This window comes from Triturus cristatus, chromosome 6 (assembly GCF_964204655.1).
Source record: "Triturus cristatus chromosome 6, aTriCri1.1, whole genome shotgun sequence".
In the NCBI taxonomy this organism is placed as follows: Eukaryota; Metazoa; Chordata; class Amphibia; order Caudata; family Salamandridae; genus Triturus; species Triturus cristatus.
Window position 1 is genome coordinate 766992950 of NC_140589.1, and position 144179 is coordinate 767137128.

Consider the following 144179-nt stretch of genomic DNA (forward strand, 5'->3'; position numbering starts at 1 on the left):
TGACCTTAAACCGATAACTAGACGTTGGTCCAATGTAGCCTTTGCATGGCTGAAGAACAATCCCTTTGACAAGACACTCCTGCCTGACAGTGCCAATGCGGGAGGAGGTAAGAGTTCAAAAGCCCGCCTCACTTCCTCTTTCACTCAGTTGGAGTATGTCCCTCGCATTCCATCAGTCACCACCATTCTAAACTCCCCATGGCTTTATGACTGAATTAACCTGCCTAAGAATAGGCGATGGTGCAATGATACCTTTGCCTGGCTGAAGAACAAAACCTATTCCAAGCCACTCCAACCAGGAGGTGCCAATGTGAGTGAGTTAAGAGATGACAAGGTTTATACCTCCTCTTTCCTCCGTTATCTGAGTCTGGCACTAGTCGGAGTATGCCATCACCTTCTGACATTCACCACCCTATGTGAAGCCTTGCCCTCCCAACTTTCGGCTAGCATACCAGGGAGCAGACAGGGCAGCGTGACCCGGGGGGAACCAAAGCCTAAATACCCCTCTATGTTGAATACTGGGAAAGCCAATAGATCTCCTGCTACTTTGTAGCCCAACTATGTTTCCCAGGAGTTTCCCCCAATCCTATGGACCAAGAGGCCCCTGTTGGAAGGCCACTTCCACCCTGCATAGCTGCCAGCCAGTGCTGGAGGGCGGGAGAAGTTGCCCGTTACCGTTACTCACATCAGTGGTACCTGTTTCGCCGAACTCAAGGACAGACTACTAAGTGAGCTTGCCAGACTCCGCCCTTGAACCAGAGGTCAGACCCAAGCCCCTCTAAGTTCTGCTGCTTCACCTGCCCGTTAACACAAATAACTGGAGCCACTGAACCACTTATCGCCGTGCTGCATGTCCTCTTGGACAGGTGCACGGGCACCTGTCCAAGCATCGAAACGCAACCAGAACGTCGAGCCGTACCCCGAACGGTAACCCCCAACTGGCCTGGAAGCGAGACAGACAATACTACTGCCTCAACAAGGTATGTCCTTTGCCTATTCCATGTCTGGCTGTAAGAGTTACATTGCCAGTCCCAGTCCCGAGTGAAAAAGGGAGCTCTACAGCTGCTGGTGCTAATGATGGAACATGTGGCCTGATGAAGCAGACTGTAATTCCCTTGCTACTGTTGTGCACGAACCCACAACCATTGGCTCTCCATGGTCCAATACCTCCATGCTAATCATGGTTTCCTAGGAGGATGTTGACAAGTCTATGTTCCAAAAGTCTAACCGTGTCCTGAACAGTAGCCCCAACTGGCCCTGATGCGAGACAAACCATGACAAGGCACATAGGTGATTTTAATAGCTGAGAGCCGGTCTAACAGCGTCAACAGGCATCCTAAGCTTACAATAGGAGCGTTGGAGTAAGGGTATCCAGTGCGAATAAAGACGACAGCCTCCCATCTGACCGACCGTGGCGGGAACCACTCATGTAAATTCTAGTACAAATGGTCCCTGTTGACCTGTCACTGCCTGATGTACGTGACCTCGGTGCATGGTCCCCTTGCATGGCGGCATGCCATTGAGACGAACATCCAATCCCCGATAAGTACCACTCCCTGCCTACGCTACAATCGGTCTGGCATTCCTCCATGCCCAGATATACCATGCGATGATTGCTCTACTCCGTTACTTGACCCGACCATACTTCGAAGAACAAACACAGCGTGAAGAAGCGGCCTGTGACCTGCCCCAAACTCAACTGAATCATCCTATGAGCCGAATGATGTGCGAGCTCGCCGCCAACCTCTGTCAAAGCCTGCCAACCCCACCAGCATTTGGACCCCTATTCCTCCAAAATTAGGGGGGGGGGGGAGGGAGGGGCAGACTTGTCTGGAGATGTGTGTAATGGAGGACATGTGTCCTAGATTACCAGCAAATATCAGTACCACAAATACCTGGTGTGTTCAATACTAAGAACAGACTAACAACTCAATCATCATCTTAAAAACCGTGTGTGACAAACCGGGAGATAAAAGGCAGGCAGTGTGACACGGAGAGACCCACCACGCGGCTGTGCCCCAAAAATCCACCATTCCGCATCAAACAGACCCGCTGGAAATACAACAAGAGCCTAACGCTCTACACCCGCGGATAACCCATGAAATAACCAATAACGAGTAAATAACAACGGACGTCCTTTTAACGTGTAAATGTGTCCCGAATGTACAATATACACGAAGGTGTGCAGGCGTGTAGGAATCAAAACCTAACATTGACTGTGCATGGAACTAGTATTCAAACTGCGACCTATAGAATATGCGTGGTGCTGTGCAGCACAGCTTGGCCCATCTGATCCACTTCACAATATGAGGGAGCTGAGTCCTCCTAAACTGTAAACTGCCCAATCCAGCTGAATAGATGCCCACCTGAGATCGTTTTGCCTGCATCTCATTGAGCTAGAGAGTATCCGCTGAGTTCGCATATCCATTCTGGAAGAATGTTTCATAATTCACAACAAGGGGTGTGGAGTGGCTCTCTCCATGCCATTACAAGGACGTAATCTTTCTACCCATGACAACTACTTCAAGGTAGCCAACCAAAACACTACCAACTGTGCATTTCCAAGATTTTGTGGCAGCACCCACCTGTAATGCACTTCAGCACCCCTCACTGAGAATGAAGCACCAAACAAAGGCAGCCGTGCAATACAGGCGGGAGAATATACTAAACGAAGGGGCCTGTGGCACAGCTCCCACTTTCTGCCCTTGTGCCAGCTGCCAGTAACTAGTAAGGCCCCTCACTGGACTCTCCCAACAAGGAGGGGGGTAGGAGACAAACCAGGCAACTCCCTGTTGCCTACAGCACCCAGGTTACCAGGCACCGGAAGGCTGGCGGGGGCGGGGGGGCACACCCCCCTCAGTGCCCGGCATCCTGGGGAGGCTGGTTGCGATGCCTTACCCTCAGCCGACCCTGAGCTCCGGGCAGGTGCTGGGCAAGTGCCGCTCAAAACATTTGTGTACGACGGCAGCGCTTACCTCACCGTGCCGGTCTGCCCTAACGCTCAGTCACGATGTATCCATAAATGCAGCACAAAGCGTGTGCCGGGCTGATCGTAATTCAATTGCAGCATCCGAAGACAGCAAAACCCCCACTCCCTGCGGCGTTTAGTGTGCTCCGCTCAAAAGGGCACGGCCAGGTGTCTCCCTACTCAATGACAATGCCCGTCACACGTCGAACCGAAGGTGTCGTAGCGTTGCCAGTATGACATTCGGCCTGTGAGAGTACGTGGTCTGCCCCAGAACCGAAGATGTGTAAGCGACCCCGAGGCTCGAACCCTGATTTCCAGCACCGCGTCGGGATAACATGGCACGAGATCGACCCGATGGAGGTGAAGCACATCGCAAAGCTCCGTCCTACATTACATACTGCGGGACGGTGAGAAAGTTAATTGCCCAGAATCCAGTAATGTCGACGTGCCCCCCCCAAGCTCAAAACCTGCGCCTACCCGAATACCATATGAGGACGCAACCGCGATGCTTGAACCCTGCTTTGCAGCACCAAAGTGTGGCAATCACCATGACGCGCAGGCGACCCTACGGTGTTGGAGCGCCAGGCAGAGCACCCTTAAATATCGCACATTCCGGCGCGGAAATAAGATAATAGGCCTGAAGGTATAGGAGCGCAGGCAAAGCACCTTAATTACATTACAAAATCAGGTGCGAGGCGGTTCAGCTACTTGCCCACCACTCAGGGTGCGGACTCGCCCGCGAGGCTCGAACCCTGGTTTCCCGCACGATATTGGGCAAACAAACTGTCGCGCAGGCGACCCGAAGGTAATGGAGCGCATGGCAGGGCACCATTGAGCATAGCGCAACCAGGCACAGCAGAATAACATAATGAACCAAATGAGTATGCCGTTGGATTATGTTGCATGATATATATGACGCGAACACAACACGAAGGATTGGAGCGCTTTACATGGAACCTGGTATACATAATACGTTCCAAGTGCGAGAAGGAATTGCCCGCTGGAGTCGTAGGATGTGGGCGCGACCTCGAGGCTTGAAATAAGCAGCTCTGGCCGCCGGACCATATCCTCTCCCACATGGATCTAATAAGGGCGCGACCCCAAGGCGCCTGCCGCGGAGCACTGCGCCACATCCCTCCCACAGAAAATACCCGTGTCGCCCATGCTGTCTCGTGGGGCCCGACCCCAGCAAGGATAGAAAGGAGGGACCCGTGAAGACACCGTCAACTTGCCTGGCCCGGGGGGGGGGGGAGAGGCTGTTCCCTCTAGAAAGTGTTTGTGCAATGAAATTTGCACCTACATTAGGGCTTCTGGTAAGCTCCGGCGGTGGCTCCCTTCTCTGTCTGAATAACCTGCCTACATGTGAGTTGAAGGGACTGCTCCCTACCGTGATTCCCTCAGCGGAGGCTCGGACGCTCTACTACCTGCCTAAGTGATCGGTGGTAGCGTAGCACTGTGGCGAGACCCCCTGCCATTCTGCTGCCGTGAGCGGCCCTGAGGTATCAGGCAGGCAGAACCACGCGTGGTCGGGGGTTGGCCCCGCCCCCCCAAGGCCCAGGTACGCGCTGAGGCTCTAACCCACCTCCTGCGCCTGCCGTCTCCGGGACGTTCTCGGTGATCCCTGAGTGCCGCCGAGGGGGACGCATCAACGATCCTTGCCAACGCCGATTTAAACCACACCGCCTGCTGAGCTGACGCGCGCGAAGTGCTGCAATTTTGCGCCGACATGCAACGCGGGGCCCAGGTCTGGCACTGCCCCCTGGGCCTGCTTCGGCATTATGTATCCGGACCGACGCAGAGCTGGGGTTGAGGCGAGAAATCAGCGCTCGCAGGTGAGGCGCTGCCAGGGGGGCTTCACGATGGGGGAGCTAAGTACACATGAAACGTGCTGGGAATGCCATCTGTAAACCTGGTGTCCCTACACAGCAGCACACAGGGTTCGCGCCGGGCCCCCACCGCTGAAAATTCTAAAATTACTGAACGAGGCAGGAGTGGCTCTCCGCTAGGCCGCATCTCGCCCTGGGAAAGACACAGCCATGGGGGCCCCAATATATCAGAATCACTGGCGATGGAGACTATAATCTTGAGTGTGTTAGTCTCAGACCTTAACCTTTAGGCCCCGTGTCTCTCTTGCATGGGAGGCAACATACGCTCCCGTCCAAAGGCCCGGGACTTAAAAGGTCAGGATCTTAAACTGGAAAAAATATATAAATTATTTCATCTTTTATATAGCGCGCACTCGACCCGGCGGTAATTGAGCCATTCCACCGTAATTGGACATAGACAGGGACCGGGAGATGAAGTGGTAGCCCCGAATCACAAGCAGTGGGCGGGGCTACGAGGCTCGAACCCCGGATTCCAGCACCAAAGTCGGTGGTCTAGCCGACCGACCACAACTATTCCGTGGTGGCAGGACAGCGCGCGAAGGTAAGAGCCGAGCGCGCCCAGGGGGTGCGCCGCCCTGCATGTAGCCCCCAGCGCTGCCCCTCCGGGAATCTCCCCTCGCACACATAGTGTGTCCCGCACTTAATATAGCGCAACTCGACCCGAAGGCCCTGGAGCGCTGCACGCGCACTGTATTTGCATACCAATAAGGTACGAGATGAAGTGATTTGCCCGGAATCACAGACTGGGACGCGACCTCGAGGCTCGAGCCCTGGTTTCCTCACCAAAGCTGCACACCAGTCGAGATTTTCCTGAACAGAATCAATAAAAACACCCGCCCAGGAAAAACTTTGGCAGTGGAGGGATCGACCCCACACTAAAGTTATAAAATGCAAGAAACAAAAGGATGCCTCTTTGAAAACAGCAACCTGCAGACATCTTAACATCAAACGCACTCTGAAATCTACTTGGCACACGTTCCTTGCAGCAGGCGCATTGACTCTCTGCCCTAACTTAACCGAAGTCAAACCTCAACTATACAAACTGCTGATCAGGAAGAAAAGTAATCACACGAGTTATCTTGGATTTATGTGAGGCCCGGAATTGCCGCGGAGCGAAACGCAGCATCAGGTGCTTCAAAAGCATAATAAGCTACACACATTACACCATCAGGTACAGGGAGACATGGCAAAGGATCCCGGAATGTGGACGCGACCTCGAGGCTCGAACCCTGATTGCCTGCACCAAGGTCGGCACCGCAGCCGAACGGACCCCCTCTCCTCCCCAGGTGGCGAGGTCGACGCCTGCTACTTGGCCACCGAGCCACGACCCAGGGGTCCCGGAGCAGGAAATAGCAGAAGGGATCGGCGGGTAAACTCCCCCGTGGGGAGGGGGGGGGGATACAAACAGATGAATTGAACACGTAACCTATGTCCGTGAGCGCCCCCGGTTTCAGGCCACAGTGACTCGTTAAAAGCGCGAACTCGACCCGAAGGTAATGGGCGCTTTCTATAGCACCGCGTTTACATTACACATTCCGGCACAGGGAGATATTTGGATGGCCTGCCGATGCCCGACCGATATAACACACGCGCACCCCCTCCCCTGCAGCACCCAAAACCTCTCTAGCCGGCGACTTGGGCCTGGCTTTGTGCCCGCAACCCCCCCGCCCGTGGTATTCCGACCACAGGGCCCCGTCACCTGGTACTGCCCAGGGACAGGGCCGGGGCGGGGAGAGGAGGCAGGCAAACTCACCGCAAGCGAGGGGCTCCGAGGCTGCTGAGCACGCGACGACCGAGCTGCAAGGCGAACGAGCGGACAAGAGGACGAGGAGGGGGCGGAGACAGTATAAGTACCCCTGTCTCCTGCCCGCCCTCGCCGGAACAGCTATCTGTTGGGGTCTCCCCCGGACTAGCCCAGGGGCTCGACCTCCCACCCCTGTGCCTTCCTGTGGCACTAAGGCGGCCGCCCTCCAAGGGGCGGGCCGCTGCGCGACCCCCCCCCGGGCAGCCTTACACAAGGCGTCAGACGGGCTGCTCTTCCCCAGCAGCTCGCAGTAGTAGGAACTTTTACTGAGCCTGTCCCGAGGGAGGGTTTTGTTCGCTGCAGGGCAGGGCTTTAAGTGGGCCGGATCTTGCCGGTGCTCAGCACCAGCAGTTCTTAAAAGCAGGTGCCGAAACGGGTGCATACCGGGTTCGACATTTTACCCTCGGGTTGCTTAACTCTGCAATAGTGGCACACGTCACTGTTTTTGATGTAACTTTAAAGTGAATCGTTTTTCAGTTTTATATAAACATGAGAGCCAATTACATTACACAAGGACGTGTTCATTATTTAAATCACTGCATGTTGAGCAGACGTTAGACTCAAACCTGCTTTTTCAGCTCAAAAGGTCGGTAGCTCTAGCCTGATGCCACAACCTGGCCCACAAGAACTGAAGCATTTTCAATATTATATATAACAAAGTCATAGGTGTTGCTAATTTGTACGTAAAATGTTACTTGTAATATATATCTGGATGAATGGACAGAAGCAGCAAAGTACCAGTCTCGTGGCACAAAATGCTAAATACAGATTTTTAGCTAAAGTGTTTTAAGCCACGCCCTTAATTACATTGGCCACGCCCCTATGGGAGACACCCCCCAGTTTTTTCATCCCAGTAAACGCACTGTTGCAGGGTATGAGGTGACGTGCATCACCAGGCAGGTATATGTTTGAACTAATCATTCCCTGAAGAAGGCGGATCGGCAGAGCTGTGAGAAAGTGCCCTGCCGCACATAAACCATCACAAATGAAATGCACAATACTGAGGGAGCATGACCTGCCTTGCGGTGGTTAACGCACAGGTGTGAGACAGCGCATCTGCGTCACGGAGGGAAGCAGCACAAACATGCCCGCAGAGGATAAACTCGCACACCTAGCCTGCACCGATGCCAAAATGAGAGAGTGGATTAAAGTAATATATGCACAAGTGTGAGAGTGTCCTCTCACAGAAGTCAAAGCAACACAAACGGGCTCGTGTGTGAGAGAGAGAACTTCTGCCTCACAGACCATGCCATCTGCTCCGAGACAGTCTCCTGCCCTACTGTGCTTATAGTAACACATTTAATACTATGGGGCATATTAACAAGGAACAGGGAAAATTAACGCTGAGGGCACTTAGCGTTCATTTTTTTAACGCCTGCTATCGCTGGATAATATCGCCTGTTATCACGTTATTAACAACGCTAACCGCCTAGGCGATAAAAAAATACAGCGATAGCGGCATTTTGGGAGGTTATCGCTGGTAATGCAGTGATAAAACTACAAGGATAGGGATATCCTTGTTGATAGCCAATGGTGGATTTAGCCGCGTAATCCACCTCCCATTGGATTACATGGCTAAGTCTGAAAATTAGCAGACGTAAAAAAGAAGCGTTAACCATGGTTAGCGCTGCTTTTTTTTTCTCTAACAGGGTTAGCGTGAAGCTTGATAATAGGAGAAATGTCGCTTAGTGACATTTCTCCTATTATTTTGCTCTGGAACACCCACTTTGCATCTCATAGAGATGCAAGGGGAAGCGTAGAGTAAAAGGGTGCTAACATGCGATTTTGCATGTTAGCACCCTGTTGTTGATAGGGCAACATTTTTATCTCTGCTTCTTTGGCTTTTAAAGCCAAAAAAGCGGAGATAAAGCCCTTGTTAATATGCCCCTAAGTGAGAACTAATAAGCATCATTTCCTGCAAACGTACACTAGCACAAAGCCTAACAAGCATTTTCAATGCAATCGGTCTTTTTTTTTTTGCGAGAGTTTAAGTTATTGACATTGCAAATGACAATGCCTTTTATTTTTCTGTTTTAAAAACAACACATACATAAAAGGCATTGTCATTTACAATGCCAATAGGTCAAACTCTTGTATTTGCGAGACCTATCGCATTACAAATGCTTGTTTAGCTGGACATGTGGCACTTGCTAATCATTTGTTTACAAACGTTGCTGAAAAACACCAAAAGGCTTTTTTTTCACTTTTCTGGCTTGGAGTGGATGAGATTGGCTTAATCTGAGAATTAAAATTGTGCTACAAAACAGGCATTTTGGTGGGGTGGTTTATAGTACATGAAGTGTTGTAGCTCACTCCACATAAAGGAGCAGCTTTCCACCTAAATACTGGAAACTTCCCAGAGTTCACTGTTGTTGTTTTTTTTTCATAATGTATGCAGCACCCTACTCCTGTGAGGGCTTGAATTTCTTTAGTCATGAGATATTAAAGTAGTTTAAAAATAAAACTGTAGTTCTCAATAAAATATGCATCCAAAGTGAGATTATGGTTACACATCAAAACCAAAAAAACCCTGAGATATGCAAGTTATGGTTAGCTTTGAAATCTAAAATGCATGGCCACACCATGCAAAACTCATTGCATCAAACATGCTGTCACAGATACTATCCATGACAAAAGACATCATCAATGGCATGACTTGTGATGTCAGCATTCACTTCATTAACACCATCAATGACCTTATTATGTCTAGCGAAGGTATGGCTAATCTGTAACAACTAAAGAAACCTGTGATACAAAACATAGCATCTCTAAACTCTGCAATTTAAATGTGACTATGCACTACAGTGATGGTATGACAGTTGTGAATCATTGCTGTTGTACTGAATGGTCAATGAATTTAAAATATGCTTTTCAAATTTCTGGTATGCTACTGAGATAATGATGCTAATTTAAGAGACTATTTTGTCCATTGAGAATGGGGCCTTAATCCACATTGGGGTTGTGTGCTGAACAAGGCTTTCTGTATAACTTACAGTGTCCATACTGGGGCTCAGCACAGGGCCTATGCAAAGGCATGGTGCTGCACTCAACCCCTGCTGCACATTGCCAAAAGCTGTGTTTGGAGGAGTATGCCCATACGAGGGTAGTAGTGACAGAAGAGCAAGCCATGAGCTCCTCATCCCTATTCATGTTCAAAGGCGGAGCCTGGTAGGTTATGCCCACATAGGGACTTGGCCCTGAGACTAGCCAAAGCCTTGAATTAGCACTCCATCCCCCTGAGCATGGCCAAAGGCGCAGTAGATTTTGTCTACCATGGGGTGCTGGTTGCCAAATTCACACTGCAGACGGCTGAAATCTTCATGCAGAAATAGCACATAATTAAATATCAGTAAATAAGAACACATACTCATACAAACAATAGAGGATCCAAAATGATGTCATACAGGATGTCAATAGTGAGGGAATATGTGATGTCACACATGATGCCATCAATAATGTAATTTGTGATGTCATCTGTAAGATCATATGTGAGGTCATGAGAAGTGTGTAGGGCTGAGTCACGGTTTGCACATGGATTATAAATTGTATTTTGTAATCACATCACTTTAGCTGCTTATTTTTTGAGAATTTCATCTTTTTTTTTAAAAAAAAGTGTTAAACTTATCAGAGCAAATTCCTCATAATTTAACCGTAAAAAGGTAATTAAGTAGGTATATGAAAATCATTGGCGTGATTATGGGTGTGAATATAAATCTCAAGTGGATTTTGCTGGTGATTCGAATGAGGAGGGAAAGTAACAGGAATGAGGTGACAGAAATGAGGTGAGTCATTGCTTGTCTGTGTGGGAGATGTTCAAACATGATGAGAAAGACGCTATGAGGGTCTGGCGTTCTATTTTATCTTAAAGTCTGAGCAGAAGGCCATTTCTTAAGATAGTGTTACATGCCATTTTTCAGAAGGGGAATGACCATGCGTTAAACAGTCTTGGCCCTGTTTCAAAGGATTACCTTAGTGCCCATTACAAGAGACCTCAAAAGGATGTGATACTAGGGTGCCCACCTAATTCAGACTAGCACCATGCCAGCACCCCCTTTGAATGCATTAGCTCACAGAAATAGCTAGACAGCTAAAATGCAATGCATATTTTTTTAACCCACTTCCTTTTAAAAGCAATGGGAACTAACATATGGTTTAAAATCCTGCACAGTGATTTACGGAAAACTTGCTCAATTATTTATTTTAATTATGTTTACTTCTGGCCTATTAAGCAATAATTATACACTGTACATGAACACATATCTTTAAAAGTGATTTCTTGAAGGGAATATTAATATTAAATGCCGCTTAGGGATCTTGTATTGAATCTTTGGACATGTCAAAAGTATTCGGTTTTGCCTTTGACTGGATTGCAGCTGGTTTATACAAGCATTCATAAAAACCCACTATTTCCCCGCTGTGCACTCAATATTATCTTTATATGCACAGGTTATGTTCACCGTGCATCCTTCCATTTAGCTAGAGGCTGTCTCCTGTCAGCCCTTGAAAAGGGACAGTCTCCAGGACAGTCGCTATAAATGAAAACCGCTGGATTGACAATTGGAATCTCAAGGAAACGAGCGTTCTGGTATTCTTTGAGGAAAGAAAACATTATTACAGCTTGGGGAAAGGTGTAATACAAGACCCGTCACCTCGCCGACTATTCCTCCATATTGCTAGGTGTTCATAGCATGAATGCTTTTTGTTCCTCGCGCTCAGCCAGCCACAATATTTGAAGTAATTAACTCACTGGAGAAGTTGTCAATTAAAAACGGATATCAATCCAAGCATAAAAGGTTCTTTTCGAAGTGCTTGTATGGCACATCGTGTATAACATGGCTAGATGAAGTTCTTTCATTTCACTTCTCACAGAGTCGAGTGCTCCAAATGTTTATATGTAATCAAGGCAACGTGTGTGACAGGGACGACCCTTGCAGCTGGAAGAGACCAAAGGGAGAATGCTAGGAGAGGACGCCATCTGCTATGAAACCACGGTTTCTTCTGTTAGGGCACGACTCTACACTAATTAATTAATGAAAACATCCTTAATGATAGGACTGTCAAGGACAATTGGCAACATGTCTGCGAGGGACCTTGGAAACGAAGCATGCGGGGCGGCTTTCTAGGTTACACCCCCCAAGTGTGCCACGTAGTCCTTGCCTCGTTGAAATGGACTGCCAAAGGCACCCTACAGAAATGATGCCTTGTAAAATATGAGCACGTTTTATGCATTGCGCACCATCTGTTCAGAGCCAGATTGATGTAATTAAAAACTTCAGGTGGATAATATTCTTGGTATTATTCGAAATACTGCTATTTCTTTTTGTTTATGACTTAAAAGTGTATTTCAAATCAGGGTATTAACTGTAATTATGACACAGCAGTGAAAAGTAAAAAAGTCATCGTTTGTGGAAACATTCGCTTCCCCTGCCTCTTCACCTTTGAAAAGCACTTGGGACGAAAGGGGTGCAGCATAGACCACAATCACACTCTATTATGTGTGAAAAAGGCCGCTTTGTTGAGGAACTTACAACGTTAACCTTAGCCTTTGCCTTACAAAACTACACCTCACTATACATTCATTCATCTACCTTGCCACCTCCCCTACCCATAAGGTTTGCCCACCCTTATCCTCTCCTTGCAACTATTTAAAAACCCTACTCAGTCATTAACTGTTGAACTTTAAACCTGTAACCTCTTATCTATTTCTCTAAACATCTACCTAACTATCTCCTGTCTTAATTTCTCCTTATTGACTACTCCCGGAATAACTTGTTCACAACCGCAAACTTAACCTGTGAACATGTAAAAACTAGCTACCAACCGCCACTCAGAAAACTCCCTCCCTTTTTATGACTTTTCTGACCCCCAACCTAAGAAGATTTAGGGTACCTTCGTATGTCTAATACCCTGTGTAAAACCTCTTTTAGCTGAATCAGATATAGCTCTCATCGTAGTGTGACCAAGCTCATCCCCCGTAAGTCACCTGTGCCCTCCTGATGATATCCATGGTTTTAAACAAGGACACACACCTTTCTGGGTACTTTTCACAAAAAACTCTCGCGAATATCAGGATGGCCGCTGTCCAGTTTTCTATTGTCATGGACACCGTAGGCCTCTTAGACAACTCTAGTTCCTCCTCCTTCAATCATTCCTTTGACCTCAGTTTCCAGTCTAGTAACTTCTGAATCTCCACATATTCCCCTTTTCATATCTTTTCTTTGGTGGTCAGCATGTGTGCCCCAGTGGCTTAGTCATGCCCATGTATGGGAGCTTCTTGAGTTTAATCTTGTGGCTTTCTTTTGCTCTCTCCACCTGCGACCTATTGCTGTCCTTTTCCCCCGCTTGTGTTTCATCCTTCTGTTGTGCCGTCTCCTGTCCCTTGTCTTGTTGTCCTCTGCCGACACCACCTGTGCTGCCTCCCCCTCTAACTGCTGTGCCTCTGTGCCTACTCCAGTATCCTTCCCATACAAACCTTTACAGAGGCGGACCTCCCCATCCGCCTCCTCTCTGCTTGTGTTAGTCCCAACCGACACCCTGTCATTGGGAAGAACATGATAAGCACATCCTTCAGTGCCCTTACTTGGCGTCAATGTCGACATCTGCACTGGATCCAGCTGCCTAACCAGTCGTGCAGGGGGTCAAATGGCATTGACCTGGGCCGGGTAACCGTCTCTTTTCTTTTGCTTCTGCAACAGACTAAGCACATCATTACTGTGACCCACCATCCCTCCTGTGCCCCTATGTTTCCTCCTCAATGATCTCCCCTTCTTCTATGCTATCCTCATTGTAATCGAACTGTGTTGCATCAATCTTTCCCCCCAAAACCTGCCTGATCTTCCACACGTGCCTCCGCACTTTGTCCCCTGAAGCGAATAAGCTCCTCTAGATCTACAACAGGGCATCGATGAGCCACATGACGCCCTTCAGCCCGAAACATGTGCTCTTACGCTGTGCGTCTCACCGCTGCCCCAGAGATTGCATTGAGCCAACTGGGTTGGTGCACCGCCGAGGCCACCTCCGACTGGGGTTAGTAGCTCTGCCTGCTCCTGCAATCCCTTGGACCGGAAACCACTGCCAATATCCCCTGCTGCCCTGGTTCTCCCCCAGGGTACCCCAAGCTCCCCAGACATCACCCTTTCCCCCAGTCATTGTGTGCTGCACCACCCCTTTTTGCGCTACCCCTTCTGAGTGCCCCCCCTCTGCACTGGGCCCCCACCCCACCCTGTCCCCTGGCACGTATATACATTGGCTGGTGGCATACGTTTAGTTGTTTGGCCCTCCCCCATACCCCTTTCATGCTCCTCTCCTTCACAATATTCCAGCATTGCCGTCACTATGGGAGACACTGGGCTCCACTCCTCCCCCTCCCTATATTCTCCACACCCTCTGCTTCTCCTATTTCTGGCACCTCCCTGGCCCCTGGTTGTGTCGCCTGTTTCCATCCCTCTTCCTTGGACCACCTCGACCTGAGCCCCCAGGAAGCCCTGTCTAACCACCCTCCCAGCTCCAAGGATGCTGAGGAGCCCTACCGGGGCCCTAGCCACATCTCCCTTTGTGCATGTTTCCCTCCCCACCCTGGGCCCCCTTCACACAATGTCTGCTGCTGCCCCACTGCCCCTTGCTGAAACTAGCAACCATGCTATGGACACACCCTCCTTCACCGTTTTGCTGGCCTTCCACCCCAACTGGCTCTCAAACACTGACCCACTACCCCAGGCCTGTCCCTCCTGCTGGTGTACTGCAGGAGGGTTTCTCAAAAGGAGGAACCGGGAGCTTTTTACCCATGAAGGAATGTGCAGTTCCTAAAGTGAAGAAGAGTCGAGGAGAGTTCAGATCTCTTACGGATTGCCCTCACACACCCCGGAGGATGTCATGCTGCATCATAGAGCGTTTTGCTCCTCGTCGGGCTGGCACTGCAAAGCCTGATGGTGCTCAGAGCAGAGGTAGGACGATAGCTAGCTGCTAAGCCACCCTTTTGACAGAGCAACAAAGTGCTCTGTCATTTTGACACCATCAGCATTGTTCCCACGATACTTGGGTCTTTCAAGTTCAGGCTAAATGCCCTGACTCCAGTCAGCACCGCTGGTTACACAATGATGCACTGCACCAGCGCTGCGGTAGTGTAAGAGTCACTTTTAATACACCAGTCCTGACGAATTGCCGCTACACCCGTTAGGGGCTGTAAGGCAAGAACCATGTTGACCACCTTCACTAGATAGACCCTGTAAGATCATTACTTCCAGGCAGGGCTCACTCATTTTTAGTTAGGCTAGTCCACCCTCAGAATAAAAACCATTACTTAGGACAGTACCAGACCTATTTTAATCCACAACACTCACTCACTACCTTGTCCACATACCCTCACGCACACTACGGCTTCATCAAGAAAAGGTCTCTGGCAAAGAGCCCCTTCGCGGGTGCCCATCGGGCACTGCAGCGCCGGCCCAATGAAGAGCAAAATGCCCTATGATGAAGCATGACATCCTCCAGGGTGTGTGAGGGCAGTCCATAAGAGACCTGAACTCTCCTCGACTCTCCTTCACTTTAGGAACTGCACATTCCTTCATATTTTGCATGTACTTTAGGAAAGCCCACTATCTTGACCATGGCCTCCTCACCTGCAGCATACAGGCCTTGCCAACCCCCTCAGGAGGCCTTTTCGCCCTCCCCTCCCTGAACTTTTTAGACCTGTGCCCCCTCTGTCTCTCCCTCTTTAGTGTCACGCGCCGCTCCTCTACCCACCGTGAATTCATCTCGCTGCATACTTACTGCGGCCCCGCCGCCTCCCTACCCAAACTGAAGAGCAGGACGCTGTGCATTGCCCCACCCCCTGTGCCCCGCTGTTTTTTTACCTTGGGCCGCTCTTCCCCTGTGGCCCAAGGCACGTACCGTCAGACTCTTTTTAACTCCTCTGGGCTGTGCCGGTGAGCACGCCTACACTGTCGCATCCATTCCGCCGGCTGCACTCCATGGATGCCGCACTTCATCCCAAGTCGTCTGTACCTCGAGGTCCATGCGCCCGCCTCTGTGAGTAAGTTCATTGCCTCCACAACTCGTACGTCTCCACTCTTCAACCTCAATTAATCTACCAGCAATCTAAGCTGCGCAACTAAAGAAAACATTTCCCCTCTCTCTACAGACCGGTTGCTGCGTCACCGTACACAAAATGGTGACACAGTGCCTGTAATGGGCAGTTAAATATCCCCCCTTCCACTAGCCCAAAAGTTGCCCAACGAGCCCAATTGTGCTTGGGCCGCACCACCGACCCAAACACCCTAGGGGTGCAAGCCTCCCTGGCAGTCGGCTGCCCCCCCAAACCATCATTTGCGTGAAGCAATAGAAAACCGGGGAATCAATCTAAATCTCTTCAGAGCCAAATGAATGTAATGAAAAATCTCAGGGGTAAATATTGCAAATACTGCTCTTACATTTTGTAAATGGCTTCCACTTGAAGCTAGCCTGCCCCCTGAACTCGAAATCACATTATGCACTGCTTTTATGTCACGGCAATAAAAAATAAAAATAGAATATGCCTGCCCTGGCCCTGAGGGGGGTGTCCATAGACTGCGGACCCAGACTGAGGAGAGATCCGGCCTGCTGCACCAGGAAGTTGGTGGTGGAAGTGAGGAGTGTTCCGGTGAGGTGGCAAAGGCACGCCCTTCTTCATATCTGAGGATCCAGAACACCGGACCGTGGAAAGGGGCTGCCAAGAGGAGCGTGGGCCCCCGAACTCGGCGAAGAGCAGACTGGTTGGAGGTGAACCTTAAAGGGGGGTCCTTGTGTGGCAACCACTGTTGGAGAGACCCTTGTCCTAGGCCCACATACTTGTGAATAATGCACACAGACACCGTAGTATGGTACTGATCAACTGGCCCAGGGCACGTGCTCCTGGCCTCTTTTATTAGCAGGTCTCACCTGACCGGTGATGCCTATGCAGGATGGGTGTATAGTGTAATACAATGTACTCTTGAATATTAGAATGTGTCTTGCAGGACACAAAATCCCTCTCAAACTTTATTGGAAAAGAACCAAACAAAATTCCAACCTATGGTAAAAACAAACAATCCCGTTTTTAATTTCTACTACGATTATGTGGCGATTTATCTATCTATACATTAGATTTAGTTACGAGAATTAGATAGATTTTTGTGTCATTTACATAAGGGTAACATTGTTTGAGGTCAAAATGGGACTTTACAATTGATCTTATTGATTACCATATGTTTGAAATGGACACACACCTATTCCCCAGTTTGGCTATGATTTAGTTGTGGTGTCTGCATTTTGTCTTTATGTAGGGTTGATAATATATTGATTTTTAACCCTCTACCAGATTAACCGACATGTCAAGACACTCGGTAGGAGGTTGAGTTGAATTACACATCCTACACTTAGGTAACCTCTTTTTAGAGATTTATAGCAAAGGGGTTACTAAATTGGGCATTTTGTTGTTGTTTTACAGAGCCCCCTGACCGATCATATCGATCAATACTAAAGCATGATGGTCAAGGACTAGAGGCCTAAGTATCACTTCACTTTATTATTATTAATTTTTACACTATATTTAGCAGAGTGACTCCTATTGATCCTGATGAATGCCTTGAACCTTTTCATCACCATGGCAGAAACATGTTGATAATTTATGAGGGTATATATCCAAAACCCTGGATTCACTTGCATTTTAATCACTACCACCTAGGTAGGAGGAATAAAGTTGTGACCCCTAAGTAGGTCGTTTTTAAGACACTATTATCATTTATTTTCAGCACTCTGCCCTTCCTTACCTTTTGAGTTGGTAGTTCCAACACGTGCTTTGCACTCCTGCTCCTACCCTTTTGGGTTAAGTCGTAGCCCATATGAGGTACCTTGCGGTCCTCGTATGTTGGAGAAACCCAATGATGAAGCATGTCACCCTCGGGTGAGTGAGGGTTTTCGTCCACAACTGTGTTGTGCCCGCCGATTGCAGCCTTTCTTCTCACCAGACCCTGTATAGTTTTCACTTGCTACCCTATATTTAGTGTGAGACTTATAAAAAACAAACAACAAACACACAGCACTACTGAGTCTCTTCAGGCCATCTGCCAGGAAGTGCTGGACCTCTGGACTGCACAGCCAGGAGATTTTTGTCCAAGTACGCAATGTTGTTCGGACTGGGCTCGCCTCACAGTGTTGGAGACTATTTACACAATTCAATGTGGGTGCATCTGGAGCGGAGATGTTCTTGAAGGCACTCAGGCTCCAATGGACAGCAAACCTGCAAAGACTGAGGATACCGTGGTGGATGAGGGCATTCCTTGAAGGCGATGATGCTTCCCAGTGCCCGCTGGTAGAGCAGCTTCAAATTTGCCTCTCCTACCTGGACTCCCCTCTCAAAGGAGTCTCTTTAAGGCCCTTTCTGCTGAGGTTCTACAGGACGGTGTGGACTGTGTGGGGCATCTCGTAGGCCATGAGAGGTGTAGCTGAAGAGACAGAGAGCAGGTGGAAGGCAGACCTCCATGAAGGCGGTTTATGCGATTACGTACCCGCAAAAACGTTACTGCCTTTGTTCTGGGACTCTCCGCGAGACAGAGAGCAAGTGGAAGGCAGAGCTCTGCCAAGGTGGCGCGTAACAAGGGAGAATCATAACGGACCCCCGCCGCCCTGTTGAAAGCACAAATCAAGTAACTCATCCCATAAATCAGCCAACAATAAATATTCCTTAATCCTGCACATGACGGATGAGAATATACAGCATCAAAGAACGTGATTTAATAAGAAAATTCGGAGCAATGTTCGAGTAAACAGAGTGTAGTTACACAGGTTCGAATGTAACAGACAAGGATCAAAGCCTATAATTTGTCTTGAAAAAGATGGCCTTATAAGAAATACCATCGAAACGTATTGACGCAATTGAAAACACAATCCGAGGGACAACCGTGGCTTTTTTGTAGATATAATTGTGTTCGATATATCACAAACTGCGGATATACATTTATGACCCAATATGACAAAGTTCATTGTCTTTTGTGGTTTTCTGTTATGCGGGCTCATAACAGGTTGTTATTTGTACATGAATTGATAATTCTCTAATGGTGTGATCAATGTGTTTTAATATGTTTTGGGAAATGTACAATTGATTTTAAATGTAATACATGTATGTTTTTTATACAATAAATGTGATAAACATTTGGTCTTTTTACAGTTTAATATAATTGTTTGATATTGCGCATTAGCATTGTACTATTGTGTCCTAGCAGAGGGATTGCCATTGTATAAAGTGTGATAAGTACCCCATTCCCTTTAACCGGACAAGGGGTCGCTCTCAGTTTGATATACGTAGCAGAGGAATTGCCAACAGGACCCCAACCAAGTCGCTCATGGAGCGCAAAGGGTGATGTCTCATGGTCTGTGTGGTCTGGCTGTCAGGACTCAGCTTCACATGCCTTCATCAGATGGTCTTCGGGCGACCAGTCTCCAGTGGTGACCTCTATGTTTCGTGGTGCCAGCCATGGAGCCTCTGCAGATGCATTTCTCTTGTCAGGATTCCCCTCTCATTAGAATTCACATGATTCCCCTCCATGTGGATTGCCACGTGTCTGTGTGGGCTGTGCGGGCCTCTCATAGGCCACCCCAAGAGGTCACTGCGGAGCTCCAAACAGGGCTACGGCCAAGCCTCATGCAACCCCAAGGGTAGATAGTCCAATGGTTGAGTATGCTGTCTTCGGCAGTCCTCAGGTTCACGGGGGCACACTGAAGGTTTCTGGATGACCAGCCTCCCACGGTGCCGGGAATGTCTTGTTGGTCTCGACCATTTTAGGCTTTTGGATCCACTCTGGTGGTGCAATGCTCCTTAGGTGTTTCTGGTGATGCCCCTGGGTAACGATGACGATTACCTTTTTACACTTGGGCTACAGGAGGCGATATCTTGCTTGAGGCAATATCTTGGAGTGAGGAGGACTGGAGGAACTTCATGACCACTTGCGGTTATCTTTTGGTACATGTAGTTGCTAGCCGGGATGCCATCAATGCCAAGCAGCCAGTGACAGGTAGGGGTGGGTGTAGAAATTCTCTCCGCCAGCTGAGTTTGCAGAGTTTTGCCCACTTCGCGCTCCATGCACTGTTCCACAAAACTCCACGAAGTGACACCGAGCGGAGTTTTTTCTCTTGTGGGTCTTCCCAGCAGTAAGGTGGCAAGCACTCGCGGGGCAAAAACCATGCTAGACATCCTCTGGGCAAGATTTCTCAATTCGGGCAGTCGCGACCGCTCGTGATGAGAAATCTGCTGCTCGCATTGAGGTAGATTCCACATGAGAATAATGTCCACTTGTCCAGCTGAAGCAGCAGCGCCCTCTGGTAGGATGCAGAGTGCCATTCGCACTGATTTCACAGTGCAGGACAAACTCCCAGCGCTTAAAATCAGTGTGAGAAGTGCGACCTAAATACTCCACCGCTTGCGGAATTCCACAGAGCACAACAGAGTTTTCTCTCACTTTGCAGAGTTTCACGGAGTAAAACTCGCATACTTCACCCAAGCCTAGTGGCAGGTGACTGGATGGTCACACTGTGAAGCGTGAGGCCTGAATGCAGATCGCTCCTGCTGGCAGCATACAGTTGGTCCTCCTTCAAAGCTAATGACATCTCTGCACACGGTGGCTGGCTTGTGTTGATGGATGCCCTCTCAGGTAGGAGCATTAGTCCTCAGCCTTATCGCTCTTCTCCCGTTTCTCTTGTGCACCTGTGGTGGTTGTTCACCCTGTGGCATCATGCCTCTCCCTTTTCTACTTCTGACCAGGTTCCTCACTCTGATGTGACATCATGCCACATGTCTCATGTTTGCGCCACATGGACATTTCGCTGCTCACCTCCGGTTCTCAGGACTGTCTCTTTTCTTTGCTGCGGACCTGTCGCTGGTCTGTCCTGTGGGTAGGACATGCAACTCCTCCTCGTGGACCTCTTGCAGGTCCCATCCCCTCCTCAGGGACCTTCGCGGTGCTCCTCCACCTGGATTGAGGGTTACCTTTCTTCCCTCTACTTCACTTGCTCCTGCCCCGTTCAGGCATGCTTGGCAGGGTCGGTCACTTCGTGTGACATGCTCAATGCTGGGCCAACAGTAGCCCTTCTGTGACATGGGTGGCCGGCTGGTGTGGCCTCGCACGTTCAAGATTACTTCTTCTTTTCTGAGAGGATTCTCTCTTCCGGATTCCTGCCCATGATGGCAAGTTTCGGGTGTAGGCTTCAGAGCACCTCTGACTTTACGCTCTTGGTTCTCTACTATGGGCACCCTCTTCTGGCACTTGGCATGCCCATTTTATAGCTTGCGGTGGTGTCCATTCACCACTGAGGGCAGGTGGTGCAATTTCCTTGCTTGCAGTGGCAGACAGCCACTGGGGGTTGTGTGCTCTGCACACATCTTTCTCATGCTTTATGTGGTGATTGCTGCCTTGAGACTTTGCTGCCTGGTTGCTCTTTGCTGGGCAGCTTTCGGCTCCCTGGTGCTCATTGTGGGGGTTGAGTCTCTTCCCTCAAACAATAGGCAGCCTACAGGGGGCAAATGGTGCTCACATGGTCAATCTCTTTGAGGTGTAACTGCTACAGTATGTGTCAAGGCTCGTGCAGTGGCAGCTTCGGGGCAGCTACCAGTGCTCTACCACTTTGTAGTGTCACTTTCTTTCACCAATGCTGTAGGCACCCTCTCACATTTTCTCCTTGCAGCAGATCACTGCATCACACTCTCTCTGGGAGCTAGTCGGTGGTGCCAAAAGCTACTGCCAGGTGATGTTGCATCCACCTATCTTCTCTGTCCACAGCTGTATTCCCTTACACTGCAGGCTGTGCAGCACTTACTTGCCAGGAGGGGATTACATTATGATGAAAACACCAATACTTTGTACCAAGTCCTCAGCAGTTTCTCCCACCAGGTGTACTGGGCCCCCCGGCACTTCGTCATGACCAGCTTTGGGGCTCAGCTTTACTTCCAGGCTGGCCTGGGGGCAGTAGGCGGCTGTCAGGGGCACGCAACATCCTCCGCCTACCTTTGGGTTCTCGCTCTCCCTTTTAGAGGCTACCACTGACTTTTCTCCTCCGGGCTGCGCACCACCTCATGCTGCCTCTCTACAAGCCTGACATTGTGGTGAGGTGTTGTAGGCTGACGGTCTCCAAATCTGCTCCCAGGCCTGGGCAGATTTCTCCCCACTTTCCAGAACACCGAAACTCAGGCCTGGGTTGAAATACGGTCACAGCACCAATCTGTCTCTCTCCTTCACAGCTCTCGGAAGCTGTCATGCTGGCAGTAGATGCAGGGGGTGCCCTACACGTGGGCTACACATTCCCCCACGATGAACTGTGAGGCAGCTGCCAGCAACCACGCGGTGTCAAACACGCTCATTGCCATTGTAAAGTAGTGGGTACTAGGCCCACATATTTGCAACTAATGCACATAGACTCTGTAGTATGGTACTGGACAACTGGCCTAGGACACGGCACCCATTCTCTTTTATTAGCAGGGTCACCTGACCAGTGATGCCTGTGCTGGGTGGGTTATAGTGTAATACATCGCATTCTTGAACACTAGAATGTGTCCTGCAGGACACTGCAACCCCCCCAATACACTGGGGACATGGCTAAACAACAGCAGGGAGAGAGTGCAGAAACACAGCTGGGATGGGAGAGAGGTGAGCCGGGGTTCCTGCATGGAATGGTGAGCTGTGGACCTACCGGCGTGAGACTGTCCCCGTTTTCAGTGTGTGGCAGTGAAGGTCGCTCGGCACAGTGAGCATTGGCTGCTTTATTGTGGCACCCATGGGCAACTGGTGTTCGGAGTAGCATGTTTGGAGGACTCCTGCGGTGGTCTGGGCTCCCCACTGTGCCCTTACCTGGACTGAGTGGAGGCCGTGCCCAACACAGGCCAATACCGGGAACCTGCTGGAAGTCTCTGCGGATAACATCCTCACCTGGCAGTTGCCCTGAGAGACTATTAGTGCTCCTGAAGTCCCCAGTGCTCGGGAGCAGGAACAAGGTGTTCCCCTGAGGCGACAGGGAGGCCGAAAGCAAAGACCTTAAGGACTGCTGTGTGGCCGAAAACCTCACACTGCTACTGGGGCCACTAATGTTGATATTGCTTCACAATGCCTGATTGGGTCTCCTGAATCAGTGTCTGGGGCCTGGGCTGTGCTTTGTATGCTGCTGCTCCTGAAGCCTTTACTCCTGATCCTGAGAGAAGTTAGGAGAATGGGTGAAATTCGCTATGGTCAAGTCAAAATAATGTTTTTTCCTGACTACTTCCTCGAAGTGCAGAGGCACTCCCTGGGTAATGGGAAGACATTAATCTCTTGGTTCATGAGGGCCAATGTTACACACACACAGATACCCTTGCAGTCACTCCGTGACACCTGGGAGGCTGAATTGGGAAGCCCTGGCATACCCATATAAGATTTTCTGCGCCGCCAGTGGTCAACTCATCCAATTTTACATACTACACAGGGCGCACCTCTTGCCATGACGAATCCTCCACATCTTCCTGGCAGCTTCTGACACATGTGCTCAGCGCCAGGCTCCTGCAACGCATATCAGACATGTTTTATGGGACTAGCCAATTCTCACCCTGCACTGGCATGAGGTCCATTCAACTATATCCTTTACCACAGTCTGCCCACCTCAAGACACCTGGGAGGCAGGGGTACTGGACATCTATGCACAGTGAAAGAAATATAGGACAGTGACCCACTTTACTTACCTGGTTCTAACCCTGGGAGAGCATACCATAACTATGCACTGAAGGAGAGTACTTCTCCCAGCTGCGCGAACCACAGTTGCGCATTAGGCAGAAGCTGAGGTGACAGCGTTACATTGGGAAGAAGCAAGTCGCATAGCCCCACTCTGGGATGTGCTGTTGTCACAGTTCCTTGACATTGAGCAGGAGCCCCCTCCTCTTCTTCCTCATGAAGGTCCTTTCTCCACCTGCCCCGAAGAGCCCTGGCATTTGGAGTGTCTGACCAGGCATAACGCCTGCTACTCACTAAGTGTGAAATGATGCCTCATCTCATATGTGACCAGATACACAAGATATCCGCTGATCTGGACCTGCCCACCTTTTCCTTTCTTATCTCTGAACCCCTCCCACTGTTGTACTCAGTTACTTGTTTTTCCTCAGCTAGACACTGATCCCATTGTGCTTTGGGACCAGCATTTGTATTATGATTTCTTCACAATTCTGTCAGATCTCCTATGTCTCAGTTTGATGCTGTTCTGTTTCCCTCTGCTATCTTTATGAATCCTTAGATTCTTTCATTATACAATGTACCCTTTCATATTGTTTATGCATAACCTGTGACTGGTTCAAGTTAAAGAAACAAATATAACATGTTAAAAAAAAAGTAGCAACATTTGTGAGTATTCCATCCTTCAATATATAGTCCTCAGTCTTTATTTCATTGCGACCCAATTTACGGATTTTAGTTTTGTGATTGATTTCTTTGACTTGCCAATACTAGAAGGCAGTTTCAACAAAGATAGGATGGTGGAGATTTTCCAATAAGCTGAGGAATGGTGGAACTCTTGTATGTGTATGTGATGGAAGAATGATATAGAAATAGATTGTTGGGGAGTTAAAGGAGAGGTCACTGTCAATTAGCCCACCCAGCTTATGTACTTCTTGCACAAGGTCAGGATGATTTTTGGCAACACATGCCGGGGTGTAAGCAGTGAGACTGGTTTGAAGGGGTTGTGAGCGGTACTTTACTACTTTTTTCACCATACAGACGCAACCATAACCCATTTTTCCACATTCAGCAACTTACCAGGAACAAGCATTGAGACATATTAGCAGCCTCGGTCCATGCAGTTAACAGCGGTGGGGCGGTGGTGCCAGGTGTGGAGGAGGGGGGGGGCAGATTCCGACCGACGATGCAGAGTAAACATTAATTATTTATTTAATTTTCCCTCTGCATCGTCCCTCGAAATACCCACCCCCCCACCGGCCACTCCGCCGCACCGCTGTTACCTGCACCGACCGCGGCTGCATATTGGGAAGCTTCCCAGAACTGTCTTGTAGTTGTAGGTTAAACTAGGTATCATCTGCATGTATGTGGTAACCAATCCTGAGGCTACCTAGAATGATGCTAAGCTGTGCCTTAAAGGCATTAAAAGGTGTTGGTGATAGGGCCCGGCTTTGGACTACACCACAAATAATGCTGGATGTTCATGGGAGAACAGCCCCAAATATATCTATGTGTGTGCAATTTTGAAAGAAAGATAGAAACAACAAATCAGCTGGAGGAATTCTGGTTAGGACTGCTCCCCTGTCAAAAAAACACCCAGTGGTTAATGGTATTAAATGTAGCAGAGAGGTCAACAGGAATCATGGTGCAGGTTTGCCTTTGCTGTTGAGAACTTCTTCTCTTTTCTTAAGTAGTGTTGCACTGTGTGTCATGTGCTTTTCAAGCACATGGCAGACTCTGGGGTCGCCTATCACTGGAAAGAAGAGACCAGCACAGGGCAGTGATTGAAGAGCCTGAGGATTGGATCCTGTGTTGAGAGACACATTACTAGTGACAGTGATTGGTGTAACAGCTTTAAGGACGGGGCTTATAACATTACCACTACATTTTGTATGTGTTACATGTTTGAGCACTGTCACTTTGTAGCTACTCATTAGCACTGTCTATTCAAATCTAAGGTTAAAAATCGATTTTAGTAGCATGAGCATGGGAAATAAAACTGGTTCACCCCTCTAAAGAAATAAAAAAATGGGAGGCTCTGACCCTTTATGACAACATCAGTGCTTTTTATGAGTAATGTGTTGTACTAAAACATTGTGTGCATTTGTTCACGTGGTATTCGTAATTGATGATTTCGAAAAGGATTGTGGGAATTTACATATCACAACCTTCATTTCCGCTTGCACTGCCCCATGTCGTTGGCCAGAGGAGAATGGTTATTTTCTGACCATATTCAGAGTGCATGTGAATAGAGACAAACGTGACCCTGTCCAATGCGTTACATGAGTAAAATGGTGCTATCCATCACTGCAGCTCGAAGCGTTTGTGCTTATCACAACAGAACAAATTCTGGGAAGAAGTTTCTATGTGCTTAGCTCATAGCATAAAGGCTGCTTACGGATTTGGCGGTTCTGTTGAATGGGAGGTTTGGGCAAAGGAAGTATTTCGCAAATTGCTGAATTCATTGTACATCCATAGACTACATTATGAAAAAACGTGTCAGCCTCATTGATGGCTCTGGTCAATTTTCGACAAATTGTAGAAGGTAAGAATAAATGGACTTCCTGTCCTAAACAGTCTCCTCTCACTGAGGATAGTATTGGGTTCCAGGAGGACCTCTTAAGAGTTTTCATCTGGGAGCCCAACAACACTTCATTGATCCAGATGCAACTGCATCCACAAAAGAAACTCTCTGAACCTCTTTCATCACTGAGGGTTCCACATGCTCGCCCATTCAATGGCAAGAAAGTAATAAAGAGAGTCACCAAGGCAAACAGTTTAATAGAGCGGATTGCCACACAGGGGCTTTCAGCATAAGAGCACCGTGGGGCTTACAGCAATATGCTTTGAAATGAATCATGCACAGTTGGCAGGCGAACAGATCAAAGACCCATTTTGGCAGTGCTTTCCATCTAGCACTTAATTTAATGTAGCCAGGTACACATGCTTCACTTTTGGAAAGTGTTGATCATGAAAATATTACTACATTCAGAGCAAGGTATTATTTTTTTTTTTACAAGTAAGGTGTAATTTATTTATTCCGGCACTTATAAGAGCAACAAGGAACGGAGACAAGTTATTGTAATCTGTGTAGTTTATTATTAGGGCGAGCATTCGAGACCTCTTGTATATACTTTAGTATATACTTAATATATACTTATATGTGTATGTACTTTGTGGGCTCTGCAGATCGGCCCTAGGACTTGTCTGCTACCGCTTAGGGACTTTTTTTATGGTCAACTGCCTCTATTTATCTGTCTTGATAGAAAGCGACCAGCAGAGGTCAGCAAAATACCAGAATCACTCTAGCATTCTCTAGATTCCAGTCCATAGAAATTGTCTTCCACGAGCACCCGTAGACAATAATATTTTCTTCAAATCTTGTATTTTCAGTGATATGACCACCGAAGGCCCTGATTTTATATTAAAAACAGAGCGTTGGACTATATCATTTCCCTCTGAAAGGCAATATTTGTCTCCATGTGTTCCCATACCTGGCGTGTCACCCAGTTTGTTGCTTACTTTCCCTCCATGTTAAAGAACAGTAGATGTTTCAGCGCCCAGGCTATTGTGCTGCATAGCTAAATACATATAAGGTCCCAAAGGCGAGACCGATTGCATTGCAAATGCTTGTTTTTGTGCAGCAGCCACATTGGCCTTACTTAAATATATGCGTTAAAAACAACAAAATCAATCCACGTGAAAGGTGTGCATTTAAAACCATTATGTATTAAAAAAACAAGATGATAACTTATTCTATTGCAGTAAAGGCACTCGCCCACAAGATTTTGATGTAACATGAAAGTCTGGAGGCTCACATCTTAGAGGTAGGTGAATGCAGGGACGCCCTAAACACGCCTCTTCCTAATACCGAATCGCAAAATCAAAATGCGATTCCGTAGCAAGTTACCTTATGTACAAGGCAAAGTGCATTTCACCAGTCACAAATGGCCTGATGGACGTTTGCATCTGGTAAAATGCTTTGTACATCTGGCCCCATGTTACTACAAAAGTGCAGTTTGTGAATACCGAAAAGTGGTACACTCAAAAGTGTAAGTTACCTTTGTGAATCATGCCCATGAGTTTCACTGTCAAGATCTACTGTCTTTGCCAAAGCTTGTTTCCAATCTGCCACCCTGTTCCCCCGATACTGACTGTCGATGTTGAATCCACCCTCTAAACTAGAGACCTCTTCAGAAACTTGGAATTAACTGTATACGAAGCACCCATACCTCCAATAACATACAGCAGACAAGTGAAATGTACTGCAGCTAATGGGGGCCGAACGTGTGGTGATGTATCTTTAGGACACCACTGAACATAGGTTCAGTGGTGTCAAGGATGCAGATAGATTTCACAGGCATTTGGCACCAGTGGATGAAATGCGAGCAATGCCTGCCTGAGAGAGGCCCCTGCGCCCAATGCCAGTGACCTGCTACCCCGCACAGGTCAAGAGGCACACACTTGTGGAATTCTATATCTCAGCGATAGCCAGGGTCTGTGAACTGATGGACAGGCTGCACATTCTCCCATCAGAAGCCCGCGCGCAGGCTCCTCCTTCAAGGCCAAAGATAGCCCATACGGTGGGAGCGCGCATGTGAATTAGCAACACAGGGTTTATGAGGAAACAACAGCCATTCACCAGAAATGAACAATTAAACACGTACGCTGCCACGGCTTGATGACTGTGATGCTTACTTCCGGGTCATGTGACTGAGTGTTTAATGCGTCCACTGAAGGGGCCTGTGTTTGACCCCATGGTCAGGATTCAAACCGCGACGGCTCCACTCAGCCTTTCATCTGTCTGAGGTCGATAAAGTGACTACCGTTAAGTTGGATAACAACAAACATCTGTTATTCAGCACCAAGATACCCCGGGGTGAACGTATGCTTTGCAAATACATGTTATGTTATTCTTTATTGGCTCCTGAATAACTCGCGATGACGTTACAGGTAAACTAATGAGAACACGGATGACTCAGCATGTTAACTGAGAACATATATATATTCTCAAATGAGGGTATACATTGATGAATATACATCAAAATTGGTAACGCAAATTAGGTTCCACTTGGATAAAGTTAATTTTTTTTTTTTTTTTTAAATGTCTTACAATTGGCATCCACTGTGTTTTGGTAAAGAGAAACATTTGGGCCCAGATTTACAAAGATTTTGGGGCATAATTATGGGAAAGGTGGCTCAGGGAAGCACACAGCAAGTTACCTTGATGTGCTTCCCTGCATTACAGAGAAAGCACAGGAATGCGCAATATGTTTCCAATATGGTGCATTCCTGTTCTTTCCCCCTGCACTGGCGCAGTTTCGGCAGCCTAGCGCCAACGCAGGCACCCTTGCACCATGGTGCAATGGTTTCTGTGTTGCGGGCGGGATTGTTTTTGTGCAGCTATGGTTACTTTCCTGCACAAAAACAATCCATAGTGCAGTTTTCCTCTTCCTATTTGTGCTACAGAATGCAGCACACATAGAGGAAAAAATGAAGAGAAATAAAGTTATTTCTCTTCGTTACGCCTTCACCTGAAGAGGCATATTTCTTTTAACGCATTCCCAGGATTACCAGGTTTGATAATGATGGGAATGTGTAAAAAACAGGGAATTCACATGGGAACGCCGACCGCAATGCCCATGGAACGCCCCCCTTGAGCAGAGTAATGCAACGCAGCGTTTTTCTTCTTTATGAAACCATTCAAATTTCAAAGCCATGCCATGTTGCTTAGCGTGGCTTCATAAATATGACTTGGGGCTTGGGGCTTTGTGTCAAGCATGTACCATGTTGTGTGGTGCAAGCATGGTGCAAGGCCCTCTTAAATATGCACCACAGTGTGGGGTTTGCATCAGTTTGACGCAGACCCGATTCAGAATCCATATTGGTATTTACAAAGCAATGCAAATGCACTGCCTTATGTTACTTTGTGCTAAGGAGGTGTTCCATGGGTGGTGCATAAGTGTTCCCATACATCCACCTCTTGGATTCTGACGCAAATCCATATTTACAAAGAATTGTAGACATGCGTTTGAGCCAAAATGGTCACCTGTCTGAGGTTGGAGTAAGGCAGCAAAAATTCTTTATTTCTCCTTGTTATTTTGTCTTTGCATGATACAAAGAGGAATAAGCCTCCAAGGATAGCTTTTGTGCATCAAGGTACCCCTTGGTTCACAAAAACTATCCTATTACACAAGCGCAATTGCACTGTGGCTCATGGGTACCTGCATTGGCGCTAGGCAGCCCAAAGTGAGGCAGGGAAGGTCAAGACCGGGCCATGGTTTCATGTACATTCTCCCTCTCTTGTTTTTTAGCATGACTTATACTCATTTGGATATAGTGGGAGAATTATCGCACTGTTTGGTGGAGTTACAGTCTCTAATTCAGCCCATCACACATATTAAGAAGGCTTGTTAAACTAAATCATGGCTGCACCAAGAAATTATGTTTGAAGTTTGATTTTTGCTAAAAAAGCAGTGACAATATAAAACATTAAGTTGCTGTTGTATTGGCATTTGAAAAGTTCCTAGTACTTCTGATGAGGTCTTGAAGCATATTTCATTGGACGGGCTGCACGTTACTCTATTGGTTGTGCTATTTTTTGTTGCAGATTTGTATAGCACGAACTCGACCAGAAGGTATTGGAGTGCTTTACATGAGCACCAGTTACATTACACAATAACACATACATTTTTGGCCGGCATGGGGAAATTAAGTGATTTGCTCAAAATCACAGGATGCTGAGCTGATGCCGAGGCTTGAACCTGGTTCTCTAGCTCCTAGGTCGACAGCTCAGGCAGTACACTTGAGTGGTGAAGTGTGATTCATAGTACTGCCTATATGAGAAGTGTTTTGGTAGCATACATTTTGATGGTTACGGATGCTCCTTTTTTGTCTCTGCAAACTTGTACCTTTCTGCATGGAGTGAAATGAAGGTGAGTGAGAGACACAGTCACACATCTTTGGGCCCGATTCTGATGCGGTTTGGAAAGCTTCCCAACCAAATGGGTTTGGGAATGGTTTCCAACCAAATCAGATCGGGAGAGTCCAACTGACCAAGTACGATGCATCCGGATGCTTCCAGATATGATTTGGTTGGATTCCCATTAACTTCAATGGGAGCCTTTGTTCCTACTGAATGCATAGGCTCCCATTGAAGAAAGGGGTGGCTGGGGAAGATTGGGCACCCTGAGGCAGGCACCCACTGGTGCCTGCCACACTGTGCATGGATGGTAAGGGAAGACCCATGGGTACCCCCACGGGCCCATTTGGAATGGCTCCAGGTGCAGGGGGGACCACTACAGGCACCCAAAGTCTGATTCCTACTGATGATTCGAGTCGGACGGCACGATTCGGAAAGGCTGTCCAAATCCAGCATCGTACTCGGTCGTTTGGAAATGCGGCCCTTAGAGAGGTACAATTCTACTCCGTATGGCTAGGTCATTACAAATGCCGTCAGGATTTAATTGTGATATTCCTAACGCCTAACCCGCATCATACTCGGTCGGTTGGAAACCTGTCCGAGTCGGTTGGAAAGACATATTCCCGATCTTATTTGGACAGAGCAAATGCCGTTAGGAGGCCTTCCTAACCGCATCAGAATCAGGCCCTTTATGTGTGTGACTGATTCATTGTCTGGCACTGGTTTGGCAGTCGTTACTGTAGCGGTTTCGTCTTAGGGCATAGTCTATCTTTACTGCATTCCTGAATTCCAGGGAACTGAGGATAGTTCTTCACTTTGCTAAGTATCGAAATTTGGCAGTCTGAAGCAATTTCTCATAGTATATCTAAGTTTGTTATTCCTATTACGTTATCTATTACATCACGAAATGGCTTGGCATGAATGCGCAAGTGACATTCATTCGACAAACAGGCTTTTGGTATAGTACTTAAAAAAGCAAAAAGAAGTACACGGGAGAATAGGTGATTCTGGATCAAATTTGCCCTTTCTGCATTCCGACCCCACCCCCAAGTGTTTTTGCCTTTTTCTGGATATCATTGTTGCTGGCTTGAGGACTGTGTGCTCTTTACCACTGCTAAGCACTAATAAAGTGCCTGTGCTTTCCCTCTGAATCATGTGTTGTACATTGGAACTCTCTATTGGACCTATTTAACTTCCCTTTAAGTACTTTGAAAATCGTGCCCTAAGTGCACCCATGATATGGAAATTTAAATGTAATATTTGAGCTGCAGTGTGTATTTACACCACTCACATATATAATAGAAATAGATTTCTGCCAGGATCTTCACAGTGCTCTAGCTAGTCTGCAGTTTATGATTCAAGTTTATTTTATTCAGTTTCATCGGTAAAAACATAATTACACCCAACTGACGGTGAGGTGCAGTAAGAAGGAACAACTTGTCTGAGATCAACATAGCAGGAGGGAGGGAAGGGATTAGGAGTGGCGAGGGTGAGGGGGGAGAGCTTGGGAACACAAACAGGTAAGAGGATTGGCTTCTTGCTGGGTGATGCTATCTTATTGAAAGCAGTGTATCTCTGGGGGAGATCACAAGACCTCCGGTATGTCTTTAGTCCTTACCCTCAAGGGTTGCTCCATTGTGGCCGATCTGCGTAAGTCGCAAGATCCAGAGGCAGTGTGGGCAGGTGAGTTCCCGGCATTCTTGTACTAGGAAATGGATAGATGAGCCCCAAATCATGTGAAATTGGAGTAGATTGGCTTCCTGTTAGGCCATGATTTTTCCATGCCAATGTTGTCCCATAGCTTATGCAGCTGGTCCGTGTGGTCGGGCATGGAATTGGTGTGCCATTTAGAAGTGATGACTTGCTTCACCGTGCAGAACCCATCATGATGGCGTTCCCTTTTCTTGAATAGAATAGGTACGTCAATGCATTTGGCAATCCTCGCAGTATAAGGCTGGTAAGGTGGTAACGTCTGTTTCGAAGATCTCATTAATGTCCTTAAGCACATCTTCGCAATATCTTTGAAGTTTGGGGCATCGGCAAAGTAGATGTGATAGGGGGCCGCGTGGTTATAGTGGCGACAGCAGGTATCTGAGCAGCCGGCCATCCATCTGGCCACTCCTGCAGGGGCACAATACAGTAATAGATGATCTTAAGTAATGCTTCCTGTCCCGCCGCACTGCAGGACAAGGTGTAGGCTCTGTACAATATGGCCTTCGACTCCTTAGGCATGAATGTTCATTCCAATTCATTCTCCCAGTGCCTTTGTGCTGGAAATTTGGTGAGGGTTGTGGGTTTATTAAGAAAGTGTATATGTCTGAGAAAATGCCTTTGTTGTCAAGTCAGGTAATCAGTCATCTCTCAAATTTTGTGAGAGGCCTAGCTGCTAATGGATGGATCGAGCCCTGAGAGACCCAATGTGTAATAGCTGTGTGGCGCGAGACCACCTTATTGGGGAGCCCATGACTAGACTGGAGCTGTGGGAAATACATAAGGCCTATATGATCAAACAAGATTACAGTGCAGTCCGGATAAGACGGAAGTCTTATTGTTTGGATGGGATCCTCTACCTACCTGGCTTGGAGCCTGGCCCGATAGTGTCCCACTCTGCCTCCTCCATCGGCAGTGGCCAGAAATCTGCTTGTGCAGTTAGATGACTAGCTTTCATTTGGAGCATAGGTGTCAGCAGGGGTGAAATCATGCTTCTGAATCTTTCGCATGCTGAAGAAATGTCTTCAGTTGCTCCCCCATGAGGCCCACTTGACAGTGATCAGGTGATTGATTTTATCTAGGCTGGATTACGCCAATGTTCTATACCTTGGTCTCCCGGAATATCTGATCCAGTGACTACAGGTCATGCAGAAGAAGGCAGACCGTTTATTATTTAAAATTCCGAAACGTACCTCGGTGTCATCATATCAGGACAAACTTCACTGGCTGCTAGTTCATCAACACATTAGGTACAATGTTTTGACCTTAACACATCAAGCCCTCCATAATAGGGGTCCTATGTACCTAAGTGAATGCATTGAGGCTTATTTCCCTGGGAAGCGATTACGCTCTAGTTCTGCAAGCCTTATTGCGACTTCTCGCTTTCAGAAACAGCAGAAAAAGGCTCTTCCTTCACTGTTAAGGCAGCAAGATTGTGGAATAAATTACCTGAATACTTGAGACTTATCCCTGAGGAAGTTACATTTTAAAAACGAACTGAAAAAATTCTTATTTAGACTTTATGGGTGAGTATGGGTGGACGAACCTTTGTCTAATCCTCTTCAGCATGCCTAAAATCACCAGGACACTCTTTTGAGTAGCTGTGCACTATAGAAAATATTTCCATTCAAGTCACCTATTCGCTTACAGGTGGCTGCCTGCTGTCTGGCATGCATTTCCGGTTGCAGCGGGGGGAGGAATGGGGGATTCAGGGTTGCCTACAATTAGTGTGAGAGGAGAGGTGGTAATAGATAGACCCTTAAGTGTCACAATTCTATCCCATGATTCAATTGTGGCATGGGTGACAGATGAGATGTATATCCCTATGGGGGTGGTGGTTATTAAGAAGCCAAAGGATTTTCCATATATGTAATCCAGCTATACATTGGTCTATAAAGCACAAGTTCTTCTCTGTGAGTGGTCTGCTCCACTCCACCATGTAACGCAGTTGGACTGCAAGGTAATAGTGATTGATATTGGGTATGCCAAGGCCACCCTTTGCTACTGGGAAGTATGCCTGCTTTCGGCCATGCGAGCCCCCCCCCCAACAAAGGCTTCAATCGATTACTGTACTTTGTGAAGGACTTGGGGATGAGGGTGGCCACAGGGTGAGTATCTGCAAGCTGTATAGTGTCTTGAGGAGGAGAGTCATCTTGACCGCAGCGCTACGGCCCAACTAGAAGAGGCCCTTGCCTGACCAGGAGTGTCAATCGAGTGGGTCATGGTCAGAAAGTCTGGGTAGTTACATTCTAGTGTTTTTCCAAATGTGGACCAGATTTTAAGTCCTAGGCTTACTCCTGTCCGGGTGTTATGAGAGACAGACAATGCGCTATGAGCCGTGTTGAGCAGCAGCTGCGGCCGCTACCTTGCAACTGCCGTCTACCACCTACCAATTGGCAAACTTGGCAGAACTGGCAAGTCCCAGGCCATAGGAGCAACGAGATGTCCGCGTGGGGGCCACCGGCGAGCCGAATTGCATCGTCCTGCCGCACCACAGCCTTGCTGACACAACACTCCATACACTATCGCCACGGTCTCCGTGTGGAGTGTGGACCTAAGCATAGAGTGAAGTGGCAGGGGCGGTGCATAGCTGTAGGGCCCCAACAGGAGCCCCAACATGAGCTTGACTAGCTTGAATGGCCGATTGGGCAGCAGCATAGGTGCTTAGACCGTCAGCATCAGTGCATAGATAAGGGGGCCCAGCGAAAGCCAGCATAGTGGACCCATCAGGAGTGCCCAGAGGGGAGTACAGCGCAACTATTGCAGTGCAGAGCGGAGCAGTGCGCACAGAGTGACCAGTCTGAACTAGCCCGAATTGGATTACAGCCCCTGGAATTGAGGTAACTGACTTTGGGGAGGTTAGGGTTGAGTGCTTCAGAGTGCTTCCAGGCACATCTTGATAAAGAACTTCCAAGACCATGACTGCTGTGCGTGCAAGAGCCATACTCAGCTCTACAAGAGAGTGAGCCCCAGGAAGCAGCAGAGGCGGCCCAGCCAGGTCTGGGTGCAGCCTGATGCTCAACCGGTTGAGCCCCACTCGCCTGTGCTCTAGCTGAATCTTGATCTCTTTTTGACAGACTGCATCGTTATCCACTGTGCTTTGCCAGGAAGTACCGTTGGACCGTTGGAGGAACCCCGGGAATCGCATCCCGCAAGGAGGGCCTGTATGTGGAAAAGATTTGGGATAGCACAGGCCCATTGAAGGGTGAGACAGCAGTTTCTACAAGAGTTTGTTGCCGGAGAGAAGCTTCTAAGTACTATCCTCGTGTTACCCTTGTGCTATTTTTGGAGCTTGGAGGCCTATGTAATTATGTCAGGTCATTTAAGGGGACACGCTCAACTTTCCTTTCAAGAACAGCTCCAAAAAAGTCGCAGAGCTGCTAGGAAAATGCAAACCCGATCCAAAAGGATACCTCGCAGGCAAATGAGATAGTCCTTGAGAACTTACCGGTCATAAATGGGCCAATCTCAAGCCCGAGGGACACATTGAGTGCTGTGGGGAAAACTCACAACCAATCCTCTGTTGGGAAGGAGAGGGGGCACCTTTCCCAGCCAAGTATTAAGGACTTCTTCAAACAGAAAGGTGGTACCCTAAATGAAGGTAATTGTGATGTCAATTTGCCTCCAACATCGCAAACTTTGAATAAGATATGTTTACCTAAAGCCCAGGCAGTTCTTGAGGATGCTGTATCTCACAGGGAAGAGCTGAGAGATAGTGTAAAACAGTCATCTGGTCGTACGGAATTATACTCAAAAGTACCTGTGGCAGAAAAATCACCTTATGAAATGGTAGCTAAAGCCCAAGTTCATACTGTTCCGACTATAGAGCATGTAAAGGTGATGTCTACTCAAATGAAGACACACCAGGAGGACACTCTGGAACATATCTATCTGTCATAAGCCCTCAAATGATAGTGATGCTTCTGTTATCTGTATGGGGGATATGCAGGTGAACCAAGTGTCTCAAAGTCTTTTGATATCTCGGTTGCCCATGGTTAGGGCTGAGAAGATATGTGAGAGTCCAGAATTGCCTGTATTGCAGATAGCAAATAATAAGAGTATCTTAAGTCTATTTGGCCCATGGACATGTGGTGACGATCAGATATTAGATGATCATTCAATTTTAATTCCCGTAAAAAGTGAAACCAAAAATAGTCACCATGGTGTACAGATCTTAGGTCAAGCTGATAACTTGCTGAACCTCGCTGATCCGATCAGAGGTCAAGTTGATAACTCACTGAACCCTGCTGATCTCTCGTTCCTAGACAAATATGATGTTTCACTTATTCTTGATTAGCGCCCTACAATTTATAAAAGCGTGGATAATATTGGTGTGTGGAAAAGTCTGTTAAATACAATGAATGTTATAACTAGTGCACTTGATTTCCATTCTAATAAGCTCGAAATTCAGGTGGAACTTTAATATACTTGAGCAGTCTATGTTGCCGGTATTGACACAAAATTATAAAACTTGACGGGTTTGGTGGTTAAGGCCCAGAATGAGGTTAATGACCAATTAATAAGATGCACATGAGATGTCACATCTCCCAAAAATAGTAGGTTCACTTGTTGATGAAGTAAAAAAAACAGCTAGGAATCCGGTCTTGGACGGATTCAAAGTCTGTAATAAGAAAGTGTTTCTAGTGTAAACATGAAGCAGCAACAACTCCAGGTAAATATGTGTCGTGATAACTCTTGGACTCCAGAGGAGGTTGGTGGTGAGGCTGAGGTCAGTCTGGGTTCAGATGCACAAATAGATGAAGGTCATGTTCCACACGAAATCAAGAAAGTCAAGTCAATAATGATTGCTAAATCCCCATGCTCAAGCTGCGGGGGTAGTCTCAGTGATTGTCCACCATTGTCCAAAAGGGCAGGGAAAAGGTTGCGGAAAGCTCGGAATAAGGCTAGGAGGTCAGTCATTTTAGTAGCCACAGCAGCTAAACCTAAGGATTATTATCCCATTTTTAATAAAGCTATTAAGAAATGTTTAACTGAGGATAGTGCTCAAGAAGGTGTGGAATCTTTTACAGTATTGTTGTCGCCTTTGAGGTGCAAGGCTCAGGTATCTGCACATGGTAGAAAAAATTACATTCCCACCATCAATGGTATAATGAATCCAGATGTGGCAGGCATTGGTAAGGGAGGGGAGACTAGGTCTGACAGTAAAACTCAGGGGACTAGGCTCCTTATTCCAAGTTTAAGTAGTCCATACCCTAAATCGATCAAGTTCAGCAGAAATGTTAGAGCCTACTGTCACTCAGAGTCTAACACCACTAAAAGTATTTTCAAATATCGCTTTAGCAAAAGATAGTAAACCAGGTCCATTAAGGTCCCTATGTTGCAGACAGGATAATAGTTCTAATAATTGGAATAAATAACTAGTAATAAAAAACTAGTAATGCATCCCCTGTATGAATCTCAGGGGTCCCATGATAATCTCAATCGGAGCCTAATTTTGAAAATAATCTCAGCCATTTCTGAATTAGCATTAATTAAAACCACTGATTTGGTGTCAGTGCAGTTTAAGCAAATACAGCCAAACACTCTTCGAAAGTCCACTATTACAACTTGGTCCTCAAATGATATTGTTACCAAAATCTTAGGATCAAGTCTGTATTTTAATGAATGTGGCATTAAGGTTGAGATCTGGACCAGTGTACACTATCCCCCAATTCTGAAGGTATTGGTCCTTAAGGCGGATAAGGGTGGAATTACAGTCAAAAGTAAGAAGCCAACTCCAGTACTTAAAGGCGCAACGGGCCCATCGGCTAATCAATCTTGCAGTTCTGGCTTGCTGATTACCAATTCCCAAACAGGGGGTCGAATCTGTGAGTGGCTACCTAAAAATAATGTGCGAATGGAGGACTCGTCCTGGCTTCCAGCTACTTTGGCGAAGTTGCCCCGAGGAGATAGTAATTGAATGTCAGTAGCTACGGATGCAAATGCAAAGCAAATATGACTATGCTCTTGGAATGTTCATGGGCAATCTTCTGTCTGACCCCAATTCGATATTATTTTTAAATTAATTTACATTTTGATTATTTCAAGAAACATGGAGCGAACATATGACTCCTTTGCTTGGGTTTAATGAATATAGTCTCCCGGTAGTGCAAACTAATAAATCAGGCCGTGCAAAATGTGGACTGTCGTGCTACATTGCGGTTGACGTAAATTTAGTAGTGGATGTGGTGAAATTTAACCTGGGTTGGCTACAATGTCTTGTGGTAAACAATACTGAATCTAGTTTAATTGTTCTCAATGTGTATTTAAGTTTCAGAAAAAATAAGTTTACGCAGTTGTATATCCTGCGAGATATTTTAAGTGCATTAATAATCCAGCACCCAGATGCTGGCATTATAGTTTCTGGTGACTTTAATTTGCAACTGATTCGGTTTTCTGGTGTAAATAGCAAGACTGATAGAATTGCAAAAGAGTGTTGCAATATTATGTCTGCGGCTGGATTCAGCCAGTTAAAAGAAACATCTAGGTTCACTCCCATGTTTAAAAATTCTAAACAAGGATCAATTATTGATTATACATTTACATCAGACAACTTAAGACCAAAAATGTCTGACTATATGGTAATCCCTCGCCGTGAAAGTGATCAAAACCCTCAGATTGTAACATTTCATTTTTTGGTAAAGTGTCATCCTAGACCTAACAAATATGGCCCATTCCGCATATAATCTGAAGAGGTTAGTATGGCACTTAGCTAAAGAAGAGGAAATTATACAAGCTTCTAAAGCATTAATTAAGGTAGGTGACCAGCGTGTGTGGGGGATATGAATATGATTGTCAAATGGAACTTTAAATTATTACAACATCCCTGGTGGGTAAATTTGCAGTCTGCCAGGCTAGAAAAATTAATAACCCTTCGAACCCTCAGAACATATGGTTCACCTCTAAGCTATTTAAGATAAAGAAATCGCTTAATAGAGCTGTTCGGGAGGCGTATGCTCATAGTTTTAATCAGTCCTACTCTGTGTATAAACAAAATTGGAAGGAACTTAAAAAGATTTATAAACAAGTTGTCTGGAAAGCTAAACTTAAATATCAATCTGGGCTTTGGAACAGTTCTAAGCAAAATAATGCAAAAAGATTTTTGGCAGTAATTAATAAGCTTGAAAGGAGAGGCTGTAGGACATTTTGTGTAAATATATCGGAAGACAGTTGGGTAACTTTTATTGCTAATTTGTATGGCTTATCGGACCAGAAGGTTAACCAACCAGATATCCATTTTGGGTATGAGGAAAATAGTATATTAACAATTCATATGGAGAGTAGTGAGTGCCAGGGTTTGACTACCACAGCCCAACTTATTTATTCTTGTTTTGATCTAAACCTTGACATAGAATGTTTAAGTTGTAATCAAGTATTGACTCTGTTATATGGGCTTCGTGCAAATGGTGCCCTTGGACCTAATGGGCTGCCTAATGCCCTGTTCCGTGCCAATGTCGACATGTGGGCTAGTATTTTATACAAATTATCCAGTGAAGTATTGACATTGGAGATTGTGCCAGCATCATGGCAAGATGGCGTATTGCAGTCCATTTATAAAAGTGGTCCAACCGCCAATCCCGCCAATTACCGATTTATTTCGTTCACTGATGTTGATGCAAATGTAATTGCTTTCATTCTGTTGAAAGAATTGGAAAATTGGGCAAAGCAGGAAAGCATTATTCCAGTTAATCAAACTGGTTTTCGGGAAGACCGATCCACCACTACCAACCTGTTGGCTCTAACGCTACTTGCTGGGCGGGCTGTCTTAAAAAAACTACATTTATACATTGCTTTTATTGATTTAAAAGCAGCCTTTGACTCTGTGCCTTGCAATCTGTTATGGAAAAAATTGTTTGATCGGGACATCCCAGAGAAACTGTTGATGGCTATTATTGTTTTGTATACGGATACCTGGGTTTAGGTCAGGTTGGGTAATGGTAGTTCAATATCAAGAAAATTCAGAACATATAATGGCTTAAAGCAAGGCTGTGTTCTTGCTCCCTGCCTTTTTAATTTATTTTTATCAGATGTCTCTCAGCACCTGGATTCTATTAACGCACATATCCCTAGGCTGGGGGAGGATACAATTCAGCTACCTTCAATATGCTGGTGATACTATCCTCGTGAGCCATACTCCGTTTGGCCTACAAAGACTTATTAACGCCTTTGATAATTATATACAAATAAATGGCCTTGAACTGAATGTAAAAAAAACCAAAATCATGAAAATTGGTTCTGTTAAACAGAAGTTCAATACATGGAAGGCCAGAGCAGGCCCAATTGAAGTTGTTAAAACGTATAGATATCTAGGGGTGGTGTTCGATAACCGAGTATCCTTTAAATACCATTTTAAGGACCTAAGGGCTAAAACTGTGACCTTAATTTATGCTTTTACATGCTTAAAAAAAAACAATCATATGACTATATTCTGTATGGTTGCTATGTCTTCATCAGCCCCTGCATCCCGAGGAAACATTTGCTGGTTTGAAATAGATAAGTCTGCCTACGCTGCTAAATGGAGATCTCATATTTTAACCTCCCTAAGGGGTCTGCCAATAGCACTGCAAGAGCTGAAAATGCCCAATTATAAGTTCATTTTAAAAAAACTGATCAAAGTTGAATCCCTCAAGTTGGAGAAAAATGCATTAGCAGGGAAAAATTATTAATGGTATGTGATTAACTCATATCAATCTCTATGCATTCAGCCATATTTGACTGCTTTCTTCTCAGCAAAGATTACAAATATTTTTTTAAGGTTATGAATGGGAATAAATCCAACAAAAGAGGGCACGCAATCATGGATCAAGCAGTGGCCAGACTCTAATTGTAGACTATGCGGATGACCACATGTAGCATTAGTACATATCTTGTGCGTGTGTCGTAAGCTGATTAACATTCGACGTACAGTTTTGAAACCACATTTCTTGAGGATCGGGGTCAGATCAGCTTGTCAGGCTTTGATTATGTCATTATCTGGAGAATCGATCCCGTTGTATGCCAATTGGTAAATTCTTAAGTGCAGTTGAAAAATGTTTGATATAATAAGTTTGAGTCCCATTATTTCTATGGCTCTGGAACCTAATAGTTTTTAATAATTTTTATATCCTGTATATCTTAGTGATTATGCTGGTAGGGTGACATGTAATAATAGAAGTTTCACTGTTACAGTAACTTTTGATGCACTTTATTATTGTTTTAACACAATGGAAGTTACAATTATTGCATGTTAGCACTTTAAAAGGCAACATTTGTAATATTCTCCTACAGAAACTATTGAAGTTTTTTTAATACATTTTATTCTTGTCGTTAGATACAGGGAATTAGTATGATTTGCATGTTGTCACTTTAAACTTGTAAAATGTGCAATATTATGTCATAGTAACTATTGATGTATGGTGAATTGCTCTGGTTTTGGATATTATTTTGAATGTATTGGCACATTTTTAAATAGTATATGTGGTACCGTTTTTAAATATTATGTGATGTGAAGATGTTTTGATTGCAATGATTTTTATTAATCAAGCAATAAAGATTTATATATAAAGTCCTAGGTAGGCAACCCAGGAGTCCACCCACTGGAAGGGAAACCGTCACTCTAGGAGCAGCTTGTCCTGCTGTGGTATCATAAGGTTAAGTGCCTGTAATTTTTGAATGTTCACTTTAAAGATGCCTACAGTGCTGAAAGTCTCCAAATGTTGGAGCAGTGCAGGCAGCGATGTTTGGGGTTGTGGGAGAGCAACCGTGAGGTCATTTGCATACAGGGCTATCTTGTGTTCCTGTTGACCAATATGAGGGGCTCTTTGGATACTCTCTGCTAGTGGCTCCATGTAGAGGGCAAAGAGTATTGGGGTGAGTTGGCATCCCTGGCATGTGTCTTTAGCGCTAAGAAAGGCTTGCAAAGTAAGGATATTGATTTTCACCCGCGCCATTAGTCCAGTGTAGTTAGACATTACCCAGCTCTTGAAGCGTGGGGCCAGACCTATCTTGTCAAGCACACATCCCAGAAATGGCCAATGCACTCAGACAAATGCTTATTCGGTGTTGATTAAAATAAGGAGCGAGGGGGTACGGGAGCGATGTGCCTTGTGCACTAGGCGTAGCAGTCATTTAGTGTTATCACTGCATCTCTTCTCCAGTATGAACACTGCCTGGTCCGGGTCAATTAGGCCCTGCATGAGTGGGTCGTATGCAGATGATCTCAAGGATGCTTGTGAAGCGTTTTGTGTTGATATTCAATAAAGAAATGGGGCGGTAGGAGGAGCATTTCATTGGTCTTTTCCTGGATTTGGTATCACTGTGATCACCACCTCCCTCATGGACTCAGGGAGAGCACAGTGGCCCCCGAAGGAGCTGTAGAGATGCAAAATAAGGGTAGCCAGTTGTGTGGAGAATGCTTAGTAAAAGCTTGGGGTGAAGCTATGAAGAATAATAACACAAAAACGGGAAGAGAGGGTCCAAGGGAGAAGGTTTAAAGACCTTCCAGGAACAATATCCCCTATTCAAGTACAGTTATCACACAAAATATCCTCGGGTCTATGCTAGCACGAAGCAAACTAAGAAATGAGGGACTGATGTCTCACAAAGTCTCCACATGGGAGAGATCCCTTTTAGGACGGATACCCTCACACACCATAGGTGCCATGCTTCATCATATGGGTTTCTCCTCCCAGTGGGAAAACCGGGTCCCACTGAGGGCTACAACTCCCTCAATGTGAGGAAGGAGCTCAGGGATGTTTTCAAGATCTTTCTACTCTGTCGAGGATGCTAAAATTCCATAGGTGAATAGTAGTGTAGTGAGGACGCAGCGCAAAAAATAAAGAAGGGAATTAAAATGGTGACATTAAAACTACCTTGTTGGGGCAAAACAGAACTCTTTATTCACTTGCTCACACTGGTAGGGTTTAAAAGCAGTGCAAATAAGCAGTATGGATTTAAACTGCTAAGTGTCAGATAACGGTCGACATGTTTCAGCTTGAGTAATCTAAGAAAGTATCTAGGCTTTCATCAGGACCAGAAAACTAAAGCTGCTGCTTAAATGGAGTGAAAAAACGAAACGAAATATTGATACCAAACCAGTAATCCTATGTCTCTTTGTCGGATTTTACTGGATGTACCTATAAGAGTGAGACAAAAATGAACAAACGCAACAGGTCAAAAAAACATTAATCAGTCACCTACAATTTAAAACATGCTGCTGAGAAGGAATCGTATTGTATCCTCTCATCTCCATCTGGGAATTCATATGTGATTCGAGTAGATACACTTACCCAAAGTTGGGATAAGTAGGCCATACCACAACCTGGAGACAGGGAAGGGGGCCCCGCTCTGAAAGAAACAAAATCATGTGTCACACATTGAAGGTCTGAATGTTGACACTGATTTAGAGACTTAGGGCCATATGTAGGTAAAACCCAAATTGCGAGTCCTTAATAGGGATTTTTACTGAATCGCTATTAAGAACTCGCAATTCCCGATGTAGCTCAAAAATCGCTAAAGGATAGCGATTTGGTAATATCCGCTAAAAGAAATACCGAATCCGTATTATCGATTCGGCATTATCGAATCCTTATTACCGAATCGGTATTTAGCGAATCCGGTATTTCAAAAAATCGCAAATCTGTGACTCAACCAATCCTGTGCTTTCTGATGACCTTGCAACCAGGAAGTGGCCACACCCATGCAGTTACAGTGATCCTGAAGCTGTGGGAGAGGCAGGGAGCAGCAGCAAAAGCCCAGGAGCTGCACAGGTACCACCTTGCTGACACACCAAAAATACCATGGACTCACAGGAGAAGGGGAAGGATGCCGGAGAGAGGAAGAGAAAACACAAGTTCAGTGAGAGGGAGTTGGAGGTACTAATTGAGGAGGTAGTGAAGGATCACGACCAGCTGTTTGGAAAAAAATCACTGCACATACCCGAGTCACAAAAAAGGAAAATTTGGCTTGTAATCCAGCAGAAAATAATTGAGAATGGCGTCACCCAGCGCTCGATAGAGGAACTTAAGAAGCGCTGGTATGATCTCCGCAAACGTGCCAAGGAGAGGGTGGCTGACAGGCTCAAACAAGCCAGAAAGACAGGTGGGGGGACAAACACATCGCCTGCACCAACTGCCTTGGAACAGATGGTGGAGTCCACCCTCCAGCCGGAGAGCGTCAGTGACATTGGAGATGTGGACAGTTCAGCCACAGGAGCCAACAGACAAGGTAAGATGCATGCACAGCATGCTGTGCCCCCCTCCCTAACCCCAATCCCCAATTACCCTGCAAGAATCCCACTCCAGTCCATGCTTTGCCAATAATCAGCAATGCATAATAGGAGATGTAGTCCCAATCAACTAATAGCATAGCAGTCAGTCCACTGAACCCAAATGCATGTCACACACATCAGTAGATAAGCAAGCGGGGGACAGACAGTTAGATTGGCAGTCATTAAATTTATTGTAAGGCAAATGCTGCTAGACAAGTGAGTAAATGGACATTCTGTATCCACAGGCGAGCCATTGCGCCAGGCTGCAGAAGGGGAGACAGAAGAGGCACCCAGGGAGCCCAACACACTGGAGGAGGATGTCCTGTCACCTGCTGAGGTCACACCACCATCACCACCACCACCATCACCAACACCACCACCACCGAGAGCCAGGAGGTATACAGTGGGTAGCCTCCAGGAGATGAAGGGCTCAGTGGAGAGCAGGGGAGCCCAACAGACCCTGCAGGATGAGGATGGACACACAGCAGGAACACAGTCCCCCATGGAGCTTGGCAACACAGGTGCCCGAAGACGCCGACCAAGGTCACACAGTCCTGAGATAGAGGAGTCCAGTGTATTTTCAGGTCTGGTGGGGAGGATGCTGAAAGTGCAGCACCTGCAAGGCAAAACAATGAGGGCAATGCAATGCCAGATGGTGGCCAACAACAAACACATGCATGACATGAAGGATGCCATATACTGTCTCAACAACACCATGGCTGAGGGCATGCAGGACATGTCACAGGCTGTTAGGCTGTTATGCAGAAAGATGGAAAGCGACCATGAGGCAAGGCGCAGGGACAGACAGAGATTGGATGGGTACATGAAGACAGTGAACCGACTATGCAATACCACCAATGTCCTTAGCAGGCGCTCGGTAGCCATGCAGTTGGAGATGGCCAAGTACAGCCATGACATCACAAGGGGATTGGTCACGGTCACCAGTGCCCTGGAGGTGCTGCAGACCACGCAAATTGCTGCCACAGGATCAGGGGATGGGGGTGAAAGTGAGGAGGCAACAAGGTGCAGCAGTATCACTCCCGCATTACAGGAGTGAAGGAGGGGCAGTGGAAGGCATGAACCAGCCGCAGGACAGACTGCTAGGGAGGACAGTGTGCCTAGGGAGCGCAGCAGTGCTGCATGTGGGCGCAGAAAATAAAACCAGGCATCCCCTGGCATTGGGAGATGGGTGAATTAACCCATTTGACATAATTATTGGATTGGGAACATTGCATGGGGAGTATCAATGCCATGCTGGGGTTGTTGAGGCACTGTGAGGCCATCATGGTGTGGTGGTGTGCTGTCCTATTGCCTAACTTAAGGTCAATTAAACACCGTTACGCTATTGCAGTTACTCGCTTTGTCTCATTACTTACTCAGAAATAGTTGTGTGTGATCTCAGCCCCTCTGTGTCTCCCATCTGGTGCTGCTGCGACACCTGCTGCGCTGTGCACTCAGCAATAGATACATCAAAGGTAGACATCAGGGTGTGTCACATTTATTTACCTAGCAGGTATCCTTCTCCAAATTCACCCCCAGCAAGATGGGTATAGATCCCACTGTTCCTGAAAATGTAGGAATCATGCGTGCTCCCTGGAAATTTTGCAACGATGTCGGTAATAATGTCAGACGCATCACAAATGACCTGTACGTTGATTGAATGAGTTGATTTGCAGTTACGGTAGATGTACTCAGTAGCAGAGGGGGAGGCAGATTGGTATGTGTGCCTCGTCAATGCACCCTAATACATGTGGGAACTGGGCCTTCTGATAAAAGTCCATCTTTGTCTTTTGCAGTTCCGCCTGTGTGCTGTGGAACCGGATATAGTGGTGCATCCTTTGCATCTTGGCATCCAGGAATTTGTTGAAAAAGCACGACAAGCAACTCTGTGAGACACCACCAGCCACAGCTATTACCCCCTGGTAACTGCCGGATGCTAGTAGGTGCAGGCAACAGAGGACCTGCACATGTGGAGGTATTGTGTGCGCCCTTGGTGTCTGGTGCTCCAGGAGTAGGTGCAGGTCATGTATCAGGTCCAGGATGGTGGTTGGGTGAAGCCTGTACCTCTCATGGATTTCTGCCTCTGTGAGTTGGAATAGTGAGATGCGCAGTCTGTATACGCGTTCCTGTCGTCTCCAGATCCTTTGAGCTGCAGCTTGTATCCGTATCTGCCTTGCAATGACATAGAGGGCCGTCATTGTGTTCACGCAGATGCATTCTGGGGCTGTTTATATGCTGTGCACCTGGTTACCACCTGCTTTGAGTTAGTGGTAATTTGCGACTCTTATTTAGCGATTTTGAATGGAATCGGTATTAACGATTTTAGGTACATTGTTCTGCGACTTTATTTAGCGATTCCTTAGTTAGCGATTCGCTAAATAGTGAGTCAGTGCGGCATATTTAGTGATTCCTTATTTAGCGAATTGCTAAATAGTGAGTCGTGTGGCATATTCTCTAAATAAGGAATCGCTAGGTTCATTCCAATGGTTTTAGCGATTCTATATTTTGCAATTCGGTGTTTCTGCCTCTACATTTCACATGGGGTTTTAGCGATCGCAAACGTGGAAATTCTGTGAATTTCGGCGTTTGCGATCGCTAATTCACTTTCTACATCTGGCCCTAGGTGTATTGGTCAAGAACTCGCAGTTCGAACAGAATCAGTGAAAGGAGAATTTCATGTGTACTCTAGTTCATAAATCATTCACAAGCCCTGTGGGTACTCTGCTGACACTGGCCACACCTTATGAATCCAGTGTAACATCATTTTTCACTGCTGTTTGAGCCAGAACTGGCTGAAAAAGAGTTCTGCCATTCATCACATCCCCAGAGTTGTAATATGCATCCTTGGCTGGAAGACATAATGACCCTGGCTCAGAAGACAATGAATTGCTCTTGGCCGAGGGAAAGGCAAATGGGTTTTAACTTCTGACTACTTAGCAGGGGTTAGCTACCTGGGAGTGAAAAGGAACAGTTTGCAGAACAATGGGCAGCTTTAGCACTACATCTTTCGACTTGGAGATGCCAGATAGAGCTTCTCTTTTTTTTACCAAGATCCCTTAGGCAGTCCTACCCCAGGATTCAGCAGTAGAAGGAGGAAAATAAACTGTTTTGACCCTGTCAGGAAAGGAAGTAGCAACGATGCTGAAGACAGACCTTTCTGATGGCAGCTGGGTGCTGCCATATTAAAACAGGGCTCCAGGGTAATTTTACAGTAAGAGAAAGAGAAAGTGCTGAAAAAGGAGGTGGGGGATTAGAAGAAAACTGTTAGGCTGTACAATTCCTCCAGGAACTGGCTAGAGCACAGCATAAATCTGGCACTTCCACCACCACCGCAGTAGAACATTCCTGGACCTGGGAGGCCCCATCTGAAGAAGTAGGCCTTGCTACCAGAACAATTCTGACTATTGACTTTTGGATCCTGCTGGAAAAAGGGCTCACACAAGGACTTAAGCACTCAGGAACCCTTGAATTCTGCCGGCACCCCAGGACTGGAGCTGCGGTTCAAGGGTCAATTGGTTGGCTACCTATTTTCCTGCTTCAGGGAAATAAAAAGCAGAAGGACTACTGATGCAGAGAAGGTCCTCTTAAGGATGATGAGGTCGAGTTTTCATGTATATTTTCTGAAAGATTGAGAATTTTCACATGAAGGGGGAACTCGTATGCAATGGATGCTGTCTCATCCTAATTCGGTGTGTGGAACCGCCAACCTATGGCCAGGCGGTTCACTCAACAAAATGGTGCCCGCCCGACATCGTAATGAGGGCCAAAATGTTGTGTAATAGAGTAATCTTGGGCATTTCTCAGAATAATCATAATGCAAAATGCCAAAAGTTTAACTGTTACCACAAAAGAACAGTAGAAAAAGGATTAAAAGCTGGCAAAAATATTTGATATCACCCCCACCTGCAGTGGTTCCTCAGCTCCCCAGGCTTCCTATCACCAATTGTAAAAAATGATTTAGGAATCAAAAACATATTGAATACTATCCACTGCATCTCTGGCATCTCTGTAAAATATTAGCCATAAGTGATGCAAGTGACATTAGAACTGTGATATATACAATGGCTTGACGGTCTAGGTACTAACAAGTTTGGATGTGGCCTAACAGCCAGAGCAGCTGACTTTGGAGCTGGAGTTCAAGGTTCGAGTCTCAACATCGGCTCACCATCCTGTGGTTCAGGGCAAATCACTTAATCTCACTCTGCCTACCAAACAATGAATGTGCCCTTGTGTAATGTAACTGGTGCTCATGTAAAGTCCTCCAACACCTTAAGGTCGAGTATATGCAATAGCAAACTACAGATTTTTTAAAAAAAATCATGTATGTAGCTTCATGGCCTCCTCTGCCAACCATCTCCTATTCTCAATCATAGCAAACGTTCTGAAAATCATTAAGAAAAGTCTATTGGTTGACGTTTCAAAATGCCACATATATTTATAGCTTTTCCTAAAATTGGAGAAAAAGCACACAAGCACACAAACACACACTCCGTCACACACACACACAGACACATACACACACTCACACATGGCTTTCAGGTTCAGGTACTAGAATGCTTGAGGTTTCATGCCACATGTGTCCATCTTTATGAACTGATTCAAAATCTAAAAAAAAATTGAGGGTGCATCTATGGCACCTACCTTATGTCTGCAAAAAACAAGAGGGAGGAACCCTATTTTTGAGACGTAGGGACAGGGACAGAAGATTCAAAAGTGAGTCCCTACTCTAGAATGTATGGATCAAATGTCGGACTCCAAAAAAAACATAATAATAAGGCAGTCAGATAGTTATGCAAATGTTCTGTAGTATCATAAGAAAACAATGATAAAAAATTGTCAAAATGTATCTTATATTTAAAAAAGACACAGAAGAAATATACAATAAAATCATTTCATAATCGCAACACACAGTGTCGCCAAACAGAGAAACAAACAGTCGACGCGGCGTTTCGGTGACACTTGAAAATGAACACCTTCTTCAGGACTAAGCTTTTTCTATGACAGAATTCTCTGTAAACAATATAACAATACATTAGCTTTCCTTATGTAAGCGTAATTCCATTTTATATCATAAAAATGATCTACAATTCACTATGTCAGTGAACTAATTAAAAACAATTTAAAATGCCTTCAACAATTTATCTACCACTATGTACTACAAGACAATTATCACATATTACAAAAAATAACTGCTGAGCCCAAAAAAACATTTTTGGGCTTAATAGAGCCTCAACACAAGATTCATAATTTGTTTTAGTCATAATTAATATGTAAACCTACCTAATGCAAATACTGTCTGGGTAACCTTATACGTTCTATGTCCGGATATGTTAAAAACACAATGATATCTAAGCATAAAAAAGTGAAGGTTTTTGAAAAGATTTCGAAAATATTAATCATCTAATTAAATTATCATTGTTCCATACCTCAGATCAGTAGGAACTTTGTTCTTGTCTTGTAGGGTTCTTGTCAATAAAAATTTCACTCCCTTATCTGCAGACAAACTTCCTTTTTTGATATGGAAGTAATTAAAAACAGGACAAAAAATGTATACCCTAAAACTAATATCTTTAATGGGGCAGTGGTTTATGCGTATATTTTTATACAGCATTGTACAAATTTGGTTCTCGTTCGTTGGAGCCACCAGTAAGTGCAGAGTAGCCAATATTCTAGAATGTGAAAATACCATAAACTTGTATAAAACAATTTAAAGCTAAAAAGAATTATGAATCTGTATGTATAATCTGTGGTATGTTTTACCTTTAAGCCATACTTTCTATCATCAACAAGAATATGCAAGATGTGATTGTCTCTCACTTCTTTTTGAAGAAAAGCTTGATGGTAGTGGTAGAATTAAGCTGTAATATGAAGAATATATCTTATTCTACAATAATATAGTTTTCCAACTACTTAACTTTGGTTAATTCGCAACAGAAGATTACCTGTTGTGTGTTACTTTCACGATATTGCAACACGGAATTAATTTAAAATCTGCAAAAGAAGAGACAAAAATTACATATTGTTGATTTAGTATTATCAGCAGTGATATTTAGTAGAGCTAATAAACATGGGCTTCGATATTCTATACTTTGTTATATATCGATTTTCAGGCCCCATGCTCAAAGCTCGTATTAATCTACTTCTCAAGTTGTTGGCACTATTTATTTTTGTTATAAACAAGGTTATAGGTTTTGTTATTTAGCATCTACCTCAGAGAGGCAGAATTATTTTTTTATTTTTTTAGAAACAAAGTATAAATTTGGTTACGTTACGTTCACTTTGGAGAAGTAAACGGCTATGGATGTCATATAGTTTCTTTGCAATTTATAGATAACGATTATAACCATGGCCGATATTAAGGGCAGAAGTTATTACATTGACAATAAAATTATCGGCTTAGATAGATTATATCAAGTATGTTTGTTGTGATAAATATAGTTCGCTAGATGCCCGTTCACCCTCGATATTGAAGGCAGAAAACATTATCAACGGGTTGGACGAGTCATAATAGATGCGTTTCTCATTGTTAGTACAATCGACTCGATACCCGATCTCATTCTATATAGGAAGCAGATGAACCTTAATTACGGGTTGGTTAGGAATGATGTTAAGCATTCAAATATTTAGTCAGGAAAGCGGGATATTAGAAACGCTAAATAGCTATATGGGAACGGATTTTTATCTGATAAAATTCTTACGGGCTCACAACGAACGACTTCCGGTTTTTGGTACGTAAGAACGTTTTCCCGGGTTGTCGTTTAAATATACTTGATGATGTCACAAGGTCACTTCGTGTAACAAAAAGCCGTGTTAATGTGATTTAAGTTTCACAGTAAACATTGAAGAAACTGAAATATATACAATCGCTAATCTTTGCGAAGAGATGTTATAATGGATTTAAACGAATCGTAATGTTCACGGATTTGTTTATCATTTATTCTTGCAAAACAACGTGGCAGCCATCTTTGAATAGCTCAAAGGTAGCATTGGTGTGCAATATAGAATTATTTTTCTTCACCTTATTTACATATCTTTTAATTAATGTGTACTATAACATAAAGGTTACTATAACTTGTAATGACCCCTTATGTGTAGTGACGTTTTCTATTCATATTCAGATAGTGTCGGCCATCATTTAGAAGTAAAAGTATATAAATGAAAATATACCATGAATATAAATCAGATACGTTTTTCCCAGTCCTCCTTGCTATTGAGGCCCATTAGAACAGTTTTGAATTTGGACATAAAGAACTGTTTGCGTTTTTTCCTTTTGATGGTAGCATCACCTCCTCTTGTATTCATATGAATAACTTCCATGACACACCATCTCAATTGGTCTATTTTATGGCCTTTGTGGGCCCAATGCTCTACCAGTGGGGCATTCTTCTTGTTAGTGCGTATGGCGGACTTATGCTCATTGATTCTGATGCAAATTTCTCTTGAAGTTTTTCCTATGTAACACATGTTACATGGGCATAGAATTAAGTAGATCAAGTTTTTTGTACGGCAATTCGTCATAGATCTAAAGGTATGGGTTACATCATTGTAGATGATATTGGAACCTCTAAAAATGCCCTAGCAGTTGTTGCACGAGTTACAAGGAAAAGTGTCTACCTTATGTCCCTACTCCACATTCTGGAAAACTAAAACAGGCGTAGGCAAAGCTAACGGGTCTGGCATTATTGTGCTAATTATTGTGCTAATGCATGCAAACTCTAGGAAGTACAAATGTGCCAAATGTTATGTTATGTTATGTTATGTTAAAGGACTTTTATATAGCGCAGATTCACCAACTGGTCTCTTCGCGCTTTGGAGAGGAAGATAGCGTCCTAGTACCGTGAAATAACATAAGAAAAAGTGAGGTGTTATTGTAATGACACTCTAAACAGGATAGTTTTAAGAAGTTTCTTGAATTTCAAAACAACAGGCTCCTTGCGCAGATGTTCCGGCAGGTTGTTCCAGAGATGTGGAAGAAGAGTCGAACAAGCCCTGCCCCCCTTGGAGGTGAGTTTAAACCGAGGGGGCACTAAAAGACCCGCCTCCGAAGACCGCAGAATATGTCTCGGGGTATATATTTGAAAGCGCTCCTTAGTGTATGCAGGGGCCTGGCCGTATAGGGCTTTATGAGTGATGCAGAGGTCTTTGAAGTTGGCTCTTTGCTTCATCGGCAGCCAGTGCAGTTTGGTAAGGAGGTCAGAGGCATGCGCCCTTCTGGCCAGGCCAAAAATCAGACGGGCTGCATCGTTCTGCACCACCTGCAATTTCCTGATCAAGTTTAATGGCAGGCCAATGTGCAAGGCGTTGCCATAATCCATCCTTGAAATAATGGTAGCAGACACAATGATCTGCAATGAGGTCGTAGACAGGAGGGGCACAAGTTTACGCAATTGCCTCAGGAGGCCAATGCATGTCCCCACAACTGATGTAACTCTTTATGGTGTTTCTGTGCACCGTGGAAACTGTCTCTTTATGTGCCTCCTATGTCTGTGGCTATTTTTTATTTCCCAAGCATGGGCTACTGCATGATAATAGCAGTGCTAGTTTGGAAAATAACAATAGCGGCACTCAAATCAGGGGAATAAGAAACAAGGAACATGCACATAGCAGGCACAGAAAGAGACCAGGTGCACAGAGACACAGCCCAAATCATCTGTGTGCATTTGAGCATGCCAGTTTTTGCTTGTTAGCTACTTTCAGTCAGACCTGTTTGTCAGTCTTTGTTATCAAGGAATTTAAGGTCTCTAAATGTTACAATTTCTGTCTTGGGAGGGTACTTCAAGGTCAGGATTTTTAAAGGAATGAAGAAGTTGTATAAACAATCTCATTTGAAAGGGAATGAGATTTGTTTGAGATGTTGGTTTAGAAAAACCAGGACAAAGTAGACCTCTTACTATGGGTAGGCAGTGTTGTAATAGGTCGTTGTGGAATAGGAAGAATTTGAGGAGGGCAATGCTGATATTGTCATGTTTTCACATTGGTCACCCAAATCTCCCAGGAAAACCTGATCACAAGAGGGGGTGAATAGATCAGTGCTATGATCCAGGATGTCATCAATAAAACTCTTTTTGCTGCCAGGTAAATGGTATAAGAGATCCCACTTTAGTCATTTCAGAGGCATACTTAGCAAAGTCTTGGGACGCAAAACCTAGAATGCTATTTACCAAGCCATGCAAGGCCACCTTGTGTGGCCCTGCGTGACTTGGAATCTGCCGTAATGCAAGGCAGCACAAGTTGATATGAAATTAAATGAAAATGTGATTTGTAAAGCGCTCTAATACCCAGAGATGTCCAGGTGCTTAGCTCAATACAGGTGGCTGATGAGGGAAATAGAAGGGAGCTTAATGATGAAAGAGCCAAGTTTGTAAAGCTTTCCTGAATGAAAGCAGATCACTAGTTTTTTTTCATTTCAATCAGAAGAGAGTTCCAAAGACTTGAGGTGCTGGTAATAAAACTCCTTCCACCCCATTGAGATTTTTTAAAGCCGGTAATCACCAGATTAAAGGCTGAGTGGAGGTTTCTGGAAGGAGTGCACCAGCTGAAACTTTTTCTGAAGAATTCAGAACTATGACCATGTAGTGCCCTAAAGGCAATGCGGAGAGCCTTAAAACCTACCATGTAATCAATCCGACGGGGACCTCGGCGCAGGTGCCAACACTAGCAAATGGCCTCTGCATCTCTCCATGCAGGATATGAATATCCTGCTCTAGCCAATCCCCAGGACTCAGGAAGACCGCCACTGGAGCTCCAGAATTCAAGGGGCGGAGTCCAGGATGACAAGTCTACGCCAGAGACACAGTTCCCTGCTGAAAACAAAGATGCAAAGAGAGAGGAACCGGACGCATCAACTGAGGCAAGAAGCACTGGGGGAGGAGAAAAGAAGCTACAGGAGGAAACCGAATACCCAGCGCCATCCAAGAGGTCACCTGAGCTGGAAGACACCAACACACAGAAAGGCCGCTCTAGGAGCAACGTAAACAAGTCCAGTGTTCCAGGGAGAGACTTGGATGCTGGGACTCCCCATGCCATGTCCCAGGAGGGTCGTGGTTTCAGGTAAGTGCCCAGTGCGCAAACCTTTTCGTTTAAGAGCTGGTGGGCGGGGATGTGTGCCGCACCAAAGTTAAGCACAAGCACTCCTCACTTAGGAATTTCACTTAGGAAGGGCACAATAGTGGTGAAGGGAACACTAACTAGCTCTGTGTAACCGAATTTTAGTCTGACCGATATATATACTCTTTTTTGTTTTGAGGAGTAACCAAGTGATGATGTGAATCTCGGAGAGAGCCAAACAATGAAGACACTTTCTACATATGTTTTTCTTTTGGTGCTTAAAAGAGACTTGGACTTTCACCATGATAGCAATACTTACCTAAACACACACTAAGAGGTAGAGCGACAAAAAAACGGCCTATATATGTTAGCAACTGCAAAGGGTTCAAGAGAGCACACATACTTTGTAAAAACTGCCCTCACCCACAACAAGTTGTGGCATGCTTCATCATAGGGCTGCTACTAACGCCTCTGTGCAAACCCAACGCTAGAGGCAGAGCAATAGGGAGGGGTAAACAATACAACAATGATACAAACAGAAAAAGCAGGATCCTGAAGTGCAGAAATAGTGAATCTTAAAACTGTCTCAGGGATATCTCTATGATAATTTTATTCATGGATTCCCTAGTCAGGATTAAAAAGGTATATAGAAGAATATATACCTAATGGATAGTGGTGGAATGAGTAAATTAAGTGCTCACTACCCCTCCATTCTGCATAGCGGTCAACATGTTTCTGCCGGTTCAAAGCTTAATCTCCGGTATTCCTCAGGACAAGTTGGATCCCTATGCCCTTTTCCAACCCTCTCACTACCCACTTCAGTGGGTTATATTCCACCTGTAAGTCTGGAGTCTTTACTCTTTCAATAGGAACTGAAAGGTAAAAGACAAAACAATAACAACAATTGTTTTCACATCAAATACAAAGACAGAATTTTTAAATGTGTGCTCTCAAACAATCCACAACAGTTGCAAACCACCCAATTGGTGTGACCAGAATCTTGCTTACGTAGTGCGATGAGGTAGGGTTTGAGCCTCCTCCCCCCTTTTCTTTGTTGTGGGTACTAGCAATACTTACCTACCAATACCCTATAATTGTTTACCTCACCGATACTCCCAAAGAAAAAGAGGCTGAGAATAAATGAAAATATATGTAATATTTACCTTATTTTACATTATCTTTTAAATTAAATAAAAAATGATATTTTTAACAACAATATTTTTGACATATATATACTTTTTCGATATTTTTGTACTTACCATAATATAGATAGGATGTTGATATTTTTGACTTTGATATTCTTGCATCAATATTTCCGTAGGTCGATATTCTGACCTTCGATATTCTGTCAGTGATTCACATCCAGATGCATTCCAGACACCAGGCCGGAGTTTCCGAGCAGCCCAGAAGGGCGATAGCACCTAGACACATGCCTGGGAACAAGTACAAGAAAACAGTCCAAATTTTTTGTATAAAAATAGGCTTGTTGTATAGAATAACTTGCGAAGACAGACTGCTGATGCCAAAAAAAGACTCTACACCTAGACTATAGTCAAGCAGGCGGTGATCATTATTGCCAGGAGCACACGCTGAAATATCTACTGAATAAGTTCTATTGGCCAGGTGTGTATAGAGAGATAGCTGGATTCTGCCTCCTGTACCAGTTGTCAATTGGTCAATCTACCCTCACTTCCCCATGCTCAACTACAACCTCTTCTCATAATAGACATACCTTTCCAAAAAGAAGGAATGGACCTGGTGGGACCTCTAATACCCTCTGCCCGTGGACACCAATACATATTGGTATTGGTAGACTACGCTACTAGATATCCAGAAGCTCTTTTCTTGACCAGCACAACTACAATGGCAGTGGCACAAGCCATGATTTCTTTTTTTCTCATATTGGCTTTCCTCAAGGATCCTAAGTGACCAGAGTACCCCCTTTATGTCATGTTTGATGAAAAAGATATGTGTTTTACTAGGTATCAAACAGATCCATACTGCTGTCTATCATCCCCAGACCGACGGCTTAGTAGAAAGATACAATACAACTATTAAGACCATGCTTAAGAAGTCCATAGACAAGTCAGGAAGGGATTGGGATCGCAAACGTCCATTGGTGCTATTTGCCACATGAACACATGAACAAAGTTCCACTGGGTTTTAACCATTTGAACTACTGTTAAGGAGAACACCTTGTACCCTTCTTGACATGGCTGCTGAACAGTGGGTAGAGGAGAAAGACGAAAATAAACCTCTGTTAAGCTATAGTAGGTCCCTAAAGGACACACTTGCTACCCTATGGGAGGAAGTCCACACAAATATGGAAAGAGCTCAAACCCATCAAAAACATTATTATGACCGCAACACCAAGTTACAAGAATTTACAGTGGGACACAATATACTGATACTATTGCCTAGCACCGATAAGAAACAACTAGCCACATGGCAAGGTCCTTACCAAATCCTAGAAAAAGTCACTCCTGTTACCTATAGGGTTTCCAATGTTTCACACAAAGGACAGACAAGTCAGATGTATCATGTAAATCTTCTTAAAGCTCTCCTAAATACTGACATTAAGATAAACCACGTCTCAGTTGGTAGACCTCTAGAGAGCCCCCTTCAACCAATAATGAGTGGTAATAAATAATGTCTCTATTCAACTGGGAGACAATTTAACAAGCAAACAAAAACAACAACTAAAGACCGTGTTTGACAAATATCCTAACTTATTATCTGCTGTTTGGGGTGCACCTTCTTGGTCGAACATAATATCATTACTGAGGGTTCAAAAGTAATAAAGCTTAGACCCTATTGCATTCCGGCTACTAGGAGACATGCAGTAGAACAGGAGGTAAAAGCCAAGCTAGAAGCTGACATAATCGAACCCTCTCATATCGCCTGGTGCTCCCCAGTTATCCTTGTACCCAAACCTGATGGGAGTCTCCGATTCTGTATTGACTTCCGTCAATTAAATGCAATTTCAAAGTTTGATGCTAGCCCGATGTGGATGATCTCATAGAAAGGCTAGGAGATGCCAGAGTTAGGTTCACAATTGACCTCACTAAAGGGTACTGGCAATTTTCCCTTCTGACGCATGAGAAAAAACAGCCTTTTCTACCCCCACTAGTCTTTTTCAATTCAAAGTCCTTCCCTTAGGCCTTCACGGTGCCCCAGCCACCTTTCAAAGGCTGATGGATGTTCTATTATGTACGCATCATACATAGGCCGTTGCATACCTAGATTACATAGTCATCCACAGTTCTGATTGGCAGCCGCGGCCCGTGGAGGGAGTTCTGTGGGGCGGTAATGCGGGGTGGGGGGTTCTAAAAACCGGAATATGGATAATTGCAGGTAAGTAAACAATTAAATAAATAAAACAAATTTCGTAGCGCGCGCTGCATCGCAAAATGTACCTAAACCAGGTCTTACACTCGTTACAACAAAAAAGTCTTACCATTAACCCCAAAAAGACCACTTTTGGTACTGTTCATATTGAATATTTAGGATTCGAAATTCAAGCAGGAAATATTAGACCCCAAACTAACAAGTTGGAAGCTATCCATAAAATGCCATGCCCCTCTACTAAAAGAGATACACACTCCTTTCTACAGCTTGTGGGATACGACTGAAGATTATTTCCCCAATTCCCAGATGTAGCTAGCCCTCTCACAAATCTACTTGTCAAAAAAATATAATTAAAACAAATCCCGTGGTCTGGCCTTCAATAGAAGAGTTTTTGTCAACTGAAAGACTCATTATGTCATCCTAGTGTTCTCATGTGCCCCAATTATTTAAAGAAATTGTCCTCCAAACAGATGTCTGGGGTTAGGGTCTTGAAGCGGTTTTGTCTCAACCAGACAGTAGTGGAGAACTACGCCCTATCCTATTCCTTAGCAGAAAGTTGATTTCCAGTGAGACCCATTATGCCATTATTGAAAAGAAAGTTTTAGCAATTAAATTGGCTATGGAAGCCCTACAGTATTACCTCCTGGGACGTTTGTTTATTTTTCTCACAGATCACCCCTCGCTTACTTGGCTTTCTTTATAGAAGGACTCACACCCTACAATTCTTTGCTGGTTCCTTGCTTTGCAGCCCTTTTTCTTCCAGGCCTTACATGCCCCAGGGAAGCTACAGGCGAACACAGACTTCATATCTTGCTGTCCGGTGGCTAAATGGCACTCATCTCCATTCCTGTTGGGGAGGCAGTGTAATCAAACCGACGTGAACCTCGGTGCAGGTCCCGATACCACCAATATGGCCACCACATCTCTCCATGCAGGATATGAATATCTTGCTCTAGCCGATCCGCAGAACTTAGGAAAACTGCTGCCGGAGTTCCGGAATTTAAGAGGCGGAGCCCAGGATGACACATCAACACCAGAGATGGAGTTCCCAGCTGAAAACGAGGACAGGGAGAGAGAGGATCCAGACGCATCAACTGAGTGAAGAAGCACTGCGGGAGGAGAGGAAAAACTACAGGTGGAAACCGAACTCCCAGCGCCATCCAAGAAGTCAACGGAGCTGTATGACACGAACACACAGAAAGGCCATTCTAGGAGCAGCGCAAACAAGTCCAGTACTCCAGGGAGAGAATCTGATGCTGGGACTCCCCCACTCCATGGCCCAGGAAGGTCGTGGTTTCTGGCATGTGCACTAGCACGCAAACCTTTTCTTTTAGGAGCTGGTGGGCGGGGAGGCGAGCTGCACCAAAGTTAAGCTCAAGCACTCCTCACTTAGGAATTTCACTTAGGAAGGACACAGGTGTGGTGAAGGGAGTACTAACTAGCCCTGCGTAACCAAATCCCAGTCTGACCAATATATATACTTTTTTTTGTTTGAGAAGTAACCCAGTGATGATGTGAATCTCGAAAAAGAGCTGAAGAATGAAGACGCTTTCTGCATATGTTTTTTCTTCCTTTTTTCTTTTGTTGTTTAAAAGAGACTTTGACTTTCACCACTGTAGCTATACTTACCTACCAATACCCTATAATTGTTTACCTCACCAATACTCCCTAAGAAAAAGAGGCTGATAATAAATGAAATATCCTCTACAAAGTGTATGGCTTAAGAGAACTCTGTCTGTTCAGAAAAGAGACCTGGGGTGGCTAAACCTGTCAATCAATCACATATCAGTTTTTTTTACAGGAAGCCAATGTAAATGTCTAAGTGCTATGGATACTTATTCGCATTTTAGAATGCCCAGAAGAAGTCGGGCTGCCACATTTTCTAAGATCTGAATATTGCTCAAACATTTTCTTTTTTAATGAAAAGGGCATTCTTGAGAAAACAAGAGAGGTAGTGGCTGTTTTCGGCAAGTCTTTAGGGATGAAAGGGAAGATTTTCGTGAGATGTTTAATGGTGAAGACTAAAGCCGAAGTGATAGAGTTTACCTGACCCTCAAAAAAAAATTTGATATCTAAAATGATTATTCCTAGGTTCTTGACTTTAGAGGAAGGTATTGGAAGTGTGCCAAGTTCCGCCAGCCACCATGAAGGATACCACAAAGAGGAATTTTTGCTGAAGAGTGAACCTCTGATTTCCAGGAATTGAGCTTTAAACAATTATGGGTGATCCATTTCCCGACTTGAAGCATTCAATAATGAAAGCGTTAAGCATTTTCTGCCGGGTCACTCACCACAGTCACCACGATTTGGGTGTCGTCTGTCTATGATATTGCTGAGAACCCAAAAAAACTGATCAGTTTGGAAATTGGCACCACATAAATGTAGAAAAGGGCAGGGCTCAGGGATGAGCCCTGAGGAACTCCGCAAGACAAGGAGAATTGGGGGGGGGGTAATTAAACTCTTCAAGTGCTACAAATTGCTTTCAGTCAGTAAGAAAGGATTTCAAAAGGGCAAGAGCCTGATCCTTGATACCGATAGAGGAAAGATGGATGAGGAGGATATCATGATTAATGGTATCAAACCCCACCGAAAGATCTAATAGGATCAAGACGGCATTACCTCCTGTTTCAATGGTCTGACATAGTTGCTCCGATGCAGTGATTAGGGTGAGTTCTGTACTGTGGTGGCTTCTAAATCCGAACTTGGACATATCCAAATGGTCATGTTCCTCGATGAAGGAAGTCAGTTGAGAATTAAATAATCTTTTCAATAATTTTTGCTTGTTACGGGAGGTGGGAAATAGGAAGGTAGTTGTTTAAATTTGAAAAGTCCAAATTTAACTTCTTAAGGAGGTGGAAAATGGATGCTAATTTCCATTTTATTGCAAAGTAGCAGGTACTAAGTACCTGATTAAAAAAATTTGTGAGGTGCTAAAAAAATGATTTTTGGGGGACATGGGGCCAGGGGGGAACCTGCTATTATTTGAGTCATGAGGCTCAATACTTGAGTTGGGGATAAAGAGGAGAAAGAGGACAGAATCTCAGGATCATTGCCTTGTAACAGCACGAGTTACACAACCTGGATCAGGTGGCTGAACTCCTTCTATGGAGTCAGACCTGAGTTCGTGATTGGCTGAAAAGAGGTTAAAGACTGTGTCTGCCTTTTACAAGAAGAAGGACACTAAGGTGTTGCAGAAATTTTGAATATTCCGGAACTCCGGCAGTGGTTTTTAGTTAATTTTGTAACTGTCGCAAAGAGCTCTTTAGAAGAGTTCTTTGCTAATTCACTCTTGTTAGTGGAGTAGCTCATTTTCTCTCTTCGAATCTGATTTTTGTAAATTACTAAGTACTCCTTATAAAGTTCTTAATTTAAGGGATCATAGTTATCCCTTCATTTCCTTTAAAGCTTGCCACAGGTCTGCCTCTGGAGTCTCAGGTTTTCAGAAAACCAGGTTTCTGAAGGTGATGATCTTGAGCTTTTATGGGCCTTGAGAGGAGCTAGTTGGTCTAAGGCTGAGTTTATCCAAAGATGATATGAGCCAGCTGCATTGTTAATATTAGAAGAGGCTACTGGCAGAGAAAAAGCTAAGGTTCTTTCCAGAAGATCAGAATTGATGCTGTGCCAGGGGTGTGAGGGCCTAGGAGGGTGATGCTGCGCTGTAACTGGAGTATTTAAGGTGAGTATAAGATGGAACATAACTGCTGAGTGATCTGACTAAGGTAAAGAGAGGAGGATTCTTAGATACGGATTGTCTGAGAAAATTCCATGAAGACAGTGGCCTGCAGAGTGTGTAGGTCCCTGCACCAATTGTTCTATCACCAGACTATTTATCTCATCAGCAAAGTCGACTGAGTCACTATTGGCAAGGTCATCAAAGTGAACATTAAAATCCCACAGCACGGTAAAATCCAAGGAACCTGTGTTAGTGTCTACTAGCTGGCAGAGATTAGGAATATATGCTGCATTTGAGCCGGGAGGTCAACAGACCAGAAGGCCATTAAAAGAATACCACATAGTGAGTTTAATTTTTTGGTTAAATAAGGCTTCAGGTTCTCGAAAATCTTCATAATCTACAAATGAGGTTTAGAAAAAGCTGCCTTGCGTTACTCTGCTCCAGCTAGGTGTTCCATGGGTGGAGGGTGAGTGTTCACACACATCCATTCGTGAATTTTGGTGCAGTCCCAGATTTACCAAGACTGGTAAACCTGGGAGTGCATCAAAATGCTACTCCTTCCCAGGGGAGACATAATAAGGAGAAATATGTTTATTTCTCCTTGTTTTTTCCTCTTTCTAAGTGTGCTGCATTTGGAAAAAGCCTCAGATGATTGCTTTTGTTCAGGAAGGTGTCCCATTCTGCACAAAAACAACCCTGTCTGCAAAGCAGGCATTCTTGCACCATGGTACAGGGGCGCCAGCGTTAGCGCTAGATAGCAGTTTGTGTGCCAGCACAGGCAGAGAGCACGAATGCGCCATATTATGAGAGATATAGCACATTCTTTTCCTTTCATGCAGCATAGTAAGGTTTAGCGCTGTGTTGGGTGAAATGAAAAATATGGCCCTCACCATCATGTTGGCAATCTCCACAGTAATACAATAATGAGGGGGAATTAATTTCGACAAATGAGAAATTACAAGCAGAATCGAGCACAGTATTACAGATTCCGCAATTAATTCTGCATTTCTCAGTGGAACACACAGGTAATCCTGGCTAACTACACCACTCCTCCCTCCACCCTTCCGGAGTTACCTGTACTAAAGTCAGGGGATTGGAAAGACAGAGTGCAATGAGGCCAATAAAGTTGGTTAGCACACTAGCGCCACACTGTGGCACACACCTGAAATACAGCTGATTATATGTTATCAAAAAGTTTGCTGATCGGCTACAGGAAAATGTCAATAAATATTACTGGGCAGATTTATAAGCCCCCTGCGCCACCAGTATGTAACTTTTCGTGACGTACTGGTGGCACAGGGGGATCCTCCATATTTACAAGGACAGGAAAAAAGCAAGCCTGCGTGACTTTTCCTCTCCTTGTAAATACTGCCCCTTCACACGCAGCACTTTGGTTTGAAGGGGCATTCCATGGGTGTTGCTGTGGGTGTTCCCACGCAACACCCATGGAACAAGACACATCTCCAGATTAATGAGAAATCGTAAATCTGAAGATGCGTGTGAATGCTACGCCACCTCCAGGGTGGCACAACGAGAAGAAATATTTTCATTTCTCCTTGTTTTTCCTCTTTCAATGTGTGCTGCATTCTAAAGCACACATTGAAAGAGGAAAATGCCTATAGTGATTGTTTTTGTGCAGGAAGGTGCCCCTTGCTGCACAAAAACAATCTCCCCACGACGCAGGTTTCCTTGCACCATGGTGCAAGGATGCCTGTGCCAGCGCATGGCTGCAGTTTGTGCGGCAGTGCAGGAGGAAGCACAGAGATGCGACATAATCTTGTAAAAATGTCACATCCCTGTGCTTTGGAAGTGCCGCACCATGGCGCAGCCAAAGGGCTTGCCTTGCCAAGCTTGGAAAGCTTATCATATTCAAAGAAAGGTGCAGTTTCTTCACCGAATAAAAGTTGAAGCAGTCTCACACAGGTGGCTTTGCCTAGTACACCAGCCAGGTTTGTCTCATCTCCTCTATCTTTGAAATGTTAGGTCAAAGTCACTTTGCTGAAGAAGCTAAGGGCCAGATGCACGACCCTTTTTGTTTCTGCAAACGGGAGAACCTCCCGGTTGCGGCCGCAAAAAGAGTAATAGCATGTACAAATGCTATTTTGCGAGTCCCTGACTTGCAAAATAGCATTTGCAATTCTCGCAATTAGGAAGGGGCGTCCCATCCTAATAGCGAGTCAACATGCTATGTACTAGTGTTTTGCGACCCCATTTGCGGCCGCAAAACACTCGCAGTTTACCACCTGCTTCATGTAGGTGGTAAACCACACGCAAAGGGGAAGGGCTCCCCAGGGGACCCCTTTGTGAGTATATTGGAAAATATTTTTTAAGATCAGGCAGTGGTCCCAGAGACCACTGCCTGTGCTTAAAAAAATGAAACTGAAAAGTTTCATTTTTCTTTTTTAAATGCATCCTGTTTTCCTTTAAGGAAAACGGTCTGCATTTAAAAAAAAAAAAAAGCTGTTTTATTTAAAACCGGTCCCAGACATGGTGGTCTGCTGGGCCCAGCAGGCCACCATCCCTGGGAGGGCTGTCACTCCCAATGGGCTTGCAAATTGCGAGAGGCTCATTAAAATTGATGAGCCTTGCAATTTGCGACCCCATTAGGAATCGCAAATAGTGTGAAATACACTGTTGTAAATCGGAAACTGCACCTCGCAAATTGCGACTCGCAAAAGAGTCACAATGTGCGATGCGCAATTTTCTTGGTTGTACATCTGGCCCTAAGTGAGCGAAGCAATTGTAGGTGCGAATTGTAGGTTCGAATCCATACTCAATCACTCTCATCTCTTAGCTTGATTGTCTGAATACCGATCTAAGGGGCATATTATCAAGCCAGGCGATAAAATTATCGCCGCTTTAGCGGCAGAAAACTGCCGCTAAAGCGGCGCTGATGCGCTTGATAATATGCCCTTTAGAATTCCCATAGAAGACCATGTTTTGGTGACAAATTGGAATTCTCAAGTGCATATTATCAAGCCCATTATCGCCGCTTTAGCGGCGATAATTTTAACTCCATGCTTGATAATATGCCCCTAAAATGGGTAATAATCATTTGAATAAATATTAAAAGCGTAATCTTGTTTTTCTAGAAGATTGTTTTGACATGCTTTTTGGTTATTGAAATGGAATTAATTAAGCTTTCAGACATCAAGAATGAACTTTAGTGTTAAGGTTTCTTCACGTGTGGCGCAACAGAAAGTGCTCCTTAGAATGTAGTTAAATTAATCTGAGAGAAAACAGGCGTAAATAAAGATAATTTACACCTACGTTTTTGTCATTAATGTGTAAGAATAGAAATGTATATTACATTTTGTCCAGCGGTGCAAATATAGCGGTACTCTTTGGCAGGAGGAGTCTGCGAAGTTTACTGACGTTAAAAAGTGCTCAGGTTTGAATTAAAATACTCTTCAGTACTTTTTTAATGAAAATTCGTCTCTTCATAATCCAATCGCAGCAAACATTTAAAATAAATAACAAGCAGAACATTGAAAATGTGTTACTTTATGCTCTGCCGCCATCAGGTGGTTAACTTTGTTATGGCATGTAAAATAAATATCACTTTTATTACTTCTTAAGGGGCATATTATCAAGCCAGGTGATACAATTATCGCTGCTTTAGCGACAGAAAAATGCCGCTAAAACGGCGATAATGGGCTTGATAATATGATCTATGAAATTCCAATTGAAGCCCATGCTAAATGTGAAGGACATCTAACATGGGCTTCTATGGAAATTCTCAAGGGCATATTATCAAGCCCATTATCGCCGTTTTAGCGGCACTTTTTTGCCGCTAAAGCGGCGATAATTTTATCGCCTGGCTTGATAATATACCCCTAAGAACGTTAGTTCAGAAAAATATTAATATTTATTAAGAAACCTCTATTTTAGGTCGAGCCTGCGACATAGCATGTGCTGCATGCGCTCTCGCTTGGGAGACACTATTGTTTACACTAAAGCTTTTGGAGCCCGCCTACTGCTTGCCACTTGTTGGCTTCAGTGTCCGTCTTCTGTGCAGCGTCCTAATTGGCCAGTGTCAGCAAGCATCACTTCCATTCCTGTCTGTGGAGCCTGGACCGAGCAAAGATTGATTCAACTTATTCAGACCCATCGTCTGCTCCCAACGTGATTAAGGTACTATTTAGTCCAGCCCCCACCCCTGCACCCTGCCTGTCTCTTTCTGGTAATTACTTCCTCCTCCCTCCTTTTGTTTACCTTATACCCCCTCCTTCAGCAATGCGGGCTGCTGTGCCACATGGCTTTAAAAAAGCGTGCTATGATGCAGTCAACGCTGGCCATGTCATATTGCTTTTTTTTTAACCTTAAGCCATAATGCACAGCAGCTTGAGCTGTCTTAAAAACATTTAAAAAAGCCTATAGATCTTGCATAGAAGAGACCTATTGGCTTTACCAATGCTTTTTATTTAGACAGTATTACAGATGCTGGCCTTTCACTGATATGACCACTCGATTGTGCTTGATTTCAAACATATATCCTTTTTAATAGTACCTGCCGCCTTGTTTTTGAAGTAGTGGTTGACCGTTTATTTTAACGAGCCTTTCGAAGTTTCCAAGGGGCATATTATCAAGACAGGCGATAAAATTATTGCCGCTTTAGCAGCAGAAAACTGCCGCTAAAACGGCGATAATGGGCTTGATAATATGCTCTATGGAATTCCAATTGAAGCCCATGTTAGATGTGAAGGACATCTAACCTGAGCTTCAATTGGAATTCTCAAGGGCATATTATCAAGCCCATTATCGCAGTTTTAGTGGCAGTTTTTTGCTGCTAAAGCGGCGATAATGTTAACGCCTGTCTTAATAATATGCCCCCAAGTTGTTCTCTACTTCTTGGGTTTTTATTGGGTCTAGTTTCCATTGTCCAAGATCCTTTATGGCCATTTCCATGACATCTATCAGCAAAGTGCTTCTGCACCTCTGGAAGGCCAGAAAGAGCTATGTAAATGTTAATATAATACAGTACACTCTATTCTCACACAGTCATATGCAGGTACAACTTGCTTCTCTCGTGTTGATGCTGTTATCACTTACTTATTTGCTGTTGTGGAGAATCCTGAAGTTTCGGGATCACTCTCATCTCAGACTTGAAATTTCCCTAGCAGAAACTGCACTCAACCAGATGCAAATGGTTTCTATGCAGTCAATTGCTGATGTATTAAGAACTGCCCATAATACTGTTGACTGACTCTCTGGAAAGAGTCAATTGTTATTATTTGATAAGTGACAGATGATATTGGCATGAGGAGCACCAAATCGAAGGCTAGAAAATGATGGGAAGGAACATCCCTACAGAAATATTTAGATGTGTCTAAACCTAACTCACGATTACAGGAAGTATGGGCCAAAAAGTCTTCCAATTGTTCCAATGGAATGCTCAAACTTTTGATCACAGTTTCATGGAAGGAACATGGGGGAATCCTTGGGATTTTTGCTCTGATGAGGCCATAATTGCAACAGCACTAATGAGATGGAGGAACGCTTTTGTACTTTTGAAAAGGATCTAAAGCTCAGAAAACAGCTGTAGCTTTTGAGAAACAAAAATGACAATAAATCCAGATGGATTTTGACCTTTGCAAGGAAATTTGATAATGTGCGATCACATTTAATAAAAAATAAGCCATTACAAACAATGGTCAAGCAAAACGAAGAAGTACATTCGGACTCCAGTACTGATATGCATTCTATAGACAGTTTGAACTCTGTGAAAGGCAGGAATGTGACTTTTTAGAAGAGTGCAAACTTCTACGACAAGGAAAATCTACCATGGACCAAGGGAAGCAGAACAGATCAAGGTTTTGTTTTTCGAGGAAGAAAAACGAAATCAAAGGCACAAGAGAAGAAGAACAAAATACCAACAGCTCTATGGGAACAAGAGGTCGAGGTCAAAAGAAACCATGATGAACACCAGGGACAAAGGTATAGCAATTAATTTTGATGATATGGTTTTAAGTGAGACTGAAATTGAACTACTAAGTCTAGGCCTGTCCTTTTCCCTAACACACCACTTAATCTAACTACTAGTAGAATTGAACTCTATAAATGTGTCCATACCTTGAAACTACATAAAATACATGTTCTGCGACAAAAAAAAAGATTGATACCAATGTCTTACCCTTAACTGATAAATCTGATTTATAGATTGAACATATTGAGATCCTGGATATTCTATATACTTTAAGCCATGAAATTGAACCAGTTGAGGTTGTTGATATTTTTGATTTGACAGTGGTTACTGATGTTACATTGAAATATGGCATTATAACTGAGCTCTCAGCGCAGACACACTTCAAGCCTAAACCTAAACGCATACCTCAGGTAGCCAGAGACAACATTGATGTTTTTCACGACATGGTGATAAGGGATTTGAGTTTACTGAAAAGGAAATCGAATGTGAATAAACATAATCTTACACTGAAACAAAGGGAGGCATTATTAGAACTACAACAGGACAAGATCATAGTCATCAAACCCATCGATAAAGGGTAGGAATACTGTAGTGTCTTCATGGGAGAAATGCGTGGCAGAGGCGGTCAAACAACAAAATATTCCCGATTGTCATGAAAGAATTGAAAACAATACTATCGCAACCTACAAAATACTAATAGGGATACGTTGACTGAGTGGTATGATCAAACAATCCTGGAATGGGAGGAGTACCAATTTCTAAAAAACGACACACCCATTCTTTATTTACTTCCCAAAATTCATATGGATCAACACAATCTGCCCGGGAGACCGATTATCTCCTCTAAGAATAGTTTACTTGAAGTAACATCCATATATGCGGATCCCTTTCTTTTCCCCTTTGTACAGAACTTTACATCATATATTCAAAATACCCAAAACTTCATCACAGAAATACAAAACAGTGATTGGAACTCTGGATTCATATTAGTCAGTTTATATATTAACACCTTTGCTGCTAGGCCTGCTCCCCCCTCTCCCCCACAGTGCCTAGCTATGGCTATTTGGGGTCATTCGCTCTTAGGCCTCTATAACATTTGGTTCACATAAGCTATCCTTCTGAGGTATGCCCCTGTGCACCGATGCATTGAAAATTAAATGAGCCGATAGGCTCATTTCACTACTACCTTCAATGGTATGCCGTCAGCGCGCCATGCGCATCGATCGTCATTACATTGGAAAACAATGCCTCAAGTTACTGTGAAAGCTCTTCCCCAGCTCCAGAGGCTAAAATTTAAAAAAACAGGAAATCTCTCTGGTACGAACAACAGAGGGATTTCCTGCTTCGTTTGTAAGGACGGCTTGGGGCTTTCCTTTGCACCCGAGCACTGGTGTGGAGGACGGCACATAGCCATCCTCTGCACCAAATGAGTTAATGCACTGTATACAAACAGCAGGCATAGCGATGGTATGCAAGATTGCAAATATGTTTTAAGAGCTAGGGTTATCAACTGGCTGGATCTCTCACATATATTGTTAGAAATGATACGCACATTTTTGCATGAGAATGTGTTCATGTTTAAAACCCACTACTATAAACAGCTACAAGGTTACAGCATGGGGCACCTGCTGCACCCCCAGCTAAATCAATTTGGTCATGGGCTGGCAGAAGAAGCAGGTGCTGTAGGTTATCAAAACGAAACAACATAAAGTCCATATCATTTTATGGTTACCTTACATCAATTATGTCTTCCTAAATTGGGAGGGGGATAAAAGCGGCCTAAAGCAGTTTGATTCCTTCCTAATTGCTAATGATCTCAATATGAGATTGCCAGTGGAATATAACACGAATACTATTGAGTTTTTGATCCTAGATTGACCAAAGTAGACTCGGTGATTGAAACTACCCTATTCAGAAAGAACACAGCAGGCAATACAACCCTGCCTGCACACATCAATCTTCCCCCAAACCTCTGTTGGAGTATATGATATGGCGAATTCCTGAGAGTCTAATGGAATGGTAGCTCCCAGGAACACTTCATTAAGTTATAGGATGAAATTATTGAAAGATTCAGACATAGAGAATATCCCAACAAAATGTTAAGGCAAGCTTCAAACAAGGTGGATAATGTGAACAGGGAAGCTCTGATTTAAAACACTAAACTCAGAATTACCATGCAATGAATACCAAGGAATCATTAAGGTTCATTCAAACATATTGTACCCAGGCAAATATGCTAAAGGCAGTTCTACGCAAGCATTGGGGAATTCTCAAAATTATGACTTGTTCAATTAAACTGTAGGAACAAATCCCTCTAACTTTCAGGAAAAGCAACTCCCTGAAGGACAGATTAATGCACAGTGTTTTGTCTCCAAATTCTGCAACATGGCTCACACCTCCATCAGAGTTTTTTTTGCTTAGGATCATTGCAAGGCCTGAAAATTCAATGTAAATACTAAAGACTTTGCTCTACAAGCCATAAAACAAAAACGAACACTCAAGAAATTCATTACTTGTAAAACAGACTTTGCAACTCTATATCATCACTTGACCACACATTAAATGGTACATAGGAACCACCATCTTTCCAGTAAAAAGCGTTTTTTTGTAACACTTGAGGGTGATAGCCAATGGTGACACCAGCTACAGCACCGCATATCATTTTCTTGATGCACACACTGCGGACTGGAGCTCCCTCAGGTATTTTGGTATTGATTGTGTTCCAAAGAATCCTAGAGGGGGAGATAGTACACTATCCCTATGTAGGCTGGAATCTAGATACATTAGAGAGGCAGGAAATATCTTCCCAACGGGGATGAATGTGGATGAGGAATTACATGTCCATTTGTAGGAAACATCTTGAGATTAAATATGGCAGCTTCATGACTCGCTTCCAAATGTTCTAATGTCTGTACAGTTTTATTTTTAACCAGAAGGTTACACAGGTTTTTTAATGCGACATTGTTGACAGGGTAGTATGTAATAATCAGAGTTATTGTAAAACACATATTTCTATTATCCATGTTTTAGGAAGACGAATCCTGAGGGTGTTTGATTGAATGTTTGATGCTGCAGATGATAGACTACATTGGGTTTGCAATTTCCAGTGTCATGTTGTGAAATAATTTAGTTGACAAAAAATGTATACCATACTACTATGCTTTGAATTAATTATGACATTGTGACTTGATGTTCATGGCAGCCATGAATGGCTACTAGAGCTGGATTGCGTATGAAAGTGATTTGATTTCAGTGAAATTCGGACTTTGTCCAATGCATGCTTGAGAAGGTCCATGCATCATACAATATGCAGTCTTACATTTATCACATTGATTAGAGTAGATTAATTTTGGGACTTGATAGGTTGCACATAGGCATACTTGTGTCATCATTACAATGTCTTAGGCCAATCTTGCTTGAAAACTGACTATGTTGTTTGGTGAAATAGACTGACAATTGGATACCCTGACCAGAAGTCTTTCTCCTGTATTCTCAGCAACACACAGCACCTGGATACCCTCACAGGTGACAATCAGCTCCCTACAAATCCACCTTACATTACATTACACATCTATCATGGTTAAGCCTCCATAATTTGTTACGTGTTTTTCTGCTGTTTCTAAGCTTGTATTTCATAGAAAAGAGATCTAACTGTTTAATATTTCCAGAATTCACAGTGTTGAATTAATTCGCAGGTTAGTTAGCTTACCTAAGCAAATAATAAAGTTAAACACAGAGGGGCCGATTCCGATCCGGGTCAGAAAGCACTCCAACCGAGTCGGATCTGGAGTGTTTTCTGACCGAGCCGGACCCCTACAGTCCGACCAAGCGAGTATGAGGTGCACGTATGCTGTAGGACTTGGTTTGGTCGGACTCCCATAGAAGTCAATGGGAGCCAGTTGTACGATGCGTACATGCGCTCCCATTGACTGAATGAATATGTCTCGAACAAGTGCGCCCCCTACAGTGGGTATGCGTCGGTGCCATCCGCACCATACATTCCTGTGTTGGGGAGACCCTTAGGTCTCCCCCTGTGTTCGAGTCGTAAGGCTGCGGGTGTTAGGGGGTCTGACGCGGAGCCCCGAAGTCCGACTCCAGGAGCTTTTGTGAGCCGGATACTCCGGCTCGCACAGGCTGTCCGCCGCGTGCATCGTACTGGCTCGGTGTAAATCGCATCCATTGCACGCCACGGTTAGCTTCCGACCGAGACGTACGGAATGGTTCAGACCCGGAAATGACTCGGTCGGTGAATCTCACGTAGCTCGCATCGTACTTGCTTGCTCGTACAGCTGTACGAGTCAGCCGGAAAACACACGTACGGCTCGTAGTTTTTCCGGCCGGATCGCGTTCGGTGCCCTTCCGACCCGGATCGGAATCGACCCCAGAATATCATCTTTTTTTAATGGTGGTATAAAAATAATTTCACAATGACATTGATGCTCTTAGAACACACCTGGCAAGCACACCTGGCAAGCTCACCCTTGTAGACCCATCACTGATGCAAGCATCTATCAATAAATCCTCCCCGGTGTATGAAAATAAATATTTTATGTGCAGACCTCTGTCAGCAAAAAGATACACTGTTCTACAACACACATTGTTTCTTTATTTATATATTTATGTCTTGTTAAACCAACCCTATAGTGTCAATATATTCAAAAGAAAAACACTTTTTACAATGCATGTCAGTCACTGCTCCTGGAGGGAGTGCTATGGGGTGGGCTGGGGGAGGGGCAGGGTTGGGGGTAGTAAACTCTGGCATACAGCTGACCTGAGGTAAGTACATAAATAAATAAATAAAATTAATGACATTGCGTACCCTGAAACACAGACTTAAAACTGTTCAAAATGATGTGGCTTGACTAGTCCTTAATCATCCAGCCATTATCTCGGTGGCCCTCTACCTACATTGGCTCAGTGTTAAAACATACACACTACTTCAACACTTTACCAAATGAGCATGCCAATGGCAAAAGGCTATTTTTTTGTGGTGTGGCTGTTCTTCTGAAATCTGTAGTCTCTTTTACCTGCATGCACACCATTTTTATCCCACATAAACAGCTAATTTTCAATGTCATCTTTGACCACTGCAACACCAACTGTCATGAGGATGCTCACATGTCTTTCATCTCATCTCTTTTGGTAAACAAATTCACAAAATGCCAATTCTGCAAACCATTTCACCTAAACTGTCAAATTAACATGTGTGAGATAACTTCTATTCACCATTTGGCAGAAACCAAGTCACTGAATCTTTTTTTTCAGTTCAGAAAGAACATTTTATTGATAGAAGCAAAAGTTTCAATATAGAAGTCATAACAGTAAATTCATGTCAAAACAATACAATAAATTCATGTCAAAACAATACAATAGGTTGCACTACACAAAATGAAATCGGACTTGTGAATAAAAAATGAACAATTAATACATAAAAATTAAATCATATAAGTATTGAAGTTATAAATAACCTGGGAACGCACAAGGGATTCAAGGGGGTTTCAGAACTTCTTGCTGAGACGGTTTTATCTGGGAGCATTTTTTGGCGCACATGTCAAGGTAAAGTGTAACAGGGGACCACAGGTCCAAACGCTTCGCTGCCATCTGTATAGGATATACAAAGGAGGTGCACTGAATCTTTTTTAATATCCTTTCACTTGATCATTTGGTGTAAATAAAATGTTATAAGAAATTAGTTCTCTGTACCACTGTCTGCAAAGTTTGCAAATATCCTTTTTCCTGTCACCTAATGTTCCTTCCCATGTTCCAATTGATGTTCCAGGGAGAACCTAGTTTGTGATTCCCAGTGCCTTCTCCTTCTCTTTCCTCATTTCCTAGTTTTCCCCTTACATTTTTTAGAGGTAACATCCTAAGCCACACCCCACCCCCTTTTACCCCATTTTAAAATTAGTAGATCATCTCACTCACCAATGTTCTTTCTTTTTCCGCTTTATTGTGGGAGCTCCTTGTACCTCCTTTATTCTCCACTTAACCCTTTCACAACTTTTTCCCCCACTACTTTTGCTGCCAATCCGCTTTTTCCACTTTCAAACTAGAACATTGTTCCATCACCTGGATTCACTCAGGGGTGCACATTTGATATTTGAAAAACAGTTTATAAGTTAATGTTATTTTTAACAGTTCTTGCAGGGTTTTTTACTGAGCTATATTTCTATTATTTCGGGAAACTGGGTAAAATTTATATAAACAAAATGACACCAAAATGGGAAAAATCCATTAACAGGTTCTGGGATATGAATTTTTAAAAATTTTTAAGAACAAATGGAGCTAAAAACCACTGAGCATCAATGTTAGGCTTTGGACGCAGTTGCCCTAGGCATGATATTATGCCAACCGTGATGGAGAGGAGGTCGATTACATTCTGCAGGCTTTTACCTTCTGACTTAATCTTTTTTATGGAGTTTAAAAACCTCCAGCACCCAGAGAAACCAAAGAAAAGCCATCATTGACCTGTAATGTGAGAGGGTCTCCAAATGAAATCTGGTCTTATCTCTCCTGACAGCCTCTACAGACCTTTAGTTGGGTCTGCCACTGCCAATATCAGAAGGAAAGGAGATGCATCTCTGTTAAGTAGAATCTGGTCAGCCACAGAGGCCACAACTACAAGTCAATGCTGACTGAAGCCAAGTCAGCCTGGGAGGTCACAGTATTCAAGGAAGCCATGTCACATTGTCTGGATTTGCCAAACTGTAATTGTCCATTGATTCTGGTGATGGCAAGTGGCTGCCATGAGGATGAAGTCAGGGCCTAGGCAAGTCACATCACCTGATGTGCAAGACCATTGGATAGGTACTAGAAGGCTTCACCTACAACCGGAGAAGAGGATTGAGACATGGCCTAAGAAGATCGAATGTGAGGGCTTGAGACTTTCTGACAACTCTAAACCTGGGGTAAGGGCTATTGAACTGAGTTGCAACAATGAGACTGTAGTTGTTAAAAAAGACTCATTTATCAGGAATGACGAGTGACAGCGAAGTTCAGCTAGAGCAGAAGTTTATTCACCTTCCAAGTTTCCAGTACAAACATCAATGAATCCACGTTTCCCCCAACGCTCACCACCACCCGAGTCTCCCTGTTCGAAACACAACACTCCGCGTGGTTTCCACGAGCAAGATGTAAGTTTGCTCGTGGACACCACGCGCCAAGAACGAATATGTATACAACAGTAGTCAATGTGAATGGGTTGGAATAAGCCAACACAAGATTCTTCTTAGAAACATGAAATAGAAATTTGTGTTTTTAACTATTGCTGAGATTTGATATCCAAATGATATGTGTAAGTGAAACTATTTACCAGTACTGCTTAAGAAGGAATTGGGGTGTTTCGAAATTAGTCTGGATGTATGAACAGAACATAGTGTGTCTACAACTGTGAAGATTTGGCGGGAGTGAAACCATCAGAACTTTAGGGTTTAATTCATCCTCAGTCAAAGCAAATCAGAGTTTCTTTAATGGCTATATATTATTGAGTAAACCACCACAAACCTCATTAAACTGGAGAGCACCTGTAGAGAATGTCTTTCTCCATATGTGTGTCATTTTCTCCTGTTGAAGATCCTTCAAATAAATGCAGTGGTCTGAAATGGATTGATCATTTTACATACATCACTTAGATATGGCTTATTTGTCACTCACAATGTTCACCTGAGACACATTCAAAGACTTTTGCTGTAGACTGATGTTAGTACAACCTGTCCTACCTTGAAGCAGTGTAAAAGCCTCATTTTGGGATTGCAATTTGATCTTTGATCACCCTGCAGTTTGTGTTTTCCATAAGGAGTGTTCTGGGAGTCTGGGGCTATGGTAACCTCTTTGGCATATGATTAATAAAAGAGGTTGATTGTTTTATCCTTCCTAGAGCTTCATAAAGGCCCTAGTTATGCGCTTAATGGAATGGGCTAATCTGCCTACTGCACTTAATAAATATTGGCACTCCAGTGCGAAGTATATACTGCATGTGGTAACTGCCTGCTATTCAGAGCTGATGTTCAGTAAATGGGGACTACCATTAAAAATGTGATGGACACCAAATTGAATGTTAGTATTTATGGGGCATTTTTCCAGGTTAAATGTTGGCAGGATCGACTTATTGAAAAATAGGCTGGAAAATCATAAGGGTTACGGTAATGACCAAAGAACCAGGAATTCCACTATGAGCTATAAAAAGAGTTTTTGCAGATATTTGAATGCATTAGCCCATTTTAGGGCCAATATCCTTTACAAAGTGTAAATGTGTAGTGAGGCTGTTCTGTAGCAAAGATCCCTTTAGTCACATGGACGCCAACTGGGGGCCGACAGGGGAGTATTGTCGCAACTGTGACCCCTGACTTGCCCTTTATGACCTATGACACTGCCTTTGTGCTCTCTGGCCTCAGGGGTGGCAAATGAAGTGCCAAGAACACTGGAGCAGTTTGTTCTTGTGGCCATCGGTGCTCCACCCTCCTTGTTTTCTGCCATTTTTTTTATTAAGCTAATAGTGAAAATTAATCTATTATTCACTATTAGTGTAATAAGAGATTCAGCAACTGGAGGAAAAAAGAGACCTTCACTGGTGGCTGAGGTAAGCTTTTACACGTATGATGTGTGCATGTTTGCAGGTTAAAGTGTGTGTATGTATAAGTGAGAGTGTGTGTCTGTATGTGAGAGCATGTTTGTGAGTGAATGAGAATGAGTGAGATGCAATGTCAGAGATTATGAGTGAGTCAGAGTGAATAAGAATGAGTAAGTGAGAGTAAGAGTGACTGCAGGTGTGAAAAAGAATGAGTGTGAGGAGTGTTAGAGCATGTGGGACAGAATGAGCAGGAGTGACAACGAGTGAGAGTAACTGTAAGTAAGAATGAGGGAGAATGAATGAGGGTAAAAGTGAGAAAGTATGAGTCAGTGAGAGTAAGAGTAATGGGAATGAGTGAAAATGAGCAACAGAGAGAATATGTAAGTGAGTGAGTGTATACGTGAGGCTGAGTAAGAATGAATCATAGTAATAATGAATAAAAATAAATGAGAATGTGATAGAGTTAGACTGAGTGCAAGAGAGAGCCAGAATGAATGAGTGCAAGTGAGTGAGAATGATTGTGTGTGAGTGAGAATGGATATGAGTGAGTGAATGAAAGTTGGTGTGAGTGAGACTATGGTATTATGCTTGCAAGTCTATCTTTAGATCAGGCATACAGAAGGTAATTCATGGCTTATAGAGGCAATCATGGAACAATGTTGGTGCTGTTAATAGTGAACGCAATTTTTAACATAATGGCCACCTGTGACAAAAGACTTGCATTGGCATACTAGAGGCAGTTCTTAGCATAGGGGCACATTTTAAAACATTCTGGTGATAGCATACTGGAGGTAATTCTGTGCATGATGGTCATCCAGGGTAAAATATTGGTGATGGCACACTGGAGGTAATTCCTTGAATATGGGGCACCTGAGGAAAAATGCTGGTGCTGGCATATTTTATGAAATTCTTGGCATGGGGCACCAGTGTCAAACTTTTGGTGCTAGCACATTGGAGGAAACTCTTGGCATAAAGGAGGACAACTGTGGCATATAGTGGTTGAGGGAGCACCCATGACAACATGCTGGGCCTGATATACTCGAGGTAAGTTTTGAAATAAGGGTCACGCATAACATAAGGATGGCATTAATGTCATAATTCTGGCACTGACATACTGACAAACTGCTTGCCCTGGCACAATGAATGTAGGGGCACTCATAGCTCATTTTTTTTAACAAGTGGGTCAACTCCTGGGACTGTCAGGTTTCTTTGGCTTAGCACACCGTGAAAGGACTTAAATGTTTAACGAATGCCCTTTCAAAGCCCATGGTTTTTCAGCAAATGTGTTTGACAATTGTTATCTAAAATGGTATTTGGACAAAATATCCTAGAAAAAATATTGTGTGGATAAAATATTGTTTCAAGACTATCAAGGACAAGAATATGTGTATTAGTTTCTATGGGTAAGCAACGTTTTATTACACTTAACTCCATATGTATGTACCATGACAATATATTTTATCTTCAAGGTAGGTAGATGTGGAGTTAACATTAGTAAATCAACATTTACCTATTTACACTTACCTTCTCGATATTATGGTCCTCTATATATTTGACACAATATTCTGTTGACACAATATTTTTAATATTGATATTCTGTCAGACAGCTCTCTAAAACACACTATTTGACCCCCTTTTTAAAACAATTGTCAATGGGAGAACTGCCCCAAAACGCCCCTAGAAGAGGTATGGTGCACACACGCACTACAGTTTAGGACAAGTATTATATTATGCCATCTTTCAAAGCTCATATTAGCACCCTACTATAGGTGTACATAAAAGAGACATTTGTGTTGTGTTGGTATATTAATTACACAGTTGTTATGAAACTTCAGTTATGTCAGTTATAATGATGTCATTAGGTTAAGGTCAGATGGCACCACCTCCTGGGAATATTAAGGGTCAAAGGTCATGTGATGAAACTTCCTGTGATTTCATTAAGGTCAATGGGTGTGTGATGTCACTTACGCCACTCCCGGCATTTATAAGAATCAACGTCTATGATTGTCCTGAGCAATCTTATATGAAAATGTTTATATGTAACTAGTTGGTTGAGAAAAAAGCTGATCTTGGGCTTCTTAAGGGTTTGTATAGCTAGAAAACCTTGGAGAGATATTAAGGGGTGAGGCCATGTAACATCTGGGGCCCCATTACAGATAGGGAGCACTTTTCCTGTTTTCACCCTGCACACCTTTAAGCAGGTGCGCTGGGTGCAAGCAGAGAAAGTGCTCCCTACTGTGCTGAATGAGCTGCCCTCAGGGCAGTCACGAACTTGCGCTGCCCCCAGGTCAGCACATTCAAGAGAAATATGGAGCAGCTGTTTAAATGCTGCACCGTGTGTCGCTGTGCAGGCAGCAACATGCCTGCACTTTTCAGATGGACTATAGATCCCATTACAGGCGGTGCAGTGAGTCACTGCATCCGCCTGTGAGAGGATGTCTGGGGGGTCCATGGTAGGGGTGGGCGGAATTTACGAAATCCACTTTTGTAAATTATTGCGAAAATGTTAAAAATTATCGCAAACACGCGGAAATATCGCGAAGATGCAGAAGTTTTTTTCTCGCATGTTCGCGAGATTTTCTGCATGGTTGCGGCTCGCCAACTTACCCATGTGGTTGCTCGCGGGCGTGGCCATCTTGTTTTAAGTTGTCTCGCGGTGCATGATCGCGAGAAGAAAGACGTGATTGCGCGACGCATGACGTCACTGCGGGCGCGAACTGACGCGAGACAGCGCAAATGGCTTAAAACAATACAACATCTCATGGAGAACGTGACCGGATCAAGAAAACTTGTTGGCGAACGCAGGGATTCAGGTAAGGCGATCGCGCGCGCGCGAGAATGTATTATTTTACAGCGCGAACAAGAAACAAATTATCACCAAGCTGCGGAATGCGGAAATTTTGACATATTCACGCTTTCCGCGGAACGCAAAAATGTCAAATTATCGCGATTTCCGCGAACGGAACAAAATTTTAGCCCAGGCCTAGTCCATGGGACCTCCTTTCATCCCTCCAGAGTGTTGCCTTTAGGAGGCACACTGAAAGTGTGCCCCCTTAACACATGTTTGCCTCTGCGCCCGGATAGGTAATACAGCGTGGGTGCAGAGGTAAAGAGATTCCCTGATTTGCATGGGGCATGCCCCATGCAAATGAGGTAACGCCCTCTAATGATAGTGCTGGTGCAATATATGTGCCAGCGCTATCTGTATTACAGAAGGGCCGCACAAGCATATGTGGCCCTTTTTTGCAATATCAAAGGGCCCTGAATGCGCTCAAAGCAGGTACAAGTGCCCGTTGCGCCCCCGTGGCATTTCTGTAGCACGGCCCCTGGTGGGCCAGGAATAATTTTTTTATGTTATAATGAAACAATCATCACTACTTTAAGCATTATTGATTTTGTTTGCATTTATTTTCAGTTACACATAACATAGTATCTCTGTGTCATACCTGAAAAAATCTGTAACAAAAGTAAAATACACAGGAACGAATCTCGGAACCCTTTAATGACCATTTCAACATCTATTTGTCGTACGAAGGCCACTCTTCACGGGATCCTGTTGCTACTGTATTTCCTTGTAACAAATCTACTCAGCAGAGACATTTTGAGTAGAAAAGCCATTAATAACTCCGAATTGCTTAACATTGAAACGATTTGAAGTTTAATACATGGAAGAGAATGACCCACTTGACTGCTGGACAGCCTATAGCAGACTTGAATACCTGCGTTGCTCACATTAACGCGTGCACTCCGCTGGAATAATGGTGTTTAAAAAATCATTGCCTTCCTTTTTGCAAATACAATTGCGTCGCTCAAAAGGTTGTTTTTACTCATTTGAACATGCAGGGGATCTGAGTAGGAATACGTCAATGTTTCTAATGCACTGAACAGAGCAGTCTCTTGGGTAAATGGTGTGTTGTAAAGGCAGGATGAGCACTCTCTTTTAAGGTACACTTCATTTATGTATCGTGAGTTGTGGCAGAAATATTTTAAGTGCCAGGGTACCAAAGCATTTCAATAAACACGCTTGCCTAAACTATGTATTCTTAAGCAAGATTTTCCTTAAAGAAAATAAAGTTTGTGAACCGACTCCTAATTGAACCTATTCAGCGGTAATTTAAAAAAAAATAAGAAGCATTATTTAGTTTGAAGTAGTATAAAGAAGTGAAATATATTGAATTATGCTTGCTTTTTTGGGTTTAAGATGTTTGCCTCCAAACTAACGGTTTTGAAGCAGCTGCTTTAACCACGTCACATTCTCACGTACACATCTTAAATCATGTCTTTAAAAGTGGCAGGTATGATTGACAAATACAGAAACATTTTCTTACTGAAAACACTCGTCCTCTGAGCATCTGTGACAAACCATTGCAATGTCCCTTCCTCTGAGCTATTAAGTTCCAGGCATCTCATTTGTGTACACAGAGAATATTTCACGATATTGCTATTTGGGGTCCGATTCCGATTCGTATCATGTCGGCCGGATTCCTTTCCGACCGAGCCATTCCAAAGGGGCTTGGTCGGAAAGGAATCCGACACGGATTTCCGGATTGCGGACGGAAGGCTCAGAGAGCCCGTCCGCCGTCCGGAAATCTCCCAGTACTCCCCCGGCTGCCTCTTTGCGACCGATGGAGTACGATGGCAGTTTTTCTGGCACGAAAAGGCAGTCGGAAACTGTCTTTGGGGGCCACCAGTAGGGCCCCCATGGGTGCGAGGCTGCCGAATGGCAGCCTGGAGGCACCTATGGTGCCCCTCTGTGGATCCCTGCACCCTGTGGCAGGCACCTTGGGGTGCCTCCCACAGGGTGCAGGGATGAACTGCACCCCTGCTTTCAAGGATGCAGGCATTCATTCCGCTCAGAATGCATGCCTGCATTGTCTTGTATACGAGTGCGACCGAACCCTGTTCGGTCACATCGTACAAGCAGGGCCGTAACCGACGACAGCAGGTCGGTCGGTTACGGCTACTGACTGATGTCGGGCAGACCTGAGTCCGTCCGACATCGGAATTGGCCCCCAAGTGTCCAACTATTGTGCTCTCTCTACATCAGAAATATTGACCTTTTATTTATTTCAATCAAAAGGCCTCACATTTTACTCAGTGCTCACACGCAACACACGAGGCCACCCTCAGAGGGATGCCTCAGATTTCTCAATTCTAGAAGCCATTGGTAGGGTTGGTATTGGAATTCATCACTTTAAATTATGCTGGTGGTGACTGGAAACCTAAGCCCAGATATATTCAGGTCTTACGTCCTCTACGCATCTCGCAAGTCAACGTAACACAATGCAAGAGATTTAAGTAAGATTTGCAAAGCGACTCAGTGCCAGTGGTTGATTTGCGCTGCATTTGTAGGCCACTGACGTGCAACCCCTGCATTGCATCACCTTGGGTTATAGCCACAGAGGCCACAACTACAAGTCAATGCTGAATGAAGTCAAGTCAGCCTGGGAGGTCACAGTTTTCGAAGAAGCCATGTCACATTGTCTGGGTTTGCCAAACTGTAATTGTCCATTGATTCTGGTGATGGCAAGTGGCTGCCATGAGGATGAAGGCAGGTCCTGGGCCAGTCACATCACCTGATTTGCAGGACCATTGGATAGGTACCAGAAGGCTTCACCTGCAACCGGAGAAGAGGATTGAGACAGGGCCTAAGAAGGTCACATATTTTAAAGAATGCCAGGTGGGTGTTCCCAAAAAAATCCAAATTCAAGGGTAACCCAGTGGTATTTTCAAAGTGTATGTTATATCACACAGCGTATCGCAATGCTTGAATTGCGTCTAAATGCTATGCATGACCCCAACAGGCGCAAAAATGTCATGCAAATGAATTTCTATAGAAAGGGACTGGACAAAAAACCCTTTACCAACCATTTACAGCCATCAAGTGTGTTATTCTGCAAGAGAAGGAGGAAGGAGAGGATATTTTGCCAGACGATCAGCCCCATTGATCCAAGGAGGAGGAGGTCATGCAGTTATACAGATTGCAGAGGAAGAACATCTTGGATCTATTGCAGAAGATTGCTCTAAATCTGCACCCATCAACTGCTCGTTCCCATGCCATCCCAACACATGTTAAGCTGACTGCAGTACTTCATATCTTCATATCTTTATATGTTGTCATCTGGATCCTTTCAGAGCACTTCTGGCAGCTTTGCAGGTATTCCCAGGGTGCTTTTTTTTTATAATTGTTGCCACCTGTGCTGGATGCCATTATTGCACTAACATCTCAAAGTCTTCATTTACCTAATTCAAGGCGCGAGCAACTGGTATTCAAGCAAGGTTTCCATAAAATTGCTGAGTTCCATCACGTCTTGGGAGCTATTGCCTGCATCCAAGTTCAATTTTTGCCAACTGCAGCAACAGCACACATCTGCCTACATATTCAGACAATTATTCAAGCTAGCCTGGCTGATGAGTGGTACACCACGAATCCGGTCCCATGATGCATGATGCTTATTTCCTGTCCAGGGAGGACCTGGCTTGGCAGTTCGGTCTGGACTGTTCCCATGAGGCACAGGGTCAACACTGATTTGTATATGGCTGGATCTAAACTGCAGTGGCATGGTAAACAAAAGAACAATTGATTTAATCCAGATCTCTTGACTGGGGGTGAATGTTTGATTTATTCATCATTCCATCCATCATTTGTTTGCATCGCATACATATTCAGACACAGCATGATAAATCAGTGCGTACAGGATGGCTTCTATGGAAACGCCCCTCTGCTATGTATGAATGCTGTTTTTTATCTTAATCTCAGTTTTTTTTCCCAGTCTTTTAAATTCATGTTTTTGTAATAGCGACTTACTTTACTTAAAATTGGTTGTTGTTTTGAAATGTTTTAAAAGCTCTGTATGTATGTATTTGGATCAAGTTCATGAACTCATATGTATTAGATGTTTTTCATAGAATGAGAATACCCTTAGCTATATAGCACTAATCTTCCAATCATATAGGTTTCAGAGGACTTTTTATAAGTTAGTTATTAATGTATTCCCTACTTGGATGGATGTTGTTTCTCCGCTGTGTTGGGACCGTCAGCCTGTGGGCGATGTGGGTCATGATGTGGAGGATGGTTGCCCTTTTGAGCCTGTAGTGGGCATTGACTTCCACAGGCGTTAGGTCTGTGAGAGTGGTGCGTTTTCGGTAGGTCCGCTGTCTTACTCTGCGCTGCCTCTGTGGTGGTCCGGGAGGGCGGGTCCAGGTCCTGCGGGTGGTGGTGGTCCTGAGGGTGGTGACGGTGGGTGTTGTGGCCCTGTTGGGGCTCCGAGCTGCATGATAAGTAGCTCCATGGCGTTGTTTGTTCTTCGGGTGTGGCTATGTGCGGGGCTCCGTTGCCAACTGCAGGTAGTCGTCCGTCTTTCCACCTGCTTGAGGGAGGTGTTAAATACCTGCAGCTACCGTGGCTTATCGCCTGTTTTTGGTTCGCTTCGCAGATCTGGTAGTTTGTTGTGAAAGTGGTGTTGTGTTTTTTTCATATGTTTTTGCATGGGAACGCCTACTCTGCATCTCATTAGGGTTAGTTGGTGGTGTCCACCGTGGTAATAAATTTTGGGGCAGTTATCGCGGAGAATACTGGTGATGTCTGCAGTTTGCACCTGCTTGTGAATGGGGTGTTAGGTCTAGCTCCACTTTTGATGCAATAAGGTGGAGATAAATCGGAGATAAGTCCTTGTGAATATCCCCCACAGTGTGTTTGTTAAGTTGTTGTGGGCCCCCCCTCAAATTAATAACCCCTGCCTAACAGCAGGATATTTGAAAAATGACGTTTGGGATGCCACATTTAAACGTCTTGATGGTTGGACTCCTACACTTTCTCTCTTGGCACAATAAGAGGCTGTTTTTAAAACACCTCCCAGAGTTTCTTGTGACTCTCAATCTAGCTTTCTAACTACATCAGGTGGCCTGATACACCTCTGATTCTCTTGCTTAATGTTTCTCTGCAATTGTTTCTAGACTTGACCTCCCCACCATCTCCTGAGAATTATTTAAAATAATTCCCTCCCCTTGCTCTCCCGCTAACTGATCAATGTGCATGGCTGGAAGTCAGGAGAGAAGATTTATTGACAAAACGACTACTTGCAAAGGCTTATAGCATATCTATAGAAACAATTAAACATCAAAGTTTGCCCTGTGTGGATCTGTGCATTGCGTTTTAAGAAGTATGTGTTTGCCATAAAATGCTGCATTGATTATGTTTGACAGCTTTTGCTCACACCGTTTTCCATTAAAGGTTTATGGTGCAGGTGTCAACCTCATAAAAGTTGCACTTAAATATGCGAGATTAAAATGTAATCAGCTCATTGATGTGAAACATGGAAAATGACCTGTGTAAAAACAAACGTTGCTGTATTTAGATCGAGCATTTGATAGTTTTTGAAAACTAATGTTTATTACATGTGTCATAGTCCTTCTACCAATACATTGCCAATTCATTGAAATTGAATATAAACGGGAAACGTTAAAAAAAAAAGGTTTTTAGACCCATACTTGAAACAGTCAGAATCTTTAAATGCAAAGTTGTATGATTTCAATGCAAATAACAGAAAAACAAGAGACATATTTTGCTCACTTTCTTGTTCCTACTCCATGCACTTTAACAACGAATTGAAAATGATTTTATTTTATGAGTAACTGTTGCTCACTTTGTCAAAATAAACTAATTTGGGAAAAATTGCATAAGCCATTGAAAAGTTAAGGGGTGTTGATAGAAATCTGTGTATTTGCCACCTTTCACATGAGGGATTAGTTCACTTATAGCAAAACAATAGGTCGGATTTCGAAGTTGGCAGACAGGTCACTGTCACAAAAGTGACGTATATCGTTTGGCACTTGTAATAAGGCGGACTGGAATTTTTTCTCATTTGGGAAGGAGTATCAGTCTGCCAAACTCTAAATCAGGCTGCAAGTATTTACGACAATTTAACAAGGGCACAATCGGGCAACATGATTTCGCTTAAGGACTACAACTACCATAGAATATTAAAAACATAGAAAAACGTTTAAAAAAAAGCCTGCAGTGAAAGGACTCCCCTTCCACCCTGTTTCCTGCAGTTTCGGCTGTTCGGCTGGACATCACCCGCCCCCGCCGCTCTAAAATCGGCCACCGCGGGGCGGCAAACGATATTGCGATGTCGCCTGCACAAGCCCTCCCACCCCCGCTCTTCAGTCCGGCTGCCGCGGGGCAGCAAACTCGGAGACCGCCACGGGCCCGCCAAAGTGCTAGCTACGCCAATGCTTTTGGGAGATAATTACCAAAGATTTAAGCACTTTGCTGGAGCAGAATAGTTCATATTTATATTATTCTGATACTCTTTTGGGTCATGGTCGCTCTATATAAAACTCGAATAAATAAATAGGGGGCATATTATCTAGGACGGCGTTAAAATTATCGCCTCTTTAGCGGCAGGAATCTGCGGCTAAAAGCGACGATATTGGGCTTGATAATATGCAGCAGAGAATTCCAATAGAAGCCATGTTCTGGTGCGGGCATGGGCTTCTATTGGAATTCTCTGCGGCATATTATCCATCCCATTATCGCCGCTTTAGCGGCAGTTTCCTGCCGCTAAAGCGACGATAATTTTAACGCCGTCCTTGATAATATGCCCCTACAATTCTTAAAAGCTACGTTTGAAACACCCCACCTCTCCTCCCTCAAACACCCCCTCCCCTTGCCCCTCCCACCACCTTTCCATCCACAGAATAAAAATTAAAATGTGTACACCTTAGGAAACTAATATTTACCCTGTACGCTCTTTTGACTGTTTTCTTTAGTAACGTAAATATTACCAATGACTGTATAAAATGGTACACCTATTTTTGAGAAAACTGCTATGTCCATTTTGTCCTTTAGACATTGTTTGCTTCCAGGATCCAGGTAACATTATTTACACAGGCAAATATATGCTTTAAACAGCTATTGCTTCCAAAATGTAGAGCCGTCGATGGAGGTTTGCTAATTGAGGCCTGTCCCTCCTCGAGAGCACACATGAACTATATTGTTGATGTGATCTTAGAAATGATATGGTCCCGCTTCGTTTGTGAGGGCAGGAGTGTGCTGAGCTGTTTGTCACCCCTGGAGGGGTTGAATTGCTGCCGCTGGTATCGCTGTGGTCGGGGAAGTGCTTCGCACGGTACTCCAGCTTCCAGGAGTCCGTGCGTGATCTCAGCCTGCTCGGAGGTTCGCCCACCCGCCTACTGGTCCCCGCCTCCATAAATAAACCTAACTATCGCAGTGCGGGACGCACGCGGGACGCCCAGGACGAAGCCCGGACAAAGGGCGGGCCCTCTGTGGCCCTCCGAGGACCGCTCGAGGCCGGGCCATCTCCTTTGGCTTCTGCTCCCAGAATCCAGTAAGCGTTTCGTGACTGTGTGATAGATTTTGTGAGCTGTGTGTGCCTCCAGGTTTATGGGATTGGCGTACATTTGTTCACCAGCCCTGCGACTGATAGCCCGTTTATTTTGCAGTAGCTGTGTTATTCACCAATGCCACTATGACCAAATAAAAGTCAACCATGGATAACTATCTGGTCAAAGTTGTAAGCAAGATAAACAGTGACCGGAGAAAATCCTTAGGGCGAGATAATTTGTCTGACCTGCCCCTGCCCCTGCCCCTGGGACTCCCCGAAGAGGATATAACTGACACTGTTGAGTCTGTGGTCACCTACCGTAATTCCGAAGTTTTACCCATAGTAGTCTCTGATTCCTCCGCTATCTGTGCCCCGATTGAAGATCTACTAGTAGTACCGGAGGTTGTTCCACAGCAATGCCCCTTGGCCCCGCGTTTAGTGAGGGCATGCAGAAAAGTAACCACTAAACGGGGAGGAAATACTATCAAAAGAAAAGCTGAACCTGCACCCAAGAACTCCGTCTGTGAAAAAGGGACCCTGGCTAAGGACAATTCAGTTACTATTAACACCGAGCAATTTGATCTGCTAGTTGGTATTATAGAGAGCAAACTTGAGCTGATTGTTAAGCCATTAACCATCAAAATAGACGAACTCACAGCCGAAGTGTCTAGATTGGGGAGTGCCCTAGACAGGCTTACGATTAAGATGGATCATCCTGGGCCTTCAGTGAAGGATGGTCCTAGAGCTGAATCTGCCCCTAAACCGATTAACAAAAGCGCCTGTTTTGTGCAAGTAGCTACACTAGATTCACGAGCAGGTGGTCGGGCGATGCAGGTCCAAGTAGCACCTGCACCGGCAAGTCGGAGTGAATTACAGGCTTGTAATACAAGCAGTACTGTGCAGGAGCCTGTAATGACTGCTATACCAGTTAGGGAAGCTGGACTTAACAACAACCGATCCGTAGACCTCCCACCTGAGTGTGCACCTTACGTTGTTGTCCTATCCAATGTCCCCTCCTTAGGTCTTGGCCGGACTAGAACCTCCTCAGAGTCGCAGGACTCACTAAAAAATAAACCAACTTTCTGGCTAAATAGGCACTGTGGGTTCCCGGTTAAGTTATTTGATCAAATTATAACTACAAGAAGGGTTAGTTGCATTGGAAATACAAGAAAGTCATGTAGGGGGGACTGCGTTATTTTTAATTTCCAACACCCTCAGCATGTTGCGACGGTCTTGTTAAGAGCAGCCTCTATATCACATAATGAGACTGACATAACTGTACGACCCTTGGGTTATTTTTATAACCATCTTAGTAAGTCGCCCCATGCTACTAACAGGGATAGAGCCCCCCCTTCTAATCATACCATCAACAGAAATAGATTATTCCCCCCCAATTACGGGTTAGTCTTTGAAATTCCTGTTCAGAATAGATACCAATCCCTGAGCTCCTTAGATCAGAACGACTGACATCAGAAGACATTCAGATCCCAGGCGACCGTGATTTCTAGTGGTCTGTCCAAACAATCTAATGTGTCAAAGTTAGCTCATGAGGATCTCCAGATTAATGATAACCTGGGAACCATTAACAGTGGATCAGTAGTGGCAAATGTCATTGGGGGTAATTTGGAATTGACTAATGATGTAGTTAGAAACTTGGGTGTGACTGTGAACGAACTATGCTGTGATGGAGACATCTCTAATACTGCCCAAGATGAGCCCAATAACTGCTCCCACAGGGGTATCTCTATTGTTAGCTGGAATATAGCCGGTTGGGCCTCTAAGGAAAACAACCTGGGATGGGAGGTCTTGATTAGATCACATGATATTCTTTGTCTCCAAGAATCTTGGTGTACTGCTAAACCTTGCTTTGACGGTTATATATGTTATAGCTTAGATGCTACAGAGTCTAGACATGGAAGAGCAAAGGGGGGACTGCTTTTTCTTATATCAGTAGACCTTAAGCTGACGGTTGTTAAACATTTAACAGTTGGTACCCATTCCCAAATTCTCTGGGTGCGACTACCAGAAGGTTTAGAAGCGCTTTTAATAAATTTTTATAACAATATTTTTAACAATTCCCGGCACAAAGTAATAGTTGAGCTTGATAGTGCCCTCATGAAGCTTGTAGCAGAAGCAAAATGCATTCTTACTCTTATTTGGTTAGGTGATTTTAACTCCACAATATGCAGTTTGTCCTCCTCTAGGGCCTGTGGGGTACAAAATAATAGTGGCGAATATACGCCTCATTTCCCACATAACACCTATGGGGAGGCTATTAATAGTGTAATGGCAACTTATGATTTAGAGCTGGTGAGGCCTGATGTAGAGGCCAGTGGTCATTTTCTCCCTACATTTACTGGGAGGAACGCCAGTTCTTGCATCGACCATATTTTGGTTTCATCTAGTCTAGTGCCCCATTGTTCGATCAAGATAAAGGACGCCTCCAACCTGAGTGATCACAATTGCATTACCATGCGAATTGAGTCATGGAAATGCAGAGACCAGACGGCGCCAAGAATCCTAGCTAATATTGAGCCACATAGAGCAAATGGAACTAGGCTTAGGTGGAAAGGGGAAAAATCTGCAGTAGTAGTGCCTATAATCATATCTAAAAACTTGGAAGATATTAATAGCATTTTAACACCAGGGTGTTCACCTACCTCCGTTGTGACTAATTTTATTAACATCAATATGATTATTAATAATATATTTACGGGAAATAAGCCGGGTATGAGAGGTAAGGGTAAGGGTTGGTTTGACCATGCTTGCGCAGCCCTCTTTTCCCAAATTGAAAAAGTGTTAGCCCTTACCCCAAGGGATAAGAATCAAGTCACACTTTTACGATATGATTACAAAATGGCACTTACTAGAAGGAAAAAAGAACTACAGCAGGAAGCCTGGGATAATTTAACACAGGCGGCAGAAACCTTGGACAGCCGTTTATTCTGGTCGACTATCAATTCCCCCTTCCTACACGATGACATAATCCCCCAACTCTCTTCTCATGTGGGGAGTGAGGCTTGGGTATCCCACTTCTCATCTATTCTTCAAGATAGTGACTCGACTGGCAACGAGCAAAGGCATTGGCCCATGCTTCCACTAGACATCTCCCTCGGTGAGGTGGAATGTAGTATTAAAGCTAGCAAGGGGGGAAAGGCTCAGGGGCCCGATGGAGTCCCTATTGATGTTTATAAGGCCGAACCGCTGATTTGGTGACCGATACTTACCTTGGTCCTCAATGCAGCGGTAACCACTTTGATTCCACCCACATGGGGAGACTCAATTATCGTCCCTATCTACAAAAAGGGGGATAAGGCTTTAGCTTGTAATTATCGACCGATTAGCCTGTTGGACTCATCGGTGAAGATTATGAGCAGGGTGATGTTGTCTAGATTGGAAGCGTGGGCAGAGGAGAATGGGATTCTTGCCAACTCCCAATACGGTTTTAGAAAGGGTCGTGGGACTTTGGATCAGTGCTTGTGATAGAGATCAGGGTGTATATAATATCCCTACTTCCACGGATAGAGTAATCTCACAGTTACACGCACATACATTCTTCATACACTAGGGCCCATTTCACTAACATACGCTCAAATACTCTACCAGTAATAACCTGTGGAAAGAAAAACTCCTAAACACCCTGCATCTATATCGGGTCGATAAGATCTGGTTATTGAGACTGCCCTTAAACATAATCTAAACAATCTATACAATAATAATCAAAATAGGATATTCAATAATTGACAAGAAATAATAACCAACACCATATTCAAAATTATATTGCTTTATCTAAAATTAGTCAAAGAAATCAATCAGAATAAATCATTTTTCTCATAGTTACCTATTCTAGCTAAATGTCAGAACGGGTCAGGACAAGTCTCTCGGTAAAGTCTCTCAAGACGAAGTCCTCTCAGCAACGATCTTCACCAACGCAGATTCGGAACGCGGCAAAGGCAAATGGCAAGTGGCAAAAACCCTCTCTAGGCTAACAATTCTTATAGTAAATCAGACAAAGGAAAATATTATTTGTATTGACTTCTTCCGTCAAACCTCTGAGCAAAGCGAGAAGGAAAGGATGTAGCATCGCTACATTTGAAAATCTCCGCTCAGGAAAAATCACAAAATAAACATAACGGAACAGGAACCAAAAAATACATTTGTATCTTGTAGTTTCCGCGTCTCCTCGGCAATGAGATCATAGTTCAGAGTCTTTCTTTAAAGCTCCTTTGTTTCTCAAAGCTGCCAAGGACGCTTCATTTCATTTGGAGATCGCCCAAAACTGCTGCTGTCCTCACGGAAAGTTTTAACCAGGCAAAGCAAGGACTGTGGTCAGCTGACTTCAGGACCATATTCAGCAAGGCTCTCTCTCGTCACAGTTTTCTACTCGAGGCCAGGCTTTACATATCGGCCATCTTTATTTAGGCCACAATAGGCCACAATAGACCATCTTAATTAAAAGAAAGAAAAACAACGTTACCACAGCATAGTGATTGAACAGTGTTAACCCCACTAATACCCTTATGTGTATGCAATTATCTAGCTCTTGCAACATAGGAAAGCATTAATTCGAAAAGCGTTTTGTGCTTAAAAATAAAACAACACACAGCAATCTTTAAACATATAAACACGCACATTATTATTAAACAGCACACTTATGCATTCCCACGTGTAATTCTCTCTTGTTAAAACAAACGAGTTGATTAGTATAAACACTTACACAAGAAAAATAATTAATAATTAATAATTAATAAATTAATATAACAAATACACATGCCAGAGCTTCAAAACCCAGTTAATTTTCAAACTGAAAACTCTGCTCTAGCAATCCCCCCTTTGGTGATTTTATCACCAAATAAACCCCAAAAAAAAATTAGTGAAAATTTAGTCCCATTTTAGGAGAAATCGGAAATGTCTTTTCCTCCTTACACAACACTACACACCAGTCACTCTTTCATCATCCCTCTTTGTTTCCAAACAAACACTCTCCCTCAATTCTTCTAATTCAATTTCTTGAGGTTCTCTTTTCAACCTTTTGTTTTTCTTCTCTTTATTCAATTTCTTCTTCCCTCCCCTGTTTTTACAACACACACACACTAATCTCAGTATCAATAAAGCAATAATTATACAAGTTAAAGGAAACAATATTCTATCTATAATAGTACTACCTATTTTTGCAATAAAATCTTTAACAGCTATCACCTTATTAGCTATTTTAGTCCATAAACGCTCAGCTTCAAGTGGTACTAATTCTTCATGCAAATCAGTAATATTTTTGATATAGACCTTCAGGTCTTTGCTTTCGTCTGGAATGTAAGTGCAACAATGTTGAACTTTCAGCATTCCACAAACTCCACCCTCCTTGGCCAATAAAATATCAAGGGCAAGTCGATTTTGCATTGACATGGCACGTACGGCACTTAATTCCGTATTCACTAAAAGAAACCCTCCAGCGGTATTTGTCGATAAGCGATCCACCACTGTTGACAGTTTCCGAATTCCATAGGCATTTAAAGAAATTCCCACTGCTGGAATTAAAACCCCAAAAATATCACCCACTATTTCAGACCAAGTTTCTCTCTTGAAACGCATTAGTAAATTAATATGTTCTACATCTCTTATTTTATCTATATGGAAAATCTTTGGAAAGACCAGGCCCACATAACACGTGCCATACCAATGGTCAGGCAACTTGTAATAAGCCTTGTTCCCACAAACATAATACACTCCTGGAAAAACTGTATCTTCTCCACCTCTGAAACCCCAACCTGTTGCAATGAAGTATGTATCATGGCACTCACTAGTCCCAACAAAATATGTATCATATTGGGATTTCCTCCTTGTAATGCATAGCTTACCCTTCTGTGGTACATCTAGAGCTAAAGTTGGACTAGCCCCATTTCTCAATTCTTTTCCCATCTCAATGTCCCAAATTGTCTCACTCACTTTATATTTCCCTGCTTTCTCATGCATGTTCAATCTCCTTTCCTCTACCATATCCAGGAAAGCTTTCTCCTCTTCTCTCAAACTGCAAGTTAAATTATTCTTAAAAATGTAATCTAATGTTAATCCTTTCTCTTCAATAAAAATTTCACCAAAAGTGTTAGCTTCTTTAGCTGGATTCAGCTCTTTGTTCATTGGCAAATGCCCAAAAATACTATCTCTGTTAGACATCTTATAATCTATTTTCCCTAACAAATAGAAAACACTACTTAGTATACTACATGAAATACCATATGTAGCTGGCAAATGATGATAAGTAACACCCTCTGAAACGGATGCAGGTAATTGCATACAAACGTAGCAATCCCTAACTTCCATTGTTTTCACATATTCATACAACAACTTCGAAAAAACATTACTAGAAAAATTATTAATTGACCTATCTTTGTGTATGTAAGTATTACTAATTCTAGTCGGAACTACTTTTTGCGAATTCTTCTCTATATCTGTCATATTTTCTGTATGCATCTCAAATGTAACTAATAAAACTAAAACTCCCCACAGTAGCATTAATAATCCAGTACAGCAGCAGCACATTCTACACCATCTTTTAAAGAAGGCACATCTACTTTGATTATCCTCTATGTTAGCCATTTTACTACTTTGACCTTGTCTTTTGACTTAGCTTCTACTACTCCACTACTATTATTTCTTTGGATTACTTCAGACAACTGAATTTCAGACTTTCTCTTTTCACTTTTCCTCCAAGTGATTTCTCAGTTCACTCAATTTGGATATTCATCAGTTTTCACTCCTTCTTCTTCAGTAACATCAAATTGTATCAGATCATCAACAACATCTTGTGCATCTGACTCATCTCCAATGTCAGTCAAGATAACTTTTAAGAATTCTTCTTTTTCCTCAACCACTTTTCTCAAGATCCCCTCCGGATTATCTCGAGTCACTGTTTCTTCTTCTCCTTCTTCAGACAGTGCCACATAAGACCATTCCGGTGATCTGTACTTTTGGTTGGGTCTTCTTATTCTTTTTATTTCCTCAGGTTCATTTGATTCTTCTTGCTCCTTTCTTTTTACTTCATTTTGACTCGATACTTCATTCACTTGTTCAGCTTTTGATGTATTTGTTCTTATTACTCTGTATCTCAATCTCTTTACTCTGTTGTTAGGCCAACGATCTCCTTTTATCACCTTTTTCGGCCTAATTTCTTTATTACTTCTTTCTCCAATCCAAGTTCTCTTTCTCAGAACTCGACCCTCTGTTTGTTCATTCTCACTCTCATCCAATTCTGTTTCAAGTGCCTTCTGTTTTCGTTTTCTAGCAGTTTTCTTTTCTTCCACAGTTTCTTTCACCACTATTTGAGACTTCCCTACTCCTGTCCCTCCTCGGGTCTCCAACACGCAATCTTCTTGCTGTCTACTTGTCCCTTCACCTAGCTTGTCAAGAATGTTCCCTACACCTCCTCGGGGGTCTTCCGCAATCTGTCCCTTTCTATCTTTTTCTGACCCTGTTTCTTCAGGTATAATCTCAAGTGGTTCTTCAGTCTCCTCCTCTTCTGATTCAGGAGTAATCTCTGTGGAATTGCTCTTTTCTTTTCTTTTTTCTGCACTGCTTTTTGAAATTTCAGGCTCTCTTACAGAATCTGATCTCCTTTCTGAGACTCCCAATGGTTCTCTTGGAGCTTTTTCTGCTTCTTTTCTCACTGGTTCTGGGTCTTCATCATCACTGGAATCCGATTCTTCAAAGTACTCTTTACCAGTTCCCTCTTTTGGGTTTGGAACTCTCAGAGTATGACTCGCATGCACCCAGTTTTTCACACCAGCACACTTCACTGCAGTTGTCGTAGTTAGAATGACTTGTCTCGGCCTTCCCCACCTTAGAACTAAGCAATTTCTTCTTCTGTGCACCTTAATCCTCACCCAGTCTCCTGGACTCAGATCATGAGCTTGCTTCTTCTCAAGTGTGGTAGCTTCTTCTCCAACCTGGTGAAACACAGAATGAACTGCGTCAGCCAGGCCTTTACAGTAATCCAAAATCATGTCATCAGTTATTGTCATCAACTTATTGACAGGTACAAATGCATGGCGCATTGCACGTCCCATGATTATTTCGTGCGGACTTAAACCAGTAGTTCTATCTGGAGTAGATCTAATAGTCATTAGCACTAGAGGCAAGACGTCCGGCCATTTCATGCCAGTGGCTAAGCACATTTTACCAATCCTGTTTTTGATTGTGCCATTTATCTGCTCAACCACACCAGAAGCCTCTGGTCTGTATGCACAATGTAGCTTCTGCTGTATGCTTAATGCTTCACAAATCAAACTCATGAGTTCATTATAGAAGTGTCCACCTCTATCAGACTCAATCGTTACTGGAAACCCGTACCTAGGAATCAACTCCCTTAACAGTAATTTTGCCACTGTTACTCCATCATTTCTCCTAGTCGGATAAGCTTCAACCCATCTTGAAAACAAACAGACTACCACTAGAACATACCTCAGTCTATTCACTTGAGGCATTTCAATGAAATCAATCTGCATTCTTGTAAAAGGACCTCCTTCTCTGCCTATTGTTCCCAGACTCACCACTGTCTTTTTCCCAGTGTTAAATTGCTGACAAATCAAACACCTTTGACAGATGCTCTCTGCAATTGTCCTGAACTTTGCATTGTACCAGGTCTGCTTGAACGACCTAATCATCACATCCCTCCCCAAATGTCCCTGGCCATGATACATCCTTGCCATTGACGACAAAATGGAGTTTGGCATTACTGGTCTGCCATCCCTATAGACCCAAACATGGTCTGTTTCTCTTGGGGCACATCCTGCCTTAATCCAATCTTTTTTCTCTTCCTCTCCTGCATCATCCTGCAACTGCTTCACTTCATCCCATGTCTCTAAGGCATTAGTAAACATCACAGAGCAAAAAGACATTTTCCCCTCTCGTTCCCTATTAATAGACTGATTGGATTTCGCACAGTATTGAGCAATGTCATTCGCATAACGGTTTCCAACCGTTATAAAATCCTCCCCTTGTCCATGGGCAGCACACTTTACAACTGCTAACTCCTTAGGCAGCTGTATCGCCTCAAGTAATTTCCCAATCACTTCAGCATTCTTTATTGGAGTTCCACTCGATGTCAAGAAACCTCTTTGTAGCCAAAGCGGGCCAAAATCATGCACCACTCCAAATCCATACTGACTATCAGTCATCACAGTCGTCCTCAAATCTTTCCCAATTTCACAAGCTTTTGTCAATGCCACCAATTCAGCAACTTGTGCAGATTTCACTCCTTTCATGCTTCCATAACCTCTGAAACTTTGCACACCGCATATGCTGCACATAGCACACCATCATCATTTCTCAGGCATGAACCATCCACAAACAACACATGATCACTCTCATGTAAGGGAAGATCCCTTATGTCTGGTCTCGGTTTTGTACAGTACTCAAGCACATCCAAACAATCATGATCATCTTCTGTTTTCACACCCACATTTTCAATATCCGGCAAAAGTGTCGCTGGATTCACATTTACACATCTCTCAAGAGTCACATTCGATGCTCCTAGAATCACTTTCTCATATTTAGTCAACCGACTATGTGACATGTACTGAGTTCTGCTTCTTGTCAAAAGAATTGCCACATTGTGAGGTACAAATACCCTTACAGGATATCCCATTATGATTCCCTCACTCTGTTCCAGACTCCTGCATGTTGCAGCCACAGATTTCAGACAACCTGGTAAACCCACAGCTACAGGGTCAAGTGTCGATGAGAAGTACGCAATAGGCCTTCTCAGTAATCCATGCTTCTGAATTAACACTGAAAGTGCACATCCATTTCTCTCACTGCAGTACAATTCAAACTCCTTTTCGTAATCAGGCATACCCAAAGCAGGGGCTTCACACATTCTGCTTTTCAGCTCTTCAAATGCTGCCATTTGTTCTCCATCTAGTTCCAATGGGTCTGTCATCTCACTTTTTGTCAGTTTAATCAGTGGCTTTGCTATCAGCAAAAAATTAATTATCCACTGACGACAATAACCCACCATCCCCAGAAACATCCTCACTTCTCTCTGGGTCTTTGGGGCTTTCATTTCCCTGATGATTCTGATTCTGTCATCAGTCACTTTTCTCAGACCTTTTTCAATATTGTGTCCAAGATAATGCACCTCTTTCTTGCAAAATTGCAATTTGGCTGGAGATACCTTTAACCCTCCATCTGCCAGATGATTCAGTACAGCTATGGTATCTACTTCACAAGCTTCTCGTGTCTTTGATGCCACAAGTAGGTCATCAATATATTGTACTAGTACTGAATTTTCAGGCATGATCAAACTCTCCAACGATTTTTTCAACAACTGATTGAATATCGAAGGACTCTCTGTATACCCCTGTGGGATTCGACACCATGCTAAAATACGCTGGCCAAACCTAAATGCAAAAATCGGCTGGCTATCATGATGCAATGGAATTGAAAAGAACGCATGACACAAATCAATCACTGTATACCACTCAGCATCATGTGGAATCTGATACAGGATCACTGATGGATTTGGCACAATAGGACAACATGCCACCACAATCTGATTAACTTTTCTCAGATCCTGTACGATCCTAAATTTCCCATTAGGCTTCTTTAGCCCCATTATCGGTGAATTACACGGACTACTCAGTAGTTCTCTCAGGACTCCCTGCTGAATCATTTTCTCAATTATAGGAGTTCTTCCTTCAATTATTTCTGGTGTCATTTTGTACTGAGGAATGTTAGGATATGTAATTCCCTCTTTCACTGCAATTTTCACTGGATCTACATTATTCATCAATCCCACATCCTCTCCAGTAAAATCCCAAACTGTCCTTTTCACTGTGTCCCTCAGCTCTCGAGGCAAATCCTCTGGATCAAACACAGCAAATGCACCAATTAACTCACTTTCCCTATTTTCTAGAGTCACTCGGTACAAAACATCCTCATCTGGTGTTTCAAAAGCTATTCCATCCGGTGTACAAAAAATTGTGCAGTTCATCTTGCACAACAGATCCCTACCTAACAGGTTCACTGGACTCGTGTCACAGACAATAAATCTGTGCATGTCTGAAAATTTCCCTATCTGTACTCTTACTGGTTCCGTAAGACGTGTTCTGATTTGTGTATTGGCTACACCAACTACTTGGATTGCTTCATCCGAGAGAGGAAGATTTCTAACATCTGTTGACCTGACAGTTGATCTTGTCGCACCTGTGTCTACTAAAAAAGTAACACTCTCTTCATTTATTTTCCCATCTACAAATGGTCCTGCCTGGTCTATTTCTAGAGTTGCACCAAGTATGCACTCTTCCTCCTCTCTTCGGCACCGTCAATAATCACCCTCAGATTCACTCCCTTCATTCTTTAACAAGTACTGTTGTACCTGATTAGAACGCTTTGGTTTGTTTACCTGTTCATCATTGTAGAATCCTGAATCCTGATTATACTTTTGTGCTCCTCTATTCTGCGGCAAGGGCGGTTTTGGCTCTTGACTCTGCTGTCTCACAACTTTCTGCTGTTGCTGCTGTTGATTTTTCCCCTCGTTCTGCACCTGTTGATTCAAGGAATTTCCCTCATTATTCACTAATGGTGGATTGGTACACTCCGATCTCCAATGCCCCAATTGGCCACAGTTGTGACAAGGAAACTTCTTTTTTGCTTCCTCAAGATTCCCTTTTCCTTTCCCTGCATATCTAGGTCTATTCCCTGCATTATTTCCTGGATTATTCACCTGTTCCATCAACTGTGCTTCCTGTCTTTCTGCAACTTTCACTTGTGCCCACATTGCTTTCTCTTTCAGCTTTCTTTGTTTTGCTTCAATTTCATCACTGAAGTATTTAGCATGTCTCAGAATCTCATCTATTTTCTTACTCTGCCAATCCACTGTGTGCTCACGAATTCTCTCACCAATTTCAGGTCTCAGGCCATATACAAATCTGTATACAAAATGACTCAAATCTTTGTCACCCAGGTGTTCATCTCCACTGAATTGTTTAAACGCCAGTATCAGCCTCTCGTAAAAAGCATGAACTGATTCTTTTGCTTCCTGTTGTGTTCTATCTATTTTTACCCAGTCTGTCTCTTTTGCAGGTACTTTACTCTTCAGGTATACCATCACCTGATCGTACTTTCTCATTACCTCTGGATCTGGTGCTCCTGTTCTTGGATCTCTTGGATATTCCTCAGTAGGCCAACTCACAACTATTTTACACTCAGTCCACAAGTCAGCTGGAACAATTATATCAAACAGACTATTCAGGTCAATCCACAGCACTTTTGACAATTTCACAAACCTATCTACCTGCCTATACCACTCGACGGGCTTTTCTCTCAATCAAGGGAAATCATTCGTAAATGATAAAATATCCTGTCTGGTCCATGGAACATGTACATATCCTCCTCCAGGTATTTCTCTCATAGGATAATTATCCACTGGTTTCTCTTTTTCTCTCACTGGAAAAGCTGAATAAGTTGTTCTATCTTCAGATTCCTCTCTTTTCTTATACCACCTATCCTTCCATTTTTCTACATCTCCCCATCTTCGCAATAATGCAACCATTTCTTTAATCTGTCCTGTTCTACCAGTTGCATTCAAATTTTCAATATCCTTTTCTGAAAAATCCATCCTGTAGGTTTTTTGCAAAGCTTTCACTTTATCAATGTCAACTCCCTGCTCATTCGCTATTGCTCTTAACCTGTCATGTGTATTTCTCGCTCTCCAGGTAATGTTTTTACACATGAACATTAATGCACCATCATGATGACTTTTAAGAATTTCTGTTGGAACTGTCCCTGTAACAAGCTCTTCTAATTCTACACGTAACCTAGCCACATCAATTGCTTGTGAATCTTTATCGTTTTTCTGAAGAACTTTCATCCAATCATTCAAATCTTCAGCTGTTATTGCAGTAGTTTTTCTCACTGGAACCACTCTCTTTTGCGGTTCTAAAATTGGCATCCCTGAACAACTAGCTTCACTAGCATCTAATATTTCACTACATATGTCATGTCTGGATTGTCTCAGGTCACTACTTTCTGTCCTTTTTCCTGAATCTCCTGAAGGACCAACTGAACTTATCAAATTATTCCCAACATATGGAATCACCAAACCATTTTCACCTATTCTCTGCTTGTCAAACACAGGCATAACCGGACCTATTGTTACAGGCACCGTAACAGCTTCCAGATTCTTCGTTAACTCCCTAATCTTTTCAGTCAGCTCTGTTGTAGTTCTAGCTAATTCTCTTGCATTTTCGTCACCACTTCGATTCACTTTCTCCCTGAAAGAATTACCACTTCTCGATTCAGATGTCACATTTTCTGTCTCAATGATACAAACTGTATCTCTTATTGGAGAAACAACTGGTGTACTCTCATCTGGTTCTGGTCTATATGGAGGTGGTCTTTTGTAAATCATGTCATTCAAGATCTCATCCTCATATTCATTAACTCCATATCTTCTCATTTCTGATTCAGGAACCCTCTCTGCTCCTTCTTCAACTGTTCTCATTGGATATAATCCCTCTGACATACTAGCATCTCGCCACCTTTTCATTCGATCATGATGAGTCTCACGATCATGTCTCCTCCCAAACATGTACCTGTACTGTCCTTCAGATCTCTGTTTTTCTCGCTCATGTACTTCCTCTTCCCATTCCACTAAAGCCTCAAACTGTGTAGGTCTTGGTTTCGGGTCAAGACATAACATCTTTTCCCGTAAATTTCTCAACACGGCCAAATTAAATGAACCATGTTCTGGAAATGCTAAAACACCATCCTCTTTGGTATACCTAACCCAATTCTCCAACCATATACAGGTATGATACCCATATCTTGCAGCCATGTAGGATGCAGGTGTTTTCGGTGGAGGTAACAATTCACCCTCTCTCGTCTTAACATCTTTATCCTTGTTAAACCACTTTTTAATTTTTCCAAAGAATGTTTTCTTCTTTTTCTCTTCTTGGTAATACATTTTAGTTTTTACCAAAACTTCTACTCTTTTCCCGTATTATAAATATACAATACAGATTTTCAACCAATAACAGCGCGACTCACACTAACGCACCAATCCTGGAGCGTCTACGTCACTAGAATAGCTCTTCCAATCCTTGCGCGGCTCACACCAACGCACCAATCCCAGCGCGAACACTATTCTGATCTATTATCCAATCAGAGCGCGGTCTTCCTGACGTCAGCAGTCGCTGCAGTCGCTTGTCTCCTGTCTCCTGTCACTCGTCTACCCCTCCTTTACAAAATCTTTTCAGTAGACTTCGTGTCAAAATTTCTACAAAATCTATTAGTTACAACATATAAACATCTCCATTGTCTGCTTCGCTAACCACAGAATAGTAAAAGAAATCTATTTCACAAGAACCATCAAACTTTCATACATCTCTTAACTGTTTCCTCCAGGACTTATCCAAAGAGTCTTACAATCAATTAAATGTATATGCATTCACGCACATTCATACAAGAAAATATAGTACATACACACAGAATCCTGCTTCCCGAGAACAGCGAACAATCTGCTCCACTACAGAATTATAACACACGTTAAACCAAGCAGCTTACCCCTGCCCAGTTCCTCAAACAAGCTCAGAGAATACCTATTACTCCTCCCGCGATAAGCTTTAACGGTAAACCTTACGGATCCCTGGGACTTAAGACCAGAGTTTCACAGATAACCTTCACTACCATACACACTCCTTATATACCATAAATATATTCTAATAGTAACATACAATAATGTCACTGATTCCGAACTCAGACAATGTGAATTTTCCTGCATACATACAGGACCAACAATCCCGTCTTTCCCGAGAGCAGCATATACTTCCCTCTGCCCTACTACGGAACTGCTACCAGCTTCCAAGTTCCAGAAGCACTACATATAACTCAACATGACGACTCCAACATATAGTATTAGTACATATACCAACATCAATAATCAATAATCAATATGTAATCTAATCAAGACAATCATCAATAACCATCCTCTGCTACCAGGAAATTGATAGAGATCAGGGTGTATATAATATCCCTACTTCCACGGATAGAGTAATCTCACAGTTACACGCACATACATTCTTCATACACTAGGACCCATTTCACTAACATACGCTCAAATACTCTACCAGTAATAACCTGTGGAAAGAAAAACTCCTAAACACCCTGCATCTATATCGGGTCGATAAGATCTGGTTATTGAGACTGCCCTTAAACATAATCTAAACAATCTATACAATAATAATCAAAATAGGATACTCAATAATTGACAAGAAATAATAACCAACACCATATTCAAAATTATATTGCTTTATCTAAAATTAGTCAAAGAAATCAATCAGAATAAATCATTTTTCTCATAGTTACCTATTCTAGCTAAATGTCAGAACGGGTCAGGACAAGTCTCTCGGTAAAGTCTCTCAAGACGAAGTCCTCTCAGCAACGATCTTCACCAACGCAGATTCGGAACGCGGCAAAGGCAAATGGCAAGTGGCAAAAACCCTCTCTAGGCTAACAATTCTTATAGTAAATCAGACAAAGGAAAATATAATTTGTATTGACTTCTTCCGTCAAACCTCTGAGCAAAGCGAGAAGGAAAGGATGTAGCATCGCTACATTTCAAAATCTCCGCTCAGGAAAAATCACAAAATAAACATAACGGAACAGGAACCAAAAAATACATTTGTATCTTGTAGTTTCCACGTCTCCTCGGCAATGAGATCATAGTTCAGAGTCTTTCTTTAAAGCTCCTTTGTTTCTCAAAGCTGCCAAGGACGCTTCATTTCATTTGGAGATCGCCCAAAACTGCTGCTGTCCTCACGGAAAGTTTTAACCAGGCAAAGCAAGGACTGTGGTCAGCTGACTTCAGGACCATATTCAGCAAGGCTCTCTCTCATCACAGTTTTCTACTCGAGGCCAGGCTTTACATATCGGCCATCTTTATTTAGGCCACAATAGGCCACAATAGACCATCTTAATTAAAAGAAAGAAAAACAACGTTACCACAGCATAGTGATTGAACAGTGTTAACCCCACTAATACCCTTATGTGTATGCAATTATCTAGCTCTTGCAACATAGGAAAGCATTAATTCGAAAAGCGTTTTGTGCTTAAAAATAAAACAACACACAGCAATCTTTAAACATATAAACACGCACATTATTATTAAACAGCACACTTATGCATTCCCACGTGTAATTCTCTCTTGTTAAAACAAACGAGTTGATTAGTATAAACACTTACACAAGACAAATAATTAATAATTAATAATTAATAAATTAATATAACAAATAGACATGCCAGAGCTTCAAAACCCAGTTAATTTTCAAACTGAAAACTCTGCTCTAGCACTTGAACTTAGAACTATTAATCGGCAAGTATACCAAGGCTATGCGTGGCAATTTGTATCTTTGCTTTGCCGATTTAAGTAGCGCTTTTGACCTAGTTAATCATTCGCTTCTCTGGTAAGTCTTGTTAGAAGTAGGCGCCCCCAAGGAAATTATTTTCTTCCTTGCTAGATTATACAACAAGATGCAAGCCAGCGTTCGATATGGGGTCAATGGGGAGTGTACCCCGAATTTTAGTGTGAAACGAGGAATTAGACAGGGCTGTGTCCTCGCCCCTTTGCTGTTTATTTTATTTATTAACGGGGTGGAAACCATCCTGAAAACAGTTAAGGCTGATGCTCCTCAGGTTGCCGGGATTAGTGTGCCAGTTCTGCTTTATGCGGATGATGCTGTGCTCCTATCTCGGACACCTATTGGTTTGCAGCGCCTGATGGATCGGTTTTCTGAATTTATAGGGGAGAGGAAGCTATTGATAAATAAAAGTAAAACTCATATTATGATTTGTGGGGCTAAGACTAGTAAGAATCACGCCTTTTTTATAGAAGGAGTGAAAGTGCAGCAAGTAAGAAATTTCTGCTATTTGGGTGTCACTTTCTCGGGCGACGGTAGTTGGGCCCAGGACTTAATAAGTGTAAGAATTAAAATGGCCAAAAGTTCCTATGGCATATTTAAATTTGCCGCAAAAATAGGGGATAGACGAATAAGAGATATGATGGAGATATACAAGGCCAAAAGTGTCTCCATTGCCCTATATGGGGCAGGGTTGTGGGGTTACTCTAATGTTGGTTGTCTTCAGAGGGAAGAAAACACCTTCCTCAATAAACTAATGTGTCTTCCTGCTTGTGCCTCAACAGAGTTAATTCACAAAGAGGTTGGGGCTGCCTATTTGAGTGACCTTGTTTCACTTAGGCCTTTGTCACTTTACAAAGCAATTTGGCATAAGGAAGAGACTGAGTTCAACCAACTCGTTATCAAGGACTGTCTTAAATTAGATAACTGTATGAAAATCCCATGGCTCAAGTATGTTGTTGAGAGCTATCAGGCTATTTTTGGGTTGAACTTGTTATTGGATTTTTATTCCCCACGAGTTCTAGTCAAACATGACATGAAAAAATCCTTTTTGTTGTCTAGAACCCAAAAACGTTTAGTTGAGTCTGGACCCTCTACTACTGTTCAACTATATAATAAATATACTGAAAATGAGGGTTTTCAGCAGTACTTGATCATGGTAACCCGCCCAGCGCATAGATTTGTCCTAACCAGATTAAGGTTAGGAATGGCACATGTCTTGGTGGCCTTTCCCCAACAAAAAAGATATCCTGTTGGCCCTTGCCCGTGCGATGGACACTCGAAACAAAGCAGTATGCACTTTATGCTTATTTGCACTCTGTTCTTGAATGTAAGGATTACATTTTTAAAACCTATGTTTTTAAAATATGGTATTTTTAATACGGAAGATGCAATGAGGTTGCTTTTTAATATGAATTCCCCTGATATATGTTTTTATACTGCAAGTTTTATCTGTAAATCTATTTATTATAGGAAAAGTATGATCTTTTAAATGTGTTTCTTTATTAGTTTGTGTCTTTGTATCTCTGTGTTTTGCTGTGCGCTTTTATGGTCATCATATGTTATGAACCGAATAAAGCTTCATGAACTGAACTGAACTGAACTGAACTGAACTGATAGAGTCCATCAGGGACGATTAAGGATCAAATAACCTCAAAGTTACAGTCTCCTAAGTATCTGCAGTCTGGAACGTCTAACCTTCCCCACAGAATAGCCATGTTTCTTGCATTCTATTTTTGGTCTGAATATAGACAGTTTTAGTTGTTTGTTACCAAAGACCCATTGCCACTAATACATTAAATATACATATATTGAACTTTGGATCAGGCCATTGCTCTTCATAGGATGGCTATCTTGAGAGCTATTTTCTCAATGGCTTTACTCCCTATTCTTTGTTGCCCGCCTCTGTACTATTTCTTCTTTACTGTTTTCTGATTGGATGACTTTGTCCTTCCCTGCATAGGGAACTATGGGGCATATGTACATGCCCCTATCGCCACGGGAACATCTCTTTTTGTGACGTTCCCGTGGCGATAGGGGCCTTGCCGTTTGTACAAGTCAGCGTTAAGCCAACGTACTCTGCCTTGTACATAAGGCATCCTTTCATGCTATGGTTAGCGTGAAAGGGGCGTGCAGTGGGTGTTGCGGTGGGCGTTCCACCCATTGTATTTGATGCTGCCCCCTATGTACAAGGGTGGCGTACATAGGAGGCAGCGCCAACATTAAGACCAGGAAAATCCTGGCCTTAAGTTGGCGAAATGAGGAGAAATGCATTATTTCTCTTCGTTTTTGCTTCTTCCATGTGTGCTGCCTTGTGCAGCACACATGGAAAAAGCAAAACACCATGGCTTGTTTATGTACAGGAAGGTGTCCCTTCCTGTACATAAACAAACCTGTAAAAAACATGCAATTCTGTCACTTTCATGTGTGCTGCATAAAGCAGTACACATGAAAGCGACAGAATTGCTTTTTAGGAATGTTTATGTGCAGGAAGGGACACCTTCCTACATATAAACAATCCTCCCCTGCACGCAGACACCCTTACACTCTGGTGCAAGGGTGCCTGTGTTGGCGTTAAGTTGTTAAACTTAGCGCCATCGCAGGGGGAAACACAAGACTGCAACACATTCTTGTAAATAAGATGCAGCCTTGCGTTTCTGAAGTGGTGGAGCATGTCAATAAGCCAAGGAGGCTAACGGCATGCTCAGTCACTTCACTGTACATATCCCCCTATTTCGTCTTGTTTTGTGTCTATGAGAATGCATGTTTTTTGCTCCCTCCTTCGTGTTTCTCCAACCCACAGATTCTGCATCTCCCCTGTTTCTCCCCGTCCATTTGCTGTTATTTTATTTTCAACCCCTCCATTTCCCTAATCCTCTGCATAGAACCCCCCTCCCCCTTGCAGCCCACCAGCTTGTGTGGCATTGACTTCCAACATCCTCCTCAGCTCCTCCATTATTCAACCACTCCTTCTCCTGTGTTAATTTTCTCTTTTTTGTTTATAGAGCCTGGAAGCAGAAATCTGCTAGGCACCTCCTTCTTAATACACTCTTATGTGTACATTTTATTAATTTTATTGACCTCTCCAAGATAAGCGCCTGCATGCTCTCACACATTATCCTGCTTTATTTCCCTGTTCTTTTTTCATCATTTGCAAAGAAGCATTTTTTTAAATTTCTGCCAGTGCGGAATACCATTGGTAAAAAAACATTAGCAAAGCCAATAGGTCGTCAATTCTTTTAAAAGGCTAGCCCAAATGCCTTTGCAAATAATTGTGTTTTTGCTAACCTTAAATATACACTACATTCTTGATTACTGGGTCAACCGTTAGAAGCAAAGAATCTATCTATGACCAAGTATCCTAAAAGCAACTAGATATCCATTTGATTTCAGAATCTTGCATAGGAGATAGTATTTTAATCATATTGCAAGACATGTTTCACAGCCATTTAAAAGTAGCATTACCACCTCACTTCATAGGAGAAAGAAGCCTTGCATTTCATACGAGGAAAATGTGTTGTTGCCCATATAAAAAAAAAATGACGAGAAGGAACAGATCTCCTAAACAATCAGATAGGGTACAATTGATTACTCCTATATAGGAGTAATCAATTGTACCCCATCGTGATTGTTTCGGAGATCTGATCCTCCACATCATTTAGTTTTTTTGAACACATTTACAGCCCAGAAAGTGGAGGAGGATCCGGGGAAACCCCTTATATTTGTGGTATTGCCCATATTAAGCCACAATTTATTTTCACAGTGTAAATGCCTCTTCGTATATTAGTTTATTTTAGTTTATTCGGTTTATGATGTAAACAAATCGTAACATATAAATATAATAAAAACAACAATAAAAACATCCCTCTAACAGCAATTTATCAAGATAATACTTAAATATTTATGTGCTAATCACATCATTTTAAAACGCAGATCTTTATAAATGACCACAGCTTACCCAGGCTGGTGGTCTGATCCTGATCAATCACAGACTTCATAATACTTAATGACCTGTATTAACAATCTCCCCGCAATATGACAAGCCTGAGGAGCTGTAGCGTAATGGCAAGACTTGACAATTATGCACCTGGGAACCAGGATCAAGTTCTGCTGTGGGCTCATCCGTCTATGATTCTGGGTGAATCACTTAATCTCCCTGTATCTACAACAAATCTGACCTCGTGTAGTGTAATTTAAGTGCTTTAATGCCCTTGGGCCAAGTTCAGACTATATAAAACTGCAAGGAAACAAAATCTGAAGACTATTATAATCGACACAGTGTTGCAGACAGTACTTCTTCAGCATTTTTCCATTATTGGTATTAGTGGTCCAGCATGGTCGTGGTTTCAGTCTTTCCTTGCATACATACCACAAGTGGTTTCTATTGGTCAGTTCACATCAGAAGAATCTCTGAAGTATTTTCTCACACAGGGTTCAACCCTTAGCCCAACACTATTTAATATTTACATGTCTCCTCCGATTTATTTGATTGAAACCTTTGGAATTTCAATCAATTCAGATGCAGACGATACCCAGATGATCCTGTCTCTTGGCAAAGATTGATTTGGCTCAGAACAACATTTTTAAAATTGTTTCACCAGTGTTATTTGCTGGATGGAATCTAATCACCTTAAATGCAATACGGAGAAAAGTGAGATAATCCTATTTGCGAAAAATGACATGTTCTTCCCACAAAATTGGTGGCCAAAGACTCTCAGGCCACCTCCTAGTCTGGTGCAAATAGGAAGGAACTTAAGAGTTAAAATTGATGTGGCCCACTTTTTTCAACCTCAAATCTTAGCGGTGTCTGAATCCTATTTTTCAATAATCAAATCTCAAAAAATTATTTGAAGTTCTTTTACTTTTACAGCTAGGAAAACAGTAGCCCACAAACTCATTATGTCTAGGTTGAACTACTCTCTATCTACGCATTGCTAAACAGCTGCTCCATAAACTTCAAGTTGTCCAAAATAAGGCTGGGAAATTGGTGCTTAACTTCCTCTGTAAGAACTCGGTTTTTTGGGGGTGTAAGCTCCTTCACTAGCTACCCGTTCAGAAGTGAGTGCTTTTAACATTTCTGACCTTTGTGTTAGAGTTTTCCACTCAATAGGCCCGAAATATCTCTCAGATCACTTGGTGCACTATGGCACTCAAAGGATGCATAGATCTTCGAACACTAATCTTCTTCGAATTCCAATCTTACTCTCAAAATGAGAAGTGGAAAGTCTTTCACCTCCTTAGGGTCTAAGGCCTGGAATCAGCTCTGAGACTTGTGGATAATGAAGCAGTCTTGGGAAAACGTTTGAAAACTTGGGTTTTCTTGTGTCAGATGAGGGTGTAGTATGTCGATCTAACTATGCTACTTTCTCGATCAGCTTCCTCTGAGGCTAAACGGTTCTGCATTGTTGTCTGTTGTGGCCATTATGTCTGAATCAGCAGGAGCAAGCTCTGTTCTTAGTGACACTGGCCTTAACAAGTATTTTCTCTTTCATCCCTTCATACCATACCACCCCTAACTTTTAAATTAGTATTACATAATTTCTACCTGGGACAGAATAAAATGCACAGAAAAAAGAACTGCAGGGCTGTTTGAATAGATGAATTCTCACAGTAGCAAAAACATCAAGATACTGTTAACAACTAGGTGACTAGCCGACAGCAGATATTGAACAATGCCACCTGTAAATCTTTTAAAGAGGTCACTCTAATAAATGCAATGGACTGGGGATAAATAAGACTCCACCTGGATACTGTTTTTGAAAACCTATGCTCTAATTGTGGTTTACAATAGCTCATCAGGTCGAGCCTAAGCAGCGTGCATGCATTGTCTGCAAGACATGCTGTATCTCCTTTTTGGGCGTGAAGCATGCTCATCAATTTCTTTTCGTTCTTTGTTGTACAATTCACAAATGCTGGCTTTTGATTGGTGCATTGGTTGTAATTGTCTCTCCTTTGGGTGCTTGGTTCCCTCCCCTTGGTGTTCAGTCATTATTCCTTCTGCTTGGCCATAGCAATGCTTTCATGGTTCCACAGCGCCCAATTGGAAACAATCGGATTTCACTCATTGTTCCTTCTGGTTTGCCATCACAATGCATTCACGGTTAGCGGCCACTTCACTTGCCATGCGTGTTTTGTTGATGACTACAACACTTGAGGAGAGAACAGGTTTTTATTAAACAGTTCTTGTTTTTGCAGGCACAGAGAGATGTGACACCAAGACTCAAACCCGGTTTCCCAGTTCCAAAGTCAGCAGCTCTGGGTATTACACCACACCCTCTCTCCAAATATTGCTGGGCATAGGTGCCAGTGTGTTTATTTGGAAGTGGCCGAGTTTCGTAGTTTCTTTTTTTCTCATTTTAAGTAAAGCCTCACTTCCTCCTCAGGTTTCTCCTGCCAGTTTCTGCATGGCATGGCAGCCGCTTCGGAAGGCTGCTCCTCTCTCATTGTTTCTGCACAATATGGCGGCTGGTACAGGCCTTCATACCCTGGTGTACCAGTAAGTATATATCCTTGTGAGCAAGCTGCTTCTGTTACGGACCACTCTTGAGCATGCCTTAGCATATTTAAGGTTCTTCTTTGAAATTCTTTGCTTTGATATGCTTTGTCTCATGCTTGCATAATGTGTTCAGTGAACTTGTTGTGCTATTAAATATATAAGAGCTTTGCTGGCGTTACTTCAGCATCGGTTACGTTAGTTTCTGCTGACTGGTGGAGTCATCCAAAGCTACCAGAGGGGAGTTTAGATCTGAGTCCATTAGGTTGGTATTAAAGTCACCCATTATACATAGATCTTTTAGACTCTGGGAATGAAGGTCACTTGTTGTTGGTAGCATTCTACTTAACCCCTTCGCTGCTCGGCCTTTTCCCCTCCTGTGCTAAGCCTTTTTTAGGCTATTTGGGGTAGTGCGCGCTTAGGCCCCTGTAACTTTTTGACCACATTAGGTATCCACGCCAAATTTGCGTCCTTTTCTTACAACATCATGGGGATTCTAAAGGTATCCAGGGTTTGTTGATTCTCCTAGAGGGTTCCCAGAAATTAGTCAAAATACAGCAAAATGTTTTTTTTTTGTGAAAAATGGGGAAAAGTGGCTGCAAATGAAAGCGTCTGGGTTTTTCTCTGCAAATGATATAAAAAAAGAGTTTGTGGGGCTGAAATCACATTTTCTCCAGATTTTAGGGAATGACAGTTTTTTGTTGGAAATCCAACATTTTTTACACAGTTTTGACATTTTTCTGGGACATACCCTATTTTTGCTATTTTTTGTGCTTTGAACCTCCTTACAGATAATGGTAAAAATGGGTAGAAAAGCAATAATGGATCCTGGAAAGCTATACATTTTTGAAAAGTAGACAAAATTCTGAATTCAGCAAGGGGTCATTTGTGTAGATCTATCAAGGTTTCTTTATAGAAACTAACAGGTAAATATAGGAAAAATTAAAAATTTGTTGAAAAAAGCAGCCTTTTGAGTCAACGTTTTCACCTGTAACTTCTTCGAATTATGACATCTCTTTGAAAGCAATGTACCGTTACATCCGGTGGACCTTCCTGGTTGTGGGGATATATAGGACCTGTAGGTTTACCAAGAGCCCAACGAACCCAGAGTAAAAAACTGAGCAGCATTTTGTAATGTTTTTTTTTTTGTTCCGGGTATATAGCAATTATTGTGGGAAAATGTATACATGGAAAAATCGGTATGAAAGACACCTATGTATTTCTGAAATGGGAACAAATTACAGAGTTTAGAAACAGTGCATATTTGCACATTTTCGAAATTGGGAATACTCATAATTGCATGACAATTATTGGTCATTTTTCAAAATGACTTTTTTTTTACACAATGTCTTTCATTTGGAAGGGAGAAATGCATCAAAAATCAATAGGTAATAACAGTTGCTTTACAAATCTGAACTACCCTTAGTCTCCCGATAAAAATGGTACCACACTTGTGTGGGTAGGCATAGAGCCCACGACAGGAAGTGGCTCAAAACCTAAGGTGAATGCACCACATTTTCACACTGAAAATTTACACTTTTTTTGCAAAGAGTCTAGCTGTACTTTTTGAACCCTAGCCCTGCCGGCACCTAGGGAAACCTAGCAAACCTATACATTTTTGTAAACTAGACACCCAGGGGAATCCAGGATGGGGTGACTTGACTGCCTCCCACCATGGTCTGTTACCCAGAATCCCTTGCAAACGTCAAAAAATGACAAAAAAACCACATTTTCCCCACATTTCTGGGATGGAAAGTTCTGGAATCTGCGTGGATCCACAAATTTCCACCCACCCCGCGTTCCCCAAAGTCCTACGAGAAAAATGGTACCTCACTTGTGCGGGTCGGCCTAGTGCCCGCGACAGGAAACGGCGCAAAACGCAACGTGGTCACACCTCAATTTTGCAGTGAAAAATGACCCTTTTTTGGCAAAGTGACTAGCTGTAGTTTTTGAACCCTAGCCCTGCCGGCACCTAGGGAAACCTAGCAAACCTATACATTTATGAAAACTAGACACCCAGGGGAATCCAGGATGGGGTGACTTGACTGCCTCCCACCAAGGTCTGTTACCCAGAATCCCTTGCAAACGTAAAAAAATGACAAAAAAAACGCATTTTCCCCACATTTCTGGGATGGAAAGTTCTGGAATCTGCGTGGATCCACAAATTTCCACCCACCCCGCGTTTCCCAAAGTCCTACGAGAAAAATGGTACCTCACTTGTGTGGGTCGGCCTAGTGCCCGCGACAGGAATCGGCGCAAAACGCAACGTGGTCACACCTCAATTTTGCAGTGAAAAATGACCCTTTTTTGGCAAAGTGACTAGCTGTAGTTTTTTAACCCTAGCCCTGCCGGCACCTAGGGAAACCTAGCAACCCTACACATTTTTGAAAACTAGACACCCAGGGGAATCCAGGATGGGGTGACTTGACTGCCTCCCACCATGGTCTGTTACCCAGAATCCCTTGCAAACGAAAAAAATGACAAAAAAAACACATTTTCCCCACATTTCTGGGATGGAAAGTTCTGGATTCTGTGTGGATCCACAAATTTCCACCCACCCCGCGTTCCCCAAAGTCCTACGAGAAAAATGGTACCTCACTTGTGCGGGTCGGCCTAGTGCCCCCGACAGGAAACGGCGCAAAACGCAACGTGGTCACACCTCAATTTTGCAGTGAAAAATGACCCTTTTTTGGCAAAATGACTAGCTGTAGTTTTTGAACCCTAGCCCTGCCGGCACCTAGGGAAACCTAGCAAACCTATACATTTTTGAAAACTAGCCACCCAGGGGAATCCAGGATGGGGTGACTTGACTGCCTCCCACCATGGTCTGTTACCCAGAATCCCTTGCAAACGTAAAAAATGACAAAAAAAACACATTTTCCCCACATTTCTGGGATGGAAAGTTCTGGAATCTGCGTGGATCCACAAATTTCCACCCACCCCGCGTTCCCCAAAGTCCTACGAGAAAAATGGTACCTCACTTGTGCGGGTCGGCCTAGTGCCCGTGACAGGAATTGGCGCAAAACGCAACGTGGTCAAACCTCAATTTTGCAGTGAAAAATGACCCTTTTTTGGCAAAGTGACTAGCTGTAGTTTTTGAACCCTAGCCCTGCCGGCACCTAGGGAAACCTAGCAAACCTATACATTTTTGAAAACTAGACACCCAGGGGAATCCAGGATGGGGTGACTTGACTGCCTCCCACCATTGTCTGTTACCCAGAATCCCTTGCAAACGTAAAAAAATGACAAAAAAAACACATTTTCCCCACATTTCTGGGATGGAAAGTTCTGGAATCTGCGTGGATCCACGAATTTCCACCCACCCCGCGTTCCCCAAAGTCCTTCGAGAAAAATGGTACCTCACTTGTGCGGGTCGGCCTAGTGCCCGCGACAGGAATCGGCGCAAAACGCAACGTGGTCACACCTCAATTTTGCAGTGAAAAATGACCCTTTTTTGGCAAAGTGACTAGCTGTAGTTTTTGAACACTAGCCCTGCTGGCACCTAGGGAAACCTAGCAAACCTATACATTTTTGAAAACTAGACACCCAGGGGAATCCAGGATGGGGTGACTTGACTGCCTCCCACCATGGTCTGTTACCCAGAATCCCTTGCAAACGTAAAAAAATGACAAAAAAAACACATTTTCCCCACATTTCTGGGATGGAAAGTTCTGGAATCTGCGTGGATCCACAAATTTCCACACACCCCGCGTTCCCCAAAGTCCTATGAGAAAAATGGTACCTCACTTGTGCGGGTCGGCCTAGTGCCCGCGACAGGAATCGGCGCAAAACGCAACGTGGTCACACCTCAATTTTGCAGTGAAAAATGACCCTTTTTTGGCAAAGTGACTAGCTGTAGTTTTTGAACCCTAGCCCTGCCGGCACCTAGAGAAACCTACCGAACCCACACATTTCTGAAAACTAGACACCCGGCGGCTTCCAGGGAGGTATGGCTTGCGTGGATCCCCCAACGTTTCCTTACCCAGAATCCCCTGCAAACCTACATTTTAGCTGAAAAAATCACTTTTTTCACACATTTTGGGGTGGGAAAGTTGTGGCATCACCGGGCTCACACAAATTTACCACCACCCAGCGTTCCCCCAGGTCTCCCGGTAAAAATGGTGCCTCACTTGTGTGGGAGGCCCAAGTACCCGCGACAGGCAAGGGCCCAAAACCTAGTGAGGCGACATGAAAATGGCCTATCGCAAAACCACCTGGTTTTGCAAGGGGGGTCACTTTGGTTTTTGACCCGGTGCTCGGCGGCCATCTAGGGAACCCTACCAAACCCACGCATTTCTGAAAACTAGACACCCGGCGGATTCCAGGGAGGTATGGCTTGCATGGATCCCCCAACGTTTCCTTACCCAGAATCCCCTGCAAACCTACATTTTTGCTGAAAAAATCACTTTTTTCACACATTTTGGGGTAGGAAAGTTGTGGCATCACCGGACTCACACAAATTTACCACCACCCAGCGTTCCCCCAGGTCTCCCGGTAAAAATGGTGCCTCACTTGTGTGGGAGGCCCAAGTACCCGCGGCAGTCAAGGGCCCAAAACCTAGTGAGGCGACATCAAAATGGCCTATCGCAAAACCACCTGGTTTTGCAAGGGGGGTCACTTTGGTTTTTGACCCGGTGCTCGGCGGCCATCTAGGGAAACCTACCAAACCCATGCATTTCTGAAAACTAGACACCCGGCGGCTTCCAGGGAGGTATGGCTTGCGTGGATCCCCCAACGTTTCCTTACCCTGAATCCCCTGCAAACCTACATTTTTGCTGAAAAAATCACTTTTTTCACACATTTTGGGGTGGGAAAGTTGTGGCATCACCGGGCTCACACAAATTTACCACCACCCAGCGTTGCCCCAGGTCTCCCGGTAAAAATGGTGCCTCACTTGTGTGGGAGGCCCAAGTACCCGCGGCAGGCAAGGGCCCAAAACGTAGTGAGGCGACATCAAAATGGCCTATCGCAAAACCACCTGGTTTTGCAAGGGGGGTCACTTTGGTTTTTGACCCGGTGCTCGGCGGCCATCTAGGGAAACCTACCAAACCCACACATTTCTGAAAACTAGACACCTGGCAGCTTCCAGGGAGGTATGGCTTGCGTGGATCCCCCAACGTTTCCTTACCCAGAATCCCCTGCAAACCTACATTTTTGCTGAAAAAAATCACTTTTTTCACACATTTTGGGGAGGGAAAGTTGTGGCATCACCGGGCTCACACAAATTTACCACCACCCAGCGTTCCCCCAGGTCTCCCGGTAAAAATGGTGTCTCACTTGTGTGGGAGGCCCAAGTACCCGCGGCAGGCAAGGGCCCAAAACCTAGTGAGGCAACATTTGGGATAGGCCATTTTGATGTCGCCTCACTGCGTTTTGGGCCCTTGCCTGCCGCGGGTACTTGGTCCTCCCACACAAGTGAGGCACCATTTTTACCGGGAGACCTGGGGGAACGCTGGGTGGTGGTAAATTTGTGTGAGCCCGGTGATGCCACAACTTTCCCACCCCAAAATGTGTGAAAAAAGTGATTTTTTCAGCAAAAATTGAGGTTTGCAGGGGATTCTGGGTAAGGAAACGTTGGGGGATCCACGCAAGCCATACCTCCCTGGAAGCCGCCGCGTGTCTAGTTTTCAGAAATGCGTGGGTTTGGTAGGTTTCCCTAGATGGCTGCCGAGCACCGGGTCAAAAACCAAAGTGACCCCCCTTGCAAAACCAGGTGGTTTTGCGATAGGCCATTTTGATGTCGCCTCACTACGTTTTGGGCCCTTGCCTGCCGCGGGTACTTGGGCCTCCCACACAAGTGAGGCACCATTTTTACCGGGAGACCTGGGGGAATGCTGGGTGGTGGTAAATTTGTGTGAGCCCGGTGATGCCACAACTTTCCCACCCCAAAATGTGTGAAAAAAGTGATTTTTTCAGCAAAAATGGAGGTTTGCAGGGGATTCTGGGTAAGGAAACTTTGGGGGATCCACGCAAGCCATACCTCCCTGGAAGCTGCCGGGTGTCTAGTTTTCAGAAATGTGTGGGTTTGGTAGGTTTCCCTAGATGGCCGCCGAGCACCGGGCCAAAAACCAAAGTGACCCCCCTTGCAAAACCAGATTAACTATTGTTCCTACAGCGTGAGAATTTTGGAATAATATTGCAAAGAAAATGTGGCAGACATTTTGAGGTTTACAGGACATTGGGGATAAAAAAAAATTTGAATTCACAAGAGAGACATCACCATGAACTCCCATGGGTTTTCGACAATATCTACAGTTGGTGGGTTATTCTTGCATGGAAAGTGTACCTTGGCAGAGAAACTAAAGACAAAGATTCCTGCACAACCATCTATTCCTCAAACACACACACATACTGGTTGGATTTGGCACGAGGGCGAGTCATGGTTCAGTGTATTAAATTGTATTAACAAGAGATTTCACAAAAATGAAATGCACTGTCAATAATTAAATTCACAAAAAACCAAACCAATGACTCGCAGCTCGTGAGCTGTAAAGCCACGTCAAGGCACCAACCACTTTACAGGCCATTCACACACCTTTCATACGTGATACAAACAAGACCATTCGCACCACCAGGCACAAAAGCAACACATTTCATAATTCACCAAAAAGGGACAAGGTACACCCTGCTTCAGAAAGACAAATATTACTGCACAGCCATCTAATCCGCAAGCACACACACATACTGGTTGGATTTGGCACGAGGGTGAGTGATGGTTCAGTAGATACAATTGTATTAGCAAGTGATTTCACAGAAATGAAATGCACTGGCAATAATTGAAAGGGCGAGAAACTGAACCATTGACTCACAGCTCGTGAGCTGTAAAGCCACGACAAGGCACCAACCTCTTTACAGGCCCTTCATACACCTTTCATACGTGTGAGACATACAAAACCATTCACACCGCCAGCCGCTGGCCCATCACATAACAAAACTCACACCAGCACACAGCGCCATTCAAGGGCCCATCACTTTCACACGCCCACAATCCAGACACAGCAACTACACAGGCTGATGGATTGCGTGGAGTGGCACTCAGCTAGCAGTGTGTGTAGTGACCAGCAGAAAGTCACTACTCACACACAGCCAGCCGAGCACCAGTCCACACACACCGCTAGCCAAGCGCCAGTCCACGCACACAGCTAGCCAAGCGCCAGTCCAGGCACACCGCCAGCCAATCGCCAGTCCAGGCACACCGCCAGCCAATCGCCAGTCCAGGCACACCGGCAGCCAATCGCCAATCCACCCACACCGCCAGCCAAGCTCCAGTCCACGGACACCACCAGCCAAGCACTAATCCGCACACACCACCAGTCCACGCACACCGCCAGCCAAGTACCAGTCCACGCACACCGCCAGCCAAGCACCATTCCACGCACACCGCCAGCCAAGCTCCAGTCCACGCACACCACCAGCCAAGCTCCAGTCCACGGACACCACCAGCCAAACACCAGTCCGCACACACCACCAGTCCACGCACACCGCCAGCCAAGTACCAGTCCACGCACACCGCCAGCCAAGCACCATTCCACGCACACCGCCAGCCAAGCTCCAGTCCACGTACACCACCAGCCACGCACCAGTCCACGCACACCGCCAGTCCATGCACACCGCCAGTCCACGCACACCGCCAACCAAGCACCATTCCACGCACACCACCAACCAAGTGCCAGTCCACACACACCAACAGCCAAGCGCAAGCCTACACACACCGCCATCACATTTAGGATTTTTTTAGAAAAAAATAAAAACACAAACAAATTGCAAATAGATACAAATCTTTTAACAGAAAATCAGCAACTAAATACATTGCACTAACACCAACCTTGAAACAGAATCAAATTATCCAAAGAATACAGACCAGGCAGTTCACTTTACCACTCATGAATGCTCCCAAAAATTATTTCGCGTGTGGAACGCTCTGAAACAAGCAGGGAGACACAGTGCAGGATGAGAAGGACAGTCGGGGCAGTACATACGACTCTCCTTCCGCGAACCTCTTCGCCAACAGACTCTACGGGCCTCATGTAGGTAGCCAAATACCGGTCGGTAACGGCCGATATTCGGTAAACATGCCGTAACCGACCGGTATTCAGACAAGTGAGATGTAGGAGTCCAAAAACCACTTTTCGGTAAATATGAGGCGGTAAATACCGATTCATATTTACCGAATTCCAAAATACCGAATCAGATTTACCGAATACAGAATTAACGAATCGGTAAATATGAAGTGGTAAATATGAAGTGGTAAAAATTAAAATGACATGTAGGAGCACTCGGTAATTAAGAAATCCAAGAAAATCGGTAAATAAGAGTCGGTAATTAACACGGATTGAAAGCAGGTGGTAACCATCAACAGTGCAGATAAGCAATCCCAAAATGCAACAGCGTGGACAACATGGCCGCTATGTACGTCATTGCAAGGCGCCTACGTCTACAGGCAGCAGGACTGAGGGTTTGGCGACGGGAGGAACGCATCTACAGACAGCGCATCACACTATTCCAGCTGACTGATGCAGAGATACATGAGAGGTACAGGCTACACCCCGAAACCATCATGGACTTAATCAGGGACCTTCACCCACTCCTGGACCAGCCAATAAGAAGGGCGCACGCCATACCCCCACATGTGCAGGTGCTCTGCAGCCTACATCTGCTGGCATCCGGCAGTTATCAGGTGGTGATAGCTGCGGTGGGTGGGGTAACCCAGAGTTGCCTGTCACGTTTCTTCAGGAAGTTCCTGGATGCCATGATGCAGAGAATGCACCACTACATAAGCTTCCCAAACACACAGGTTGCACTGCAGAAAACAAAAACAGACTTTTATCACATGGCACAGTTCCCCCATGTCATCGGCTGTATTGATGGTACACACATCCCAATCTGTCCACCAGCTGACACAGAGCACATCTACAGGAACAGGAAGTCCACCCACTCCATCAATGTGCAGGTGATCTGTGATGCAGGGAACATCATCACAGATATTGTTGCAAAGTATCCTGGGAGCACCCACGACTCTTACATCTTCCAGAATAGTGGGATCTACACACGACTGAGTGCCGGAGAATTCGGAGAGGGATACCTGCTAGGTAAGTAACAGTGACGCCCCTTGAAACCTGCAAATCATAGTGTATAGAGGCATGTTACTGATGGTTCCCTTTTACTCATCTAGGCGACAGTGCATATGCATGCCGGTCATTCATCCTCACTCCCTACCTACACCCAGCAACCCAGAGTGAGAGACGATACAACGTGGCACACAAAACAACACGCAATGTGGTGGAGCGCACGTTTGGACTACTGAAGAGCAGGTTCCGCTGCCTGCACAAGAGCGGAGGCGCACGCCAGTACAAACCCATCACCTGCTGCAAGATCATTGCCACTTGTGCAATGCTGCACAACCTTGCCACGAAAAAAGGTACAGATGTGGAACTAACATATTTTGAGGACAGCGAGGATGAGTCAGGCCAGCCAGAGGGCAACGCAGCTAGAGTGCCAACTGCAATCGATGGAAGAGAGAGACGGGCAGAGATCACATGCAACTATTTCTGAGTAAGTGAGGGGACACAGCGAGTTGTGAGAAGTCATGACGTAGTTTTAATGTGGCACCACGCCATGAACACATGAACAAGCCAATCTGGCAATATCCCATCTATACAAGGAGTAAGTCCAGGGTTACGTCACCCAATGGGAAGTGGCTAAGCAGGGCTACATCAATGTTTGCGCATACGCGCTGCAGTGGTGGATTGCACGGCCTGTGCATCCTCACTAGAGCCAACCCCAAGCCGCCTGCTGCTCCTGCGTGCTTCTGGGACGGGGGGTGTGATGCTGCTCCTGCTGCTGGTGTCGATGCTCTCCACAGCATCCCCTGCAGCAGTTGTCGACGCCTGACTAGTCAATAGCACCCCTAGTGCACTTGTCACCTGCACCATCCCCCGAGACAGGTCACTGCAGCACTGTGTTAGGCCCTCCTGCATCGTCACAGAGCGCCGGCACAGTAGAGAAGTCGCAGTTGCCAGACGGTTGAGTGCCCTGCTGGTAGTGTCCCTTCTCTGGCGTTCCCGGCGCCGTGCTTCGATGTCAGCATCTAATTTGCTGCACAACTGCTGGATTGACTGGGACATGTCCCGAATGCCCGCAGCCATGCCGCTAATGTTATTGTCCATGTTGACTAATGTTGTTTTCATCACCCGCATGTGCCTCTGGACTGACATGACTGCCTTTGATTGCAGGCGCTGTTGTTTCAACATTTGGCCCTCGAGACCCAAGAAGACACCATGGCCGTCAATGGGTGCTGGTGGACTCTGGACACGCGACCTGCGGCGCCCTCTTGCTCCCGTCTGTGCTGCCTGTGAGGTGTGGGGCACAGTGGCATGGCTCCCTTCCTGGGGCCTGGTGCGGTCTTCTGGGCCCATGCTGTCGTCTGACGAGGTGTCTAAGGCTCGTAGCCTGGCTGCTGGACACCTCCTCATTCTCACACCTGCAAGCGGAGATGTGGCCGGTGATTCGAACATGAGTGGCGATGCTGGCTCTGGTTGAGGTGATGCTGGCTCTCGGTGAGGTGATGCTGGCTCTGGGTGCGGCGAGGCTGGCTGTGTTGGTGGTGCGGCTGCCAGTGGGCCTGCTCCCTGGTCTGAACTTGTGCTGGCTAGAGGTGATATTTGTGGCCGGTGTGCCGTCTCTCCTGCAGCATGCCCTGTCCTGCATGATGTCACATCTGTGGACAGAAATACAACATTGGCTCAGTGTCCCCGAAGGGCTGCATTGCAAGCGTCACAATAAATCATTTCACATTCCAAAATGTCCTCTGTCTCCTTGTGCCTCGAGTGCGTGACATGCCTTGTTGCCCTGTAACATTTACGTCATGGTTAGTGTTACCCTGACTACATCTCCCGGAATGCATTGCCTGTCTGCACTGACACGTGTGGACTGCAGTGTGATTCTCGTTTCACAATGGGGGATGTGGGATAGGGGTAGGGGGGGCTACATTGCTGTGCTTTCGTCTTACCTTGGTGTGTTGCGGCTCTGGCAGAGCTGTCGGCGTCCCCAAGACCCACGACGCTCTCTTGCTCGATTGTGGCCGCCACCAGCTCCTCCAGTTCGGTGAGGGCAGGTGCCCTGTTGGTTCCACCTCCGGTCTGGCTGGCCTCCTTCTGGATGTCGCCCATCTTCCTCTTGGTTACAATCCTCAGGTCATACCAGCGCTTTTTGAGGACCTCAATGTCCCTGTGGGTCACTCCCACAGCATTGACCTGCGCCTGGATGGCCAGCCATATGTTGCGCTTTTCAGCCTCAGGCACTTGCAGGGATTGCCTTCCAAACAGCTTCTGGTGCTGCTTCACCACCTCCTCCACCAGCACCTGGAGTTCCTTGGGGCTAAATTTCAGCTTCCTCCTCCTTTCCCCTCCGTCTCTCTGTGTTCTCTGGCTGGACATGCTGTTCGTTTTCCCGCTCGCACAGGCAACGGCTCCCTGCCTCTCCTCTGCACTCAAAGCCTCTCCAGGGTCGGCTAATTATGTACACCTGCCTGGGTGTGGCAACTTCCTGGTTGGGTGGGCTGTCGTTGCACAGGATTAGCTGTTTCGTCAAGTCATGTGATTTTATTTACCGAATCCGTACATACCGATTCGGTATTTTCCGATACGGTAAATACCACCTCGGTATTTTCCGATTCGGTAAATACCACCTCGGTATTTTCCGATTCGGTAAATACCACCTCGGTATTTACCGATTCGGTGAATTCCGATTCGTGATTACCGAATGGTACCGAATCGGTAACTTTTACCGAATTTTTACCTACATATAACTTACCGATTCTAATTTACCGATTCGGTACGGCTCGGTATTTAAGAACCGGTAAAATTTATTTACCTACATGAGGCCCTACATCTCCTACTGGGAAAATCTTTTGTGGGTGTGGGAGGAATGTGATCTGGAAAGTGGCGTTCTTTCAATCTAGCAACATCCTCCACCACTCCAACTCTAGGAACACTTGCCTATTCCACTACAACAAGGCTGCCTATTACAGACTCCTGAAACTTAGTAAAAGTCATCTTTGACTCAAGGCAAGAATCCTGGAACACAACAAAAGCATTAAACATTGCTAAGTGGAAAAGATGGATAGACAACTTCTTGTACCAAATGTAAGCCTTACGAAGAGCAGTGTAAGGTTCCAACCTCTGATCTACTCGGTCAACACCACCCATGTGCCTATTGTAGTCTAAAATGCACACAGGTTTGCGCACTTCAGCGACCTGACCCCAAACAGTCACAGGTGCAGTGCTTTCATCATGGATGGTAGTCAGCATGTAGACATCTCTCCTGTCTGTAAACTTCACAGCAAGAAGCTCCTGGCAACGCAACGCACTGCACTGTCCCCGCACAATCTTTTGACAAACAAGTTCTTTCTGGAAACCTTTACGGTTAGAGCGGATTGTGCCACAAGCAAGAGTGTCCACTTTGGCCAATTCCCTGAACAACCGCACACCAGTGTAGAAGTTATCTACATATAAATGGTGGCCTTTGTTAAAAAATCCTCTTCCAAGTTCCCAAACAATTTTCTCAGTCACTCCAAAAGTGGACGGACAACCAGGGAGGTTAAACCTAGATTCCTTACCGGTGTACACCCTGAAATTAGAGACATATCCAGTCCTACTGTCACACAGCATATACAGCTTTATTCCATAGCGTGCCCTCTTACTAGGAATGTATTGCCTAAAAACCAAGCGGCCCTTGAACAACACCAAAGACTCATCCACTGCAATTTCTTTCCCAGGGGCATAAATCTCAGAAAATCGATCAACAAAGTGATCAAGGACAGGCCTAATCTTAAAAAGATGGTCACAGTCAGGGTGATCTCGTGGCAACGCTAAACCATTATCAACAAAATGCATCATCCGAAGCAGAAGCAAATACCTGTCACGACTCATGACTGCCGGAAAAATAGACGTTGCCATCAAGGGACTGCTAGACCAATATGAAGACATTGATGGCTTCCTTAGCAAGCCCATTAAAAAAGTTAAACCCAAGAACTTCTTCATCTCTTCAACATTTGTGGGAGTCCACCGGGTAGCTCTAGAGTGTGGCTTAAGACTGGCACTGTTGTCCCTCAAAAACTGTTTGGCATACAAATTAGTCTGCTCAACAATCTCTGCAAAAAACACATCGTCCATAAACAACTGAAAGAAAATGACCGGCAAAAAGTTCTCAATATTCACTCTAGACCCTGGAACACCAGTAAACTCTGGCAATGCCGGCTGCACCATGCCAGGGGCAACCCAGAGGTCATCACTTTCAAAGGGAAGCCTTGCAGCCCCAGCCTGCAGCCCAGATGCCTCTTGCCGCACTACACCAACGGGAAGCCTTGCAGCCGCAGGCTGCAGCCCAGCAGCCTCTTGCTGCGCTATCGGCACATCAGTCACCTCCTCTAACACAGGCACTTCATCCGCACTAAGAGTATCTTCATCATCCGATGACTCCATACGGAGAGACAACTCACTGCCAGAATCGTCCCCTGCCTCCTCTCCCTCAGATGCAGAGTCAGTCTCTGAACCAATATCAGAGGAAGACTCAAACAGCAAACCAACAACCTGCTGAGCAGTAATCCTGCGGCTAGCCATTATACTTACTAAGATTGAAGACTGCACAAACAAGTCAACAACAACCAACAATGTGCAAACCAAGTAAGTAAAGAAATGTGTACCTTTATCACAATGATCAATGTACTCAAAAACTATAGAATTCAATTACAAGAGACAGCTACACTCACCAGAACCTACTTTGCAGTGACACAGCAAAAACCAACGATATCCAACTAGAAAGAAGAAAAAAAAAACATTACTCACAAGACAACAAAAAAAGACGACCGATCTGCCCCCAGGGGGGGCAGAAAAGTCTTCTAAATAATTAGGCCGCAAAGGAAGCGACCCTTGCCCAAGGGGTCGCTTCCTACATGAAGAAAAAGAAATCCCTGGTGTCTAATGGGCTTTTCTGCCCCCCCCTGGGAGCAGAAACGGGCAGAAAGACGACCGATCTGCCCCCAGGGGGGCAGAAAAGTCTTCAAATTATTATGCTCGCCTAGGAAGCGACCCTTGCCCAAGGGGTCGCTTCCTACATAAAGAAAAAGACATCCCTGGTGTCTAGTGGGCTTTTCTGCCCCCCCCCCTGGGGGCAGACACGGCCAGGAAGACGACCGATCTGCCCCCAGGGGGGGCAGAAAAGTCTTCGAATTATTTTGCCTCCCAAGGAAGGGACCCTTGCCCAAGGGGCCGCTTCCTACATAACGAAGAAGACATCCCTGGTGTCTAGTGGGCTTTTCGGGGCAGAAATGGGCAGAAAGATGACCGATCTGCCCCCAGGGGGTGCAGAAAAGTCTTCGAAATATTTTGCCACCCTAGGAAGCGACCCTTGCCCAAGGGGTCACTTCCTACATAACATAAAAGACATCCCTGGGGTCTAGTGGGCTTTTCTGCCCCCCCTGGGGGCAGAAACGGGCAGAAAGACAACCGATCTGCCCCCAGGGGGGGCAGAAAAGTCTTCGAATATTGTGGCACCCCTAGGAAGCGACCCTTGCCCAAGGGGTCGCTTCCTACATAACTAAAAAGACATCCCTGGTGTCTAGTGGGCTTTTCTGCCCCACCCTGGGGGCAGAAACGGGCAGAAAGAAGACCGATCGGCCCCCAGGGGGGGCAGAAAAGTCTTCGAATTATTTTGCCCCCGAAGGAAGCGACCCTTGCCCAAGGGGTCGCTTCCTACATAACATAACAGACATCCCTGGTGTCTAGTGGGCTTTTCTGCCCCCCCTGGGGGCAGAAACGGGCAGAAAGACGACCGATCTGCCCCCAGGGGGGGGGCAGAAAAGACTTCAAACAATTTGGCACCCCTAGGAAGCGACCCTTGCCCAAGGGGTCGCTTCCCAAATTTCACAACACACATCCCTGGTGTCTAGTGGGGCATCCCTGCTCCACGATCGCGACGCTGTGCGCGATCGTGGAGCAGGAATGCCCTGTATTGAGACATCAGGGGAGAGGAAATACTCTTTCCTCTCCCCGATGCCTCAATACTAAAAATCTCGCCCCCGCGGCCCCCACCGGACAAGCAAACCTACCTCTACCCCCTTGAACGCGCTGGAAGAAATGGATTCCAGCGCGTCCAACGCTTCCTGATGACGCCGGCGCGCGCTGTGCGTGCTGACGTCATGGGGAAGCGTGGGGGGCTCGGGGGTGGCAGCGGAAGCTCTTCCGCTGCCATCACCCTCTGTGGGGGCACGATCGATGTCCCGGGGGGGAGCGCCAGCGCTTCCCCCGGGGGCTGTGCTCATGACGGAGCGGTTCCGTCATAAGCACAGCCCAACCGATGCTCATGACGGAACCGCTCCATCATGAGCATCGAAGGGGTTAAAGTTGCTTCTCGTTTAATCTTAGATGGAAGGAGATAAATGCAACCTAGAATCATGGATTGTTCATACTGGGTCGGCATGTCTGGTTTTATCTGCTTTGCCTTGACGAAAATATAGTCTCCGCTTCCCTTACTTAGGAGTGACACCTGAGCAGCCAAGTTGTTTCTGACGTATATTGCCACTCTTCCCGAGATTAACCACTGTTATGAAGCCAAGTCTTAACCTATCTCCCCCAAGAAACGAACACCTCATAAAACAAAAACAAGTAATACAATAAAACGCAAATTAAATAACTGAATGTGTAAAACAACCAAGGATATGTCTGAGCATAGATCTTTAAAAGCAAAGCTTACAGCTATCGGCCGAGAATACAGGAAAGCAAGATTTGCCTATACAAGAATGATGGAAGAAAACCATTGGGGCAAAGCACATTAAATAATAAAGTCACAAGACCAGAAGCGCTTTTGGAATTGGATGAATAATTGTTTCAGATCCAGCCAGCAACCTACAACCACAAATATCTCACCTACAGCATGGGAATACCAAATAAAAGTCCTCTATGTGGAGACATCCAGAAATAATGGCGCAATTCCTATTATGAAGAACATTAACAACATATATAGGATCATGGAGTCACAAACTCTCTCCCATGAGAGAAAAGAAATTACACCCGACGAAGTTATGCACCTCATTAAAAAAAATGGCTCTGAAGGGGTGCCTTACCCCAATAGTATCCCACCCATGGTGTATAAAGGGACGGCCCAGAAATTGGCAATAATCACAGTGCCTTTATTCTGGGAGTATAGGTTGGGAAGAAGCATCCCTGAGTCATGGAGGGGATCCCTTCTTGTCCCAATTCACAAAAAAGGCTCAAGATCAACTTCTGAAAATTATCGAAAGATCGTGCTCCTAGATGTCAATGGGAAGTGCTACGCCAGCATACTGCTACAAGAACTGACGGCTTGGGCAGAAGCACATACTTTGATCCCCCACACGCAAACAGGCATCCAAAAGGGATCTCACATTGAAGACAACATGATCTGCATGTCCCACCTGATTGAGACAACACTTTTGAAAAAAGGTAGGGGTTTGTATCTTGTAGACATTGATTTCCAAACTGCCTTCAATAGCGTGTCCCACCCGAGATTGTGGGTGAAATAAAAAAACTGGGGCATTGACAATACTCTCTTAAAAGCATTGATTGCTCTATACTCAGAAACTTGGGTTAGGATTTGAGTCATTACAGTCTGGTCCACCACCCAAAAAATACAAACCAACAAAGGTTTGAAGCAAGGATGCTTATTGGCCCCAATGCTTTTTAATCTGTACCTGGCCGATTTACCATATTGTTTGGCTCAAGCTCAAGCTTTTCCTCCCAAACTAGCCGGAACCAAAATCCAATTACTCCAATATATGGATGACACAATTTTGCTTGATCAAACTCCGATCGGATTACAGCGGCTGCTAACTGCATTGTCGAATGTATGACGTTACAATGCATACATTTACAATACATGCCTTTACAACGCAGTTTTTACATCGCAACATCCTTTACAACACATACATATACATCGCATACCACTACAACAAATTTTTCAAAACTACATTTACAACGCATTCCATTACATCTCATTATACCTTTACAACGCATACCATTACAATGCATACCATTACATTGCATTTAAGGTAAGTGTTGGATAGTGTAGGGGTAAAAATTACTATTCTAACTCCAGGGGGTGCAACAGTAGGGTAAGTGTTGGATAGTGTAGGGGTAAAAATTACTATTCTAACTCCAGGGGGTGCAACAGTAGGGTAAGTGTTAGATAGTGTAGGGGTCAAAATTACTATTCTAACTCCAGGGGGTGCAACAGTAAGGTAAGTGTTGGATATTGTAGGGGTACTATGCGTTGTAATGGTATGCGTTGTAATGACATGCGATGTAATGCCTACGTTGTAGTGACATGCATTGTAGTGTGATGAGTTGTAGTGACATGCAATGTAATGGATGCGTTGTAGTGACATGTGTTGTAAAGGATGTTGCGATTAAGGGTGGGCGTAGTTCGCGAAGTAGCACTTCGCGAAGCTACGCAAAGTGAAGTTCGCACTACGCGAGCTACGCGTAGCACTTCGCGAACTGCGTAGTAACATGTTCGCACTGTGCAAGATGTTGTTTTCAATGATTGCACAGTGCGGACAAGCAACCGGCACTGTGCAATCATTGAAAATGGCATCTTGCACAGTGCGAGCTGTAGTTTTCTGCTGCTCGAGTAGATTTTTACTCGAGCAGCAGCTTTCTCAACGCGAACTGGTAGTTTCTCATCGCGAGCGGTCGCAAGCATACGCGACCCCTCGCAATGAGAAACCTGACCTCCTCGCGTTGGGAATCTCGCCGGGAGGTTTATTTTCCATGCTCGCGATCGCGAACAAGGAAAAAGTCTCGCCAGGATGTCATTTTGCTTGCTCGCGGTCGCCAACTTGACGTTGAGGACCGCGAGCAAGCAAAAAATGACCGCAGCACTACGCAACACTACGCTACGCGTGTTCGCACTGTGCTACGTGCAGTTCGCGTAGTGCGAAGTAGCGCGAACTTCTCAAACTACGCGAGCGTAGCGTAGTGCTTCGCCCAGGCCTAGTTGCGATTTAATGACTGCGTTGTAAATGTAGTGCGATGTAATGACTGCGTTGTAAAGGTTGTTTCCCGCATTGTCTCTCTATTGCAGAGAAAACAATCTAAAAATAAACATGGCAAAATCAAAGGCAATGATAATTTCCTGACAAATAAAAAGGAAAGGTGCACGGTACATTGAAGGTAAACCAATTGAGATAGTCACCGCATAGAAGTATTTAGGAGTGTGGATCGATCATAAAGGATGGCAGTCCGCTCACATCACTTTAGAGGGTGCTTTTTGTAGAGCAAGGAAAGCCATAAACTCACCAGATCTGACCCCCTTAATCTGAGTAATGGGAGCAGCATTTCTACCGTCAGTAGCCAATGGTGCAATAGCCTTCAAAGATAAAATGACAAGATGGTTGGATAGAGTCCAGTCAGCCTGTTTCTGTAGAATTTTATTTTTACTGTCCTCTACCGCACATGCACAAATACGTAGGGAATTTAACCTTTCATCTCAAAAGTGGATCCTAAAAGCAAGCTTCATAGCTAATTGTCTAAAAGTCAAAGAAACCTGGGATGACACACTAAAGAAAAACATCTGGGCAATGATAAACAGAGAGGGTCTACATGGTATGAATTTGAAGCTCACTGTGTTGAAGTCCTGGAAGCTCAGAAAATATGGTCTGCTCCTATACCCACATCGGCAGCAGCAAGACTCCAAACAAAACAAGTGAAGATAATGTCGGCCGATAGTGAATCCCAAACTCTGAAAAGTTTAAGCCATAGAGGTGGGCATCAAAACTTTATAACAGTGGGGCCTTGCCACATTAAATGTCCTCCCCCTTAAAGCCAATAATGAAGCACCAACTAATGAAACTATGGTTTGGCTTGATTCCACTGTTGGCTTACAAGTATGGATGAGGGTATAAAGAGACTGTAGCCACTCAGTGCAGAGCATGTGGGGGAGTAGAGGAATCTCTAAGCCACATATTGTGCACCTGCGAGAAACTACACACTTTAAGAATATATTGGCTTCGTCCCATTTGGCATATTTTAAATATACACACATGTCAAGCTGCCCTGGTTGAGTGTATGAAAGGTGAATCAGTGCAGCTGGGGGCACGCTTCATGAAATATCTGTCTGCAGTAAAAGCAGTTCTGGATTTTGATAATCATATAGAACTATTATCCATAATGGCGTGTCAATTGTTTTACATTTTTAGGTTTATAGCTGCCTAAATGGCGTCTAAACTTTTTAAACTCCAGAGCAACAGGGTGATAAATCTTCATACACCCTTTTATAACATTGGAATTTCTGCACTTGATATGGTTTTAATATGGCTTGATTGCAATGATTTTGATTAATTGTGCAATAAACTATCTATCTATCTATCCTGCTGACTGACCGAGGCACAATGTACGCTGGTTGTGGGTTCCATGGATTTGGACTTGAATAAACATATTTCTTCAGGAGACATACCTACCATCGTACTGGAGTCTCCTTTTCTCCGTGCAACATTTGGCAATGTGCGATTTTTACTTTGTTGGATCTTGTCGATTTAAGTAGTTCACAATCATTTCTACACATCTTCAGGAAGCATACCTAACATCGCACTTTACTCTGTGCAACATACCCTGACCCCATTCTCCCCTGTAACCCACCAAACCCCTCTCTACCCCGTCACACTGCCCTCTCTGTGACACCCACAGCAAGAACAATCTCAGTCTGCAATGCTTTTATGTTGTGCCTTCACAATCTCACCCATTGGCTTCATAACCAGTTATGTAGGTCTGTAAGTGTGTATCATGGTATTGCACCCTCATCACCTGCTCTACCCTCCTCCATGTGCTGACCCCCTCCCTCATTCTAAAAATGCCTCTGTGCTGCCATGTCAAGGAAAAACAGTCCTGTGGCTTGTGTTAATGTGTGGCTGTGCTTACATGGAAAATCTCTGCACACCTTGCTTTTTAGCCAGCCTTATTTTTGCTGGAAGAGGTTTCAGGGAGGTCATCACTGTACTTCATCCTTCCAAGGCAAACACAATGGAGGCCATGTTTGCAGTGTGCACTGTGCAGCTAATCAGGCTGATATGTAATTACATGTGTATTCAGCAGAAAGCGTGGAGCCTTCATATCACCCTAATTATAAACATGGCCTAGTGATTAACCATTGCAAGTATGTGATGGTATGTCAATGAGACCACCCACATTCTTGCCAATATGACACTGTGACCCTCCCTTCTTTGTAGGTAATACCTCAAAGGGATCCACCGCCCTTCATATTCTTATCAATATGAGTTGGTAATTATCATAACTGTTGGACTTGGCCCTTTTGGCAGGTTCACCCCTAAACTTTTTGCCTGTCTCCTAGCCTTTTCCCTGTGTAGTGTTGGTGGTTTAAGGCCTCTAGGCACTTTATCACTGGATGTTCTCATAGCATTGATTTGTGAAATCATGTTGAACTTATCCGCAGATTTCTTGCCTGGTTGGTGGTTATTGGTGTTGGTTCTAGCTCTGAACACCACCAGATGGAGTCCCATAGGGAGGTCTAATTTCCGAAGACCAGTAGACTTGTCTTGTTGGAGGCAAGCATCAAGCAGTTGGTCCTCAACAACTCTGCTGCAATGGGCATGCAGTTGGTGAAGTTGGATCTGGTGGAGGTTGCCTTGTCCGTCAGTGAGCAGATGAGTTGTGTGTCATTGGCGTAGGAGATGATGGTGATGTTTTGGGATCAGATGATTTTGGTGAGTGGTATCATGTAGACGTCTAACAGAGTGGGCTGAGGGATGATCCCTGGGGACTCCTCAGATCAGGTCTCTGACTTGAATGGTGGCAATCTTACTTTTTGGGTTGGTCCCTTGTGGAAAGAAAAGGTCTGGTTGAGTGTGGAGAATTGGATGCCAATCTCGTGGAGACTTCTGCTGAGATTGTTGTGGGAGACAGTGTAGAGAGTCACAGAGAGGTTGAGCAAGATAAAGGCCACTGCTTATCCTTGGTCTAGGATGGTCCAAATTTCAGCTTTGGCTGCGATGAGTGTGTAGGTGTGGTTCCATTCAATGTGAATTGTTTGGAGCTTTGTAGCTTGAAGTGCAGATGTTCCACGAATGGGGTCGCGTCCTCTGTGAGTGTTGACTGTTTGATGAATTCCTTGTAGATTAAGTCCTCCACCTAGCATGTGGGCGTGGTTCTCTCATGCAATCCTCCAGCCTCCAGGAATTGCCACGGTGATGTCAGGAGTTGAGCCAGGTTTCAGTGAGAAAGAGGTCTGGTGCGTCACTGCTTAGAAGGTCCTAGATTTGAACTGCATGTTTGCTGAGCGATCATGTGTTGAGTAGCATGCATTTGAGTGAATAATATCACTGTGGTTTGTGGTGTTGGGTGTGGGTGTTGATGGTGTTGTTGGTGCCTGTGTGTGTGAGTAGCTGCATGAGAACCGGCAGTGTGTGCAGGTAAATGCTCCTTCTGTGGTGTGTCGTGTGGTGCAGCAGTAGCTGGAGAAGAGTCAAGGGTCAAGCAATCAAAGGACCACTGAGAAGTATCTTTGGGGGTGATTGGACCTGGGTTCCTGGCAGACAGGCACAGATGGGCTTGCCTTTGGCATGGCCATGCAGCTGCCACCATTAAGTAGGCCCTGGAGGTGGGGAGGAGCGTAGGCGGTGGGAGGGGCTGCTGTGGCACAGGAAGGAGAACGTGGCAGGAAAACAGCTAAGGAGAAGAGGAGGTGGAAGGCAGGAAAAATGTGGGAAGTGGTGGGGGTCTGCAGGGATTGCCACAGGGTGGGCAGAAGGCCGGACTCATGGTGAGAAAGTTCAAAAAGAGCACCAAGAGGGCACAAAAGAGCACAGAAGAGTACACAATCACAAAAAGGACAGCAAGAGCACACAAAAGCAAAAAATAGCACAGGGGAGCACACAAGAGCACAAAAAAACACAACAGTGCAAAGGAAGCACAAATGAAGCACACACAGCACACAAGAGAACAACATATCACCAAAGGAGCAAAGAAAGCACAAAAGACCTCAAGGGGTGAGAGCAGAGGGGCAGAGCAAGCAGAAGAAGCGAGGTGAGAGCCTCGAGGCAAAGTAGCCGGGTCCGATAGGACCTAGACTGGTCGGAGGACCAGTCCAGGTAAGTGTGGGGCTGGTACTAGGCACAACTGTTGGCTTTGCCAATGCTTGTTATCCCTTCCTATCTTTCTCCATTCAAGAAAATGCTTACCCACTGTGTTATTTTATCTAGTCTTGTGATTTCTTTCAGGTTAGTAAAAGCTCTGAATGGCCAATGATTTTGTTACATCTCTGATATATTTCAACCATGAAATTCCTAACCACTGTTTTTACATTAAACAATCAGTAACAATTTCGTTATTACACTTAGCAGCTGGTTCCGACTAGATAGATAGCCATAAAATATAGGAGCTGCTTTCATACAATCATCAATAAACCCCAATTCCAACTCTTCATGCACTAGACATGAATGGGGATGGCCTAAAGGGCCTCACAAGAATGTATTTTCTTTTCTCTTTATATCATGAGTATTCACATAGCCTCAGATCCCACTTCCATAAAGTTATTGAAGGAATACATTTAGCTTTCTAAAGATGAACATCTGAGTCATGGGTCCTTGGCCGAGCCTTGGCACAACGTCAAAGAGAATACTTACTAAGTAATTACGCAACGCAGCGCAGCAATTAAAGTTGCTGAACTGGTAGGATGAGCAACAGAGGACAGAATTTCAACATATCTAGTAGGATGCAGTGTTGTTCTGCTTTCTCCCTGTACTAGACCACTTTATGCTGCCATGCGCCAATGCAGACACCACTGGCCCTGTAGTGCAAGGTTATCTGTGTTGTGGTAAGCATAGTTTCTGCACAGGGAGGAGTGTCTTCCTGTAAAAAAACTTGCTTCAAGGCATTCTCCTCTTTGTATTTGTCATGTGAAATGCAGCACACATGCAGAGAGGGAAAAATAAGAAGAAATTAAAACATTTCTCCTCATTATGCTTGCTTCAAGTAGGCACAGGATTGCTGTGCAAAATCCCTGTCTACAATTATTCGTAGACAGGGATTCACCTGAATGCCCATGCACGGCGCATGGAATGCTGTCTTGATGCAAAATAATGCAAGGCAGCGTTTTGCATAGATTATAAATAGTAACACAACACTTTGCTCCAAGTTTGCGTTACAAAGTAACACAAACAACCTCAAGCAAACTCTTTGTTACTCTAAGCATTCGAGTCCAGAGCAATCTGGACTGAAGGTGTGCATCTTCTTTCATTGAAGAGCTCCAACCAATTTAACTTTTAGATCACGGATAATGCCAAGATACTGAAATGCATTTCCTAAGCTAATCTTTACATTTCTAATATACATATTTTTAACTTTGCCCTTTCTCATATCCAGATTCATGACAAATGATTTCGAAAAGTTAGCTCTTAAGTTCATTTTCTCTATACAATCAACATGGGCAGTAACTAACTCTTGAAGAAAAGTTCTTGATCACAATACAGCATCACCCACATATAGAACAAAGGGGATACATTTCCTTCCTAAGCTAGGGAGGTCCTCAGCCCTCTTTCTCAGTGTATTCTCTGGGAGATCAATTATATACATTACAAAAAAGTGTGCCATAATGTTGCCCTGGTGCGTGTCTTTCAATGACTTACTAGGCTCAGTATATTCCCCTACTGAACCACAGCGGTCAGGTGCAGACAGGTTTTCATACAAGCGCTGAACAAAGTTTATGATTGCATGAGCATCCTCTAAACTTGCCAGCATTTGCAAAAGTTTGTCTCTAATAACACAGTCAAAAAAGAGGTTACATCCATAAATGCAAGACTGAGTGAGCCCTTTTTTATTTTAGCATACTGCATAGTTAATAGGTACAGATGTAGACAGAGCTGCAGCATGCCCAGACTGACCTTAAACACATATAGACCCTCTGCTAGGATGGCTTTATTTGCTACTCTGGGTTGGAGTGCTGCTATCAAAACCCTGCCTGTCACAGGGGTGTGGCCAGCCTAGTCATGGCGGCAGACGTAAGATTTGGGCTCCCTCGTCCCCTAGGCCATCTAGGCACATCCATCTTGCAGTGAGCCTGGCAGATACTGACCAATGCATAGGGTAAGGCTGGAGGTGGCATGAAAGGTGGATTAACCCTCAAGGTGGTGAAAATGAAGGGTTGGACGTGAGGTGAATATGGGCTGTTGAGAAAGTACAGGGCAGGTAAGTTCAAGCCAAAAGACTTTTGATGACACTGGAATTGAGGTGAGGACAGAGGGAAAGGCTAATGGCAGTGAGGTCCATATACATTGAGAGTTCCCCTCCCTGCCTCCTCTAACAGTGGCAACAAGGATGATACTGAACTGGCAAAGTAGAGAGCAATGAGGGCAACAGGTGAAAGTGGGGAGTGGCTCTGCTCAGCTCCATACGATTGCAGACCTTACCAGATGAGTGATCGCGGGGCACTAGTCTCGTGAAAGGAAGATGGGCTAATAAGCCAGGGCCTGGATGACTACAGCAACTAGGGTGGGACTAAGAACACATTGCAGGGGCACAGGAGACGCTTTCAGAGGGTCCTCCTTTGAAGTGACCCCCCCACTGGACACCTGAGAAAGATCCTACAGGAAGACCAGAAGAGACCATGGAGGAGCTACATAAGTAGTAAACTTGTCGGGCGCACGTTGGATTACATTTGAGAGCTGTAGTAATGACAAGCCGAGAAAACAGGGGGAGGGGTCATCACAATGGGGCTGGGAGAGCACGGCAGTTGCAATAAAGACAGGACAAAGCTGTCATTGAGTAGGGGAGAACCCCTGGTGCCCCTTGCACCACTGCCCAGAGTTGGGAAACAACCTTTACAACACAATCATTACATCGCACTACCTTTACATAGCAGTCATTACATCACAACATCCTTTACATCGCATGTCACTACAACGCAGCCATTACATCGCATGTCACTACAACGCATGTCATTACAACACATGTCACTGCAACGCAGGCATTACATCGCAAGTCATTACAATGCATACCATTACAACGCATTTACCCATGAGTCCTATGTGCGTCGCAAAACAATCCAATTGTAGTCAAGACTCCAGACCACCTCCACAAAAAACTGTATCAGTGTTAAACCAACAATGTAGTTGTATATTTAGTGCCAATGTGTTGGCTCCATTTTCTTGCAAAAGTCTCCTTCAGATTCCGCGAAATCTGAAGAAGGAGACTTTTGCACACATAGGACTCATGGGTACATATACCGTTTGATTATTTGAGAGGCCACATATTGTTCGAATAATTAAAACCAGTACCATCTTGGAGTTGATTATTTACTGATCTTTTGGAGCCTGTTCACATGCGATTATTCTGGCCCTGACGAAGTTCGTAAGGAACGAAACGCGTTGGCTGAGTCTGAATTTTATAACTTAAATAAAGAATAAAGGACGAAATTTGGATCATTTGGAAAGACTTTTATTCTTTGGTGCACCGTCCTTCTTTCTAAAAGTTTGCATATCTGGTTTCCAGTAGAGCACAAGTACGGCCTGCTCTGGATGCGGTTTGCACCTATCCAAAAAATTGAACGTTTACTTTGTAATTGATGTGCTTAACATTGGTCAGCCGTATTGCCTTTTGTTTACGAAACTGAGGTAACATTAACTGAGATAGTGACACCCACAGACAAGCTACAAAAATCGGTCAAAGACCTTGCAGAAAGAGTGGGCTTTCTGGAATTCTGGAGTACAGGGCAGAGAACACAGCAGGAAGGACCAATACCAATAGTGAGTTTGCTGGAGTAAATTGAGGGTCACTGCATGGTCCTCTTCCTGGAAGCCTGGCTTAACCAGACAGAAGTACAGAAGGCATTATTACCATTTTTTGGCGGGAGAGGGCCCACAGAATGCCAGCAAGGCTGCCGCCATTTTTTTGACACTACTTCACAATCGACACAGGGATTACGCGCTGTAGCAAGCGAGACTGAAAGATCAACTTGAGGTAGAAAATAGCAATGTTATGATCTTTCCTGATTTTACAACAGCTATCCAGCAGCAGCGCACCTCTTTAATAGAGGCAAAGAAGAAAATGTGAGATATGTCGATTAAATATGACGCTGTTTCATGCCAAATTAAAAATAATGGAAAAAAAAAAGAACTTCAAGTCACAGAAACCTTGGAAAATGTCCATGGTAGAGAACCAGAGGCTACAGGGCCTCGCGGGTGAGCAGGCCTCCAGACCGAGCTTATTACACACAATAAAGCCATCCGAGTGATTTTCTTAAAACTATTTCTAATCTATCACATTATGTATTATATTCATGTAATAGCAGCCTGCTCTTAGACGTACACAAAAATATGATGGGATGCCCTCACACACCACCAGGTGTCATGCTTCATCATAAGACTCCCCATGGTCTTCTAAATCCCAGTTGAATGAAGAGCGGACCTACGCCCTGAAATTAGGGAGGCACTTATTACTAAATATGGATCAGTGAGAAATATATACTTGAAAGCAAATGTAGTAATCCAGTCTGACTTTTATACTATATAGAATATCACCTGGTATTAAAAAACTGAATGTGGGAAATAGGGGAACTAGTACCCCAGCCGCACTAAACAATCAACATGTTCCTGCCTAGTGGCTCGACAGAGTCCATGGCATTCATCAGGACAGACATCAGATGCTCTAGTAGCAAATATACAATGTTGTGTCACTATGTTGGAGGTTTAAGCCTTGTTGCCACCCTATGTTCCTAGGTCCCTATGTACCTGAAAGAAATTAATAACAAATGGGCATCACCAACACAGATGTATAGGCTGATAAATCAGGACCAGGTGTCCTTAATTACATGTAGGCATCAATTGCATGCAGTGTAGGTTTGACACTGCACTTGTGTATCACACACATGTCAAAACGTTTCATGCTGTGAGATCAGCTCACACACTCTTACCCTAATTAAGGGTCATCTGGGCCACATGGAGGAAGTGCTCAGGTAACCCTGTAGTCACACTCTATAAGGGAGAGAAAGGGACTGCCAATCCTGCTATTATATAAAAGGTTTTAAAACTTCCAATCTAGTAAATATTACTTCCCACAACTACCCACTTACTATAACAAGTTGCGTTCCTCGCTATCCTCCTAATGGTACTGGCTCCTTCCTCCCGATGATCGTGGGAGTCACTGGGAGGCTGCCTTAAATACACCCATTATCACATCTGTGATGGGTTTGATCTATCCCCCTGACGTATATACAATTATGCTCACATGTGCCTTTTAATTGTATGAACCTGTATCAAATTCCTTTTTTTGATTAGAGTAAAGGTGCCTGTAATTATCCCTGCTATTGAATACTTTTCAGTGTTTCTGGACAATACTCTGTACTCTATTGGAAATGGGGGTACATGTGGTTACACATGCAATCCTGTCCATCACAGATCTAGGATTTGTTTCCAATAGGCCCTCTCTGTTGTTGTTTCTAGCCCTTTTCCGAGCCTTCCTTACTGTCTTTTTAGGGTAGTGTCATGCAATCAACTGTTTCTCTAAGGTAGAGGCTTGTGTCTCAAATGTTTCCTAAGAGGAGTAATTACGTCTCACTCTTAAAAACTGGCCAACCGGGTGCTTTTCCTGCTAGGCCCTGGGAATAAAACTGTCATATAATAGCAGGCTATTTTTATCTGTGATCTTATTGTGAACCCTAGTTTCAATGCCGTTGCTCCCAATGGGGACCACCAAATCCAATAAAACTGCTACATTCTTGCAGATTGTTAAAGTAAAATTCAGGTGTCTATCCATAGAGTTTATCCAGTCGGCAAATCAGTTGCCAACTCCTCACTGCCATGCCATATTATTAGCACGTCGTCAATGTAATGATGACAGAGTTTTATGTTATCCTTGTATGGGTTATCTGGAATGAAGATGAGGTCTGCCTTGGACTGATCTACATAGAGACAAGCTACATTCAGCGCAAAAATGCTGCCCATAGATGTTCTCTGTATCTGATGGTAAATCACTTCTTCAAACTTAAAAAAGGTTTCCCCGTACAGAGTATTGTCCGTAAACACTGGAGAATATTCAACAGCAGAACCAAGCAATGTCCTACTCCGCTGTTTGCATTCAAACACAACACACGCAAATTGGATATGCTCGTACCTACCTAGATCCGGAAAGCCGTGACCCCACCACAAAACACTCTTTAGGGTACACAACCCCAGGTGGGATATTTCTCCTGTGGGAATTGTGTGGCATGCCCTTTTACCACACAAAAGAAGGAAGCAGACATCAAGACAGGGAAACCAGGGATACTGAAAGCTCTTATCAATTGTAATAGCGAAAATGTGGTACATTTGATCACCTGCCCGTGTGGCTTATTCTATGTTGGCGTGACAGTCAGGAAAATAAAGATGCAGATTAAGGAACATTGCAACACCATCTGGTGCAAAAAGAACAATACCAAACGGACACACCATTTGGAGGCTAACCACACTGATAGAAATTTCCTAGGTGGTCCTAGAAAAATTGGCGACAAGTCTCCCTGACATAACTAAAAAGCTATTTATTCGGGAACAAAGATGGGTATGCCGTCTAAGGACATGCAGGTGGGCATCACTGATGAAATTCCAATGGTACAACTATGATTTATGACAGTAGGATTAAACATGCCGTCTACGCCGAGAACCAAAAATCTAACTTCCTGTCGTACAGCAGTTCCGAAAGTAGAAATAAGGCTGTGACAACAAAAGGAATCTGAGTGATACATCGGATGACCGCCCATACCACTGTACGTATAATATAGATTTCAAAATACATCACTGGAATTACACCCATACTGCTAGGCCTGTACCTGTCACACTTCCATGGATTAAGGTTTCCCAAAAGAGAAGAAGAAGTTTTTCTGTATTGAAATGTGTTCCAAATAAGAGAGGTAGTCTGATTTGTAAAAAAAAACATTGAATCACTTCAAATTACCAATAGTTGGGACGCTGGGACTACAATTCCCAGAATTCCCTTCCTGAACACACATCAATCAGGAAGAGACACACAAGGCCCTTACTCAACGCACCAGACCAACTACACGCTTCCAAGTGATATCAGCGAGAGCGCTGGAGAGCGTCCTACGAAGACAGCTGCAATGAGGCCACAATGGCAATTTAGGCAGCGTGGGGCACTATACCTAAGTATGCAGTGCATATTCCCTAATTGGGCACTAGCGCGGTGGTACTTTAATTCTGCGGTCAAACGCAGAGGGATAACTGCAGACACCTCTTCTTAAATCAAGACGCTAAGCATTATGTAAAAAGATGGCATGTACTTCAGCTGAGGTAGTGCGTGTCACCTAAGTAGATATTAACTAGCACGGTGGTGTTTTTAATCTGCGTGCTATCGCAGAGAGATAATTACAGGCAGCAATACTCTAATCAAGAAAATGAATTTGACACAACTTAATACAATCAAAAGGCACATGTGAGCATAATTGTATATACATCAGGAAGATACAGCCAACCAATCACAGAAGTGGTAATGGGTGTATTTAAGATGGCCACCCAGTGACTGCCGAGAACATTCGGAGGAAGGAGCCAGTACCATTAGGAGGCTTGCGAGGAACACACCTTGGTGTAGTAAGTGGGTAGTGGTGGAAATAATACTTTCTCTATTGGAAGCTTTAACGCCTTTTAAATAATAGCAGATTGACAGTCCCTATCTCTCCGTTCTAGAGTGAACCTACAGGGGGTCGTGGGCCCTTCCTCAACGGGACCTTAATTAGGGTGAGATTTTGTCAACTGGATTCACAGCATGAAATGTTTTGACATGTGTGTGAAACACGAGTGCAGTGTTACGCCTACACAGCATGCAATTGATGCCTACATGTAATTGAAGGACACCTGGTTCTGATTTATCAGCCTATACATTTTTGTTGGTAATGCACACTTGTTTAATGTCTTTCAGAGACCTAGGAACGTAGGGTGACGATAAGCGTTAGACCACCGACATAGTGGCATGTACATTGTATGTATGCTACCAGAGGATCCACTGTCCATCCTGACGAATGCATAGACTTTGCAAAAAGAACTATTGATGGGCAGAATGCTGATCAATGTCAAACATTCTCCTCATTACAGAGATCTGAGCCTAAATGCATAATTTTTTTGCTCCCCATGCCATTCCAGTTTAAACCCAGCCATATGCAAATCAGTCTTGAACCTGATCCCCATGGGAACAGTCCAGCCCGAACTGCCAGGCCAGGTCCTCTCTGGACCAGAAACAAGCATCCTGGGACAGGTTTCGGGGTTTCACCTCTCACCAGCCAGGCCAGATTGTCTCCAGTGGCATGAGGAGCGTGGGACTCACGTCTGGGCACACCCATCCCACTCGGGGTGACAAAATCCAAAAGAACAATTGATTGGACAGAAAGCTGATCAATGTCAAACATTCTTCTCAGTACAGAGATCTGGGCCTAAATCGAAAGTGTTTTTGCTCCCCATGCCATTCTAGTTTAAACCCAGCCATATGCAAATCAGTCTTGACCCTGCTCCCAATGGGCACAGTTCAGCCTGAACTGCCAGGCCAGGTCTCCTTCCTGGATCAGAAACAAGCACCCTAGGGCGGGTTTTAGGGTTTTACCCCTCATCAGCCAGGCTAGCTTGACTCCAGTGGCATGGTGAGCACAGTACCCACGACTGGGCATTCCCGTCCCACTTGAAACACTAAGTAGAAACATGTTTGAGGTTTGGTGAGGCTAGTTCCCCTATTTCCCACATTTAATTGTTTTAATACCAGGTGGTATCCTATATGGTATAAAAGTCAGACTGTATTACCACATTGTTTTTTAGTTATATAATTCTCACTGATCCGTATTCTTTAATATGTGCCTCCCTGAGTTCAGGGCATAGGCCCGCTATTCATTAAACCGGGTTTTTGAAGAGCATGGGGAGTCCTATGATGAAGCATGACTCCTGGTGGTTTGTGAGGACATTTTTGTGTAGGTCTAGGAGCAGGCTGGTATAACAAGAATAGAGTGTAACAAAAAAAAATAACTCCCAGCAGGTAACATCAGAATAGAAAAACAAGGTTTCAAATGCATAAACGCAGCATATGGGGTAAAATGGGATTCCGCCTATTATGGCTGTCACCACTGCAATCCAATGGGAGAAAGATCAAGCCTTAATATCAGGTGCAAATATCAAAGAGGAGTTACAAGCAACCTATCAGATGAGAACTTCAGGAGAGGTATTGTTGTCAAACTACAGCTTTGACGACTGACGATATTCATACAAGGAACAAATTATGCCATTGTAACCTCAAGTATAGAAGACAACATCATTTGGCAACACTGGGCTGGATGGTATTGTGTAGGTTTCTTGCTGGAATCCGTTTCTGGCCCTAAATGGCCAAAGGTATGCCCAGACATGGGTCCCCTTGCTCACTGTGCCACTGGATTCAAGCTAGCCTGGCTAATGAGGGCTTATACCCCTAAACCGGTCCCAGGATGCTTTTTCTGGTCCATGCAGGACCTGGCATGACAGTTCGGGCTGGACTGTTCCCATGGGGAGAAGGGTCAATACTGATTTGCATATGGCTGGGTCCAAACCGGGATGGCGTAGTGGGCAAAAGAATGATGGATTTAACCCAGATCTCTTGACTGGTAGTAAATGTTGGAACGGTTTCAGCACTCCATCCATCATCTTGTTGTGTGTGGTAGTCCTAACTTATTACTGGTGTTAAGTAAATCAGGGGCACAATGAAAGCAGATCACACTCACTCTCACAAAATCTTTGTGAATCTGACCCCCCCATATTTCTATGCTGAAGAGGATAATTATGGGCTCTATGATCATCTCTTTCCTTCAACGATCAGATAAGATTTAAAATGAACGACGAAATACTGGGCCAAAGATATTAATTTGAAAAAACTGTCCCAATGAAATAAGGACTATTAATCTGCGATATTGTCTCCAACCTGGCATATCTATTAACAGGTGGTAGCCTGACAGTATATTGCATAATCTAAATACAGCGTCTTTATTTTTTATTTGAAAGAAATTAGTACAACGAATTACCCCAAAAATTAATTTGGATCAAAGCCTTTGTGCATGTGTGGTGAAAGAAATCATCCCTCAGAAAAACAATTGACCACCAGGTAAACAGATACCACTGACATTGTTCACATCTGATTTCCTAATTTTTATCTGTGCTGATATGATTTATTCTAAAGAGGACAATGCAAAATGATAACAGCACGACAGATTGTTGAAGCACAAGCAGAGAAGTATTAAATATTATTTTTTATTATCGCTTCTGTTTACGTTGGAGGACACTAATTGAGGAAGGAGGAAAAGCAGATTTTGTTCTCTGGATGTAATATTTCTTCATTATCTAATGTTTGCTGCTTAGTTGAGGAAAGGAACAATTCGAAACTATAGTAGTGTATGAATTTAAGTAGATCATTACCGTAAGCCCACCATTTGTATTCATAAAAAAACATTTAAATAAATAGGAAGCTGCTGTCTGAGGGGCAGATTTACAAGAAAGTGGCTCAGTGCGCAACACAAGCCATTTGGCTGCACCGTACTGAGTCACTTTCAAAGCACAGGGATGCGACATATTTACAACAATATGTCATAGCTTTGTGCTCCCCCCAGCGCTGGCGCACAAACTGCTGCCATGCGCTGGTGCAGGCCCCCTTGCACCATGGTGCAAGGATGCCTGTGTCGTGCGGATATTGTTTTTGTTCGGGAAGGGTTCTCTTCCTGCACAAAAACAATCTGAAATGCCATTTTTCAACTTCTATGTGCGCTGCATTAGCATACATAGAAGCTGAAAAACATCATTGTTTCAATGTTTGTTTATGTGCAGGAAGGGAACCCTTCCTGGACATAAACAATAATTAGAGGTGATTTCCTCTTTCTATGTGTGCTGCAGAATGCAGCACACATAGAAAGAGGAGAAGAAAACGAGGAAAAATTAATACATTTCACCTCGTTGCACCTCCCTACGCCTCCCCTGGGGAGGCGTAGCATCCAGACGCATTTCCAGATTTACGATTTCTCGTGAATCTGGAAATGTGTCTGGTTCCATGGGTGTTGCGTGGGAACACCCACAGCAACACCGATAGAACACCCCTTTCACGCAAAGTGCTGCGTGCAAAGGGGCCATATTTACAATGACAGGAAAAGTCATGCAGGGTGGCTTTTCCTGTCCTTCCAAATATGGGGCAGAGAAATGTGCCGCCGTTACAACACAAAAAGTGACGCACCGGCAGCGCAAGGGGCTCGTAAATCTGCCCCTTAGTTTCTGTTCTCGTAGGAAGACAAGTCTCCTGAAGGTCAGCAGGTCCTGGGTCTGTCGCAGGTGGGTGGGGAGGGTGTTCCATGTCTTGGCGGTGAGGTGATAGAAGGATCTGCCACCGGTGGTCATTCTGTGGATGCGTGGATCGGTGGCGAGGGCGAGGTCAGCGGAGAGAAGCTGGCGGTTCGGGGTGTAGAAGGTGAGTCGTTTGTTGAGGTATACTGGTCAGGCATTGTGGAGTGCTTTGTGAGCGTGGGTGAGGAGCTCGAAGGTGATCCTCTTGTTGACAGGGAGCCAGTGCAGGTCTCTCAGGTGGGCTGTGATGTGGTGGGGGATGTCGAGGATGAGGCGTGCGGAGGCGTTCTGAATTCGTTGTAGTCTTTTCTGGAGTTTGGCCGTAGTTCCCGCATAGAGGGCATTGCTGTAGTCCAGTCTGCTGCTGACAAGGGCCTGGGTGACCATCCTTCTGGTTACGGTGGGGATCCATCTGTAGATCTTGCGAAGCATGAGGAGGGTGTTGAAGCAGGAGGAGGAGACGACGTTGACTTACTGGGTCATAGATAGCAATGAGTCCAGGATGCACCCCAGGTTGCGTGCATGGTCGGTGGGTGTCGGTGCGGCTCCCAGTGCGGCCGGCCACCAGGAGTCCTCCTAGGCGTATGGGGTGGAGCCGAGGATGAGGACCTCCGTCTTGTCCAAGTTCAATTTCAGGTGACTGTTTTTCATCCATTCGGCGACGGCCTTCATTCCTTCGTGGAGTTTGGTTCTGGCAGTGGCGGGGTCCTTGGTGAGGGAGAGGATCAGCTGGGTGTCGTCCGCATATGAGACAATGTTGAGGTTGTGCGATCGGACGATGTTGGCGAGCAGTGCCATGTAGATGTTGAAAGGGGTCGGGCTGAGGGATGATCCTTGGGTACGCCGCAGGTGATCTTCGTGGCTTTGGATCAGAATGGAGGGAGGCGGACCCTCTGGGCTCTGCAGGTGAGGAAGGAGGTGATCCAGTCCAGGGCTGTGTCGCAGATCCCTGCGTTGTGGAGGCGTGTGTGTAGGGTGTGGTGGCAGACGGTGTCGAAGGCAGCCGAGAGGTCCAGGAGGGTGAGGGGAGCGGTTTTGCTGTTCTCCAGGAGGGTCCTGATGTCGTCGGTGGTGGCGATGAGGGCGGTTTTGGTGCTGTGGTTGCTGCCGAATCCGGATTGGGACGAGTCCAGGGTATTATTCTCTTCGAGGATGCGGGTCAGTTGCCTGTTGACAATCTTCTTTATGACTTTCGCCAGGAGCAGGGAGATGGACCAGAAGTTCTTGAGGTCCTTTGGGTCCGCCTTGGGTTTCTTGAGTAGGGCGTTGATCTCGGCGTGCTTTCAGCTCTCCGGGAAGGTGGCAGTCTCGAAGGAGCTGTTGAAAATCTTCCGGAGTTGGGGTGCGATGATGGAGTTCGCTTTGTTGAAGATGTGGTGAGGGCAGGGGTCGGATGGTGAGCCGGAAGAGATGGTGTTCATGATGTCGTCGTCGTTGACATGCATCCAGGAGAGCAGGAGGTTGGTGTGGCTGGGGGGCGGTGAGTCTGAGGTGTCGGTGGCTGTCAGGGGGTCTGGGTGTTGAAGCTGTCGGGGATGTCTGTGATCTTGTGGTGAAAGAAGGTGGCTAGGTAGTCGCAGAGGTCTTGCGACGGCGGGATGTCGTTAGAGCCGGAGCTGGGGATGGAGAGTTCCTTCACAATGTTAAAGATTTCTTTGCTGTTCTGCGCGTTGATGTCGATGCATTCCTTGAAGGAGGTCCTTTTGGTGGTTCAAATGAGTTGGTGGTGCTTGCGGCTGGCGTCCTTGAGGGCTGCGTGGTTGTCCGGTTTCTGTT